At 32.6% G+C, this 144,179-nt stretch overlaps 3 protein-coding genes and 1 long non-coding RNA gene across 5 annotated transcripts in view; 3 read left to right on the top strand and 1 right to left on the bottom strand.

The window, feature by feature from the left end:
* The window catches only part of LOC129219389 (inactive tyrosine-protein kinase 7-like), a 2,272-nt gene extending 29 nt beyond the window's left edge, over positions 1-2,243 (top strand). The window contains exons 1-2 of the mRNA XM_054853776.1: positions 1-210; positions 1,451-2,243. The exon at positions 1-210 is cut by the window's left edge and continues 29 nt beyond it. Of these exons, the coding sequence (XP_054709751.1) occupies positions 52-210; positions 1,451-2,029 (738 nt within the window). The 5' untranslated portion in view covers positions 1-51 and the 3' untranslated portion in view covers positions 2,030-2,243. The remainder of the gene's footprint in view (positions 211-1,450) is intronic.
* Positions 2,244-47,677: 45,434 nt separating this feature from the next.
* On the top strand, positions 47,678-51,877 carry LOC129218859 (facilitated trehalose transporter Tret1-like). The gene is made up of 2 exons (XM_054853180.1): positions 47,678-47,803; positions 50,730-51,877. Exons 1-2 carry the CDS (start codon positions 47,701-47,703, stop codon positions 51,875-51,877), a joined length of 1,251 nt encoding a protein of 416 aa, XP_054709155.1. The 5' UTR covers positions 47,678-47,700.
* A 17,436-nt stretch (positions 51,878-69,313) lies between these two features.
* On the top strand, positions 69,314-95,249 carry LOC129219448 (solute carrier family 2, facilitated glucose transporter member 8-like). 2 transcript variants are annotated; one of them, XM_054853843.1, is made up of 4 exons: positions 69,314-69,418; positions 69,505-69,584; positions 79,370-79,715; positions 86,925-95,249. In XM_054853843.1, the coding sequence occupies exons 3-4, from the start codon at positions 79,394-79,396 to the stop codon at positions 88,070-88,072; spliced, it is 1,470 nt and encodes a 489-aa protein (XP_054709818.1). In that variant the 5' UTR covers positions 69,314-69,418; positions 69,505-69,584; positions 79,370-79,393; the 3' UTR covers positions 88,073-95,249. The 2 variants fall into 2 exon arrangements, with proteins under 2 accessions (XP_054709818.1, XP_054709819.1); XM_054853844.1 differs by lacking the exon at positions 69,314-69,418 and having other exon boundaries at positions 69,448-69,584.
* Positions 95,250-119,931: 24,682 nt separating this feature from the next.
* LOC129219271 (uncharacterized) lies at positions 119,932-128,406 on the bottom strand. Its single transcript, XR_008580393.1, has 3 exons — positions 128,297-128,406; positions 126,371-126,467; positions 119,932-120,142 (listed from the first exon to the last, which is right to left on the bottom strand). It is a non-coding gene; the product is annotated as an uncharacterized LOC129219271 (long non-coding RNA).
* Between the last annotated feature and the right edge of the window lie 15,773 nt (positions 128,407-144,179).

Raw genomic sequence — 144,179 nt, 5'->3', positions numbered from 1 at the left:
TTCCTTGCAAAGGCTAAAGGAATTATTGAAGATAATACTGACACTGTTGTCATGGTCAAAGCTCTTGAAAGTAAAGATGAAAATATCAATACTGAATTTAGGAAAGAAATTTCTATGTACTTAAAAATGAAACATGAAAATGTAGGAAAATTGCTCCGTATGTGTCAAGAAGCTGACCCACATTACATGATTATGGATTATACAGATTGGGTAAGTGTCAAGATATATCTTCAGAAACACACTAGTTTTAATCTGTATACATATGCACAAATTTGTATAAGCAAGGTCGACAAGAAAAGTAAAATCATAGTAGTTGGGTAAAATTTAGGTTCCTCACATGTCAAATTATTTTTAAGAGTTAATCAATTTAAGAACAAATTTAGTGTGCACATTGATCCACACTTTGGCAAAGACTTGATTTTTCAGTTTAAAACAAATCAAACTGAAATACTAAAACAGAAAGTCCTTGCCCTGAAATACACAAAGGGTACATGATGCAATTTTTCTCAACTTTCAATGAAATTTTTCTTGTTCAGGTTAGAATGCTTAATAAGCTATTCAATAATATACTACAGGGTGTGGCAAAAAAACACAGACAAGCAATTTTACATGTTACTTCATTAAAAATAAATTAAATTAGCAAAACACAAAAAATAATATGAGTACAGGAGTGTTTAAATGAAATTGATATATATATATATACAGTGCTGGTAAAAAAATTGCATCACCCTCGCATTTTCACAACAATGGGATTATGTGAGAAGTTTTGGTTGACCGATTAACAATGAATGTATGTGCAATTTTGTAAAACTTATGAAATAAACATTTAACAGCAGGAATCCGATGATTGAGTATGTAGATCGTGGCTGTTTCTGTGCCAACTCAAACTGCTGACCCCATGCTCATTTTTCCATTTCTGAACCTGCGTGCGAGTTTAGAGAAAAAAAATTACTTAACCCCATGTCAATTTAAGTCTAATGGCAGGATAAAGGTTTTTAAATCGTTACTTACCAGTTTTGCCCTATGGCACGGAGCAGAATCATCCTGGAAAATGACATTTGGAGCTGAAGTAAAGTGATCCCGGATAGTAGGAAGCAATTTCTCTTCCAAAATGCCAATATACACCTGAGCGTTTACTGTTCCTTGCGCAAAGTGAAGCCCACCAACTCCTTGATCAGAAATTCATCCCCAACTCATCTGGGATGCGGGATGCTTGACTGCGTGTTGAATGCAGTCAGTATAATATTCCTCTCCTTTGCGGCGTGGGTGATGCAATTTTTTTACCACCACTCGTATTTATGTATATATATTCTCATTTTTAAAAACCTCAAAACAAGAGAAGTTTACATGAAAACTCTGCTTACTTATAAAAAACTGTTGCATTTTTCAGGTTTAAAAAAATTAATCATTGTAACTTTTTTCATAATTAGCCTTTTTATTTTTATTTTAGGGAGATTTGAAACAATTTTTATTAGCAACTAGACCTGAAGAAATCACTAAAGGTCCAAAGCAGTCACCTCTTTCTGTACCTCAGAACTTGATGATTTGCCAACAAGTAGCAGTTGGGATGGATTATGTAGCAAAGCAGCAGTTCTTCCACAAGGATTTAGCAGCTCGCAATTGCTTAATATCTTCCAGCTTAAAAATCAAAATTAGTTGTCCGTGCTTATCTCTGGACACTTATTCTCAAGAATACTATCAGTATAAATCTAAAGTTATTCCTTTACGATGGGCTTCCCCTGAAGCAGTAATTAGTGATAACTGGTCAATTAAAAGTGATGTGTGGTCATTTGCTGTTTTAATTTGGGAGGTGTTTCATAAAGCTGAATTACCATTTTCAGATATGTCTAATGATGAAGTGATGCAAAAGCTTCAGGCCAAAGAATTGAAAATTTCTTTACCAAATGATGCCCCCGATAGCCTAGTCAAACTAATAGATAAATGTTGGTCTCAAAATCCAAATGACCGTCCCACATTTTCTGAAATTGTAACAGTTTTTGTGGAATTAAGTGTGGCTGTTCAAGTGTGATATATTTGTATATGTATATGTTTTTAATATCATTTTATGTACAACAGTCAAGTTAACATTTTTCATCTGATAAACTTCCATTTTAAGTTATTGCTTTCATCAATGTACATATGTGACTTATCATTTTACATGAAGGACAATTTTTTGATATTTTTTAATGATATTTTTTTCTACAGCAAAGCTTTTGATACCATGTTTTAGTATTCATGCCGTATAAAACTAATAAACTAGCTTTGATTTTGATATCTTTTTTCAAATTTTACATTTTTATAGCATTTTTTAAAATATTTATTCGTTTTCATATGCCGAAGGGTTGTAGAATTTTTATGTAATATAAAGTTAGGTTGCATAAAAATTGTAGTATGATTAGGTAGCACTAAATCTTATTAATCCATTTCCCTACTGTATCATTTTTACCCGAACAGTAGTGTATGCTCTAAACTATCTTGCGAAGAAAATAATATGGTAGAGTATATGACTTAAATATATAAAATTATATTGTTAAAGGTATGTACATGAAATAACTTTATGGTTTTTTTTTCCTCTTCCAAATTGTTATTTCATGCTCACTCACCGACAGAATTAAAGTGTTTGAACTTGTATTTTTTCTGTAGCTCTAGTTTTATCAGAAAGAAAATCAAAGTAGTGTCCCACTCTCTCTTTGATACAGCTAGCATGACTGAAAGAATAAAGCCTTGCTCTATTCTGTATTTTTTGTTTTGTTAATTTTTATTCCCAAACATTGTATATATTTGTCTGTATCTAAATAAGTGCCTCCACACTTTTCTGGAATTCCCCTCAGGTGGAAATACCAAATATCTGCTCCCACTCCCCCCTCCCCCTCAAATTTTTATTTGGAATCATAGAGAAAGAATCAATTAGCAAAAGTCTCAAAAAAGATTCTTTACACAAATTGTAATCTGAAAATTAAACAATTTTTAACATACAAGTACAAAAATTATACGCATGTTAGATTTTAAAAGTTCTTTCATTTGTTTTTCTTCTTTGCTTGCCTCTAACTTTTACACTGTTTTTAAAACAATGCATCTTCAGAATGGCATGTCTAATTTGAATCATTATAAGTATCAATAGTTCAAGAATCTTAAATTCTGCATGTTAATATAAAAATATATAATCTGAAATAAATGAGTTGCACACAAAAAAGCTTCTTTGTACAAATTCAAAATTGATGCTCAACAAGTAACTGGAAAATTCAAGGCAAGTTGAAGCGATGAACCGTCAGAGTGGATCGTTTTGAGGTGTAAGGGACGTAATTGCTATAGCTTGTGTTATTTTCATGTGAGTTTATTTAATTTATCTGTTTGCTATTACTACTACTATATTATTATTTATTTACTTTTTTTGGAGAAGAATCTGTTTAAGAAAGGGGAAAAGACGTGTATAGTGATTGCAATACCAGTATACAGATACACCATATGTCAGTACTTCAAGCTATTTTTGAATTTTGTAATGCATACGTATTTGTTAAGGTAAAAATATGAGTATTTTCGGCATTAGCTGCAAATAATAAATAGCAAAGAGGTTTCAATTTAATTTGTTAGGTATCTATTACTGTTATTTTAAATGTGTTTTTTTTTCCATTAGACGGTGTCAAAATCAATCTATTGATGTAAAGATTTGTTTCAAGAGCATGAATTAATTGACTATCAATAAATAAAAGTAGCAGAGAGAATACAAAACGATCACATTTTTGTGTGTTTATGTTTGCTATGCTTTTATTTCTTCCACTTATTTCATCACTGAGTTGTCCTTTTAGAAAATCTAATTTCAAGAATAATTACAAATGCCTTTGTCCTTTGCATAATTTGTTCCAAAACTCAATTCTAGCAATACTTTATTATTTTTTTAAGTATTTGTCAGAATTGTACTGAATTTGAAGAAAAACTTTGCTCCTATTTTAACAAATAGTAATTTGTTGTGTCCAGTATTGGTTTGTAGTCCTGTCTCCCTATTAAACTGCATACTTCGCAATAAAATATTTAGCAAATATAGTGCCCGGAAAATTTGCATGGAGGGAAGGCATAGTGAACTGGAAATTTAATCGGTTATTACCAAAGTTATTAGAAGAAGATTTTAAAAAGAAAACGAATAAAATAAACTAGTACAAAAGTTCAAATTTAGCTATGTTCATTGTATATTTCTAGCTAAAGGGTTAAAAAAAGAAAGCACAAATCCATCCTGATCAAGAGGATGTTGTTGAAGATGATGTTAATATTAGAAAAGAATTGTCCATTGTAAAGGAACTATAACTTATTCTTTAAAAAAAATTAACACACATACACATAATACAGAAGAAACATAATAAAAAGATGTATCCAAAAATGAGTTCCAGGCTTAGTGACAATTCTATTAGATGCTGAAATATAGCCACGAAACATGTATGTTTTTAATGATTTTTCGAATGGTCTAACACTGGTATTCCTGCATCACATTTCTAAAAATACTGACTACCATTGTTGCATTTGAGGTCCAGTATTGCAATCACAAGATATGTGTTTAGTATGATCAAATAACAATTTTCCTTTTTTTTCTACAGCTTGATTCATTTACTTCAGAACTCTAGAGCAGCGGTTTCCAACCTTTTTTGCCTTGTGAACCACTTCCAAAATCTGTCCGAGTTTGGCGAACCCTTTGTACACTAAGTACTAAGCGATATGCAGCCCCCTCCCCCCACACAATAAAATTTAGCACTTTTTTGTTTGTTTGTTTGAGAAACAAAAATAATAATTGATAAGTATAGAAGTACAAACATTGCTACAAGCTAAAATGATAGCTAAAAATTTATTACAAAACAAATTCAACAAAGCAAACCTAGAGATAACTCTTTGATTTTTAGAGCATTTTGAAAAAAATCTTTATGGACTTGTGTGTTGTAGAACAAAGAATTTCATAGCTTTCAAATGTCTTGTCTGACAATTTCAATCTTACATTAGGTTCAGCATTTAATTTCTTCCTGAATTTATCTCTACACGCTGAAATTTATTTTATTTTATTTTATTTTTTTTTTTTTTTGTCCAAAAGGGGAAATAAAATTTGAAGTGTCTTTTTTTGACACAACAGTACATTTATTCATTACGTTAAATCAGTCAATTAAGAAATGATCATCAAAAATATATTTTAGAGAAAACTCAGATTAACTAAATGGTACTTTTCATTCCAGTAAAATTAGAAAGATTCCTACATTTACATCTTCTTGGAAAGGACTGCGAATCTAGTTGTTTGATAAGGATACAATGTGTACATTAATCGTTTGGGTTGCATAAGAATTTTCTTTTTCTTCTGCTAAAAGTGGAATAAAATGCGTAGTTACATTTTATTTTTGAAAAATGATAGAAACGGCTATAGTTAACTTTAATTATTACATAAACGGTAAATTATACCAGCAAAAATATTTTTATACTCACTTACTACAAAGAGTTTTTTGTCGCAGCTTCATGAGTTCCTTTTTTATACGGAGTGGAAATTTTCATTTTTTGATTCTGTAAATTTTTTTACAACGCACCTCACTATAGCAATAAACAACAGTGTCATTGCAGTTATTGTGTCACTCGCATTTTTGGCGAAGCATGAGAGAAGTGCGATAGCTCTTTGTCGCACTCAAATGGTAAAGAGACTAAACATAGAAATATGAGTAAAGATGTTTCAAACGTTTTCATATGTTCCATATAATGTTTCCATCAAGCTCAATCGAATTTTTCAATCAAAAGGAGAAAACTGAAGCATTCATATGCTTTCATCTAAATACATTGCGTTCAAAAGCTGAACTTTTTCGGCACAGGCTCAATTCTATCATGCTCAACGAAAACCGTAAAAACCAGCTTCTTGTAACGACAGACTTAATTCTTTAAATTTACAAAATAGAATGGCAGCAAGTGTTCTAATATTTGTATCCCAAAAATATCAAATGTGCATTATACAAATGAATAAATGATGAACAAAAAATCTTCAACTTGAGACTTCATCTCAAACCAAGATGTTGAAATTCTGCCATTACAGTATTATTTTCGCGAACCTTTTTTTGTACCTCTTGCGAACCCCCAGTGGTTCGCAAAGCACCGGTTGAGAAACGATGCTCTAGATTGAACTCAGAACACAAATAACTTCTCAGCAATTACATCACATTAAATGGAAAATTTAAAAAAAAACTTTTTTCAAGCTGTTTTTTCCTTTTTCGATAGCCAAAGGGCATGTCCATGAAACTAGGGATATCACAGTAAAAAAGAAAATTTCATTGTATCAATAATTTTTTTCTTTCATATGAGGTAAAAAGGACTGTATTTTTATAAAACTATGCAAAAAAAAGTTATAAACACATTTTTTGTAAGTTTTATAGGCAAATTTTGACAACACTACTCCATACCCATGTGTTGTTGCATTAGTGATTCTAAAAGTTAATCTTTTTTTTTTTTTTTTTCATTTAGGAAATCAATTGCTTATCTACAATCTTATTTTTTATTGAAATGTGTTTTATCTAGAAAGAGTTTAGATTAACAAAGAAACTTTTAACTGTTATAATTGTCTTGTAGCAATTTTTTTTAAACTAGGCTACTAATGTAACATCAGTCACAAAATTGTATAAAAGTTTGCATTGCTTCAACAAAAACACTTCCAAGTTTATAAAAAGTTATATTCTCTTCATTTATGATGATATCTTTAATATTAATCTCTTAAATATTTAGAAATAGTTGAATTTAATTATTTAAAACTTATTTTAATTATGTAACATCAGTCACATTTTCTCTTTTCATTAATAAACTTCAAAAAAATTGCACAAATAGCATTGACTGCTGCAGAATGGCAAAAAAAAGAGGCAGTGTATTAAGAAATAAAGGAAAACATGAAAATTACAAAAAGGAAAAAAAAAAAGTAGAAGCAAAAAAGAGTGGATGATAAAAAATGAATAAAATAATTTTTAAAAACCTAAAATAATTACCAAAGTTAGTTTAGAATAAAATTAAAATGAGAAATTAGGTGAAGAAATAGAACACGTATAGAAAACATTTGAAGTATTGAAGTCCCAGGTTTAAATTAGCAGCTGCATTGCCTCTCTTTAAACTAATGAAACCTTGGTAAAATCTTTTAGTCATTCAAAGCGCTCTTTGTTATATCTTCACAAAAGAAAACTGCTGCTGTAAAAAATTTTCTGGCATGAAATTTGATAAACATACTTCTAGTTCCTCATGTAACACATTTGAATAAAAATGCTACATCATCAATATAGAAATGTTTCTAAATGTCACAGCTTCATACAAATTTCAGAGCTATCACCACCCGACTTGCAGTCATGTTATAAAGAGTTATATTTAAGTAATACTTTTTTTTTAATTCAGAAGCTGTATTAGGTGTTTAGCCCAAACCCTTTTTTTTACAGTAAAGGAGGGAATCACTTCCAGCAGAACATGTTCCAAAATTGTTGACTGCAACTGGAAAACAGGTTCTTGAAGAATATGACAAACAATTGTATCGCGAGAAGTTAGATGCATTGAAATTGAAAACTACGAGTACTCAGTAACTGGCAAGATTCAAGAAGTAAAGCATAGGAAATAGCCTGTCAATGTGGATGAAATTTATTATTCACATGAGAAAGGAATAAAATATTTAGCGCATTAGATGTAGTAAAGGCAAGAGGACTTTTTATTTTATGTAACACATCAAAAAGATAACTTTTAAGAATTTATAAATTAAATTTTCTAGTATTTTAAATACAATTTTACAATTTTAAATGCTAATTTTATTTTCAAGAAAAAGTAATTTATAATTACAGCAATTTATTGTAAATGTAACATCAGTCACAAAATCTTTGTACTATCAGTCATGGGTGTTAAATAATTTTCATACTTTTAGTTTTTAAGTTATTTCAATAAAACCCAAGTGTTTTCATCAAGTCTAAAGTATCTATTTTAATGGGAAGAAATCTGTTTAGATTTTACGTTATTAGTTTAAAGAGAATTTCAAACTACAGTCGAGCTCGCTTAATGGAATAGGCAATTTGCCCCGAAAAACTATTCTAATAAGCGAGATATTCCATTATCCGGGATAAAAATAACACATATCAACGATGTAGTACATTGGGATTTTATTACATTAAGCGGGATATTCTATTAACCGATATTCCATTAAGCGGGCTCAACTTTATATATAAGTAAGTCACTTATCTCAATGTCTCTTCTGCATAACATCAGTCACGTTTTTTTTATTTCCCTTAATATCATACAAAAAATTCTTCCTCAACTCTGAAAACAAGTGTAGGGGCAGTGATGTACCATATCATGATATTTTAGATCAATTTCAGAAGAAACAAAATTTGATTTCAAGACAGTGCTGAATTTATAAGTTAAGAATAGAGTCAAATTGTAACTTCAGTCACCATGGACAGACCCCAAAGCATTTCTTTCTTCTTTTTTTTAATCTGACACAGTCAAAAGTAGGGTAGACCGGGGCACGTTTACGCAGTGTCCTTTTTTCAAAACAAATTATAACTGGAGAACCAACAGTCATAACAAATTGATGCTACTCCCTAGCAAATATTCTCACAAGTTTTTGAGTATTAGTCAAGCTTCAGTCCAGCATGCAGAAAGAATAATCTGTTTTCTACCAAGTTCAGTCAATTTTGTGTTGAACGTTTTGAAGCTTATTGTGAATAACTAATACTCACAGGCATGGTTCTTTGAACCTTTCTACTATTTACAAGACTTTTATCGAAACTTTGTTCTTGTTTCAAGGGTCCAGGTGGTGTTCAGTGTCGTAGTTGCTAGTCTTTTATTCTTCATAGTAATCGCTTTTGTTATTTATTTCTGCTTTTACAAATGCTCAAAATTCTTGACAATAATGTAGACCAAAACCAGAAGACATAAGAATAACCAGAAATAAAGGCCTTAAAATTACTCTCCACAGCAACAATCAGCAACAACTATCAATCTTTCTTATAAGCTTTCATGGAAAATCCCAAGAACATACAATCTCAACATGAAGCTAAAGTTACCAACCATTACACTGATTTATCCATCAGCTCAGACAAAACATAACTTTGTTTTTTACGCATTCTAGGAAACCAAGTGGGGGGGGGGGGGATTCCAGGTGGAAACTCTGCACTTGAACTCACAAGGACATACCAGAGAATTTTCTAGGATTTTAGTTGAAAAATCATATTTAATATAAGGATTATTTTATATTCTGCAGACACATTTCCTGGCATAAGTGCAAATGATTTTTCTCCCAAGCAAACATATCCTTTATTTTAATTTCTTTGGAGAGATTGGTAAAATGTTGACATGAATTTTTTAAAATATCTCTCATTTTAAAATTTTCTCAAATTCAAAAAAAAAAAAAAAAAAAAAAATGAAAGGGGAAAAGTTGTAAAATTTTCGTTAGCAACAGATCTAACTGCAAAAGAAGCCATGCCTGTTATTTATAAGTAATTTCCCTTTGTAACCTTTTGTTTGTTAAGAAAGGTGCCAAGTAATGTGCAACTTTTTTTAGTGCAATTCTATTAAAAGACACTTGCTTTAGGAATTGAAAGTCAAGTTTTCCTACATATTGAAGAACATTCATATTTTGGAATTGTTTTAAATCATGCATGTTATTTCAAGCGATTATCAATTTTTGATTATTGAATTTTCCTGTACGAAATTTAGTAACTTGTTGCCATATAAAAGTCCATATTTGTTAACATTGTGTGAACAAGTGATATTTTAAGACTCATAATATCTGCATGTAACTTCAGATTTTCATTGATTTAGTTATATTGTTTAGGTTAAAACTCATTGCTTTGGCATTAAATAACATATTTATTTGCATTTTTGTTCTTACTATGAATGTGCAGCATATTAGTGTTTCGTAATATGATAAAGATCATTTATTTTATTATAAAGGCAGTATTAATAAATTAAATTCAGTTCTCATTCTATTTATTTTTTAATATATTTTGATGCTAATATTTATTTTTCAGTACTCTTTCAAAATATATTCTTTAAAATGTCTTTACTTTTTAAACATGTTTTGTAAGTTTTTCTTTGTAAATAAATACTATAAACATAGATCTTGTTTTTTTTTCCATTTGTTAAAAAAATGTAGTCTGTCTGAATTATTGCAAGTTTTCATCAAGATTTCAGGTGTTTTTTTTTTAATTATTATTATTATTATCGTTTTTCCAAAAGAAAAAAAATAGTTTGATGAAGCTATGTAACTATTAAGGATAAACAAAAAACTGCTGACTGAGCTTAATTTTCTAATTTATGTTAAAGCTATGAGAGCTGTTGGAAGTTGTGTAGATTTGAGAATCTTATAACCTCTCTTACTGAAGAAAACACTGCAATTAAAATAACCCATTATAACGAACAGGCTGAGAACTCCCAACCAACCGCTGATTTTAATGGGTGTCTTTTTTTTTTCATTTCAACTGCATGTTGACCTAAATAAGTAATAAAGCTGCAGTAATAAAATACTCTTATAATTCTGCCATCCTATTCTATGTTTGCTGTTTGAAACTTTTTTAAAAAATATGTTTCCCTAAAGTATGTACACTCATGAAGCAAATTTCTATTGTGGATCATCAAACCACTTATTAAGAGAAAGCTTGACAACCAAGAGAATGCTTGACAACCATCACGTATTATTTTTATGAATGAATAACTTCATAATAATGGAGATTATATTGCAGAGGTTGCCAGCTATTGTTACAAATTACTCAAAAATGGGACAATCCCTTTTTTTAAGGAAAAATCAAAAAGACTCAGGAAGCTCGTGCTCCTCCCAAAGTAAAAAAAAAAATAACTATCACATAATATTTATATTTCATTACTCCATACTACAAATTGTTTAAATTAGACCCAGAGATGTAAGGGTTTCTAATTTAGCAAAGATCCTGGACTAAACTCAATTTAAGAATGGAGCTCAAGAGCAATAGGGTGATTCGCCAGTAGTTGACCATTTAGTGGAAATTTCTAAATTCTATTTAATTTCACAGGAAAAAAAATTGCAATTTTTTCTGTGTGTCTATAAAACTATCGGGATCAATGGTTACTAATAATTTTTCTGCTTTACTTACTTTTTTTCAAGTTATTTCGAATAGAAGTTAAAAGGAGAGAGTTCGCCAGTAGTTGACCATTTTATAAACTCTAAAATCTACAGTTAAAATCGGACCGGATGAATGCCTGTATGTACTTATGCTCCCTTAAAGGTCGCCCCTGATTGGTTGTTGGGTGGATGACGTCATCACAGATGTCACGTGACTTTGATGATGGTTAAACGGCAGTGATGACTAATAGGTTAAAATGTCGTGAAAATTACGTGACATTTGGCGCCAAAACTAAGTCACCAAAAAATGGTGCCAACTTTATATTATATCTTCAATTTCTTGCTAAGCCTATTGACTACAAACGCATATGACGTCATTGATATATGAGACGCCGAGGCACCTAAGGCAAAGAATCTAACCACCCTAGACCACTCGTATAATGCTTAAATATTAAAACATACGTGCTACTAAAAATAATGCACTGATATTATGAGTGATCAGTGTAAGTACAGTAAACTCCCAATTATCTGCAGAATAGGGTGACATGGTAACCGTGGATAAGTGAATTTCGCGGATAATCCGCAAAATAAATTAAAAGCGATTACTAAAAAAATCAACACTCGCACATATTTTTAAACTCTGCCAGCGATGACCTATTAAATTTAAAAAAAGTCGCCAAATTTGGCGACATTTAGCAATTTCTTGCCAAATTTGGCGCCAAAAATAAGTTGTTAAAAATTATGCCAACTTAGCGATATCTCTTTAATTTCTCGCGAAGTCTATAGCAGCCACTCCAAGCAGATATGACATCACCATCACGTGAGTCGTCGTAGAACCCGAACGTTACTGTCGACCCGAATATAGTCTGCATAGCTGCCAGAATAATGCCTAAATATTTTAATATTACTGTTAAGTAACCCTTACATGAAAAATGTTTAATAGTTTGTACGAGGTGTCCAAAAGTAACTTTCCCTATACACGGAGTCCTACCGGCCTATTCGCTGAACCTATCGATCCAAAATTTTAGATACGGTTCTTTGAAGGAATGCGTTTGAGATTGATGATTTTAAACAATGCAGTGATCTCCTGGCTCCGGTTACAGTGATAGAATCTCAAAATTTTCAAATGACACCACCCACTTTTTCCTTGCGCAAATTGATCAGTGTATTGATGAGCCAGAAAAGGCGTTGGATCGATCGACGTGCGACAAAAATTGTTTGTTCAAAAATTTAAGCACCAAAAAAAAAAAAAAAAAAACTGAAGAAATACGCTTTCCACTCCGCATTTTAAAGATTTTTTTGTTAAGCTTCGCACATGGTGTTTAGTTGTTGGTACTTCTACTACTGTCCTACCCTGTGAATTATACAAAATGCTTCTCTTTTATATTGTCACTAGGATAAACAATTTTCATCTTTGCAGTTTTTGGCACACGCCATTCGTTACAACGCAATTTGTGGTTTTTCAATGCGAGGATCAATTTGCGCAAAAAAAAGTGGGTGTTGCAATTCGAAATTTCCGCAATTATTTTACTTTAACATAATCTGTGTCAGTACTACATTATTTAAAATTTTCGCAATTAAGAGAACATCTGTTCAAATAACCGTGTCACAAATTTTAGCTCTATTGGTTTAGCGGACAGGCGGCTAATCAATTATTTGCAAATCATTGTTAAGTTAATAATCATTTGTGCGAAATAATACATTTACTGTACCGAAAGTAAAGTGTAGAGGTACTTATGGATTATTTACATGAAGAGCCAAAAATATTCTGGGATATTAAAGTTACGGAAAAACAAAGTCGTTTTAAAATGTTCAAAATTTCAATCAAGAGTAAAAATAAAAGAAAATGCACATGAAGTTTTTCGACAGTTTAAAAACCTAACGAAATTCTTAATGCTATATATTAACCGCTAACAGGAAATGATTCAAACACTTGAATAAAAAAAAAGCCATAAAAAAAAAAAAAAAAAAAAAAACCCTAGACAGAGAGAGATTTTTTTTTTTTCGCTTGCTGTTCTGTTGTAACCAGGGTTGCCAGACGCCCGGATTTCAAGGGACAGTCCCGTACTTTGAAAAATTGTCCCGCGTCCCGGGGATCTTTCAAACGGGGCGGCTTTCGTCCCGTATTCTAGCTATCAACAACATTTTACAAAACAAGGCACTATTTTAAGGGGGGGGGGGGATAAAGAAAGACAAAATAAAATGTGAAAAAAAAAAGCAATATGAAAATTATGTGGTAGCAAACGCAAAAATTATTTTCGTTTTAATTTGGTTTTTGTTTTGGCGGCAGACCATGAGGAGCCGAATGATTGCTTTCTCTTTGCTCATTGACTAATGTTGGAAATATATCTCTGCGCATGCGTCGTCAATCGCAAAAAAAAAAAAAAAAACGAATTTTATTATACTTCGACTTTAATCGGCGACATTTTGTAAGGTTTAATGCTTTGTTACGATTGAAATTTCAGATTTATCATGAAGAGATGTTCTGCGTCGGAAAGCACCCTTAAAAATACACCATATCCATTAATTGCCCTCAACCTCAAAAATATCCCACCTCCCCCCCCCCCTTTCACTCCTAGAAGCCTGTCCCGTATTTACTGTTCTTAAACCTGGCAACCCTGGTTGTAACCTACGAAGCACAAGAATCATTTTTATTCAGGGTATTATTTTGGTGATTAAATGTTGCTTATCGAGTACTCAATAAAATAATGATAGATATTTTTAGTAGCGTTTTGAATGATGGAAATTTCACGACATTAACGGTAACTGAAAAGCAGTAAACGTACTTTTAACTATGTTTGAAAGCCCTAAAAGCTACAATGTGATCAAAAGATGTACTTACTTGTTATTTTTTGATTAATCTTGGAAAAGTTGAGTTTTATTCCAACAGTGCACTTCATTCAATGTGAAAGACATAGTAGGCCACGCATAGATGCAACCTATCATTCGTCCGCCATATTGAAGTGGTTGAATATTAAATATATGGCGGAAGCGCATGCCCCAGCAAGTCATTCTGCGGTTGCTTGCTGTTTTGGCACCCCTGCTCTATTTCCTGGCCTGCATGGCACCTTTGGGCACCATGCTTTTTCCTTAGGGGGAATATATTCGCTCGTCTGGAACCTCTAGTTATTACAGTGTTAATCACCCATAGCTATGAAATTTGGTACAAGTTAGCTTGGATCCGGGGAGGGACCTTCAAAGTGTGCTTCGTTTTTTCTTTTCTCTTTTCAATAACTTGTTATACCTACTTAGATCATTTTTTCTTCAGATGGATTTTCGTATTTTTATATATTGAATTCTCTAATTATAGTCTATTTTCTATGGAAGGAGGAACGGGATTTTTATTTTATTCTAATCGTAACGCGCATTTTATTTCAATTTGGTTATTCCTAGCAAACAATTTAAATTTGGGATGACCGATTTTTTATAATCTGTCAATTTTTACCGATTAATCGGCAAGAAAAAAATATTTTTTTAAAATTCTTTTTTGAGCATACAAATTTGACAGGCTCTGTACCCAGCAAGGCTGGTCCTAGTCAATTGATTAGTCCTCAGTGAAGATCAATGGCCCTCTTAAAGCTTTTCACCCCCTTGCTCATTACCACCTCTTCCGGCAAGCTGTTCCAAGTGCCTACAAAGCATACCTCCAACAAGAAACTATAATGAGTAAATTTAGTAACAATAAGTAAATAGTTTTCAGCAAAGATTACCATAACGAGTGGAAGAAATATTTTAGGATGTGTGTAAAACTTAATGGAATATTAGAATATAACCTTCACTGCTGATATTTAAGTGCAATATTATGAAAAATTAAATTCCATGACTTTTGAATTGGAATGAGAAAAAAGTGAGGAAACTTCATTTTACTCAGAATCGGCTCATTTTTGTAAATTAACCAGCTGAAAATAATATTGTTTAAATAAAAGGACTTTACGATGCCTTGAACAAGAAAGTATCATGAATAAATTTATAAAGAATAATTACATAATTTTCTGCAAACATAAGTACGACATGTTTTATCATACACTTAATTTGTTACTATTATTATTATTTTTACATATTGATGCTTGAAGTAATGTTCATTTTTTAATTTAATTTTTCTACTTTGAATAAATATACAGATAATGTACAATGTTGCTGCATTTTTCATGTATCTATATTTTCTCCTAGCAGAGTAATTTTAGATAATTTTCAAGTCTTGGATTAAATGCCTACTATCAGTCGAAAAATAAATTCAAATGGGAAGTGCTCCTAAATTAGCCCTTTAACCACAGGTACATTAAAAAAAAACTTTCATGACTAGTTGGCCCAATGTAAATTTATTAAAGACAATATGAAAATTGTCTCAAAGAAATCGGTTGAAATTTTGAAATTATTTTGGGAAAATTTGAAAAATGGTGAAAAATAGTCTCTCAGAAATAAACTATCAGCTATTTAATTTAAAAGAAAAAAAATGATAGGAAAATTGGTAAAGTAGCCACTTTAGCTCTGCGAATTAGTCGGTAATCGGCCAATTTGCTTATCGGCACATCCCCAATTTAAATCATTGCGAACCAAATACAATTGCGAAGTAATCTTCGGGGTTTATGAGCGTCAGCGAAAGGGGCGAAGTCTCTTTAGTTAATGAAAAAAAAAAAAAAACATATTTGAACAAAATCACTTCTGTTTGTTATAGGAGTAATATTGAAATCGGTGGTCTGTGCGAAAAAATCAAGTCATTTTTCACTTAACTCACTGGTTTAGTTCAGGGGTATAGGGTACGTAGTACCGCATTTCATCCATTAATTCTTGGACAGACATTGGGAAAAATGTGAGCATCTGTACCTATAGAAGAGTTATTTCAATCTTGGAATCCAATCGTGAGATTATGGATTTCATTTACATCTTATAAGAAATGAAAAATAGAAGAAACTACATAGTACGTTCTTCGCAAAACCATTATATTAATAGAAACCTCATGCATTTACCAAATTGTTATGTCAACTCCTGCATCATGAATTTTTAAACAAAGCATAAACTGCTTCGAAATTTGTAAAGAAATATAGTTTCTAAATACTAGAGCAAAACATGTGCTATGAAGCTAAGCTTTTTCTTAATTGTGTTATATTGTGTCAAAACTCATGCCTTATCCAAGCGCAAGCGGATAGATGAGATGTTGTGGGGGGAGGGGGTTTGTAACACACTCCCACGGGAAAAGTGTTAATAAATTGATGAAAACTTAATATGATGCTATGAGTATGTTTAAAAACCAAATTATCCTTATATTCATTATAAAAAAATTAATTTATTCTACTCATTTTGTAGTATTTGGGTGAAGTTATGCAATGTTTAGTTGCCAAAAAATGTTATCTATACTAATAATATAACGCTGAAGACTTTGTTTGATTGTTTGAGCACTTGTCTCAGGAACTACCGGTTATAATTGAAAAATTCTTTTTGTGTTAAATAGTCAATTTATTGAGGAAGGCTATAGGCTATAATTTGCATTGATATTTTAATTAGAAAAAAAATTTATTCAATGTTTTATGTGATTTTTAGCAGTTTTTCGTACCGTATACCCCACAGACCCCGAAACAATTGCGCCAAAAAAACATTTTTTTTGTACTAAAATATAGGAAATTTAATTTTAAATGTGACAAAAAAAAAACGTTTTTTCAGCTGGATTGATTTCTATATGATTTATAAATTTTTGAACAAAACCTTTATTTCGTACTTTTTCTTAGGTTTAATTTTTTCTAAACTCATCCCGCAAAAAGTATGCATAACTATATAATAGTAAAAACATTTCACCTTCTTCAGAAAAAAAAAGTTTTCAGAAATACGCAATAGGTTTTTTACCCGACTGCGCGTGCGCGACGCAAAGGAGGGTGATGTGTTTATCAGTCTATGGGTGCATTCGGAAACGCGGATCGGTCGCTTCGGTGCAACCGCAAGCGTTCGGAAACGCTTGCGGTGGAACCGGTGACGTCACTTAACCGCGTTCGGAAACACTGCGGTTGTTTTCTGGCGGTCGACTTGGTAGCAACCTGTGGCACCGCTGTCTGGAAGCGGTTAGCGAGATCACAAACGTCACAAAGTCTGTGTTGGCCAGTCCGGTCGTGTTTCATGTTTTGATCGTAACGCACGTGACTTGCCTATTATGAAAGTTACACGTTGATTGGAGTGTCGTTTGCTGCTGAACTAGAACTACCGCGGTTTAACCACGAGCGTTCGGAAACACAGCTGTTCTACCGGAATTCCTAGAGAAATTCCAAATACGTCATAACCACACCGGACAGTGTGGAATCGGTGCACGTTGGGTGTTGCACACTGTGTCGCACGCTGGTGGTTTTCGCTGCCTGAAATTTTTTGTTTACTAATTCTACTAATTGGGGTGGGCCGTGGTAGCCCGATCGGTAGAGTGTCGGATTCGGAGCCGGAGGGTCCTGAGTTCGAACCTCGATGGTCGAAGACCCACCGTCGTCATTAAAGGGGACTGGGTGACGTTAAATATGCTCGTGGTCTCAATGTCCTCCAAGTGAAACGATTCCTCTGGGGGTGCTAGCACCAGGTAGCTATTAGCTCCTGGACTAGTTCTAAATTCTCATTAACTGTTCGATCCGGTGATGGTGCTGCCATCTATCGGTATAAAAAAATAATGGAGGCAAGGCACTTAGTATGCAGTCCTCGACATAAATACAGTTGTAGTCAGTTGTGACTCGGAATCGGTACTAATTGGGGTCTCATTGGGCTGAGTGGTCTAAGCGATTGCTTCTCCCACTTGAGGCGGTGGGTCAAGACACCCTCGCTCCGGATGTACTTTCCCCTCTTTCTGATGTAAATTCTTTCATGTGTTCTTCATATGTATTCTGTACTGTAATAAAAAATATATTATGAGTAACGAAGGCAAGACACTCAGATTCTAGTCCTCCTCAAAACCCGTGCAATAAGCACCAAAAGACTAATTCGATTTTCATTTCTAACATGCTGCATTTGTTTTTGCCTTGATTCAAGGGACTGAGTTTTGCGACATGTACTTTCTTAAGAGGCTTTTTTAGTTTTGCGAGAAAGACTTGACTGACGACGTTTCCGATTTTGCGTTATCATGAGTTATACAGGCTGTTTATATAGCTGTGCTGTGGTTGACTTAAGTTCGCGCATTTTTGCCGAAGATCAAGCCCATGTAGCTTTAAGCCGAGTTAGGTCCCTAGAAGGACTAATTATCAGTAGTTTAGACCACCGTAAGTTACTTAATAAACCTCACGATACAAACAAACTTTCCCAATGAAATGACAAGGTTGCGAAATGTACCGTCTTATAATCATAATAACTAAGTCAATGAAAGTTAACTAAAAAGTGTAAAAAAAAAAAAATTATTAAATAAAAACAAAAAACCCGACTGCGTAAAAAACAAAAAAAAAACTAAAAATAAAAATGTATAAATCCAGTAGTTTAGAATGTTATTAAGTACTACTGAATAACTACACGGTTGAAATAGTTTTTTAACCGTACACAGATAAAGCAAATCATAAATTCAAAAGCAGAGTAGAAGGATCAACAGTCGGGGACCATTCAAATTTTACGGGGTTCTTTGAATCCGAAAGGAATGGGCCCCGACTGTTGATCCTTCTATTCTGCGTTTGAATTTATGATTTGCCTTATCTGTGTACGGTTATAAAACTATTTCAACGGTGTAGTTATTCAGTAGTACTTAATAACATTCTAAACTACTGGATTTATACATTTTTCTTTTTAGTTTTTTTTTTGGTTTTTACGCAGTCAGGTTTTTTGTTTTTATTTACTTATTTTTTTTTTTTTTTTTACAATTTTTTCTAATGCGGAGCACGGCACGACTTCCAAGCATACCCGAAGTTTTAGCAATCTTCAATTTGCGGTGGTCATTACGTCGAGGCCACAGGGGTGCCCACAGGAAGTGATTATGGTGCAAGTTGCGCCATCAAAGTTTTTTTTTTGGGGGGGGGGGGGTGATTTTTTTTTCCAGAACTTTTTTTTTTTAGAACATGAAATTTTTGAATTTTGGAAGGAAAAAATATTTAAACTTATTCAACAAGAAATGGATGCATTAATAATACTTTTTCATGTACTCTTCTGGGCCGTCGCCAAGAGAGGGGGTGCTACACCCCCCAGTTTTTTAGAAGTGGGGCCGCCAATTTCATTTTAGCGATGAAAACGAACTTAGAGAAAGGGAAACTCTTCGTTGTTTTAAAAAATTAAAATAGTAATTACAAATGAACAATTGAAATAATAGTGACAAAAAGTATTTTTTCTGTAAAATTTGAATAGAAAATGTAATTTTGAAATACAATTTAGGAACATCCATGATTCTCTTTTATTAAGAGTCGCGGAAATGTACGTTTCAAACACTTTTATTAACGCAAAAAAAAGGTATTCATTACAATATACTCTTCACTAGGCCGCAGAATGGGTATGTCTGCCTAGTCGGAAACTATGGGCACGGCTCAAATTAAAGTATTGTGCATAGAGTAAAATTAGCATAATGGGAGGGAGGAAAGGTGACAAAACTAACATGGTGCACGCCTTGTCTCTCGGTGGCCCTGGTTATACAAAACTATGCTTCATGGTTCTTCAGTAAAAAAAAAAAAAAAGAAAAAACATAAATAAATAGAACAGCTTCGTTAGAACAGCCCATAGGATAGGGTTCACCAAAACATTCCCATATGTTTTTTTTTTTTTTGATGAAAATATTTTCCTGAAAATCATTGCTAAGTGGAGAAAAATGTATGGGTCGCCGAAATAACTTTGAAATAGAAAGAAAAAAAATAATAATAACAGTTAAATGCAAAGAGAGATTCAAAGTATTGCAATGAATGCTCACACCAAAAGTTCTAAATTTTTGAATGTAAAAATCGTAAGTAAATCAAAGCTTGATCAAGAGATGCAGGTGGCATATTTAAAATAAAATGAAGCGGAATAGAGACCTAAGGTATCGCAGAAAATTACCACATCTGATCAAAATGTTACAAGTCCTTTTTCAAGGTTGCAAATACTTGTATTGCAGGAAAGCAAAAATATTAGTGGGAAAATCCAAGGAAATAATCGTGTTTGGCAAAGGAAAATTGGAAGAAAATATTACCACAATATGTTTATCAGTAATTAAAATTGACACTGAAGATAGGAGGGACGTAGCCAAATTGAAAGGAAGAGTGGAGAACTCCAAACCCTTCTTTTTACGTCCCCAAAGCTGGCCTGAAAGTGAGTTTTTAAAATTTAGGATTTGAAAAAATCCCGGAAAAATGTTCTCAAACCCCATCCTTTAGCCTAACGTCATTAAAGATGGCCTACACCTGAGTATTTAGGACTGCAATTTCGAAAAACCATTAGAGTGCTCCCAACGTAACCTCCGAGAAACACCCTCTCAATTAATCATCCATCCTCATTCAAGGTTGAATAAATTTCGTCTTTTGCACTTTAATTTAAAAAACACTCCCTGAGTTGTCCCGAACCTGTCATCCTCCAAATATTGCCGAAGATCCTCAAAAATTTCATTGTTAAGGCTTCAATTCAGAAAATTTTTCGGGGAGAGATCTCCAAAACCTTCTACTCCTCTAACAATATTAATAAATCGTTTACGATTGCTTTAATTGAATTTCAATTTTGAAAATTTGCCAGGGGAGGAGTCCGAATCTCTCCACCCATTAACATTAACAAAAATCGTCTAAAATTGCGGTTTCTACGGATCTAAATTTTTTTCGAGAGAATGCCTCTCTCTCTCTCTCTCTCTCTCTCGCCAACATCATCGAAAAATGTCTTAAATCTCACTTTTAGTGTTTCAGTTACGAAACATTTCTGGTCGCGAGCCCCCTCCAAAACTCCCCCCCCCCCCCTTCATCAAAGGAGACTTCATGAATATCGACTTCAAAATTTCAAATTGAATAAGACTTCAAAATTAAAAAAAAATCGGGGGTGGGGGGGGGAGTTCGCATCTTTCTTCCTCTTAATATCACCATAGATCGTCTAAAGCTGCAATTTTCGAACTACAATTTTCAAATTTTTCCCCGGACCCCCTCTACATGTCCCAATCACAAAAAATTCACAATTGGGAATGCGTGCTTAAAGTTTGCATTTTGAAAAATTATAGAACGATGACCCTGAGTCTCTTCCTCCCTTAACATCACCATAGATCGTCTAAAACTTTTTTTTCAAATAACAGTCTTGAAAATTCCATGATGAGAGCCCCCGGACCCCCTCTTCTGAACATAATTAAATATAACGTACGATTGTGTTGGGAACTTAAATTTGGAAAAATTATCGGGAAAGGCTATCCCTGGAACTCCTTTCCCCTCCCCCCCCAAACTTAAAATATAGTTTAAAACTGCGTTCTTTTGTCTTCAAATTGCGAAATAATGCAAAAAGGTAGCCCTCCGACACCCCCTAATTCTGATTGAATATTACCCTTACAATTATTTATATTACTAGTACTAAGGTCTAGTAATATCTATCTGACTATCCCTGCTAAACCAGAAGCCAAATCTTCTCTCTCTCTCTCTCTGCATATTCGAACATGCGTTTGAAAAAATAAGGGGCCGCCAAAAGCGCACCCCCCCCCCCCCCCAGTTTTTTGAAATAGCGACGGCCCTGGTACTCTTTCCAAAATTATAGTGCCTAGAAAGAGTAGTGTGCTGACCGGCGCTTTTTTCCCCACGATTCTTGAAGACAAATTGTATGAAAACCGCTAGATGGCAGTGCGGTCGAGATGTACGTTCAATTTCGCGGTGTTTACATTAGTAGACGCGGGATTTTGTTACAATTTAGTTCCGCGTTTCTCTTTTTTACCTTTATTTCGTGGATATTTCATGAAACAGCGTTTAAGGCTTTTAATGGAGGCATCAAAGTTGAACATTGGAAGAAATAAAGCTTCATCTTGTTTCGTACCAGGGTGCAAAAGTGGGTACAAAACAGTCAAGGAAAAAGTTACGCTTTTTGAAGCTCCAGCAGATGAAGAAAAACTAAAGTGGAACTCGTTAATTCCCAGGTTAGATAAAGTTTTTGATAAATATTGCTCAATTTGTGCTCTGCATTTCGAAAAACATTTTATTGAAACGCATTTTAAGCATATTATAAATGGTGAGGAAGTTTTGATTCCTCGGGGAAAAACTTTTTTGAAAGATGAGGCAATTCCGACAATTTTCTCAAGTCTGGCAACATACTTTACTAAAAAATTACCAAAGAAAAGGTCCATCAGGAATTATGCAGTTAAGAAAAATGTTCCCTGTTTGAAAAAAATAATACTTGATCTCTCCGCAGATGAAACTGAAATAACCACGTATAAATCTATTATAAATGAAATTGTTCATATTAATTTGCCTAACGAATATTGGGTTTGTATGAAATTTAAAAAACTCCAAATATTGTAGTTTTTGTATATAATGAAAATTATGTGGAAAACAATATTGACGATAAAAAGATCATTATTGAAGTAGACACAAAGACAAGGATGTTTTCAAAACAAAATTTTACACAATTGACTGAAAATTTGATACTTATATTTTAAGGCAAATGTATTATCAATCGAGATGGCTTAGGGCGCAGTTTGTTGTTGTTTTTAATGCCACTTGGGAGATTCAACCCCGTTCATGTAGCCAGCATGAGTTTAAAGCAGAATGGAGCGACTCCTGAGTCAATGAGGCCCCTAAATGAGAAAGAGCCCGACTTGGGCACGGTATATGGTAACACCACCTCTACAGTTTATAGGTCTGGAGAATAGGTTGGAAATCTCCAGCAACGCTACGCCTGGTAACTGTTAGCGACCGACCATAAGACTTTCGGACAAACGAAATCAACGAGCATGTAAGTTATATTTAAAAAAAAAGTTTTTTTCTCTTGAATTTCAGGCTTTTAAAATCCTCTACAAAATTGATAATTATTATTGTTATCGTCCCTCGTTGTCGAGATAAAAGGTATTTAAGTCTCCCGAAATTTTAAGAAAAGTGGCAAATTTAAACACTTGGCGAGGGATTGAAGGTACCAATTTCTCACAGACGATTTCCTCGTCTGCATGTGGCAGGACATCCATATCTACAGAGCGTGAGAAAGATGTCTGTCCCAATCGAAACTCACAAAATTTGTAACAACGAGACTCGCTTTTCTTAAAATTCCCATATAAAATCCCCCCCCCCCTATTCTTACGCAAAATTACATTTCGTTTTTCAAAATGATAAAATAACAAATCTTGGAATCGTTACATCACTGGAATCGTTATTAAATTCACATTATTAAATTTAACTTTTTGCGTAAAGAAATAGTTACTGAAAAGTTAGAATCTAAACTGAATGTTTTTTCAACATTTTTTTTTTTTTTTTTGAGCAATCACGATTGCTTATTGTTCTCACTTGACCGTTTTTGGCGTCCGTGCCTTTTTCAGCTTGGACCAGGGCTGCAGCACCACCGTCCACCGGCGGCGGCGCGGCTGGTCCTGAGCACTGTCCCCCGAAATCCACTTTTGCTGGGCGGTGGCGTCCATGTCCCACACACACGAACGCCTACACACACACACACACACGAACGCCTACACACACACACACGAACGCCTACACACACACACACGAACGCCTACACACACACACGAAAGCCTACACACACACACACGAACGCCTACACAGACACACGAACGCCTACACAGACACACGAACGCCTACACAGACACACACACGAACGCCTACACACACACACCCACACGAACACCTACACGCACACGCACGTACACAACACTCACTCACACACATGCATACATACACTTACGCACCCCACGCACCCACACACATGCGCCTACACAAACACACACGCTCGTGATTGCGAAAAACATAATTTGAATTCAAGATGCCAAAAATTCAAATTAATTTTTTTTTGATGTAATATTAATTAAAAATAAAACATGTCATACATAATGCGACTCTTTTATTATATTTTACACTAGTCATTTTTTGTAAAACAAATAAAAAAACATCTTATCCTAACACGTTTCTTACCTTCCCATCCGCAAATGGAACATAATCTCTGCCAAATCACTTGTTGACCGCCCAATTTCTAATGTGAAATACCCCCCTCCCCCTCGGGACCCTTACATATTTAATGAATGGCCCCTTATAGTTTACTATTTTCATTGAAGATAAATTAGCATAAGGTAATTTTATATTCTTCAAAAAATAAATGAACATCCATGTAACAAATAGCACTTATTACAGAATTTGTCTTTTGCGCAGAAATAAGTTCAATCCGAAAAACAGGGCTTTTAAACTGCGAAATGAGCATGCAATCGCTGATTTAAAACGAGTCTGATTGAGGAGCATAACGTACACCTCGAGCGCAGCGCCATCTAGTTTTTCCTCAGATCTGACCTCACTTTTTCCCCGTTGATCGGCACACTACTCTTTCTAGGCACTATACCAAAATTTAATGACCGTGTCTCTTTTTCAATGAAAGGGGCATCACAGACGGCATGGAGTTGATGTTCGTTTCAAAGCTGGCACAGACAGATTTGATTTCTTATCAACATCTTATAAATTTTCTGGAAGAAGTACAATTCTGCATGATGAAGACGCTTGACAGTGATGAGAGGGAGGGAGGTCAAAAATGTTTTATTGTTTAATAATTCTGACGAGTATGCTCTAGTCTTTCATTGATTCATTTGCACCTTGACAATCGTTAAGAACTAGTTTTGAAGTTTACGAATTACATATTTATCCCTCCAATCGACAATTTATATACATTTTCATTAATAACTAGCATAAGCTTATGAAGAATTTTTCTCATTTCACTTTACTCCCATCTTCTCTACCATTTTTAAACTGATTGTTTCAATTTATCATTACATGATTTTTATTAAAACTTTCAGTGATGTTGATTTTCGCAGGTGGAAGTAGAACAGTCTTAAGGTGTTTAAATTATTTTTTGTAAATCATATTTATTTTCTTCCATATCTGATATGTATAGAGGGATATTTGATTCATTAAAATTCTCGAGTTCTGATTTTCGATGGGTGCAGAATAGCTGAATCCATTTTTGAGGATTTCCCAAAAATATATGTCATGGTGTGTGTGATCCATCTTTTTTGGCTATAAGACTTCAATTTTGGAAAACTTCCAGGAGAGCGCCCCCTCAGTAACGCCAGAATGACACCCTCTTTATCATCAAGAGTCATCTGAAGCCGCGTTTCCAGTAATAAAATTTTGAAAAATTTATAGGAGTGACCCCCTGATTCCCCTCTCTTTCCTTAACACGATCAAAGACAAGCCTAGAATTGCGTTTTTGGAGTATCAATTTAAAAAAAATTACCAAGGGAATGGCACCGAAATTCACCTTCCATTAACATTATCAAGATATATCAAAAGCGTTTAAAAGCTACAAGTTCGGAAATTTAAGAGAAGCACCCCTCTCTTTCCTCCAAACTCCCCTCAACATTATTAAAAAGTCGTCTTAAATTTAATTTTTAGGGCTTCAATATCGAGAAAATTTCGGGAGAGCTTCCGAAAACTCTTTTGCTTAATGTCACAAAGGTCGGCTACAATTGCGATTTTAGAACTTTAGTTTTGGAAAACTGTTTGTCCCCTAACCATAGATAGCGTTTTAAAGACTTTAATTTTGAAAATTTTCCAGGGGCGAGCCCTAGGATCTCTTTTTTCCTTAACATTACCACAAATAGTCTAAAACTACAATTTTGAAAACAAAGGAAAGCCCTCCTTGACACAACGGTAGACTATTTACAAATGCGCTTTTAAAGTTTCAGTATTGAAAAATTACCGGGAAGGGGCCACCAAACCTTTTATTCCCCTAACATCACCAGAAATCGTGTAAAACGGTGGATTTAAAATTAAAATTTCGAAAATTTTCTGGGAGAGAAACTCCCCGGACGCCCTATCTAAGTGATAATAAGTTTCCGTTTCACGGTTCATATTGTGTACATCTAGTAATAGCTCCATCCCAAGCCAGAAAGTTGTTCCTGTAATTATTCATACGTTTGAAAAAAAAAAAAAAAAATAATAATAATAAGGTGTAGCAAAATTCAGAGGTACCCAAAACTTGTTTACTCAAGGTCCACGTTTTAAAATTAGGGAAGGAAAGGCAGGTCAAGAATCCAACAATATTTCAGTTCAAATAGTATTTATTAGCGATTCCCCCCCCCCCCCGAATTTGACTGGAAATTATACACTCTAAAAACTGATATGTTTATCCCAATTCGAAAGCGAGAATTTTTTTTTTTTTTTGGGGGGGGGGGGGATTTGCGCCATTGAGCTTGGGGGGGGGGGGGGATGGGCACCCCTGCGTGGCCACGAGATCCAAACAACGTTTGCTTTTGTTTTTGTTTTTTTTCATTTAGGAATTTTATTCATTTCTACCCCCTCCCCACCCCACCGACGTTTTGCTGTTGTGCATTTGATTCAATAAAAGCAGTGAGTTTTTTTTTTTTATCTTTTGCATACTACAGGGAACAGATAGCTTTTTTTGTTTGGTGCTATTTTAATTAAATAAAACGCGCGCTTTTTTTCTTTGGTGCTATTTTAATTAAATAAAACGCGCGCTTTTTTTTGCTTGATCTTTGTTTTATATACATAGAAAAAGATTGTTAATTACCATCAGAGGTAGTTATGCATAGATCGTATAGACAGATCGATAGATGAATATAGAGGTCGATATAGGTAGATGGTCAGTAAGTGATAGATAGGCTCGTATTTAAGGAACTTCAACGGGTGATCAATCCGACTTGGTCGTGTAATTGGGTACATAAAAGAATAATTAAAAAAGGATATTGCTTTACTTATGAAACATTTATTTACAACAAGAAATTGGTACAATGTTCATCCCACACTTAGTAACATACGTGGGTTAAAAAATCGCGGCACATAAATAATTTGAATTTAATATCTCGTATTTGGAATTTATTGTAAATTAAGCTGATTGATAAAATTTGTAACAAGTTTCAAGGAGAGAAATCACAAATAAAATTTTATCATCTTCATTGCTACAGGTTTCATGTGCCCACCATTTACATTTAATAGTGTTGGCGTAGTTGGGGGAAACTAGAGAGGTTTAACCCACTGTTTACAAATACATTTTTCTATTCTTTTCTAATCATTAGAAATTTTCCAAATTGACATTATTTGTTTCCTTATGATGATTGGCAACTTGTTACATTATTATTTTTTGTTTAAATTATCCATATTTTTTTTTATTAGTAATTTTTGAAGAGTGTCCAGACTGGATGAAACCTCCCCACTTGAGGGAGGTTGGACTCTCAGAGATTAAGAGTTGAAAAAATCATGCTGAAATAATTTCATGTCTGATGAGATGCTATTACAAGGTACTGGCAGTAATTACATCTAAGGAAATACCATCAGGGATCACGGGAGTCACTGACCTCCTAAACAATTTCATTATTCCACAAATTTGTCCTCATCGTTTGGAAACTTTTTTGACATAACTTAAATTCTTAAATAACGTAATGCCCCTTATCGTTAGATGTAGGGAAATGTGGGACAAAGTGAAATGGTGAAATATTTACTCATTCAAATTTTTGCTATTATAATATAATAAAGTTCTGGTTATTATCATTATTAACTGAGACGTACTTATTCGGTGCAGAATTTATCTAGTTAATATTAAGCTTATTTTCATTTTAAATATTTTGCACAACTTCAAGTGAATGGGGCAAAGGGAACTAGGTCATTTCGTTTATCGTATTACCCCACATAGTCGGCATGCCGCAAAATTCGGGGTCACCAGATTTTCAATAACACTTGCCAGGTCCTTTCCGGCATACCGGAAAAATCGAGATTAGTAGAAAAATAATAGTGTAAAAAATATATGTTCAGATTAAAAATGAATATAAGTTCGGTACATATCTTATTAGTATTAATAAACAGTTTAATTTTGTAAAAATATTTACTCTAAAGAATGTACCATAGCTTTTCTTATAAATAAAAATTAAACTTACTTTTCTAAAAGGAAACTAAAATAATTTATTTAAAAAATATATGAACAAATCGCAGTGACAATGATTGCTTCCAAATTGATTACTTTATTGGAATATAATTAAATCCGTTAATAATGACCTACCATAAATAACAAGCACAGATTATATGCAATACACAATTTTTTTGAAAGAAGGTTACTTTCGAGATTTATTTATTTTTTTCCTCACAGTGGTTCGCTTTCTGATTGGAACTGAATGGGGAAATCTACGTTTGTTTTGTTGCAAAATAAACCTCAAATTAACCGGCATGCCGGAAAAATTTATTCGTTCTCATTCGCGTATTTTCTTTTTTCATTCACTATTTTATTAACTAATTTATTTCTCCTCATGCATTAATTAGTTTATGGTTTCATTGTTTCTTATTTTACTTTTTACTTACAAAGGTATTTATTCAACTCAAAATTTCCGATTTGTTCATTTTCAAACGGTAAGTCATCGCAGCTATTTCACTTTGCTCTACATTCCCCTACTTGTGTGTGCTATACCCGTATTTTATGATTTGGAGTTCCACTCGGTAGAAATTTTGAATTTCCGTCCCCCCAAAAGTTTAAGATCGAAACGCCCCTGTTAGATTACCCTTAGTTTTTTTTTTTTTGTTTTCCAGTGGGACTGTGTAAGAGGCAATTTGGCCTTTACCATGTCTAGTGCGCTCACCGACAAGGCAGCGGCCTTTCATCTTTCATTTTGCACCATTAAGGTGCTGATGCATGACACAAGTAGTTTTTGACGCCCAGTTTCCGCCAGATGAAGGCACATGGACTCTCTTCGATGCGAAACTGCACTAGGAATTTTATTTTGCCGAGGAAATTCAAAGCTAAACAAATACCCAAGGTATCTTTTACATGCCGCATAACCATACGCCATGGGCGCTGATGGTTTTCTGCATCTCGAAAATCCACCGACTGGCCACCTCAGGTCAGAACCTGGGTCCACGGCCAACCTCTTACTATCACGCCACCTGTCGGCTTATCCTTAATTGCTAAATGACTTTAGTTTGAATCAGTAGAGATTGTATTAGGTTGTTCGGAAAGTAATTTCGTTTTTTCCCGTCAGAGGACTTAATTACGTTTTTTCGAAACCAACTTCACACTTAAGCCGCATAACCATTATATGTCTTAAGAGCTGATATTGCAAGGCGTGTGTGTGAAAAAGTTCTATTAATTCTACGCAGTAGTTTTTGGTTGGTGCCCTTTTAAATATGGAGAGCAATAAGCAGCATTTTCGTCACATTTTACTTTTTTACTTCAGAAAAGGTAAAAATGCTGTCCAAGCGAGAAAAAAATTGACGGATGTGTATGGAGAAGGCGTGTTAACAGTACGCCAGTGCCAGAACTGGTTTGCAAAATTTTTTGGATGGCAAAACCTTTACCTCAAATGAAGATGTCAAAAACCACCTGAACCAGTTTTTTGCCAGCAAGGACCAAAACTTTTATGAGAGGGGAATTATGTTACTGCCAGAAAGATGGCAAAAGGTGTTGGACCAGAATGGCCAATATATGATTTAATAAAATATTTATTCATTATACGAAAACTATCTCATGTTCCCAAAAAAAAAAAAAAAACGAAATGACTTTCCGAACAACCCAATAATTTCCTGAAAATTATTTTCAAAGCAACTATTTCTGCAGAAAGAGTGTGCCTCTTCTGGAGCTTTTCATTATATGAGATCTTAATGACAACTGTTTTGGACACTCTCAACAGCTTTTTCAGGACAAATAAAACTGAAGCTTCATGCAACAGATCTTCTAAGAAAATGTATTGAAAATTTATGCCCATTTACTTTCATGAAGCAACCAATATAATGTAAGAAAATTTGTGCGTAAAGATTTTACAAAAAATATCCGAATTCAATGATACAACAGTTGTTTGAAACTCTTTGAAATAATCACCTACATCGCTCAAGATGTGAAATTATTTTGATTTAGGTTAAGAGCCATTATTTGGAAATTCAGACAGAAAACGGAATTTTTGGCAGGGACCATTTTTGATTTTCCTAATTTTTTTATGTGTCAAAGTAGGTCATGAGAATTGAACATTCTGAAATTTTTAGCCTTCCAAAAATTTTTTTTCGCTCGTTAAAAATTCCCACAAAATTTGTTTGAGGTTTAATTTTTTTAGGAGAAAAATACCCTGATATTTTTCAAATTTTCAAAAATTGTGCTTTTTTGATCGCAATTAACTCAAAACAGCATCACTAGGAAAAAAAACCTTTTATATATTATGGTACCTGGCTATGTGTGAAACATCATGAAAAAGAAAGCAGCATGGGATCTCTTCTTGTTTTCCAGGAAATAATTTTTTTGTATCTCCTTTTATGCGTTTTCTCGTACGTAAAATGTGTGTCCAGTATGCAGATTAGATCTGCTAAAACTTAAAAGGTGTAGTAAGAATGTATATATGTGTGTATAGAGAAAGCAATACTTTATTTTTCTGATTTTTACAAATTGATGGTATTTTAATTGCAGGTAAATCAGAAAACGATATATATATATATATATATATATATATATATATATATATATATATATATATATATATATATATGTATATATATATATATATATATGTATATATATTAGGGTGGTCCTTATTTATATGGGAAATTTTTTTTTTCGGAATTCAACAAGTGACGCCCCCTAGTTTTGTGACACTTAAAAAAAAGTAATCGGTGCAGAATTTGAACTCGATCGGTCAATAATAACACGTGCCCCTAGTACGTTGAACTTTAACACTTTTGATAATTTTCCCACAAATCTTCGAGTTTTTACTTCAGACCCCGTACAACGTTTCTCCTATGTTTGCAAAATATTTTTACAGCGAGGTAGCACTAAAATTAATCTTTTTAATTACTTTATATCGTCTAAAGATTTTACATTGAATAAGAATGAAATATTGCTTTAGAAACTTTACCTTAATCGTACGCTTTTCTCAATGTATCTCAATCGTGTGCATTTTTTTTCTAATAGTCTTGGAGTGTCTATAAAATACTAAATTGCTTTTGTGACTCATATTTGGTAAATTGATTGTGAAATTCTTCGATTAATTGCGCTCCTATTTCAGTTGTATCATTCACAACTTTCAGCATTTTAACGATATCTCTTCCCTTTAAATAGCTTCCTTCATTTTGCCATGAATTAGGATCAAATAGGAAAACATCTTTTGGTGTTTGTAACTTACCAAACAGTTTTATTGACTTGTAATTGGTTCTATAAAGAGGAAGATCTTTACTAAGAAAGTATTCCAAATCATCTACTGTTATTTAAAAATTTTTATACAGTCATCAGACACGTCTTCCTATTCAGCAGGCATTTTTTTGAAGCAGTCTTTTCCTATCTTCAAAGTTAATTCCTTCATTCAATACGGACAAAGCTACTAGTTCATCCTTTAAGTACCATAAGTGATTTATGAATTTTTCAATCACTGCTTCTGCTGCATGTTTGTCATCATTTTGTACGCTGCAGGTTTTTTAGACACTAGACTTTATACATGAAATACACCGCCAGCTCAGTCAATTCCAGCCGAGGACTGCAGTTTCGTGCTTATTAGCACTCATCAGCCCGGCATAGGAGTGACTGAGCTTTAGGTGGAAAACCTCACAGGAAGCCAAGAGTGCCAAACAAACTGGTAGCTAATACAGAATTAGCACTGACCAGACGAGTGACCGAAACAATGGTTCGGTTCAACTCGAATTTTGAAGGAAAAGGCAGGTATATTCAGTAAGTTACTGCCCTATAGCCAGGGCTAAGACAGAAATACATGAAATACACCTCCAGGGGGCTCAGTCACTCCTATGCCGGGCTGATGAGGGCTAATAAGCACGAAACTGCAGTCCTCGGCTGGAATTGACTGAGCTGGCGGTGTATTTCATGTATTTCTGCCTTAGCCCTGGCTATAGGGCGGTAACTTACTGACTAGACTTGATATTAATTTAAAAGGTCTAGAAAGGGTTGCTGCGAAAAACTATCTTCATACAACATTTAACTGTAAAACAGCATTTACGGGCAATCTCTTCATGTAAGGTCAATTTAAATTGTTTCCTAAATATATTAATATTCAAACAATAAATTCCTTTTGCCACCCATCTGACTCACAGATAAGCTCCAGGTTGCCGAAAAAATATCCCTGTAGGAGGGAGGACTTCACCAAGAAATATTATTACACGTTATGAGAATTCTCTCATAATTTCCTAATTCCTCTTTCTATGAACAATAATATGTCATCAAATTCTTCTTTTAGAATTTAAGTGGTATGTGTAATTTTTGAATTTTGAAGCGCTTAAATAATGGAATATCGAGTCTAGAACTAAGAAAGGCAAGAACTTCTTTAAAGACACTCTGCAGTACGATTTCAAGTGCATGATGATAGCAATACAAATGCAATGTATCACCGTTCAGCTTTTGCTCTAAAAAATTGCATGCACAATTTATACGGCCGGTATTGTAAGCCGCTGTATAAAATACTACAGCTTGAACAGTTAGCAATAAAGAGCAATCACCTAAGATATCATATACAACTGAAGAAATATCTCAGAAATTCTGAGTAGCTGTTCAACATTGGAACCTGAAGCTATCATGGTAAGCCTATCGGGCGTTTTTTTCCAGTTACATCTGGATATAGCTTTGTATCCCAGGGAATAAATAAAAAACCTAAATTTAAACTCATGAAATCTGATTTTACCTCTCGAAGATTTTCTCTTGCTCTCTTAAGGGATGTACGATTGATCATAGGGTTATTTGGATTTAAATTTACTGCATCTACATAGACTGTTAATAAATGAACAGCATCTTTGTCCCTAACATGACATTTGTCTAACATTGATGAAATGCGAGCAGATATCAATAGTTGCCAAGCTTTTTTGCGTTGTGGTAGACCAGATATAGAAAAAAGGTTCAACACGTTAGGATAGATACCCATTTCGATCTCTAAATCTTGTGAATTGCAGAATAACTTGATGATAATAAAGGACTATGTACTAAAAAGGAAACAATTTAAAGTATAAAATTTTTACATTATTCCGATGTGGAATTTTTTTAAATTTATATTTTCGATATGGAAAATAGAGTTTACTTTTACGGTAGGGCAATCGAGGATTTTTCAAAATTTAAATTATAAGAATGTATAAACATTTAAGTATATAACTAAAGAACAGCGAATTAACATATAATTGTCATTACTTATATTTATAGCATGGAAACTGTGGTGTATCGAACTAATTGAACTCCGCTATCGTAATCGCAGTGACGTCAGAAGCCACTGACGTCACTGAGGAAAAACATCCTCTCAGCAACAGGGCAGATCGGAACGAACTCCGGAGATGTGCGCATTGGCGGCACACTCTGTCTTGTATATAGTATTATGTATATAGTAAATGTAGCAATTAGAATAGTAAAGTCTAGTATTATAATTCCTGAATGATTAATAATCCATTACATATTACAGCGAGCATAGGTTCCATAAAAAGGAACCATAACAGTGGCGACGAGTGTGTGACGAAACCACTAATGTAGTGCTATAGCAGTGTTCTCGTTTCAAAAAGGATAGGGTAATTACCCGAAGACGGCTCAAGGTAGGAAATTTATATATTTTTGTATTTTGGATTGAAAAATAATGGAGGCCCTGGTTCAGGAACTCATAAAACAAAATGAAGCCCTTGTACAAGCTCTCAAGCTTAAAGTGGATACCCCAAATGAGTCAAAAGTGACAGGGGTCAATTTTGAAAAATATGATGACATGTCCGAAAATTTTGATTCTTTTATAGAACGTTTCGAGGCATTCTTAGATATTCAAAATGTCCCGAAAGAAAAAAGGGCGAAAACGCTAATATCAAGTTTGTCAGCAAAATTATACAATTTACTGAAGAATCTTTTGTCACCCGACAACCCTGGGGAAAAAGATTTCGAAACGCTCAAGGACATACTAAGAGATCATCTCAATCCGAAGCCATTAATTATTCCTAGCCGTCACATATTTTTAAACCGCAAGCAGAACGAGAATGAGCCGATTAACGCCTACATCGCAGAACTTCGCTCATTAGCGATTCCCTGTATGTATAAACCAGATGTCTTAAATATGATGCTTCGAGATGTTTTTGTTAGCGGATTAAGAGATCGAGCAATACTAGATAGATTATTTGAGGAAAATGACCTTGAATTAAATCAAACCTTACAGATTGCTTTAGCGATGGAAAAATCTCATAAATCCACGGCAGAATTAATTGGAAGGCAATCTGGAATTCATAAATATAATGCTGAAATGAAACAGAGCCAAGATCGGAAGAAAAAGTGCTCTGAAGATAAAAATAATAGAAAATGCTCTCGATGTAATGGAAAAAATCATTCTACAGTTGAATGTAGGTTCAAGACTTACAAATGCAAATTATGCGGCAAAATTGGTCATTTAGGAAAAGCATGTTTTTCTGCCAAAGCAAATAAAGTTAACAAACCTGTTAAGCAAAAACAGGTGGATGTAGAAGCTTTTCTTGAAGATAAAGGTAATGATTCCGTGCCTATTTACACAATTCAGTCTGAAGAGTGTACACTGCCTGAACAAGAACCAAGGAAACCTATAATGGTAAAAGTTCAAATCGAAGGCCATTGGGTAAACTTTGAAGCCGATACAGGTGGAGCCGTTTCAATAATGTCGCTGAAGAATTTCCGAAAAATTTCAAATAAGAAAATTCAGCCTACAAAATTAATTTTTAAAACCTACAAAGGGGATAGAATTGTTCCGATGGGTTATGTAACGGTAAATGTTACCTATAATGAGGTTACGTACGCATTAAACTTGTATATCGTTAAGGAAAATTTAGATACAATTTTTGGTCGCGAATGGATGTATAAAATTAAACTAGATTGGAATTCAATAAAAAATTGCAAAGTTGAAACAAATGTTAGTCTTTCTAAATTGTTAGACGAATACAAAGAGTTATTTAGTGATGACTTGGGAGAAATTAAAAATTACGAGTGCAAATTAGAGCTAAAACCTGACGCTAGTCCGGTATTCTGCAGACCTAGACCCATGCCCTTTGCACTGAAAAATAGGGTTGGCGAGGAAATAGATCGCTTAGAACGCGAAAATATTATCGAAAAGGTACATATTTCGGATTGGGCAACACCGATCGTACCGGTGATTAAATCAAATGGTAAAGTTAGGTTGTGTGCAGATTACTCGGTAACATTAAATAAAAATTTAAAAGTGCAACAACACCCACTTCCTAGAATGGAAGATATTTTTGCATCACTGAGTGATGGCAAGGTGTTTTCCAAGGTTGATTTCTCTCAGGCATATTTGCAAATGAAAATGCACCCTGAAAGTCAAAAATTGTTGACAATAAATACACATAAGGGACTCTATCTGTGTAAAAGATTAATGTATGGGGTAAATGCCGCTCCGGCGATCTGGCAGAAATATATTGAAAGTGTTTTTCAGGATTTAAAGGGAGTTGAAGTATTTTTTGACGATGCTAGAATTGCAGCTCCAGACGCTGAAACTCATTTAGTAAGATTAAAAGAATTTTTTGAAAGATGCCGCGCTCATGGATTAAAAATTAACAAAGAAAAAAGTAAATTCTTTCAAAAAGAAATAGAATTTTTAGGGTACAAGATAAACTCTCAAGGACTATCCCAAACATCTGAAAAAGTTAAAGCAATTAAAAATGCCGTGGAACCCAAAAATGTTCATGAAGTTAAATCATTTATGGGGTTGGTAAATTTTTATTCGCGCTTTTCAAAAAAGTTAGCTACACTGGCTTATCCTTTGCATGAGTTAACGAAGAAAGATGTTCCTTGGAAATGGGATAAGAAATGTAAGGAAGCTTTTCAAAGGGTCAAAGACGAAATTTGTTCGGAAAGAATTTTGGCACATTATGACCCGGAACTTCCACTTTTGTTGGCAACTGATGCGTCACCAGTTGGACTGGGAGCAGTATTGTCACATAAATTTCCAGATGGTTCAGAACGACCGCTTGCTTTTGCATCTAAAACTCTTTCTCCGACCGAACAACGGTATTCGCAAATTGACAAAGAAGCCTTAGCTATAGTATGGGCTGTGAAGAAATTTTTTCTCTATGTGAAAAATACCAAGTTTACTCTAATTACAGATCATAAGCCACTACTGGCAATTTTTGGCTCAAAGAAAGGCTTGCCAGTTTTAGCTGCTACACGTCTATTGCATTATGCGTTGACTCTGCAATCATTTCAATTTGACATTATTTATCGTCAAACTAAGGAACACGGCAATGCAGACTTTCTCTCGCGTTTACCTACGGATTCGGAAAAATTGGCTATACATGATGATATTGATATCTTCCAGTTACATCAAATTGAAACGCTGCCGGTGACAGCGAAAGATTTAGCCAAAGAAACTGAAAGGGATGAAGAACTCACTCCGTTATTACGAATCCTGGAAAGTGGAGGTGAACTGAAGGGAAGGGAGATGGAATACAGCCTGCAAGATGGTTGCATAATGTATGGGCAACGTGTATGCATTCCGAAACTGTATAGAGAAAGAATTTTAAATGAACTGCATCACGGACACTTAGGTGTAGTCAAAATGAAAACAATCGCGAGATCATACGTATTCTGGCAGGGAATCGACAAGGACATTGAAAGGGTTGCAAAAAACTGTGTAGATTGTGCAGTTAACAAAACTGATCCTCCTAAAGTAAAAGTACACCATTGGGAGTACCCTAGCGCTCCAATGGATAGAATTCATGTTGATTTCGCAGGTCCTATATTTGAACATATGTTTTTAATAATAGTTGATGCACACTCAAAATGGCTAGAAGTATACCCCATGAAAACTAGCACTGCTTTCAAAACTGTCGAATGTTTACGCGATTTCTTTGCTCGCTTTGGACTGCCGATCATGTTGGTAAGTGACAATGGTCCACAATTTACGTCACAAGATTTTCAGGCATTTCTGAAAGTTAATGGCATAAAACACAAACCCACAGCACCGTTCAAACCATCAAGTAACGGTCAGGCCGAAAGGTATGTGTTTACTGTAAAGCAATCTTTGAGAACTATGAAAAATTATCCTGGAACTCTTAGACAAAAGCTGAGTACCTTTCTTATGCAATATAGGAAGGCCCCCAACATGACGACATTACAAAGCCCAGCTATGCTCATGATGAAAAGAGAAATTCGTACAAGGATCGACCTGGTTAGACCAGATCTAAAGAGCAGAGTCGAGGAAAGAGTTCGCAAAGGAACTTATGAATTTTCGGATAGAGGATTCAATGTAGGAGATAAGGTTGCAGTTAGAAACTATCGTCAAGGCGATAGAAAATGGCGATTTGGAACAGTAAAAAGCAAAGACGGCCAACTACATTACACAGTAGATGTGAATGGTCAACTCTGGCGACGTCACATCGACGAGATGCGTGACGGGGGAGACATTGAAGACGTCGACTGGGTGCGCCGACCATCCTTCCGGAAAAGATCCAGTGACGTACGTCCTGAAAGCGGTACAGCCGACAACGACAACAGCAATCTCCAGGGAGACCGGTCCATGCCTTCGGAGATGACTGATGTCCGGCCAGGATCTCCAGCCGCCATACCTATGGCAGTTACCAAGATGCCAGGAGAGCCATCAGCTGCACCTGTTCCACTAAGACGTTCCACCCGCGCGAGAAAAGCACCAGATAGACTGGGCTACTAAAGATTAAAAAGGGAGGAATGTGGTGTATCGAACTAATTGAACTCCGCTATCGTAATCGCAGTGACGTCAGAAGCCACTGACGTCACTGAGGAAAAACATCCTCTCAGCAACAGGGCAGATCGGAACGAACTCCGGAGATGTGCGCATTGGCGGCACACTCTGTCTTGTATATAGTATTATGTATATAGTAAATGTAGCAATTAGAATAGTAAAGTCTAGTATTATAATTCCTGAATGATTAATAATCCATTACATATTACAGCGAGCATAGGTTCCATAAAAAGGAACCATAACAGAAACCTAGTGACCCTATTTGCCACACCTATTACATACACAGAAAATTTTCTGAATCAACACACCCAAAGCCTGGAGGAGGCAATTTGTTGTTGTCAAATATCATTCATAAATGGCCTAGGCCATTCATTAATGGCCTTTAGAATCCCTTGTGTCCATCTTGGTGGATACAAATGTTTCCCTGCCGCTTGGTTTGAAACGAGCGCGAATAGCGGTATTCCTGTCCCAAGGCCATTGGTTTACTTGTACCCTATGTAATATGTAAAATTTTACAGAATAAAAGTGAGAGAATGGTTGGTCTGGAAGTAGCAACATCTATTGATGTTCAAAATTACTTTAAATATGAAACCTAGGAATATTTTTACCTAAAAATGAGAAAATCCGCAATTTTTTCTTCAAAACTCAAAAAAGGGGGCCCTAGGGGCACGTGTTAATATTCATGGATTGACTTAAAAATTTGCATGGATCATTTATTTGTATAATGGAACAAATTGAGGGGGCGTCGTATAAAATATCTACAACTTCAAAAATAAGGACCACCCTAATATATATATATATATATATATATATATATATATATATATATATATTGATTTATCGTATCAATCCCAAAATAATTCTTTCTTATTTATGTCCATAGCAGTGCAAGAAATTAAGAAATTTCATGAACAATATCTGCTTCACTTTCCTCTAAATGACTATTTTCCATGTCATCTTCAAATACCTCTAAAAGGCTGTCGGTTCTTGATAAATCAGTATTATTCACCTTTAGTTTGCTTTGTATATCGGCTAAAAGTAGCTTGAATTTGACTTTTTGTCAGATGTTCGTTTGGTTGGAATATTTTTATATCTTCAATCATCTCTGTTCTCATTGCATGTTCTACTTGGTCGGGCGTCTGTTTTCTCCCGGTTTTTCTTGAATTCGGGAAGAGACATACGTTATGCCTCAGACTTGAAGGAGAGTCTACTTTACATGGGAGGTGTCAGCAAATCTAAACTGTCCATTATTAAAATTAATGACGCAAACGATACATATATATATCGTTTTCTAAATTAACTTGAAATTAAAATACCATCAATTTGTAAAAATCAGAAAAATAAAGTATTGCTAGTCTTTTTATCTTTCTCTTATACACACATATATACATTCTTACTACATCTTTTAAGTTTTAGCAGATCTAATCTGCATACTGGACACACGTTTTACGTACGAGAAAACGCATAAAATGAGATACAAAAATATTATTTTCAATTATTTTCTGGAAAACAAGAAGAGATCCCATGCTGCTTTCTTTTTCATGATGTTTCACACATAGCCAGGTACCATAATATATGAAAGGTTTTTTTTCTTAGTGATGCTGTTTTGAGTTAATTGCGATCAAAAAAGCACAATTTTTGAAAATTTTAAAAATATCAAGGTATTTTTCTCCTAAAAAAAAAAAATTAAACCTCAAACAAATTTTGTGCCATTTACTCTCTTCATAGTATAAACTTTCAGTATATGTTACACTTTTTCGGGGGGGGGGGTGGCTTTTTGGGGGAAATAACGCAGGTTAAACTTGCGCGAAAACGGATAAAATCCATACTTTGCGACCCCTTATCTGAAGAAAGCAACAACCCCCAACCAAAATAACTATAAAGTCATCATCACTAGATACAGTACAACCAATAAATATAAACATAACCGTGAGGTATTGTTTCTGTAAAGAGCTATAGCGCACTGAAATGCGACTTTTAGAATTTTTCTAAAAAAGCGTTGCAAAACCTCAAACTTCGGCAATTTTTAACGAGCGAAAAATTTTTTTTGGAAGGCTAAAAATTTCAGAATGTTCACTTCTCGTGACCTACTTTGACATATAAAAAAATTAGAAAAATAAAAATGGTCACTGCCACACCTTGTCTGAACTGGGCAAAATAATGGCTCTTAATTATCTGGAAGACAAATCTAATCTTCACCCTTTTTTGGTTTAATGATCTCTTTCTTACTATTTTAAGAATTTGTGTTTTCTAGACTGTGCATTGTTTCGATATTAACTTTGGCAAGAGTATGTGTGAAAATCTTTAATTTCGTATGTTTCCTACTATATTTTCTTTTTCACATTTTGATTCCTTATTTTGATTTTCATATTATAAAATGAAAGGTACTTCAGTTAGAATAAAATAAAAACTAACTAGTAATTGATGAATGTACACATGGGCTAGTAAAAAAAAGGACGGGGGTGCTAACAAATGAGAAAAACAAATTTCAGTTGTGTTTAGTTTGATCAAAATAATGCAACAGGTAGTGCTTCAAACTAATACCCAGAGACTGATTTCCCGTTAAGAAGCAAGAACTTCTTTCATTTGAACAAATTAAAAACATTACTTTTTGAAACTAATTAAATGTTATATACAGTTTATAAACCGTTACAATATTAAATGAAACTAAATGGGATAATTTAAGCAAAAAAAAAAAAAAAATTAAAAACACATCAATATAAAAAGAGATTGTAAAAAATAAGAATGCAGTGTTTTAGTATAGTAATTAATCAGAGTGCAAATATTGTTCAATTTAATTTTGTTTATGTTCAGAGCCGGTATTAGCAAACGCTGATCCCGATTGGAAACTTCTGGCGAGACTCTTTACAGAATGATTGCAGAAATTTGAAAAGTGCCGGATCGTCGATTTTGCCGAGACTGGCAAGGATTCGAAACGGTCCGGCCGCAAATATCTGTCTTCCTTTAGGTTTCTATATCACGTTCAATTTATATTTTTTAAAAGAAATAGATGAATGAATGCCCTCAAAAATAAGAGTGAATTTTAAGAGCATAAGGTAAGTAGCTCTGAAATCCTTTATGATCACTTTGACGGAAAAGTATGTCCAAAATTTACAAGTTGCAAAAAAGCAATTTTATACTGTGTTTGGTGAAGTCAGAAGTAGAACGGACTTGCAAGGAACGGTGGACCTCTTTCTTTAAATTTTTTGAAATTGAAGTATAAAAAAGCAGTTTTAGTAAGCAGATGGTGGAAAGGGGGGGGGGGCGTTGAAGGTAAGATAAACCACCCCCGGTATCCAGAGGAATTTTCAAAACTGACGCCTGAAATCGCCAATTTGGCCATGTTTTTTTTTTTTTTAAATTAAGGGTAAGGGGGGGGGGGAGATTCCCCTACCTGCTGAACTATTTTAGAAATTGAAGATAAGTTTATGCTAATTTTAGTGACGATAGGGAATTGGGAGCCATCGGATTTTTTCCCGAAATTGTAGGTCAAATTACGACAACAATTTCTGTAAATTTTCAGCGATGTTGGATGAAGATAGAGAGGCAAGGCACTTTGGGGATATCCCGCAGAAAACTTTCAAAATCGAAGACTTTAAGGTGCGATTTTAGATTATCTTTGGTGACATTAGGGGATTCGGTGACTCTATGATAATTTTTCGATGTTAAAGTGTTAAAAATGCGATTTTTGGCCATGTGTGGTAATGATAGAGGAAAAGGGAGGACATTCTTTCCAGATTTTTTTTCAAAACTGAAGTCTATTTTAGGCGATCCTTGGAAAAGGAATTTATTAAAATTCTGGAAATTTAGGCTTTGCTTCAATGAAATGGTTAAAAGATTAAAATAGTTAAAGTGGTTATTCAAATGTAGAGCTCTCTTTGTAACACGAAAAAGTTGATAGTTAACTAAAATTTTCGTGCGAAATAAAATATTTAGTTCCTGAAATAGTTTTAAGGTCTATAAAGAACGGAGGTGTGACTAGAATTGTTTTCTGAGCTATGTTGTATATATAGCAGTAGGTTACCGGTCTTAAGCCTGAGTAGAAAATTGATAAGTCAATGTACCTAACATACACATAATGTAATTGACATATACGCACAAAATTTAGTAAAATTAATTGAGTTAATTATTTTAACCAGATACATGAAATTTCTAAAAGCCAATATTAGTGTTTGTCAATGAAAACTTATGAATTAATAATGCATTACACATAAAAATATTTCTATTATGAATGATTTTAGTTGCTGAATATTTTTCTACTTGATCATATTTTTTATCCTTTTTTTTTGTAAAATGTAGGTTGAACATTACAATGGACATTTGAAATGAAAAATAATGTTATTGCTGCACAATTTACATTGCAAACTTTTGTTTAAATTACCGATATAACACCAAAAAGCTTTCAATTATTCATAATATTCTTATCAGGCATAGTAAATCTTTCAACTAATATCTAATCATTTTGTCTAGCCATCTCATCATTTTATTCTGAACTAAAATATTTCATGAAGTTAAGAACAAAGTACAGCGTTGAATATCATTGTCTTTCTTCTTTTGCTGATACAAGGTTGAGCTAATCATTTTATCAATGATACAATGCAGAACGTATGGATTATGTAGTTTTCATACCTTTAAGCTATATTTTTAAATGAATAATATTGTATACAGTGCTTGATTTTCAGAACATGTTTTCGTTGAAGTAAGTTGGAACAAAGAGTTTTTACATACCCTTAAAAGAAAATTTTGTTTCTCAGGTAAGATTGACAATTGTTTAGTTCAATATCAACGTTTCACTTATCGTGACTGCTTGCTTTTTACCATATAAAGTTCTCAAAAAAATCTAATTCTTTCAATACGTTGCCTAATGCATTTTTAGTTATTGCTTTCATATTCTCTTGCATGCATTTCATGTTGACACTAAAGCAGTAGCGCCAACACCAGGGGCGGCCTGCTCAGAGGGAGACCCTTCTGGGGTATGACACCCAAAATAGATTTTATAAAAAAATAAGTTCTTTATTTTTTAAAATTTCCCCCAGTATATGTAAAATTTTATTTAATCTTTCAAACGATATGTATTTTACTTTTAAACAGTAAGTTCATCACACCTTGTGTTCATAATTTATATTTGGCTATAAATGTGTACTTATAGTTAACTTATTCGTTACAGCACATAAAAAAATTATGCCTGAAAATTGTATGTACTTCATGATTAACATACACCGTTAAAAGTATATATATATATTTTTTTTTTGTGTAGTGGTGATGGTAGTGGTAGTTTGGGGGAGGGGGGATCATAAATTACTGACCCGAGTGAAACCAGTAATAGGAACGTCAATGACTAAAACAATTTTACAAAATGAAACATCTCTTTTAAAAGCAGAAGTTACGGAAGAAAGTGGAGAATATACATGTATACACAATTTAAAATTAACAAGTGCTTTGTAATTGTCCTATTCTTTATGATTAATACAATGGATTTATATTAGATCGTAACCAAATGTTTGGTATGAAACAATAAAATTGCTCTCACAGCCAAAAATGTAGTTTCATAGTCATAAAAAATTACCTTAACGTCAAAGGTATTTGTGTCGTTCACGTTACGTAAGACTAGCAGCCAGTTGAAAAAGAAGTCTTAGAATCCAATCGCAAACTTTATTTTAAAAAGGGTGTTTTTTTTTTTTTTTTTTTTTGGAGCAGATAAAATGCAAAAAAATTGACTATTATTGTTTGAATATGATTTCGGGCATGTGGCCACAGCGGCTGGTGCAGATGCGTGCACCGCGTCCCCTCGAGTTCAGAGTTTTCGCACTTTTCGCAGTAGATCTGGCTGCTGATCTGAATGTCGACAGTAATGCGCCGATTGCTGGATTTCAAATCCTGCATTGTTCTTGATTTATCAGCGTCCAGCCCGGATCTGCGTACCCGCAGGCCCCACAGCGCGGGAGGACCTACGGCTTTAACGGGCAGAAGAAATTGAAAAATTGAAAATTGCAAGAACGAGGTGATCAGTTCTGACATTCACCATTTCTGAAGACATATGGACCGATGATTCCACCTGTCCTTAAGGCACACCTTGCGATTTGACTTCCTTGGATTATTTTCTTGGGGATATGTGAAATCTCTTGCCTACGCTGATAAACCAGGAGAAAAAACTCTGAACTTATTAGGGACTTTAATATCTTTAAGTTTTTAAATCTGACGATATTTTTTGAATTGAAGCTAGTTCTGGGAAAGTTTTCCTCGTAGGATATATTTTTAACGTTAAAATATGAAAATTAGACACTTTTAAAAGTAGCAAAACATCCATTCAAATATGAATCTAATGGAAGGTCATTTCTCTCGAGATTGTACAAATTAAGCGAAGTCAAAATTTCAGGTCTAATTTCATTTTACTCTACTCAAAAAATCAGTAACGATGTAGTTATTTTTAGTGACAATTTTCAAATACTTATTGAACTAATTTGCAAGTTATATTAGTACTGTACATTGTACAAGGAGAAAATAAAGACAAAAGTTGCCTTCCTGTTTTATTTCAGGGAAACTTAGTGTAAGAAAAATATGGAAAGAAGACACCCAATTAAACAAGATCAGTCATCAAATGCTTGCATAAAATGAAACGTACTTGAAAATATCTCCTTATGACTCGGTAAGTGGAATTAATGGGTTAATGGCAACTCGTTTAGAATAGAAATTTATATATATATATATATATTTCCATAATTGAGCAGTTTCGATTTCTCATTGATTTTACTATACCGTATTTTGGCGTATTCTCTTTTTGTTCACTTTGCGATTGGTAGATAGCGAGCCACATGATCCTGGTAATTAGAAACGTGCATATTTGTATGTTATATTTAGAGCGACCAGGAGTAGTGGGCCGAAACAGGTATAAAAAAATTCAGAGTTTTCAAAGAACTCAATAAACCGGTCTCATTAAAGGAGGTATTAATTAAAAATACAATTTTTAAAAGCAAATTTGGCGATGAAAATATACTTATGCAAGTTAAAATCTTGACACTAATAGAAAGAGATGATGTTTCTGAATAAGATGAAATTTGTTCGTTGCTTTTAAGTGAATTAGAACTAGAAAATAATTATTCGAATTTAAAAGGCTCTCCTTGATTCAAACCACTGACTCGTTTTCTTTTGCGACCATTACGATGATATTTCCCCCTATCGATAGCCCCTTTCGTCTCCTTCATATATAAACTATACATTTTTTTTTTCTGCATTCTATTGATTTTTTTTTTTTTTCGTTAACGTGATTTACGGAAGTTTAGTAAAGTTTGCAGATAATCGAAAAAGCGCTGTTTAGCTCCACTCATTAATGATTTTATTTATTTATTTATTTGATTTGAAATAAATGTGTTAATTTTTTTTCGACTATGTTTCATTTGATGATACAACTATGAATATTTCTAACTGCATACAAAGTTAATTTTTTGATAATTGCTTCAAGAATTATTTAATAACTTTTAAAATGCTAAGATTTTCTAATGTTCTTCCTGACATGACACTTAGTATGAATAAAAATTCCGACAAATTTGGCTGAAATTCACTACAAATTGTAAATTTCAGAGACACAGCGTAACCAATAATATAGCATTGATATTCGAATAGTAAAAGAACGTTCCCCCCCCCCCCCCCAAAAAAAAAGAAAACACAAAAAAAAAAAAATGAGGAACAGTGTTTCAAAAATTGGCTACAATCCATAGATGCAGAAACGTGTAGGAAATTTTTTGTCAGAAACTAAGTCAGTTTCTTTTTATTACTAATTTTATTTGAATGTTTTATTATTGATTGAATTTTTTCTGTTCAAAACATGAACTTAAAACGTTCTGTTAAATCAAAATGTTCTTTTATCAATGTGTTATACTTCAGAAGTCTTTTGATTGAAAAGAACATTTAAAAAAGTAAAAAAAAAAACAATGTTTCATAACATGGCTGCAGTTTTTGATTGTGAAAACTTTACTCTTTCGGAAACAATTTCATTTTTTTTTACTATTGGTATTAATTTTTATTTGTGGATATTTTACTGCTAATGATGTTTTACCTTTTCAAAACATGAACTTGAAGTGTTATATCAAGTGAAAATACATTTCTATCATTACATTTCATTTCAAAAGTGTTTTCCTATCAAGTTTGTAGCGTACATGTCTTTTTTTTTTCTTGTAATTTAGTAGGAGAATGTGGGGGCAAAGTGCAGTAGTAATAACTTATCTTTTTCAAAATGTATAAATTAGAAATTTGTTTTGAAGATTACAGCATATAAAGAAAGAATAATGGATTTTATAACAAAACTTGCATTAGATCATTATTTTTTATTTCTGGCTGTCAATTTGTACTTTAAAAAAAAGAAAAAAAAGTGGAAAATGATTTATTGAAAAGGTAAACAAAATGAACTATTTCACTTTTCCCCACCCACTTTGCCCCGCTTACACTTGACTAATTGCCAAAAGCATTAAAAATAAAAACAGGCTTAATATTAAATAAATACTGCGCCAAATATTAGTAGAACGGAATTAATGTTTAAAATGTGACAAAAAAAAAAAAAAAACGTAGGTATTTTATTAGAAAAAAAAAAAAAAAAAAAACAATTTTTTGGCTAACAACGAAATATTAGAATAATAGCATCAATTTTTGAAAATTGCTTGTATTTTCATCATGCTTTGATCTTTTATTCCAGACTGGAATAGACTACTTAGGGTAGGGTACTATATAATTAAAATATTTCCAGATATCTGAGGTGCTAAAAACAGAGTTAATGTTTCACCATTTCACTTTGCCCCGCTATTTAACTTTGCCCCACATTCCCCTACTAATAAAAGGCTTGAATTTCCTTATAAAGAGTAATTACAAACTAAGCTGCTCAAAGTTTAATTAAAACTATATTCATAGGCAAAAAAATAAATATCGGTACATGCTCCCTGTGAATATTTCATCGGCAGGGAAATTTTAGGGGCGAATCAGATAAATCCACTAAATGGTATCAGAGAAAGGATTCGACACAGATTGACAGCTATTCGCCTAATTGGAATGATCAGAGCTAAAATTTCTAAAGAACTAAAAACTTTTTCGAAGTTTAATTTTATTGATCATCTTGTAATACCACTTAATTGATTATGTTTTTACCTTTTCTATAATTTTTACGCTTCGTGTTTCGTTCGTTTACTTTACTGATTACTTTTTGCAAAACGTAAGCTGAAATGAAATGATTTCAATCTATATTAAAGTTAAGAAAAAACAGTTTAGACTGCTTTATTTATTTATTTTTTAAATCTCAGGCTTATATTAATTTTATCTTACGCTGAGTATAATGAAATAAATATTTTTTTAAAGTTTACTAAGTTCCTCGATAGGTGCGGGGGAATCAACAGTTACCTTAAATTTCGAAATGTTTTCATGGATGATAACATTTTAAAATTTTAGGATGGATTTTGGATGTCCATATGGAGATGAAAAAAAAATTCGACAAAAGATTACGCTCATCGCTTTTCCATGGAAAAAAAAGGTTCCTTATAACCCCAAATCTGGTGTATACATTCAGTTCTCTGCAAATTTGCTATTTCACGTTCTAATATTTTCTTTGCTTTTCTACAAAAAGGTTTCTTTTATTTCTTTATTTCGTATATTGCTGTGTTTCATGTATGATATATTATTTTTACCTCCATCAAATGTAAGCAACCTTTTTATTTAGGACCCCCGAAAGCACACCAAAGGAAATCCCTACTTTAAATTAAAAATCATGGAAGAACAACATAAATCAACTCAATTGCCTAAAATTGGCTCGTCAGAAGTTTTTGCAGAGTCAGTTGAAATTCTGATCGAGGAGAATGCAAGCAATGGACGGAAGATGTATGTAGCGGCCATCGCATGTTTATTTACAGGCTTAGGAGCGGGATTTATCACTGGATATTCAGCACCTGCTACTTATGACATGACTACAAACAGAAACAGTCCAATTTTCCCAACTGGTGATGAAGTAACTTGGATTGGTAGTGTGGTGGCTATTGGAATGATGGTCGGAAGTTTATGTGCAGGTATGAAATTTATAATGGGAAAGTATGAATTATACATTGATATCACACTTTATCACACTGCGCACTGTCTGTAGACCTGTTTCAAGTGAACGTAAAGTATGGCTCTGATAACAATACGCTTGACCTTAGAGAAGTTCAATTATGTTTTAGAAGAAATTCTAATATGGACACAACGTCAATAAACTTTAATGACAAAGGAAACCGGCTTTCCTCACAAGGGCGTAACCAGCTCAACATAGAAAGGGGGACAGGCTTAGGGAAGCCCCGATTGGAGTTCACTGTGGCCTCGCAAAATTTTCCTTATTTGCAAACTTTTCTGACGATCCGGCAAAAAATATTATCATTCAGCAAAAGTTGGGGCTTTATTCGGCCAAATTATCATCATTCGGCAACAATGAGTTCCATTCGGCAAAATTTGGAGTCCCATTCGGCAAGTTGAGAGTTTCCTCCCTCCCAAAAATTTAAGTTCGAGGCCCCCTGGGCAGGACCAGCATTTGGGCAATTATGGGACTGATCTATTGCCCCCCCCCCCTCCAAGATTTTGGAAGCAATGTAATTCTAAAATGATTGCGTTAATAACCCAACTAAACACCTACAGCTTTCCCTTTTCGATGGGCTCACAAAGAAGATGTACTATAACACTTTCAAAATCAGTGGCAAATTTACTACAACCGAACTCATTAATAAATTTAGAAATTGAAGCAACCGTCAATTTTTTTTTGGGGGGGGGGGATTTTAAACATTTTTTATTTTGGAGGAGGGGGGTAGCTTCCCTCCCTTGCCCCCCTTTGGATAGGCCCATGTTTCCACACCTCCTTTTTAACGAATGGAATCGTTTAAATATTTGCACATCGGAAGTCATCTTATCAGAGCCAGACTGTAATAACAGTGATGTTGTTCTTAAGCGGCGTAAAACATTTTTAGGAAGTTTTATGCACAGCAAACGACTGTTGCAAGTGTCTAAGTTCAGTCATTGATGTTTCTGAAAAAAAAAAAAGGAGTCCCGTCGCGTTGAGGAAACGCGTTGATTAAGAACGTATTTCAGAGATTTTAATGATATTTAATGGACTCTATTCACCTGACGTCACTGCCGATATTACACTGCATTGTGGGTAATGTAGCAGACAAAAATCTGGTCTTTCGGCGTCTATTAACACAAGCATTGTTGCGATTTATACTTGCTTTTAGTACTTTTTTCTTTGCAAAAATGTAAAAACATTTCTTCTTCAGCCATTAATGAATAAGTTATCAAAAATGTCAAATTTTAATAACTCTAATCTGTACTGAAATCGGTTTCCATGGGAAAAATATTCTGCTAAACTAAGGGGAAAATATCTGAACCCCCCTTCCCCCTTAAAATTTTTCATATGGGCGCCCATGAACTCTTCTTTATTTAAAAGAGAGGCATTTTGAGAGTTTTTAACTTAGAAACGTTGTAAAAGAATGACGAACGATTCATTTGGTGCGAAATACTCTCTTTATAATCGTAGTTTCATGATTTTAAGCCTCTTGGCTCCTCATTAGAAACATAGTGAAAACTCATACACTCTTTTTTTTATTTATTCCTCTTCTCAGCATTTTGCATGCAGTCATAAGTCTGTACAAGCCCTACGCATGTTCATATTGTATATAAAGTCCAGTGGCTATTAAATAAAACGAGTTTCTATAGCACCGCTAACATAGAATACTAAATCAAAGTACCCACAGACGAAAAGTTGAAGGGACCGTTGCCAAACCATGAATAGGGTCCATTAAAGATACTTTTACACTTTTGTTTCACAAAATATGAGAGTTGCAGAACTAACAATGACGCAGCGACTTACGGTTTATCCTCGAACTCTTGGTTTTAAGTTATAGTGGTATGAACTTTTATGAACCAAAATAACCCCGGGAGTGAGGGGGAATTAATAAATTCTGCTTGCGCTAGTGTCATGCATGAAAACAAGTATGTATTGCATCAATTTTATTGTATTAAGACATGAACAAAGGGACTTACTTCAGAAAGGTGATGGACTGTTTTTCCCTTAATTTTGTAACTTTTTCTATTGATCTAAGGATTTTTAAATTTTCAGGATAAGTTTATCACATATTTACCAATATAGAAAAATTGTAAATCTTGAGAAAGCTTCACCTGGTTTATTACATATTTACCAATATAGAAAAATTGTAAATCTTGAGAAAGCTTCACCTGCAATAAATATTAAAAATAATTAACTTAAGTAAATTTGTTTGTCCTAATTAGCAAACACACCTGTGGGGTCGAATTGGTCAATGAACGGGGTAATATTTTAAAGTGATAAAAATATTTAAGAAAATACTTTGTTTTATTTATATGATGAGTACTATCACGAATAAATGACAGAAATGTATTTTGTTGATAGTTTAATTTAAAATCAGACAAAAGAACCATTTTATGCGAAATTTATTGAGAAAAAGGCCAAAAATAAAATTAGTTGGGTAACGGCACCAGTAACATACAAGGGTTCAGTAACAGACAGTCATAAGTTTGGGTTTAAATAATAAGAATTTTATGCGATAAAACTGATGTCGCTGTGGCCCGTGGATACAACGCAACCATCTAGTGATATCAGAGTTAATTTTATGAGCCAGTTTGTATTTACAAGGCAGTGGTGGAAGGTTATGAACAGCCACCACGAGGTCAGCGGGTGTGTCATATTCATTTGAATTCAATAAGACTTTAGTTCTAAAAATGAATAACCTTTGCTCATTTTGAAGAGAAAAAGGGAATTTTGTCCATCACTCATCCTTTCCTCATCACATCGGTTACTCGGTATCATCAGATATTTTGGCGAATGTTACTGGGAGTCGGAGCTTTTTTCGAAATTCAGTAAAAATAATTAATGTAGATTGAATTGATATATTTATTTATAACAGCTTTGAGCATTATTCATTTTTTATTTTTTAGGACCACTTTCAGACAAGATTGGCCGAAAAGATATCATAATATACAACACCATTCCACTAACGGCCGGATGGCTAACCATTTCTATGGCTGAAGATGTAACAATTGTTATAGTTGGGCGAGTTCTGACCGGCATTGGATGCGGTGTTGCCATTGCTTCAGTTCCTACGTACTGTGTTGAAATTTCAACTGCAGGTGTTAGAGGATTATTAGGTTCAGCGTGTCAAGGATTCTTAGTAATTGGAAATTTTCTCGTTGTATTTATTGGATCTTATGTCTCCTGGCAAATTCTAGCTCTGACTGGAGCTGGTTTTTCTGCTTTTGCATTTTTTTGTTTTCTGCCAATGCCTGAATCCCCGCGCTTGTTGCTGGCAAAAGGTAAGCTTAACCTTGCAATCAATGTTATGCAAAAATTACATGGACCGAGTGTAAACGCCGTTGAAGAATGCAATGCCATTTACAAAGATCTTCAAAACGAACGCAAAGGTAGACTGTCTTTAAAAGAGATGAAACACCCCACTGTATATAAACCAGCTTTAATAGCAGTAGGACTTATGTTCTTCCAACAATTTTCTGGCCTAATGGTCATTTTTGGATATTCCTCCCAAATATTTGATATAGCAAAAAGCTTTTTGGATCCTAAGAAAGCCACAATTATTATTGGTGCTGTACAAGTTCTTGCGACCATACCAAGTAACTTGATTGTCGATAAAGCAGGACGGAAAATACTTCTCATAATTTCAGGATCATTAATGTCCGCAAGCCTTATTTCTTTAGGTGTGTATTATTATATGTCATTCGAGAGGCAAGGCTTTCAAGAAACTTATAATTGGATACCTTTGGTAAGCTTAATTTCGTATGTGATCGCTTATTCCATAGGTTTCGGGCCGATACCCAATTTTATTGCGGCTGAAATGGTTCCAGTAAGAGCGCGTAGTACTATCAGCGGAATTGTCGTATTCAATTGTGGACTTTTCGCCTTTATTGTTATGAAAACATTTATCCAACTTCAAGACCTTATAGGCTCTTACGGAACATTTTGGCTGTATAGCATCATAGCGTTGATAGGAATTTTTTTCGTTATCTTTCTGGTACCAGAAACAAAAGGAAAGAAATTAGAAGATATATCAAAACTTTTTGTCAAACCATAAAGTGATGTATATTAGTGTGCAATGGACTCTTTTTAGTTGCGAAAAAAGATTAACTGCAGTTCAAACAAAAATGTTAAAAACAGTAGAATCTCGGTAATCAGAAACTGTTTTAACCGAAAAGGTCGGTCGTATGTTCTTCCAACAATTTTCTGCCCTAAGGGTCATTTTTGGATAGTCCTCCCAAATATTTGATGTAGCAAAAAACTTTTTGGATCCTAAGAAAGCCACAATTATTATTGGTGCTCTTCAAGTTCTTGCGACTACACCAAGTAACTTGATTGTCTCTAAAGCAAGGCGAAAATACTTCTCATCATTTCAGGATCATTAATGTCTGCAAGCCTTCTTTTTTTGGGTGCGTATTATTATTTGTCATTCGAGAAGCACGGCTTTCAAGAAACTTATGATTGGATTTCGTTTGGTAAGCTTAATTTCGTGGCCAATGCGCAGTTTTTTGCGGCTGAAGAGGGTCCAGTTAGTAAGATGTTATACTTCATAGTGGAATTTTTGCCTTTATTTTTATGAAAACATTTATCCAACTTCAAGATCTTATAAATTCTTACGGAATATTTCGGCTGTATAGCTTCATAGCGTTGCTAGAAGTTTCTTCCGTTACCTTTCTTGTACCAAAGAAAATACGGAAGAAATTAGAAGATATATTAAAACTTTTTGTCAAATCATAATATGACGTATATTAGTGTGCAATGGCGGGACCGCCGCGAATCTTAGAGAGAGGGGGAAAAAATCTTGTGGGCCTGGGCCAAACAGGTTAAACGCCATCTTAACTAGCACTGAACGATGGGATATTTCTTTTGTCTAGTATAGCAACATGTGAATTTCTTGTGTTCTTTAATGTGCATATCTGCCAAATTTTGCAAAAATTATCACATAATTTACTTGATGTTTTTAGTGCCGTAAGCGTTCATTATACTTTGTATTTTTTAATTTGAATTTAGTTTTTATTACCTTTTTTTCTTTGCCATAGTTTCAAGAAATATTTTTACTTTAAAACAAAATGATTAGAGCATGATAAATTGATTTAAATTCAAGGTAAATGGATTGAATTCAAACGTACAATGAGGATGCTCTAATTAACTAATTTTATGCTTTAATGAAATCGTAAATGATGTATTCGCATTTAAGAACTAACTTGGTTAATTTTGCAGCGTTTATATCAGAATACGTCTTTCTATGAAATAAATGAAAATCTTTTAAAATATATGAATGAAATATAATTTTGAAAAATTACTATTTTCAAATTTAGAGCAACTCACTTCGTTAAAAGTATTTGTCAGCATTACAATACAATTTATAATAACAACCTGAGTATTAATTTATTTATTAAAGATCGATGTTGATTTTTGCAACTACACCAAAGAAGAAAATAATGGACCTTTTTACATTTATATTTCTGAATCTGCCGTGTACAAAATTAAAAATAACTTGCAGTCTAACTTTTGTGTTAAGTTTTTATCCTAAGACAAATCAGTTTTGCTTGATATGGCAGAAGAAACGACCAAGAAATTATCTACTTGATATTGATAGGGGGCGAATAACCTACCCCAATCCAAGAATTGCGAAAGCTTTTAGCTTTTGTAATTTGACATAAAATGTTTCAGTTTATTTTGAGAAACCGAGAAGAATTATTGTTTTTGCCTAACGTGAAAGGTGTTTTAAAAAAGTACAGTTAAACCAAAGCTTCCAGACTTTGACAACACGAATGAAGAATGTGAAAGCTGCACTCGTCCTGTGATGGAACTTGTTTTGAAATGCGTTCTGTCTTTTTAAATATACTTTTGAACAATTACACAAAGATGAACAATTATCCAGATGTAAACAGAGGAACGTTGCGTAAGTAAACGATTGTAAAGTCTAGTGCTACAGAATAATATGTTTTGACATTAACTTATCAAGTAAGGAAAAAAATCTAGATACATTAAGAGATGAAAAATTATTTATACGCCTAATAAAGTCTCATCGAATTGATTAGGGGGAGGAGTGAGAGAGTAAAGACCAACCATAACTTCAAGTGGAGCCTCTCGGGAACGCTATTTTTTTTTTTTTTTAGTAGACGAACATAACTGGCAAATATTAATTTATAAAATGCAATTCGAAATGTTAAAGTGGACAAAAAAAAACGCAGGTTTTCTATTTAAAATAACACGTTAAAGTTTCTATTTAATTTTAGGAACATAAAGTTTACAAGAACAACAATTGCTGAGTATTTAACTGAAGAAATTATTCATAGAGAAACGAAACTTTATTAAAACGTCGCTCAAACAAATCATCCAGTTCCATTGCTTAACGAATTGCCCGCTTTACCAAGGACCATGCCCACAAGATTTTCTCCCCTTCTCTCTAAAGATTCGCTTCTCTAAGATTCGTGGCAGTCCCGGCAATGAACTCTTCTTAGATGTGTAAAAATACTAATTGCGATTCAACCAAAAAATGTTATGTACAGTAGAATCTCGTAATCCGAAACTATTTTAACCGAAACTTCGTTTAACAGAAGTCGGTTAACTGAATTTTTATTTATGTATTTATTTATTGGTAAGTAAACAGCATCGCTTCAAAGACATCGATAACAACCATTCCTGCTGCAGACACAAATTAAACATGCATTTCTATAACTTCTACTTTTTTCTCAAAGTCTTCTATAAGCTTTTTGGTACACTAAACATTTTTTTTTTCAATACCATTAATTCTGAATGTGAAAATTAAGTATTGTTTTATTGAGTAGTTATTTTTTGATTCCGTATTATGTTCAAAGTTAAAAAAAATAAAAAGTTTACTTTATTACTAACAACTTAATAAATATGAAAGTTTGCTACGTATTATGTCTTATTGAATTTGCATTGCATTTTTTTATTTGTGCGACATATACTGAGCAATTTTTAATAACTATAGCAATATATTTAAAATAATTATACGTAGCAATAGTTTTGGAAATGTGAACTTGTTTGAAATCACAGTTAAATTACTTCTGCCTCCTAACAACATTTCTCTGTACCTCTTTTATCCGGAATTTTCGATTTACCGAAGGAAATTTGACCCCAACCACTTCGGTTAATCAAGCTTTTACCATATTTCAAATGTTGTAGAGATCTATTAGTTACTGAATTTTTATTTTAATCTCATGTTTTTCAATTTCATTAACCACATTGAATTTTAAGTTGTTTTTATTAAAAAAAAATTCCTGTTTTATTTTCATCTTCATTTAGAAAATGTTAATGCAAAATACAGTTTCGGCAATATCAACTTTGAATTGCCGCTATCAATTTCACTGTTTCGTACAACAACGGTTATTTCATGAAACTATACACATGATCCTTTTTGCTCAGTTAAAGAACATTCAGTTTGCATAGAATCTAATTGCAATTTTTTGAAATTTAAGAGACGTTAAAATGACTCTATTTGCAAAAAAAAAAAAAAAAAAAAAAAACATTTACTTCAACAACTGTAGAATATGGCACTGACTAAAAAAACATGAAATAATAACGGAGAGAAAAAAGTATCGTCTCTCTCTCTTTCATAGTGATTCTATAAACTAAATAAAAATTATGCTCTCACAAAATTTAAAAAATTCTTCGAAATTCATAAAAGTAAAATTTTAAAGTTGAGAATGAGTTAAATTATTAAGACACCGAAACCTTAAACAACATAATTACGTTTTGCGTTTAAAAAAATATTTTCATTTTATCTATTTAATGGCCACCACTAAACGCAAAATAGATACGAGACTCACTGTCATCCTTTAAATGAACAATCTCTCTTTAAAAAAAAAAAAAAAAAAAAAAAAAAAAAAAAAAAAAAAAAAGATAAGTAAAAATGAATTTAAAAATAAAAGAAAAAAAAATAAGGGAAAAAAGAAAGAATTAAAAGATAATAAACTGAATAAATATTGACACTTGTCAGATGTTTAGAGATAAATTCTTTTAGTTAATTATAACCTTAAATCAATAAAGAAATTTCATTCATTCACTGTATAGTTAACCTTTTATTTACACAAAACAGTGATAATCATCTATTATCTTTCATAATTTAGCAATTGAGAATCATAAAATTATGTCAAAAGCACTTCACCACGTATCGGATTCAGATTGCTTATCATAAAATACTTTTACTAAGGCATCACAATCCCAATTGTTGTCTGCAGAACAGTAAATCGACGATATCGTTATCATTTTTGCATAGCATCCGCGCAAGACAATTCTTTGTCTAGCAGCTGTTTCTTTGCCATGTATACTCCTTTAATTTAAAGGATAGGAACTAAGCCATGCGCTCATTTACCGCATTTTACATGGAGTTTAATAGTAGTGTATTCGATTTAAGAACATTTTGAAAAATGTAAGTAAAATCATATTTTAGAGTAACATTTTAAAAATGTGAGGCATACTGGGAAAAAACTTTAAAAAATTGAAAATAATGGAAATATACAATTTCGTTAAGTTTTTTTTCTGTAAAATAGTCTGAATTTGAGTTCGATGGAGCTGTGTTTAGGCTAATGTTTTGTGAAATATGAGTATTACTTTCATTTTTTCTGTAGTACCACGCAATGCATCGCAATTTTGTCGCATCGTATTTGTTAAGGAATTGATCCCACTCAAATTTTTTGGAGTGAAACTTATTATGCGAGGGCTTTGAAATTCTGATCCACTGTCTTTTTGTAAAACGGAAATGACGTTAAATGTTTTTCGATTTTTGATTGTTGCCAAAAATAATAGTAATTATTTGGTTAGTTTAGTTGATAAATTCAACAAACTAATGTCAAGGCTGAACCTAAGCAGGCATACATTTGTGGATTTTGGGTTATAACTAATTCAAATTTTCGAAGATTTCTTTGATTCAAGTCAAGTGATCAGTTTAAAATCAAAATCCGCATTGCTTAGGTTCAGTCTTGAAAGTAGTGTGTTAACTTATACCAACAACTTTATTATAATAACTGGTTATTTTTCATTGTTATTGGCAACAATGAAAAAAATGGATTTATTTTTTAGTGTTTTCGTTGTTTATAATCTACTTTCTTCATTGCAATATACAATTTTATTGTAAATGTGCCTAAGTCAGGCACAGAAAGAACAAGAGCGTGGTGTGAGAAAAACATGCGGTTAGGTGACAGTTCAGGATGTATTAAAAACAAAAAGAGAAGATAAAAATTTCACTTCTATCGTGAGTTTTTATCATAAAAAGCGTAGCATAATGTTTATTCTCTGATTTTTTTTTTTTTTTTTTGAGAAGCTTAATCTTCTACTATTTTGATTTCGTAAACAGGCCTTTACTTCTTTTTAAATTACATTTCGAGCGTCGTATATTCAAGTACAATTTTTTGCTATTCATTTTCGGCAATGCATTGATAAACAGGCATATTTCTATAAATGATTTTAATGAAAATCTACTTTTAAATTTCAAACTTTTTTCTTCTGAACTATTTGATTTAGACACTTTGTTTCTCGATATAATGTTTTACGTAGTCGTCAGAAAAAACTATTAAGTATAAAAATAATTGATTTTCCCTCAAATATCAAAACTAACCAACAGACTCTTCATTAAAAAAAATCTAAGCATTGTAAACTTTAAAGAAGCTCTAAACACATACCTATAAAGTTCTCATTGAATACACAAATACCCAAAATTTATTTTTTGCCAAGAAAATATTGCACGTTACATTTTTGAGCTCTTTGAATCAGGGTATTTCATTCAATGTGTTATCAATTACTGTTAGAGAATTTCAAACAATATTAATTTGCTATATTAAATTAATATTTAACTTACTACAAGCAATTCATATTAGTTCTCTAAATTAAATACAACGATAAGTGAAATTAGTTATCATGATACATAATTTATTGCTGGTGCACTTATTTTCACTCAAATTTTCGTGCGAATTTTCATGTTTTCAGTGTTTTGTTGCATACACTCTCTGTAGCTCATTGCATCAATTTTTTGGAACTTGTTACTATAAAACTCATAGCGGGAGGTTTTTTTCTTCAATTATAATAAATTTAATCATAGATTGAAACAAAGTACATGCACTCAAACCTGTTTTTGTGTGGTGGATAGGTACGGGGCCATCGTGAAATCAGTCGGTTTCCCTCTTTCTACCGGGCCTGCTTCAAGATTTAATTGCGCAATCTACGTGATCCCATACTTTTAAGCGCTTCATCCCTTCTCTTCAAACTTACAATTCGATATGGAGCACGAAAGTCTTAAAACTTCAGTATCTTCAGTTGATTTTGACATATACACAGCAAACAATAGTTCTCATACATATTTCATTGAAAAAAAGATCAGAAAGCAATATAAATAGTGCAATGGTATTTTTGATTATCATACATTTAAGTATTTTACATATGTACTTTTTATGTTTTGAATTGTAATTATTCTTTTAAATTTTAATTGAGTGCGACAAAAATGCTGTAAGTTCAGATTACTGCCGTCAAAACTTGAATAAAGAAAACAGATTATTCATTACATTTTTGAAATTTGTGAGATACAATAATCTGAAAATAAATCTTTTGGTAGTTGATCAGTTTAAATTTGGTGTTTAAAATGACCAACTTCGAAAATTCTCAGACCTTTTAAAATTTATTAACATTTTAGAAGTAAGATCCTGATTTTACAAAATTTCGTCTTTTTGCTTATGATTATGTTAATCTTATTTGGTCGAAATAATCTGAAAATTTCAACCAGAACGTTCAAGAATAGAGTAAAATTCAGTGAGAAATTTTTTTTTTCAAATAATACATAACACATTTCGAGAGTACACACTTTATTTACAAACATAAAAAATAGCATAAAACAGCTTTAAAATTGAACAAATTCAGTGATAATCTGTTACTAACGATGTGACAAAACTAATAAGCACAAAAGTTACTAATGTACCCATAAGCTACAAACTAAGGGTTCTCAAGTTTTCAAAAATTTGAATATTAAAAAACAATAACAATGATCGTAAAAACGTAAGTTCAGAGGACTTTGAACATAATTCCCCAACACATTTATTAATTGCAATAATGGTTGTTTATGTGAATTCCAGCCAAGTTTCATATGAAATCTGAGATATAACTGCCTCTTTAACTATTTTATGGAAAAAAAAAAAAATCATGAGAAATTAGAAATGTAATCACATGAGGTTTCTAATTAACCAATTCAAATCCTTAATATGACACTTGAGACAATCACTATGATACTTGAAAGTTGTTAAGAATGAAATTCTTATTTTTGTCTTTAAAGTACTTTTAAGTTTTTAATAGCAAACACTTGGATGAAATTATTTGCGATACACAGTACATTGTTTGAAAAATTATGCTGTGTAAACCTGTTGGCTTATTATGATTATATATTTAATAAATATATAACCATTGTATATGTTCATATTTCATAGTAAACTCAGAAAAATTAGAAAACGCATTTTGATCAGTTTAAAATATTTGATATCTATTAGGACTTTATTTTTATGAATATATTTCAAAATCACCCCCTATCGATTTCGTACATTCAACACAGTACTTTAAAACTATTGAAACTGAAAAGGTCTATTTAAACATACTTGTGCTTTAATGTATACTATTTACACATCGTGTCACACAGGTACCTTTTTTAAAATCTTTCCGCATAAAATTAGTTGAAATAAATTCAATTAGACTCATCTTTAAAAATGACCTAAATCTTACATTTTCAAACATATTAACCTTTAGAACTGTCAATTTTTATTGTTAACTTTCTTTCCTGTCAACGAAAATTAACTAAATCACAACATTAATTTGATTAACAAATGATAATAATCAGAATTCTGAACGATTTTTAGTACATGTAAATGTAGTCACTTTTTTGTGATTCAGACTAAACTTAAATTGCTCTTTTATTAACAGGCAGATACCCTCACACGTTTTTTACGAAATATAGAATAAATAAATTAAATAATACTATAAAAAGAAAAATATTACTTACTCAATTTTTAAGGCATTATCTCCTGTTAGAATTTTGAATTTTCTAATTCTCATCCAAGTCTGCATGTCTGTAACGGACAGCAAACTCGACTCGAACTAAATGCTCTTTGTAAGCAAACGCCGTTCTGTCGATAGCCGCTGGCCGTAGGGTTGGGGACCATGGGATCACTTGAATGACTCATCCCAGGAATTCGCTCGCTTGAAGCAGGCCCGGTAGAAAGAGGGAAACCGACTGACTTCACGATGGCCCCGATAGGTACCGCACAAAAAAAAGGCGTCCAAAACTTCACGAGTGCTGTAATAAGTAGTTTTTGCAACATAATCAAAAAAAAAAAATTTTTTTTTTTTTTTTTTTTTTTTTTTTACGCGGTGGATAGGGGTCTCATAAAAAAGTCAAACGTAGAAAATAACTCAAAACGTTACAGTATAACTAGGAATTGCTTCTTTAAACCAATTCAAAACACGGTAGCTACTTGAAATCTCGCCAAATCTTTAAGGTTCTGATTTTCAAATACACATGCAAAAATTTTTAAAAACTTTATTTGCATATCGTCGCCTCAGAGCAACAGCAAAACATCTAATCCCAAGAATAACAGTAAGATATCCTATTGTTACTTTGAGGGGACGATATGTTCTTATTTTTTACATACAAAACTATTCAAAACATATAACCATTATCCTTCGTAGTCTGACAACACGCGAACATTCTTATGGTAAACTGGTTCAATATCACTTTTGTCACTTGAAGATACTACCTCGCACTCGTTTCATAGATATCTTCGTCAATTATGTTACAATTCGATTGAAACTTTCATATACCGCACAAAAAAAAAAAAAAAAAAAAAAAAAAATCGCGCCAAAAAGAGTCGCACAAAAAAGGTTTGATAGTATAGTGTTTCATGAACAAGCATGGCAGTATGTGTTTAAAAAAAAATATGTTCAAAATTTACAGCAATGAACAGTAAAATAAATCATTCAAAAACCAAACCAAAACAGTGAGCTGGTTTACTAGGCTTTGTATGCTCTCCTTTTATCAGTTAAAATAAATATTTCAAAAGATAAGATTCGTTATCAGATTCATCCCTCAATTTATTCGGCATCAAGTTCCAGTTATAGTTTGTATCAATATTTCAATAAGTAAATAAAGTTGAAGCATTTACAACAAAAGTAAAACATTTTTATAAACGTAAAGTTTAGGAGAGTTTTTATTTTTAACAATTATAATTATTATTATTATTATTATTATTATTTTTTTTGGTATTTTGAGTATAACATTTTACTCAAATTACCAAACAATGTTATACCAAATATTCAGTATAACATGTTACACGTGACTTTAAATAAAGAGTACATACTAATTCTTTGCTGCTTTGTAGTGTCCTCATTCTATTGCAACTGTTTTTTAAAGATTTTTTTAAAGCTTTTCATATCAAAAAAAGCTTTGAATTTCACCGGTAGATGCCAATTTAACATTGTTACATTTTTCGAACTTCAAAAAAGATCTAAATGTTTAAAGTAAGTAATCTTTACATTCAACTTTGAAAATTCTCCCTGATGATATTTATTTTAACTTATTCAATACCTATTTGAGCTGACCAAGCCTTTTCATAAAGTATCGTACCGTTCCGATGACCGAGGCGTAGGACCTAGCCGTAAGTTGCCCAAGCCCAAGAGCATGCTAAATAGTAGAACCAAAAAGGGTAATTTTGACTGAATTTTTACTCTGGTGCATAGACGTATTCAGAAATTGCTCGAGGAGGGGCGGTTGATATTTTTACTTACTTCTTAGTATGTATCTGATTTGCATATACTTTAGGAGGGTTGGGGGCGGGGAATGCTATATCATTTTCCTCTAATACAGCTAAAATATAGCTTTTTTTCCGGGCAGGTCCCCGAACCTATCCCTTTCCCCTTCCGTTGGAAGGGGTAAAATTGCGTTTTAGAACTTCAATTTCGTAGTAAATCCGTGGAACGTTTCGAAACCCTTTCCCCCTAACATGATCGATAGTCGAATTAAATTGCGCTCTTTTGGAACTTTAGTTTCAAAAAATTACCTGAGGAAAAAAAAAAAAAGTCATTGAACCCATTCCTTCCTCTAATAACACCACCTGAGATGTCTACAGATGCGTCTTTAAGACGCGCATTTTTTAAAATGCCCGAGAGAAAGGTCCCCTAACATCAACGAAGATCGTCTGAAATTGCTTTTTGAAACTTCAATTCCGATCCTTAACGTCGTCAAATATGGCCCACCCTTGCGTTTTAGAACTTCAATTTTATAAAATTGCCGGCAGAGGGAAGATCACCCCCGTCGCCCCTCCCTTGTATCCGTCCTTGCTCTGGTGTGTGCAGAATAGTGCGAAAATATAAAGAAATACTTTTCAATCCCATGAAGTTATGAGTCATTTTATAAAAAAAATTATATTTGTTCTAAGTGAAGTTCAAAATCTAAACAAAAAATACTCGTTCTTTTTCAAGGACAATGAAATGTTTTCTCATAACAAAAAGCTGTCGTACGTGGGACGAATGAAAAATCATAAATCGGTTAATAACGATAGTTGTTATTTTCAAAATAATATTAACTCCTATTCTATAACCTATCTTCCTTAAAATATTTTTTTTTTCAATATTTTGTTTTCTGTTTCACAATTGAGCTAAAAGTAATACGATAACTTCTTATTATAATCAGTAAGCCAAAAATGATTTACCATTTAATAGTTTCCTTTTTACCTTAATTATTTTGTTACTATATCGAAAATGGTACATCATTCAGAAATAAAGTTATTAGGTTGTAGAGCATCATCTATTTAGTACTAAAAAGACAACTTGCGGGCATGAATTCTGAAAAGGGAGCGCTTTCACGAAGTTGTTTATGAAATAAGAAAACAATAGCTACCACAAAATACCTTTATTTTCGATGTTCACTCTTATCTACAACATCTGTCTTAGTTTTTCATTAAAAATGTATTTTGTCTTGCGTTTAAGTGTCGTATAATCATTTTATAGCGAGTAAAATAAAGCATATTATAATCTTTCCATATTTGAAAGCAACAGAAATGAGGTGTCTTTTCTTATTCTAATCTGAGAGTAGGGCTGCAGTTGAAGGGAACACCGTCCCCCGAAATGTTTGGTTTTTTACTGCAAAAACGAGCTGTGCCTCACATAACTTCCTTTTACACCAATTTAATGATAATAGTGCCTAAGAGTAAGCAATGGAACACTTTAAATATTTTCACCCCTAGTTCGTCACGAACCGATGCAAAAAAGCGTTTTACAGAGATTAATTTTCCCAATATCGACAATTTTATTGTGATTCAATGGATAACTCTCTAAATATCGCCAACAGCGACAAAAAGAAACCAAATTCGAAAAATAATTTTTTTCTCCAAATTTTTTGTCAACTTGGCAACCAAAACCTTGGTGATTTTAGCCAAGTGTTTGACAAATTTTACATTACTCGAGTTTGCATTGATATGAACACTGATTTCCCCCCAAAAACTGTAAAAGACCCCTTTTGGAACATCCGAATACAACCAAAAGGAGAGGTTCGCAACCAGACCCCACTGGGAGTCTACGCACTAAATTTCAACTTTCTACGAAGTATCGTTTTTGAGTTATGCGAGATACGTACATAGAGACGTCATGAGAAAACTCTAAATAATTCATTCGGGGATGGTCAAAATGGATATTTCTTGCGCCGATACGTTTTTAGGTATACATACACGTGCGGTAGGGTCGAAAAAAACCACTCAATATTCATTCGGGGGTAAGTAAAATGGAAAATTAGGCAGAAATTATGTTTTGCAATTACAAACCTTTTTTTTTTTCTCTCGCGCTCTTCTATAAGTTTGCCCCAACATCGTGTAGTTTTCGAGAACAACGTGCTAATTTCAAAATAAAATGAAAAATTTTTCGACAAGATAATTTTGCTAAATAAGTAAATTTCCAATACAAAAGTAGTACTTAACTTTGATTTTAAAAAATAGCCCTATGCCACACTTATGTTCAATCTCTAACTCATACATTTTGAGGACACCTGTTTTATCTTGATCGTAATTCTATCCCTGAGCAAAACATTTTTATTTTACACCAGCAGTAACCGCACGACGGTGCCGGTGCTAAAAAATTAAAGGAAGTCCGTTGAATAATAAAAATTCCTCCCCCTCTCCCTCTTCTGATGTGAAACGATCATTTTTCTTCAACTAAAATGCGTACACACCTTTTCAAAAAACCTATAAAACTCTCTTTGGGATTTAAAACTATTCTCCAAAACACATAAAAGATTAACAGTAGCTTTAAAACTCAAAATAATCCTCCAACTGTTCATCAGAAGTTCATCGTTTAACGCGCCAAGCATCCACGCTACCGTAACCCTGCCCTTTTAGCGAGTGAAGCGTTTTTTTTTTTTTTTTTTGCAATTTAAAATGTTTCGCCAAATAAACAATATTATAGTAAAAACGTTATGAAGAACAATCACAATTGAATAGTACGAAAAATAGAATTATTCACTTAGATAAGTTATACTATCTTCAAACATAAGAAAAAAAAAAAAAAAACAAACAAACGTTGAAGAAATAAGGAAGACAAAACCCAGTAGAAAAATCCTACAAAATCAAATAATGTACCTGAATATTGATTACAAAACGCATTCAAAAATCAGTTCGCTGACCACAAATCCCACAATAGCGTAGCCAACCACGTGTCAGGGCCGCGTGGCATGGTTCTTCGCAGCTATTGAGCTACCATTATCTCGATGAGTTAACTTTCCCCACCATCTATCAGGAATTGATAGAACTTAACAATTAATTAAACATTTAATTTGCAATTAAAAATATTTCGCTCAATCTGATTTTAAAAAAATAGCCCATAGCCTTCCTCAATAAATGGACTATTCAACACAAAAAGAAATTTTCAATTCAAACCAGTAGGTCTTGAGATTAGCGCGTTCAAACAAACTCTTCAGCTTTATATTATTAGTATAGATTTTATAGCATCTTTGTCTTTATTTTCATTAAAAAAAAGGCATTTTAAGAACTAATATTAAGTAAGTAAGGAAAACATATTAATGACAATCTTGCGCTAAACTATCTGCTCACAAGTCTTGTATAAGAAGAATCGTTTTAAAATAACTTTCTAATGGCCTTGTTTTGCATCTTTTTCGGCATCAAGGGACCAAAAAAAAAAAAAAAAAACGAGCTGATGTGTGTATCACATGACTTCCTCTTACTCCAATTTAATGTCATTTCCCCGTTATTGGCAATTTTAATGTGATTCAATTGTTTACTCTCTAAATATCACCAACAGTGGCCAAATTAAAAAAAAAATTCTGCCAAATTTGTCGCCAAGTTGGCGACAAAACTTGGCGACCAAAAGACTGGCGATATATCGCCAAGTGTCCGACAAATTATAACACCACTTGAGTTTACATCGAAATTAACGATGATTTCCCCCCATAAAGGGGCAAACGATCCCCTTAGGACTATCCGAATGCAACCAAAAGAGAAGGTGCATAACTAGGCCCGACTAAGAGTCTAGGTACCAAATTTCAACTTTTTAGGACATACCGTTTTTGAGTTATGCGAGATACATACATACATACCCACATACATACGTACATACGGACGTCACGAGAAAATTCGTTGTAATTAACTCGGGGATCGTCAGAATGGATATTTCGGGTGTCTGTAGGTTACTAGGCATATATCCACGCGTGGTCGGGTCGAAAAAAAAAAAAAAAAACTCAACATTCATTCGGGGGTGAGAAAAATGGAAATTACGGGTGATTTTTGAGTGAAAATATTTTCGCGAATACAATACTTCCTTTTTTGTAAAAGAGAGTAAAAAACATTGAAACTACATTGAAGTGTTTTCATAACGTGAACTTAATCGGGGATTGCGTAGCACCTGACAATAATCCGCCACTCTTACATACTCATGTAGCCCAACTCTAGATTTCTCTGAAGAATATTATTTTTGCTGATTGAAGTATACTTTAAAATCTCTTTGAAACTTATTTTGAAATTAATGAAAGTTCAGATTTTTTCATATTTTGATACAAAGGAAAAAAAGTTCCGTCTGTTGTCTTTTTAAAGAACTCAAAGAGAAGGTATTGAAGTCACATTGGCTAGGAATCCATTGTTGAGAATCCTTACCAGAAGTTATGAGCGTATTGACAATGTTTTTACACTGGAATTCACTGGTGGTCGGGAGCAGCACAAAAGGATGGAATAGTACAGATTGCAGCCTGACAATCAATGAAAAGCACAAATTTCTCACCATGCATCTATATAATCTTTTAATTAACTAGATAAATGGCCCATATTTTGGCATCAAAATATTGCCTGCGTTCAAACTCAATGGTTGTTTAATTTGAAAAACAACCATTGAGTTTGTACTCAAACAATTTCGTTCTGTAAAAGTCACAACGTACTGCATATTACAAAATGTTAGCTGTAAAATTTGCGAGTTTCAAATCCATGATGCAAACTTCAGTTTTAGTCTGCAATAATTACAAAATGAGAAATTTAAAACAAAATACAGCACACAATAAATAGAACATGGTTTTGATTCTACACGGTTTATTATTCTATTAACCGTGTTATAAGAGGGACACCTGTATATAACGGAGTCCCTCGTATTACTCGGTACTTGTAAACACGATTTCGATATTATACAGTACCAAATTTGCGATTATTTTAACACCGATTCGATATTACACGGTACAAAACTTCAATTTAATACTACACGGTTTCTATATAAAACAAGCTTTAAAAGATGGAATTTTATTTTTGTTCTATACACTGTTAAAATATGGGTGATATTAACCATAAAAAGATTTTTACTTTGTTTTTATGAAACTCATACGAAAAATTGTATCAGTCTCAAGCTCGAAAGTTTGGTTTACCCATATAGCACTAACTTTTAGCTTTTAAAAATTTATTTTTCTCATCAGTGTTCTAAAAAAAAATTAAAAAAAAAATTAAAAAAAAAATTAAAAAAAAATAAATAAATAAATAAATAAATAAAAATGAATAAATAAATAAATAAATAAAAATAAATAAATAAAAATAAATAAATAAATAAAAAGAAAATTATTTTGTTTTAATACATTGAAAGAAACTAACACTAGGTTTAAACATGAGCTAAGTTTAGCAAACGATAAATTAAAAAAATGTTACCGAAACAAAATCTTTACTAATAATAAAGCAAAAAATCTATGTCTGCCCTGTTATAAATAGGGGTTCCAGACGAGAGAATACATTCCCCCTAAGGTGAAAGCATGGTGCCCAAGAGTGCCATGGTGGTCAGGAAATAGAGCACGTAACTTTAAAGTTCCAAAACAGCAGACAATCGTAGACAGGGGTGCCAAAACAGTAAGCAGTCGCAGAATGACTTGCTGGCTCATGCGCTTCCGGCATACATTCAACATTCAACCACTTCAATATGGCGGACGAATGATAGGTTGCATCTATGCGTGGCCTTCTATGTCTTTTACATTGAATGAAGCACACTATTGGATTAAAACTCAACTTTTCTAGGATTAATCTTCGAAATAACAAGTAAGTACAACTTTTGATCACTTTGTAGCTTTTTGGGATTTCAAACATAGTTAAAAGTACGTTTACCGCTTTTCAGTTACCCTTACTGTAGTTAAGTTTCAGTTTACCGTTACTGTCGTGAAATTTCCATCATTCAAAACGCTACAAAAAATATCTATCATTATTTTCTTGTGTACTCGATAAGCAACATTTAATCACCAAAATAATACCCTGAATAAAAATGATTCTTGTGCTTCGTAGATTAATGAACCATTAGAATGAGCACTTCTTAACTATATTGAAATTAGATCAAATGCTGTAATAACAAGTTTTAATCATTTCCAGTACTGAGTTCAATGTAAAAAATGTCCAAAACGTAGAATATCATGAATCAAAATTATTAAAACACACACACACACACACACACACACGCACACACACACAACTGTATTCAATGACGCACACAATACGAGGGGGGAGGATCTACAGTGGAAATCAGTAAGGGTGTATCAAGTAAATTGCCATAACGTGGATGAGCAAATTACCATAACATGGGCGAGCAAATTAACATAGCAAATTGGCGAGAAATTCATCATGCATTATTTGTAAATATACAGGCGAACCAAATGACTTTTTAGTTTTTTACTACGGGCAAATCCGTGCGGGTGCCGCTAGTGTAAAATAAACAAACTACAATAATTCTATTCATTTTTATTTTAAACTTATTTCATTGCTGCTGCTCAGACGATTTTTATTGCTACAGAAAAGCTCAGAGTTTCTTTCTGATAGCATGTCTTTCGTTCTTAGTAAAGAAAGTCAATAAAGCTTTTTTTACTTTGCATATTATTTTCAATTTGAAGTATGCAAAAGAATTAAGTTGCAAAATTCATAATTAATCTAATTTTAGATCCTAAATTTAGAAATGTCTGACAAGATCAAGAACCAAAAAGGAAATTCGAAGTTAACTTACTTTTCCGTTTGTATATTTTATTAAATAGAAATTTCAGTTATCATAAAATTTGAATCTTAAAACTTGGTTTTGATGTAACACGGTACACTTTGCTTGATTTGCATTATTTCAAAGTCTCGCATAACACGGTTTCGATATAACACAAAAGAAGTTTCGATACAACACGGTACATCTTGACCTGATTTATATCATGCACATACATAATTAGTTTCAAAAATAAGTTTAAAAAAAATTATAAATATTTATAAAAAAAAAATCTCGTTTAATGCGTTTTTTGATACTACACAGTACGAATTAACCCTGTTATGCGAGGAACACCAGTACATAGCTTTTGAAGTTTCAAGAATCCTTTCGACAGTATGAAAATGTTGAGAAAACGCAGAAATCTCCAACAAGGAAAACTTATATTCTTAAAGCCGGATCAATTCGAGTTTCAAAAAAAATATGCTAGTTGACAATAAAATGTGAACTCCAACGAAGGATGTGATTTCATTTAGCGCAAACTTTCTTATTTTGAAAAAGCGTAAGTCCTTTATATTAAGTTTTCTTTGGTTAATGATATGTTTGAAAATGCGTCTAGTCATGACGACAGACGAAATCACAATGTGGAATTTCCTTCTAATGTCTGTATTGACCTCAACCAAAGTGGTCTAAAATATCGAAATATTATCAGCCCACTGAAAAGTGAAATAAAAATTTCCTCTGCACGAAAATGTGAATGCAAAAGGATTTGCACTAAATCAAGCATGTCAAATATTTAACAGTCAAGAGTCATTTCCAAGTCACGACAGACTTCGTTGCACTGAGATGTCTTGGAAGTTTTATTTCACATTAACAACCAAATTTTTCCTCATTAAAAGTATTTAACGAAAATCAAACTGAAATATGTGTTTCAATAGCACAATTTCACAACTTAATTATTCTATTTTATCGCCTTCTATCCTTTTTAATCTCAAAATTAATGAGTGATTCTCGACCAGGGAGTGTCTCATTTAGCACCTTTCACAATGTTATCAACTGAAGGTGGAACTAACTATAGTAATTTGGTTAAAACAACTATTTGGATCATATAGAACTACATCGAACCTCGGTAGAAGAATAACTTTTTTTCTGAGTTTGCGCTTTTGTTTATTTTTCTTTATTGTAGTTTAATTTTATTTTTACATTTGAATACAGATACTTTTTTGTGCGACTTGATGGATGTAATATTTGGATATACGGATTGAAATTGAAGCTGATTCACATGTAGAAGAAAGGTAAGAGTTCGTTTTAAAATTAACATATTTCAACAGTTGGTCTTATTTTTACACCACAAAAAATTTAAAACTCGGGTACATATATTTAAAAGTATTTATCCTTAATTTAAAGCTAATGAAATTTTTTAGATGTGTTTCTGGCAAACTTTTTGAAGTTAGAATAATTATAATACCATTAGCAGTACTCGCGTGGCGATGTCCATGCTAAGAATTTAGAGGAAGTCCGTTGAATAAAAAAAATCCACGTCCTCTCCCCCTTCTGATGTGAAATCATAATTTTTCTTCAACTAAAATACGTACACATCTTTTAAAAAAAAATATAAAAGTCTCTTTGGAATTTAAAACTATTCACCAAAACACCTAAAAAGATCAACAGTAACTTTAAAGCTCAAAATAATCCTTCATCCTTCAACTGTATAGTTCATCGCATAACACGCCAAGCAACTACGCTACCGTGACCCTGCCATTTAGCGATTGAAATTTTTTTTCTTCTGCAATTTAAAATGTTTCGCAAAATAAACAATAGGGTGGAACGAAAAAAACAAAGTTATTATTTTTGAACCGTAATAGTGCGGAAAAGTTGCGACTGGTGAAGAGTTACAAAAGTAAACAAAAATTTTAAAAATCGGATAATATCTTCCGATCCCGCAACGAGCCTGATGATTTGAAAAAATGGAAAATTTCGTGTTTTCTTAGTGATTTTTCAAAAATTTTGTTTTAATGTTTCTTTTTTTTTTAAGGCTCTGAGACAGAAAAGTTACGATTGGTAAAGGCTTCAGAAAAAAAAATGAAATCGAATAATACCTTCTGATCCAGAAACAAGCCTAAAAAATCGAAAAAGTTGAGAATTTCAGGTTTTTTTTCCGAATTTTTTACATTTTTGGTTCAATATACTTTTTCAGGCTACAGAACAGAGAAGTTACGTTTAGTGAAGACTTCAAAACAAAAAAAAATATCTTTTTGAAATAAAACAATATCTTCCGATCGCGCAACGAACCTACATGTTTGAAAAAATGTAAACTTTAAGCCCTTTTTCAGCCTTTTTTTTATTTTAGTTTAACGATCCTCATAAGTTCGGTATGAAATACTAATGGAAGAACGTTTGTTTAAAAAACAAATGTGATATTTTAGTATTAGCCTGCCTGTGAAATTGTCCACATGGCCCTTTAATCCCGCGAGACTTATATTTGTTTATGCCGCTATGCATCTAATACGCCCCATTAGCGCCTCACGATCTTGAATTTATGAGCTTTTTAGTTGGCTTGTGGCTATAGGTATCTTACCTAAATGAATAAAGCAGTCGTGCTGGCATCAGTATTTCTCAATGTTTCTAATGTGCGTGTGAAGTCGATTTGCTCTGCTAAACGTGTTTCAAACATGAATCCATCTTTGCAGAAAATAATTACAAGAAAGTCCTTTGAGTGCCCTATATTTGGCCACCCGAGAGATTTGCTAACAAATAAGCTCCCTACTTATTAAAATGTACTTCAAAGTTGCTTTCAAGAGAGATTTGAGTTAGCTAGAAAAGTCAACAACACAAAAGTGAGTTTTTCCATTGTTAAGGACATAGTGGCGCAAAAAGTTAAATGTATCTTTCATAAGGCCTAGATTCCTACAGTTTCCGTGAAAAGAATTGCTCAGCTCATTGATATCTTCTACAAAAAATATCTCAATTTCATGAGATCTTACAACCGAGACAAGGATAAACCAAAGTTTAAAGAAAGGATTGATAAATTTAAAAGTGAAGCAAGGAAACTCTTTGACGTCTCTGCGTGTAAGTGCGTAATGAATGTTGTTTGCACTTGTAAAAAGACCCTAGACATTTGTGAATGTCCAATTTACATAAAATGTACGTGTGAAAAATCTAAAAAGAAACCGATCTTTGAACAAAGATTTCTCTATCTTCAGAGGAATCATGGCATAGGAAAAATTGGCACTTTGGACCAAAAGGAAACAAAAAGGTTGAAAAAAAGATTTCAAAGAAAAGCCTATGCCTTAAAACGAAAAGTTACAGAGTGCGTTTTAGTCATGAAAGATGAATCTGATCATTCAAATGAAGAACAACCAAGTTGTTCAGTCAAGAGAGAACCTGATAATGATTACAAGTCAACCGACCCAGAGAAGAAAACCCGGTGGCAGATGAGGATTAAGCTGAAAACTACGGCACTAAGTAGCGATCGTTACGGCGTATCTGATCATGCAACTGCTGCCATAGCATCCAGTGTGCTTCAAGACGTTGGCTTAGTGACTGAAACAGATACTTCTAAAGTTGTTGATAGACAAAAAATTAGGAGAGAAAAGAGCCAAAATAGAAAAGATCTGCAAAGTGGCATTAAACAAGACTCCGTTCGGGGCATTTATTTTGACGGAAGAAAAGATGATACTTTATATACAGATAAGATTGAATCAAAGTAATTTCGGCGAACAGTGAAAGAAGAGCATTATTCTATTATCAAAGAACCTGATTCCGTTTATATTGGCCACGTGTCTCCAAACTCTGGATCAGCCAAAGACATAGTGAATAGCATTGTTTCATATTTAAATGAACAAAGAATTTCACTGGATGATTTAGCCATCGTAGGTTGCGATGGTATTAAAATCAATACTGGGTGGAAAAGTGGCGCGATTCGTCAATTTGAAATTTATATCGGACGACCATTGCAAATGGCTATTTGTTTATTACATTTCATTGAGTTGCCTTTTCGCCATCTTTTTCGGTATTTGGATGGTGGAACAACTGACCCAAATTCGTTTTCTGGACCAATAGGAGAACAACTCAGAGGTTGCGAAAAACTGCCAGTAATAGATTTTCAAGCAATTGACTGTACAATTCCAGATGTAAACAGAAAGTGCTTGAGCAAGGATCAAAAATATCTTTTAGATATATCTCAGGCAATAAAGGATGGCAATTGCCCAAATGATTTGTCAAATCGTGACCCTGGCCCACTCTCACATTCCAGATGGCTCACTTGTGCAAATCGAGTCCTTAGACAGTACGTAAGTGCATCGATCCCATGAGGTGACTTAAAAGACATTGTGACTTTTATTTTGAGATGTTACATGCCGGTCTGGTTTGAAATAAAGAACCGCAAAAATTTCACAGACGGTGCTATTCATGTTTACAGAACAATTCAAACCTGTCGATACTTACCTGGCAATCTAAAACAAGTTGTTTACCCTGTCATTGAAAGAAACTCTTTCTTTGCGCATCCCGAAAACTTATTAATGGCAATGGTGTTTGATGAAAGGAGGCACATAAGAGAACTAGCGTTTAAAAACGTCTTAAAAGCCAGGGAGTCTGTTTCTAAAGGCAAAAGCATTAGAAACTTTGTCATTCCATCTCTAAATTTCGAAGCAGAAGATTACACAGAGATTATTAATTGGAACACGACAAAGCTATCTTCTGCACCTTTTCTTCGAAAAAGTTCCTAACAAAGACAATGAAAATCTTATTGCAACAGGCACTATACCCGACTGGGATATAAAACTATTCCCCTGCCATACGCAAGCTGTCGAAAGATGTGTGAAGCTAGTACGGAGGCTTCACTCAAAGTGTGCGGATTTAAATCAAGAGATGGCTACATAAGAGCAAAATTGAAATCTAAGTCAATTATGCCCGAATTTTCCAAAAAATCCGATTATAAATTAGCTTTAACAAGTAACACTTAAAATAATAAGACTTGTACTAGTCGACCCGTGCGGAACTCCGCACTGAACTTCGAATCGTTTCATAAGGCATTTCGCTCTTTAAAAATTTCAAAGAAAGATTATTATTTAGAAAAACCGAAAAAAGTAAACGGAAAAAAGTAAGCGCACAAGAGAAAGCATGTAATTTGAAGACATCAGTAGCAAAACCTCGTTAAATACAACGTTGTGATAATTTGATCATCGCTCCCCTTTTGGTTGTACGTACTTTCAATGCAAATATAAATATCATTAAAAGTGTGGCTGAGTGACACGTGAAAAATCAGTAATTTTGCATGTGAAAAAACAGGTTGTGGCAAATACAGTCCTGCCAATGTGAGCATCTGACGGGAAAAAAAAGAAACATTAAAGAGATATTTAGTGGCACGGATTCGAACTGGCGCCATTCTGATTAACAGTACGACGCTCCAACAAACCTAGCAACTGCGCCTTCCTTTTCGAATGCTATTCATTGAAGGAATGCGTAGTAAAACACAGTAAAAAAGCTTTTTGCCGAATAAAATATAATAAGATCATGTGTCTATGTTTTGTCATTAGCCAGCATGATACGATTTAAAATTATTCGTAAAACATGGAATTTGATTAAAGAATGAGGAAGATCTCACGTAGCGATTGAAACAAACATTCTGGAGAAGTAATAAATTCGATTGAAAAAATAAGTGTTTTTATTTTTGAATATTCAACAATTTCCCATAGCAGGCTTCTTTAACCTGTACGGTTTAAATGCCCGCACTTGTTTTTCTTTTAATCGAACACTTAAAATTCAAAACCAAAACCAGTTGAACTGAGTCCGTTTTTTAAGTGTAATTTTTCGAACGTAGATAAAATGTTTTTTTTTTTTTTTCCGCCGAAAGCAGAGGAGTAGAAAATGATTACTTACTAATGAAGTTGATAATAATTTTAATGTTTTATATCGTATTCGAATAAATAATTAAAGATTTACTGGGTGAAACTCGAAGTTTCGATTCGGCGTAGTATTTTTTCATTTGTACCAAAGTTCGAAGACTGCTTTTAGAAAAATCTACATTTCAGCATGCAATGAAAATGTTTTTCTGCACAGAAAGGATTCCCTTGAGGAAAATCTAATACTTTTTTTTTATGCTTACATTATACTTAGTGGTTTGGACGGAGTCAAAACTTTAAAAAAAAAGGAAGAACAACCTTCGATTAACAGTCAACTTATCTGAATGATAACTGTAGCCTGCATAAAGGAGTCGAAACACCAAATAGCATTCCCACTGCATTTATTTTTTTACGTGTGTTATCTGTTGTATGTTGTGAGTACATGTAATGCGTAATATTAATGTAAATTTGCTATTATGTCGGACAGCCCGAACTAACCCGAAGTTCAGACAGTTTATAGCCGAACGCTCGACCGAAAAGAAAAAAAAAAACACACACACACACAGGTTAATTTTAAATTTTTTTTCTTGCGGAGAAGTGTTTTTATTTTTGAAATTTTTTTTTTACAATTTGTTATCGCAGGCTGTTTTAACCGTTATAGCTTAGATGGCAGTACATGTTCATCATTTAACAGCACGGTTAAAATAAAAAATAATTTGAACTAAGTCTTTTTTAAGCGTAGCTTTTCAAATGTAGTAAAAATGTGATACGCTATTTTTTTTTTTGCAAAAAAAGAAAAATATACATATTACCCTTTAAATTGAGGTAGTATTTTTTTTATTTGTACAAAGAGTCAAAAACTCATTGGAAGAATCTATATTTCAACATACGATTTATTATATTTTACTGAACAAAAAACAATTCCATTGTAATCTGAAATCTTAAACCTGACGCTTATATTTTTGCTTACATTATGCTTTAATTTTCTTACCGGAGCCAAAGCTTTAAAAAAAAAAAAAAACTTACTATTAGGTATCAATTTAGCTCCGTGTTGAATCAAGTTTTCATAACAGCTACGAGCGTTTCTACCTCATGTATTCCCTCATATTTGTTATTCATTGTTCATGTAACGCGCGATGTCGTTCTATTTTTTTTTTTTTTTTTTTTTTTTGATGCAGATTGTCCGGACGTGGGCCCGAACACGCATTCTTCTGGTTACCCGTCGAACGCTCTGCCGATCAAGCTATTCAGCTCTGTCGGGAACAGTGCAAGTTAAAGTTATAAGTTTAACCGAAAACCTCATTGTGGTTCTTTGAAACAGGTTTTTCGGCTGAAAGAAACAATTTTTAAACCGTAGGTCTATTTTTCGTCAGTAGCCTGAACGATAAGCTTTAAAATAAGGTGCAAATCAAAGAAATCGATCAAGAATTGAGGAAAATCTCGCGTAGAAACTAAAAACAGGCTACAGAAATAATATATAAGGATACTGGATTGTAAATTTGGTAAATATTTTATACCTTTCTATTACTTGAAAATGTTTCATTGTTGTAAAGAATGGTAGTTTTGCATGTTTAGAAGATACCTTAAAAATCAAGAAATAAATTAATGTTTATGTGTAATATAGTGTTTTTTAAAAGGCTTTTCCCTGTAACACCGGGGGAAAAAACAAGAAGAACAATTTAATTTTTAATCACTATAAGAAAAGATGAAATTCTCCCCCCCCCCCTTTTTTTTACTTTTCATGCTTGTTCCTGGATCAGAAGGTATCATTTGATTTCAATGTGTTTTTTAAATTTCTGAAGGCTTCAGCAACCGTAACTTTTCCGTCTTAGAGTATTAAAAAGAAACGTTGGAGCAAAGTTTTTAAAAAATCGCTAAAAACACATGAAATTTTCCAGTTTTTCAAATTTTTAGGCTCGTTGCGGGATCCGAAGATAGTATCCGATTTTAAAAATTTTTGTTTTGTTTTGTACGAGGCGTGTTTTTAAAGTAAGTTCCGTTTTTATATAAAAAAGGAACGAGTACAGATAGAGCTAAGTAATTTATTGCACAAAAATCTACCACCCTTACGCTATTTTTCGACATTGCTCCCGTGATTTTCCAAGCATTTGTCATAGCGTGGTACAGGTTTTTGTATACCTATTCGTACAAAGTTACCGCCCGTTTAGTCAACCATGAGGACTCTTACAGTGCTTCGGCTGGGGCGTTTTTGAACATCCTCTGGTCTGCCCTCACTTCGCTCGTAGCATCTTTCATTTGTTTCGGCATCTAAAGTCTTTCCAAGGTGGTCTGTGGCACAACAGCAATAATGAGCTCAGAGAACATGTTATCCCATGGCTGACTACACAGGCGGCAATTTTCTATGAATAGGTATACAAAAACCTGTACCACGCTATGACAAATGCTTGGAAAATCACGGGAGCAATGTCAAAAAATAGCGTAAGGATGGTAGATTTTTGTGCAATAAATTTCTTTGCTCTATCTGTACTCGTTCTTTTTTTTATATCAAAACGGAACTTACTTTAAAAATACGCCTCGTAATTCTTCACCAATCGCAACTTTTCTGCACTATTACAATTCGAAAATAAAAACTTTGTTTTTTTCGTTCCACCCTAATAAACAATCCTTATAAACTAGAAAACCGACCGTCAAGGTATGAAGGGTAAAAATTGCTTTTACATTTGAACGAAGCAATAGCCTCTTTGGTGATATTTTGATAGTTGAAATTTTAACCCTTTCTCCAGTGGATAACGTTCATTTTGACCACTTTTTTGATTCTTCATTCCCCTACAATTACTGTCTTATCAGTAAAACAGTTATGTTACCGGTTCTATTTCAACCTTGTGAACATAAAGCATTCCCTGCATGTCAAATGTTACATAAAAGCGAATGATCGAGTAACGCTCCTGACGTCATCAACAATGAAACTCGCTCCACGGCAAGATAATTTGAGAGTATTTTTTGGTAAAGTTTGACTGGAGTTTAGGGTTTAATCCACTGGGGTTAAAGTCAAAACTTCAACTACAGTTAAAATATCACCAAACAGACAATTTCTTCGTTCAAATGTAGAAGCAATTTTCACTCGTCATATCTTGATGGGCGGTTTTCTAGTACGAAAGTACAAACGTTATAAAGAACAATCACCAACTGAATAATACGACAAATCAAATTATTTACTTAGATAAGTAACTATCTTCAACAATAAGAACAAAAACAAATGTTGAAGAAATAAGGGAAACTAACCCCCATTAGAAAAATCCTACAAAATCAAATTATGTACCTGAATATCGAAAAAAAAACGCATTCAAAAATCAAACGTTATCGACACTGTGGGCCAGCGCCCTCTTGATGAGTTAACTTTCTCCACCATCCATTATTAATTCATTGAACTAAACTTACCTCGCCATCTTTTTGGAATTCAAAGAACTAAACAATTAATTAAACATTTAATTTGCAATTACAAATATTTCGGTCGATTTGTTTTTTTTTTTTTTTTTAATAGCCTGTCAATAAATGGATTATTCAACACAAAAATAATTTTTCAACTCGAACCAGTAGTTCCTGAGATTAGCACGTTCAAACAAACAAACAAACAAACTCTTCAGCTTTATATCATTAGTATAGATTTGTTACAATACAATAGATTTGTTTTCAAAAAAGAAAAAAAGAAAGAAAAACATTTCGCACACAAATAACAAAACAAAAACAAAAATGTTCTTTTACTTTCTCTCTCTTGCTCTGTAATCTGATTGCGATAATCATGGTTGAGTTAAAAATGGACTTGGGTTAATCTTTATTCCCACTATTAAGTATACCATTTGAGTAAAGAAAATACTTAAACAGTAGGGGAATGTGGGACAAAGTGAAATGGTTAAGATGGCTGAGTTTTTTCAAAAGGAAAAATCGGAAATGTGTTTTGAAAATTATAGTACATGAAGAAAGAAAATTGTATTTTATAATAAAACCAGCGTTGAAACAGCATTTTTTTTATTTTTGGCAGTAAATTTGAGTCTTCAGAAAAAAAGTGAAAATTTTTTCACTTTTTTTTTCCATGGGGCAAAGTGAAAAATAAAATATTTTTCTAATGAAATATTTTCTATTCGATAATAAAACATGTTTTTAATCAAAAGAATTAATAAATAAAAGGTTGAATAAATTTTTGAAAAGATAATGAAACAGTAAACGAATAATTCAATGAATAACTTAATTAATATATGAAGAAAAATAAATGAGCCAGTAAAAGAAAGAATGAATAAGAAAATAAGTGAACGAATCAATAAATAAGTGAATTACTAATTGAAGGAAAGAAATGAATTAATTAATAAATGAAAACGTAAGTGTTTTATATTAAATGATTGAGTGAGCAAATGAAACAAACTATTTCACTTTGCCCCATCCACTTTGCCCCGTATGTACTTGACTAATTGTACAATTCATTTAAAACACAAATAATCTGAATATTAACTTAATTACTACTTCATTGAATATTAGGAGGTCCAAGTTAGCATTTAATATGAAAATAACAAGAACTTTATCATTTTATAGTAACAAAAATAATTGTTGTCTTTCAACAAAGGATTACAATATGAATATCATTTATCTAAATCTGCCTGTATTACCAAATGCTTAAATCTTTGGCGGTATTTCTTCCCTGAATGGAATAGACTCCATATGGCACTATATAGTTAAAATAATACCAGATAGGTGGCGCTAAAAGCAGAGAAAATATTTCACCTTTTCGCTTTGCCCCGCTATTTCACTTTGCCCCATGTCCCCCTACATTATCCGGTTCGAACTCATGAACCACCTACCAAAACTGCTATTCAAGTGAGAGGGACAGGTGCAAAGTCAGTTTTCATGCCGATTTTTACTCCCGTTATTTTACTTATGTTTTTGAGACTGTCTTGGTGTTAAATGTTCTGTTACGAATGTAATGTTTCTATATGATTTGTCTAAGTATGCGAACGTTAAAGTGTAGAAAAGATTAGGAATTTCTGCTGAAATCGGAAGGAATTGTAGCAGATTGTGTTCGTGAAAAACGGACAGTGCTTTACGATTTAAACACATGTTCTGCTCATTCTATCTTCATTTTACCACATACAAACATGAATAAGAAAGAGGCAAACCTCTCTAATAAAGTTCACTCGCATGATGATTTTTCATATAATTTTCTTATTTTAAATTACATATCTTTCCTTCAATATTTTTGTGTTTTTATATTTTCTTTTATTTCACAGTTCTTCGAAAGCTAGTGATCAGCTATGGTTTTTCATAAAGATTCATATGTAGTGAATAAAGGTCCAATCCAATTGCAAAATGTTGTTGGAGACTCATGCACGGTATGTGTCTCAGAAGACTTTGAAAATAAGGATGGAGGTTGTGTTTGCATGCGAAAAATGTATGTCGCCGCTCTTGCATCACTTATTATGGCTGTGGCTATGGGATTTGCTACAGGCTGGTCCGCTCCTGCTACCTATGATATGACTACAAACTTGGATAGTCCTGTTAATCCTTCCGAAACAGAAGTAGCATGGATAGGAAGCACAATAGCTTTAGGAGCGATGGCAGGAGGAATTTTTTCAGGTTTGTTTCTAAATACGTATACGCGCGTGTGCAGGGCCGGACTTGGAAGTGTGGAGGCCCCGGGGCAACGAAGGAGTGGAGGCCCCTAATCAGAGTTCGAAAAGATCATCATATTTTCGAAAATATCCGATACTTTGATATATATCCGAATATTTTGATATATATGTACATATCCGATATTTTCGACCCGTGAAAGTTAGGATATTTTATAAAAATTTTATTGTGGGGGCCCAGGGGCAGTAGCTCCACCTGCCTTCCCTTAAATCCGGCCTTGTACGTGTGTAGCATTAGCTCATATTTAATTGCCTTTCTGATCTACTTTATTTCATTGCTACAATATATATATATATATATATATATATATATATATATATATATGCCAGTATATACAAAGGCACTTTAATAATTGAGCAACTGTTTGCTAAATTTCAAAATTTGCTTCTGGAATAGCTTCTAATATGTGTAGTTGGGTCTCTAAAAGATTTCCAAACCCAAATATGTCTACTGAAGCATGTCCTATCAATTTATTGATTTATAATGAGACGTCTCAATAAGTGTATTTAAAAGTTTACAGTTTAATTTTGAATAGTTTATGCTTTATCACTATCGAGTTAGAAAAAAATAAGCGAAAAAACGTAATTATTATTGAAGTCACAATGACACACGAATGATGTGGGACCGAAGAAGTGAAACTTTTTCATATTTCTAGGCATTTGTCCTTAACTCTTTACAACAACGCTCAGTCAATGACGTGATTGTACCATGTTGAGTCGAGTGTGGCAGGAACTTGAGTAATTCATTAATGTGTGTCATATGAGCAGGGTTTCACCCATAGAACACCTGTGAGATATGTAAAGAAAACTTGGTTTTGTATTTTTTTTAGATGTTCTTTTTTGCTACATTTGTCCTTATTTTTGTACTACAGTGCTTCCAAACTTCAGAGGGAATCCTTATATATACAATAGCGAATGATCGAGTGACGCTCCTGACCTCATCAACAATGAAACTCGCTCAACGGCATGATAATTTGATAATATTATTTAGTCATGTTTTACATGCAGAGAAATGCTTGGTTTTGCCGAGGCTGAGTTGGATCCGGTATCTAAACTGTTTTCCTGGTAAGACTCATTTTAGGCGAGGGGAGAAACGAAAAAGTGGTCATCTATTAACGCTATGTACTGGAGTTTTGGGTTAATCCACTGGAGTTAGGGTTAAAATGTCAAATCAAAGTATCACGAAACAGGCAATTGTTTCGTTCAAATGTAGAAGAGTAGAAGCAATTTTCACCCGTCACATACCTTGACGGGCGACTTTCTAGTTACGAATATTATTATAACGTATTTAAAAGAAACTTTTTTAGTAATTCCAAATTTCAAGTTGATAAAAAATTGCTCCTATAGACCCGCACATAAGTCAAAAATATATTTTAAGTCTCCCTAACAAGGCCTGATTTTAAATATTTTTTTTCAAAAAATTGCTTTTATCTATATATTTTTTAAAAATTTGAGATATGTATATGTATTTTTTAAATCAGGTTAAAATGTAAATGTAGGTAGTGAATTTCTAAAAAAAAATTTTCTTTGCTCTCATGCAATATTTAGGTATTCCACGTAGTGCTCTAAAAGACGTTTCTTTTTTAGCTAAAGTTTAATTCTTCTTTTTTACCAGACTGCGCGTGCGCGACGCAAAGGAGGGTAATGTGTTTATCAGTCTATGTATGTATGTCCGTTTCTATGTGGCGTTCTAGGGGCTAAACGCCTTGGTCAATTTTGGTAATTCTTACGTCAATCGATTTGTCTCAACCTTGGGAGTGTCACTAAACACATGACAGTAATCAAAACTCACCATATCAACAACCAGTTGACAAAATATGGCACTTCGGGATCGGCGCACGTTTGGTGTTGCACACTGTGTCGCACTAGGGTGGTCACAAGGTACATGGGGAAAAACTTTTTTCAACTAATCTCTAGTGGCACCCCCCTAAAATGTGCCAATAGACTAGAAAATGTGATTTGCAAAGTTTCAAGTCATTTCGATGATATTAACACGTGCCGCAAAGATGCTAAAGTTAAGAAAAATGGCAATTTTTAGCAAAAACTCGTAGTTTTTCATCTGTAAAACCAAAACTATTCATTCTAGAAACGTCGTTCTGGTCTCATTTTATAGGGAATTTTATTTTCTTTAAGTCTAATTTCATCTAAATTCTTGTAAAAATTCATTGAACATTATTCAGGATTTTTCAAGTCCGGTCGTAGCTAATACCCTCAAAATCGCGTAAAAAGAACGAATCATTATAATATAAATTGTATTGCTTCTTTTAGTTAATGGTTGTAACCCCCTTACAATGTTAAGCTATCAGAGCAAAGCAGCAATATTATCAGAAATATAAGCTGTGAAATCCCGTTACAACGAATACCGATACAACGAAATATCTGTTTTCAACGAAAGAAATTTTCAGCTCCGATTTGATTTTCATTACGTTGCTTGAATTTCATTACTACAAAAACCTCGTTACAACGAAGAAAATTTCTGGTAATTTGGAGTTCGTTGTAACAGGATTTCACTGTATTATAGTTATGTCTCTAAAACTCAAAGCTAAAACAAACAACTGCATGTAAAACTTATGAAATTAGCTGTAGAGGCCGTAAATACGGCCTGTGTTCTTAGACAAGGACTTGTTCGGGCTTTCGTTAAAATGACAGTCATTTTATGGCTCTTTTTTGCAGTATAAACCTGCGTTTTGTGAGTACAGTTTGTTACAGAAAAAGTTTTTGTATTTAGCTTGTTGCTACCACATCTTAGAAATTGGTTTGAAAGGAGTTTTGATTTGCAAAATAGGTATGTCCACTAGTCCTCAACCAGATATTTTTCAAGAATTTCAGGATGAATGATACAGATAAGAAGCAATTCAAAGCAAGTATAGAAGATTAAAAACAAAATAAGCAATCAAGGTGAAATTCCTAGCTTTCTTTTTCAGAAATAAAAACAGTAGCAGCTTAGGGATGCCTATGAGAAGTTCATTTCACTTTGCTTAACTTATTTAGGAAGTGTTTTTCCAAACATGTTACTTTTCGAGTACCTGGCGCTATTCATCACACAAGATGGATGGCAAAGGCCATAGCAAAGGAATGTAAGCATTACAACTGGACTTTTTCAAGTTCCTTATAAAATGCGTTTAAAGTGCAGATCCTAAGTAGACTTTCATTGAACTGTTTTTCTAAATCATGCTATATAACAGCTCCTACCAGAGCTACTAGTATCATCTCTTGCCCCTAAGCAGAGGTGATGTTCCCCTATTATTTGTAATGCTTATCTCGAAAATTTTAATTTTGGCAATTACATTCTTTTGCTTCTCACTGCCTTATATACTCTTTAAAAATATATCTTCTCAGAGATGAGCTTTCCTTAATCGATTCAAAGATAAAAGGTATTCATGATATTTGGTTGTTTATCAACAATATTTACGGAAAAGTACGGTTTATTGTCTGAGATCCAGCTTTAGCCCCCAACCAAGATCTACAGTTAGTCAAATCTTTGGCTCAATACAAGAGTATTTATGAAGATGATGTAGGCACAGAACTACCTAAAATAATTAACCATTTGTGGTCTCTGAACTCAGACAAGGTTGCATTTCCCTTTTTTTGATGATACTTTAGGGAGAAAAAAAAGATCAAAACAAAGAAGGCCGCAAAATTAAAATCCGAAGTAGGAGATAATGAAGATGATTTTAATGATAGGGATACAAAAGCACAGCTCAATCTGAAAGAAGCTTAGCTTATTGGACAAAGAAGTAGATTTTTTCATTTCTCCTCAAACTTTTTAAGATATACAATTTTTTAAACAGATTCAAAATCGATACAAACTTTTTAAATACTGATCTTAATGAATAGAGTGGAGAACAATATTATATTAAAGCTAAAAAGATAGTAAACAATTTGAGGGTTGTCAATGGCACAGCTGAAACAGGTGTAAAACTAATTTCTAACTAACGACAGTTTCTGTTACAAGTTATGTCCGAATGCAGGCACATTTTTCCATTCATCAAAATCTATCATATCGAAGCCATTATCACTTTAACTTCTCAATGAAAAGTAATAACATAATGATGTATAATTTAACAGTGTAAGCAATAAAATGCATTAGATTTTTTCTTTTCTTTTTAATAATTTTTTAACACTGCTTTCTCTTGTGAACTACTTAGTTCCTTCATTTTAAATCAACAATTTGTAGCATTTAATTTTTAAAGTACCTCCAAATGAAGTCTTTTTAATGGATAAATTAAAATCAACAAAGAGCAAATAAATGTAATTGAATATTATAATGCTTTTAGGTATTTGCATGAAAATTCCTTATTGATGATTTCCACGACCCGACCTGAAAAATGCCAAGTACATTTCTATAAATTTTGTTTAAAAAATGGATAAGATAACTCATCACGAGAATAAAATTTCCTATAAAATGAGATCAGAACGAAGTTTTTAGGATGAAAAGTTTTGGTTTTAAAGAAGAAAAACTACGATTTTTGGCAAAAAATCACTGTTTTTTGTAACGTTAGCCTCTTTGCGGCACGTGTTAACATTATCGGATTCAGCTGAAACTTGGCAAATCATGTTTTCTAGTTCATTGGCACATTTTAGGGGGGTGCCGTAGAAGAAGCGATTTTTTGTGACTACCCTAGTGTCGCACGCTACCTGCGTGCGACAAATGCAGGTAGTTTTCGCTGCCTGAATTTTTTTGCTTACTAAGTCTACTAATTGGGATATTAATGGCTGAGTGGTCTAAGCGATTGCTTCTCCCACTTGAGGCGGTGGGTCAAGACACCCTCGCTCCGGATGTACTTTCCCCTTTTTCTGATATGAATTCTTTCATATGTTCTTTATTTGTATTCTGTACTGTAATAAAAAGTATATTATGCGTAACGAATGCAAGACAATCAGATTGTAGTCCTCATCAAAATAAACCCGTGTAATAAGCACCTAAAGAAAGAAAGTCTACTAATTCGATTTTAATCTCTAACATGTTGCATTTGCTTTTGCCTTGACTCAAGGGACTGAGTTTCGCGACGTGTACTTTCTCAATAGGCTTTTTTAGTTTTGCGAGAAAGATTTGACTGACGGGGGGGGGGGGGGGGACGTTTCCGAATTCGCGTCATCATGAGTTATACAGGCTGCTTATATAACTGTGCTGTGGTTGACTTAAGTTCGCGCATATTTGCCGAAGGCCAAGCACATGTATAAGCGGGGTTAGGTCCCTAGAGAGACTAATTATCAGTAGCTAAGACCACCGCAAGTTGCGTAATAGACCTCTATCGATACAAACAAACTCTCTCAATGATATGACAAGATTGCGAAATGTACCGTATCATAATCATAATAACTATGTCAATGAAAATTAACTAAAAAGTGTCAAATAAAAAATTATTAAATAAAAGCAAAAAACCCTACTGCGTAAAAACCCAAAAAACTAAAAAGAAAAATGTATAAGCTCAGTAGTTTAGAATGTTATTAAGTACTACTGAATAACTACACCGTTGAAATAGTTTTATAACCGTACGCAGATAAGACAAATCATCAATTCAAAAGCATAAAGAATCAACAGTTGGGGCCCATTCAAAGTTTACGGGTTTCTTTGAATCAGAAAGGAATGGGCCTCGACTGTTGATCCTTCTATTCTGCTTTTGAATTTATGATTTGTCTTATCTGTGTATAGTTATAAAACTATTTCAACGGTGTAGTTATTAAATAGTACTTAATAACATTCTAAACTACTGGGCTTATACATTTTTCTTTTTAGTTTTTTTTTTTTGGTTTTTACGCAGTCGGGCTTTTTGTTTTTATTAAACATGTCATTTTTGTTTTGTTTTTTGTAAATATCGGTTTGAAATTTTTTCTCTAATAAAAAATGTTTGATTCCAGTTTTATGTTATTTTATGATGAGAAATCCTTTACATTTCTTTTCCGATTGTACTCGTATTATAAGATTAAATGCTGGATTTGAAAAATAAATAAATGCTATAAAATAATCTTTCAAATATTATTTTCATTTTGCTACAGATTTCCTATTAAAGTAATTAAATGTGAAAAGTCAACACTAAAACATACGTTAATGTACTTTTCATGTATTAATTACATAAGTAATTGGTTTGTCCATTAGCTCTAAAGGGATAGATGAATTTTATTGTTATTTCCTTCAATGGACCAATTGAGGGAAAAAAAAATTAGATTGCCAAGATCAACTTTGTTTTAAAATTTAAGAAAATGGAAAGTGTTTTAGAGCAAATCAACTTGAGCAAAGGGTGAAACATAAGAGCAAACAAACCTTGTGTTTTATCCTTTCTTTATATTACTATACTTCTAAATGAAAAGTTCTTCGGAAGTCGATGAGTCATAAACGGGACTTCTGCAATAAGAAAATGTAACTATTTTTGCTCTAAAAAAATAGTATTTCTCAATTTTAGACCCAAAACCATTTTTTCTTCCAATGATGCAGAATGCATTGTTTTATCTGAATTTATTTTTTTTATTTTACATGAAATATTGCAACTGAATGCAGGATGTGTACATCCGTAAATCAAAAACTTGTACAATAGTTTGACGTTTAATGTTCTTCAGTCATTTTAAATCAGTTTTAATTATTTTAATCTTATGATTATATTTTGTTTTTATTTGATGTTATTTTAAATATTTTGAAATATAACTGAATGTTCTGAAAAACTATTAGCAATAGATGTTATGATACTCAGCATGCATTTTCATTTATCATTTATTTTTACTTACTTTTTACTACATTAAGAAACAGTCGCTATCGCATATTGATGCATATTTTATTGAACAAATGTAATTATTTTATAAAATAAATATAATAAAAAGACCTAATTGATAATAATTTCTATAAAAAAGAGAAATGAAATTTAAATGAAGAGCAACGGAAATGTTTTCGAATAATTGTTTTGGCCATTTTTTTCTTCAATGCTCTGCAAGTCAAATTGTCGAGAAAAAAATCAATAATTATTTTTAATACTGTGATTAAAATCAACTTACTTGTGACTAAGTACTGAACTAGAGTCATGTTCTACTTTAAGGCACAATTCGTGTCGATTTTAGAACTGAAACGTAGACAAGGGTAAATAAACTTCTTTTCCTCCTCCTTCCCCAACTGAACGATTCATACTTTATTTCTCATGTGAATATGTTTCTAATTTACTTACAGGTCCTTTAGCTGATAAAATTGGCAGGAAAGATATCTTGATATTCAACATCGTTCCGTTCTTAACTGGATGGCTTCTAATTTCATTCGCAAAATCTGTTACCTGGATCATCACTGGACGATTATTCTGTGGAATTGCTTGCGGAGTAATATCAGTAACTGTGCCCATGTATTGTGTTGAAATTGCAACGCCTGAAGTACGAGGTCTATTAGGGTCATCATATCAAGGGTTTTTAGTAATCGGTAGCTTTTTAAGTGCAATTTTTGGCTCATATGTTTCATGGATACATTTATCTTTGATTTCAGCCCTATGTGCAACAATAGGTCTCATTTGTTTCAGTACGATGCCAGAAACACCACGATGGCTACTTGCAAAGGATAGATTATATGATGCCATCATTGTAATGCAAAATCTTCAAGGACCATATGTTAATGCAGAAGAAGAATGCAAAATAATCTACAAAGATTTAGGAAATCAGCCTAAAGGTTCATTAACTTTAAAAGAATTCAAGCACCCAACCGTTTTTAAACCAGCATTACTATCTGTTGCATTAATGTTCTTTCAGCAGTTTTCTGGGGCAAATTCAATTCTATATTACTCATCTTCTATTTTTGAGGTTTCTAAAGAATTTTTGGATCCAAAGAATTCTACAATTGTTCTCGGTGCTGTGCAAGTTGTAGCAACTTTAATGGGTAATTTAGTTGTTGATAAAGCAGGGAGAAAGTTGTTGCTGATTCTTTCGGGCTCTATAATGGCTATAAGCTCTGGAGCATTAGGTGCTTATTATTATGTGTCTAACGAAAACTCTTTGGGCATAGAAAAGTATAATTGGGTACCTCTAACTAGCTTAATAATTTTCGTAATTGCTTTTTCAATTGGCTATGGATCTATTCCATGGCTTCTTGTTCCTGAAATGGTACCTGTAAGAGCTCGAAGCATCGTTAGTGGTATAGCTACTATTGCCAATGGTCTCTTTGCTTTCTCTGTAACAAAATCTTTTAGTGATCTTAGAACTGCTATTGGGACACATTTTACATTTTGGTCTTATAGTATAATATGTATTTTAGGAGTGTTTTTTACGGGGTTTCTTGTACCCGAAACGAAAGGAAAGAAACTGGAAGACATTTCAAAAGTTTTTACTGGATCCTAATGTGATATTTTACTGGTTTGATGCGTTGAATTGAAGATTCTGTTTAAGAATTTTCTCAGTGTGGTATTCTTACCCATATCTAAGGGGAACTTGACTGTCAAAATTTTACTAAGAAAACTACTGTTTACAATTGAAATTGGCTTACTACTAGGTGTGCTGATTACGGCTTAAGCTACGTCATGTCGGGATAGTCATTTTTCAGTTTCATTTCTACCATTTGGCAATGCTAAGTTATCGTGGCAAACTCCTGAGGAACTGCAAAAGGGCTACAAAATAAAGTTGCATCACACAAATGTTAAAATTCTTTAGATGTACATGCATACATAAATGAAAATGTTATAAATATAGACAATGAAAATGCTATGGAAGCATACAAACTTGTATTATTATTCAAATCTTTAAATATTACTGGAACAAAATTTATATGAATTTAAATTATTTCTTTTGAGTATATTCAATCTATTTTTTTTTTTTTAATTTTTGCACAGTTTTCCTATAAAGTCAGGTCACCTTACATTTTAAAAAAATATACAAAGTCAATTTTAGGTCCTTTTTTCTCTCTGACCAGTGAAAGATATTTATAGAAGAGAAAGACATTAATGCATCTTTATTGTGAATTAATTGAAAAGTTAGAGTTTATTATTGAAGAATATTTATTTTAAGTATTGTAATTATTTATAGTAAACAAAATATGTAATTAAAGTGCCACTGTTTTACTCTTTCATACGATTTAATCAATAACTTTTATCTAAGTTATTTTTCTCTGAAAATACTTTCTTATCGCAATTGAAAATGAACATCTCAATTTCTCTTAGCGAATCACTGCGGTCCTTAAATTCGTTTAGTACGTTACCACAGAGAGGCATTTATTATACCGATTGTAAGTGTATGTCTGGGAGAGATTATTATGAAATATAATCATGGAGTTTGAGGCGTGATGAAAATTATATGGGTCATTCTCCAGAAAACGTAACTTTTGAACGCAAATATTTTTCAATTTCGAAACCTTTTGTTTTCTTTCTTTTTTTTTTTCATTCTTACATGAACGTGTTACCTACTAGAAGTTACCATAAACAATGGCCCATCAGCTAAGTTCCAATTATTTTACGTATAAATAAATGAAAATGAATAAACGCCTTGTTCACGGAAATAAAAAAAATAATAAAAATAAACTTTTAATGTTTAAAAATCGAGACCAATTTAATATCAAAGTAGTAATTTTGTTAATTGGGTGCAAACAATGAGCTATTTTAATGGTCTAGTATTAAACTCTCTTAATTAAAGTGCGGCTTAATCTTAGTTATCCTTTTTGTTCAAATATGTGTTACAAAATAGTACTTTTGTAAATCTATATCTGTACTAATAATATAAAACAGTATAATTAAAGTGCGGCTTAATCTTAGTTATCCTTTTTGTTCAAATGTGTGTTACAAAATTGTACTTTTGTAAATCTATATCTGTACTAATAATATAAAACAGTAGAGTTTGTTTGTTTGAACGTGCTAATCTCAGGAACTACTGGTTTTAATTGAAAAATTCTTTTTGTGTTGAATAGTCCATTCACTGAGGAAGGCTATAGGCTATATAACATCACGCTATGACTAATAGGAGTGGAGCAGCTATAAAAATATTACGAAAAACGGGAAATTTATACTATAATATAAAATGCTTAAAAGCATGCGTAGCCACGGTGGTTCGAACTGAAAATGCGGGTTTCGTGATCCAGTGAGTGTTGGTTCGAGTCAACCATGAGGCAAATTTCGAGTGCACTTTTTAGAGAATATCCTAAAAAATGCTAAAAATGATTTGTAAAAAAAGTTTATTTGACGCATCATTGTCTTATTTTTCTTATTAATTATTTAATTAAAAAAGCTGAACAGTTTGTTTGTTTGAACGCGCTCATATCAGGAACTACTGGTTCGAAAAAAAAAATTATTTTTGTCTTGAATAGTCCATTCATTGAGGAAGGCTATAAGGCTATATAAAATTACGCTATGACTAATAGTAGTGCAGCCGCAATAAAAAAATGTTATGAAAATGAGAAAATTTATTTCTGTACTAATATTATAAAGCTGAAAAATTTGTCTATTTGAGCGCGCTAATTTCGGGAACTACTGGTACGAATTGAGAAGTTCTTCTCGTGTTGAAAAGTCCATTTATTGAGGAAGGCTATAGGCTATTTTTTTTAAAACCAGATTGAGCGAAATATTTGTTATTGCAAATTAAATGTTTGATTAATTGTTTAGTTCTATGAATTCCTAATAGATGGCGGGGTATGTTTAGTTCTATGAATTCCTAATTGATGGTGGGGTAAGTGAACTCTTCGAGAGGGCGCTGGCCGACAGTGTGGTTAGCTGCGAGGAACCATGCCCAGGCTACGCTCTGTTGTGATCAGTGAACAGATTTTTGAATGCATTTTTTTTTCGATGTTCAGGCACATAATTTTTTTTTGTAGGATTTTTCTATTGGATTTCGTTTTTTTTTTAATTTTTATTTCTTCAACGTTTGTTTTTGTTTTTATAGTTGAAGATAGTTACATATCTAAGTAAATAATTTGATTTTTCTTATTATTCAATTGTGATTGTTTTTTTATAACGTCTTTAATATAGCATAGTTCATTTGGTGAAAAACTTGAAATTTGCAGGGAGAAAAAACCGCTTCACTCACTAAAGGGCAGGGCTACGATAGCGTGGTTACTTGGCGCGTTAAGCGATGAACTATGTGGTTGAAGAATTATTTTGAGTTTTCAAACTACTGTTAATCTTTTTATGTGTTTTGTTGAATAGTTTTAAATTTCAGAGAGACTTTAATAGGTCTTTTGAAAAAGTGTGTACGCATTTTAATTGAAGAAAAATGATCATTTAACATCAGAAGAGGGGCGGGGGAAGGGGGCTTGGATTTTTTTTGTTCAACGGATTTCCGTTAACTTCTTATCACGGGCATTTCCGTGCGGGCACTGCTAGTTTGAGAATACACTGGCAGCTTATAATTTTGGTAGAATGCCTATTATTGATGTATTTACAATCCATCTTTTTTTTTACACCTCACAAATAACGACATTGATAAGGTCTGTCACGGAGGTGAAATTCACGGAGGTGAGTAATTTTCCATTAATGTAGGCCTAATGGATACATTTTTCAGGGAAATATTTTTTTTTTTCATCGTTGCTACTATCTGCCCATATTACGCTTATGAAAACATATTCACTTAAATTATCATTAATGAGGAATGGCATATTGTGTTTAGGTAGCGAACGTGAGAATTTATTGTGTGACATAACTCCTTATCCTTCTAAAACGAACTAAAACACAATATTAAACAATTAAATATACTTAAACACTTAGTATTTGAGACACTTGTGAAAGGAATAATAAATAAATAAGTATATACTTTTAATGAAACAAGTTATGAAGCAACATAACCAGCCACACAATGTGTGTGACATGCCACGGAGGTGAGAATTCAGATGTTGTGAACCAAAAATATATTAAAATAAAAATTATTATTAAAAAATTGTTGGCAAGATTAAATAGGTATATTTTTTATGAAATTAGAAAGCATCCTTATATATTATTTCTGTAGCCTGTTTTTTGTCGCTACGCGAGATCTTCCTCATTTCCTGAACGATTTCTTTGATTTACACCTCATTTTAAAGCTTATGTTACAGGCTAATGACGAAAAACAGACCCAAGGTCTAAAAATTGCTTTTTACGTCAAAAAGTCTGTTTTAAAGCACCAGACTGAGGTTTTCGGTTAAATTTATAAGTTTAACTTGCGCTGTTACCGGTCGAGCTGAATCGGCAGAGCGTTCATCTGGTAACCAGAAGAGCGAGTGTTCGGGTCCAGCCCGGACGCTCTGCGTTGAAGAATTAGACAACCTGCACGCATTACATGAACACTTAAAATACAATAAACAACACAAGTGAGGCAAAAAAGTAAATGAGATGGGAACGCTCCTTGCTGGTATGAAATCTTGATGCAAAATGTAACTAAATTAATTCTTAGTTGTAAGGGTTTTTCTTTTCTTTTCTTTTTTTTTTTTTTTTTTTGCTTTGTTTTTAAAGCTTCGGCTACGGTCAGAATATTAAAGCATAATATGAGCGAAAATATAAGTATCAGGTTTAAGATTTCAGACTACAATGGAATAATATTTGTTCAGAAAGAAAAAAAAATCTTGTACTGAAAGGAAGATTTTTCTAATGACAATTTTTGACCCTTTGTACAAATAAAAAAAAATACTACTCCAAATTGAAATTACGCTTTTCATTTAGTTAACCTGTGAATATTTATTAGAATGCGAAGTAAAACATTAAAATTACTAACAACTCGATGGGTAAAATATAATTTGTTTTTCTTCTTTCGGCAAAAAACAAATAGGCAGTCACATTTTTACCATATTTGAAAAACTACGCTTAAAAAACGAACTTAGTTCAACTGAATTTGTATTTTAACCGTTTCGTTAAATTATGAACACGTGCTGCCATCTAAGCTATAATGGTTCAAGCAGCCTGTGATAACAAATTGTATAAATTTTCAAAAATAAAAACCCTTCTGTTCAAATATCTTATCCTGTATATTATAGTGTGTGCCGGCTAATGACGAAAAATTGACCTACGGTCAAAAAATAAATTTTTTGGAAACGTCTCTTGCTGTTGCAGAACCTTGATGCAGCCTGTAATTCTTAGGCAGTTTTTTTTTTTTTCTTTCTTTTTTTTAAGCGAAATTCTAATACAATTTTCCAATTTTTTGCTTCGCTTTCGGCGAAAAAATAATCACAATTAACCTGTGTTTTTTTTTAAATAAAACTTAAAAACACTGGACTTAGTTGTTCGGTTAAACTGATAAGTTTTTTTCGGTAGAGCGTTCGACTATAAATTAGCTGAACTTCGAGTTCGCCCGGGTTGTCCGCGATTATAACAAATTTAGATTAATACTACGTATTACATGTACTCATAACATACAACAGATAACACACGTAGGGCAATAAAATAAATGCGACAAGGAACGCTCCTTGGCGTTTCGACTCTTTTATGCAGGCTACAGTTATTATTCGGATAAGTTTACCATTAATCGAAGGCTGTTCTTTCTTTTTTTTTAAGCTTTGACTCCGTTCAGATAACTAAGCATAATGTAAGCATAAAAAAAAAGTATTACATTTTAAAATTTAGACCTCAAGGGAATCCTTTTTGTTCAGAAAAACTTTTTCATTGTTTGCTGAAATGTAGATTTTTCCAGCAACAGTGTTCAACTTTTTGTATAAATAAAAAATACTACGCCAACTTGAAATTACGAGTTTCACCCAGTAAACCTTTAACTATTAATTCGAATACGATGTAAAACATTAAAATTATTATCAACTTCATAAGTAAGAAATCATTTTCTACTCCTCTGCTTTCGACGGGAAAAAAAAAAAAGCATTTTGTCTACGTTCGAAAACTTACACTTTAAAAATGGACTCAACTGTTTTTGGTTTTTAATTTTAAGTGTTCGATTAAAAGAAAAACATGTGCTGGCATTCAAGCCGTAACGGTTAAAGCAGCCTGTTATAGGAAAGTGCATCAATTTTCAAAAATAAAAACACTTATTTTCAATTTTATTTATTATTTATCTAGAATGTTTGTTTCAATCGCTACGCGAGATCTTCCTCATTCCTTAATCAAATTCTATGTTTTACGTATAATTTTAAAGCGTAACATTCTGGCTAATGACAAAACATATATGCATGGTCTTTTTTTTTTTGGGGGGGGGGGGTGAAAAGCTTTCCTGCTGTTTTTTAGTACACATTGCTTCAATGAATAGCATTCGAAATTCAGCACATTTGCTCATTTAGTTGGAGTGTCGGGCTGATAATCAGAATGATGCGAGTTCGAATCCGTTCAGATAAATACCTGTTTAATGTTTCTTTTCTTTACGTCAGAGGCTCACATAGGCAGGATTGTATTTGCCACAACCCGTTTTTTCACGTGCACAATTACTGCTTTTTCACGAGTAGAAACTTTTAATGATATTTCGGTTTGCACTGAAAATACGTACAACCAAAAAGAGAACGATGATCACATTCTCACAACATTGTATTTAACGAGGTTTTGTTACTGATGTCTTCAAATGACGTTTTCTTTTGTGTATGTACTTTTTTCTGTTTACTTTAATCCGTTTTCTTTTTTCGTTTCTTCTTCATAATGTTTTTTCTTTGAAATTTTTAAAGAGTGGAATGCCAGATGAAACGATTCGAAGCACAGTGTGCAGTTCCTCACGGGTCGGTTAAATGAATTGTTCGTTAAAGTTTTTACAGTAAAAGGCGTGTGACAGGAAAGTTTTGAAGAATGACCCATAATATTTATTTCTACGAAATCTCTTTCCCTTTTTCTTTCTTTCATTTTGTTTTCTTTTATTTATTTATTTATGTGTAGTGTCAGGAGAATTGTTTTCATACGTCATTCAAGCATTGTACAAGTTTCGCCATCATTACCTTCGAAGGCTATTGAAACGTAATCAGAATGTTATAAAATGAGCCTGAATTCAATTTAAAATTGAAATAATGTATTACATTCAACCATTCCCAACACCCTAATTTGATTTGAAATAGCAATTTGCATCATAATATTTGTAAGCAATTTCTGATCTCCCATCAAATTACCAGTGCATTCATAATTTAATGCATTGGTTTCAGTTCCTCTCTATGCTTCTTTTCTCTTTTATTGAATTTTCAGGTAAGCAGGGATGCTCACCTGGGAGAGCGGGAGGTGGGGGTTCGCGACGCAGACTGCGCAATAAAATTGTTAGGGAAGGGGGGGGTCTTAAGACGTATTTTTCTCATTTTGGGGGCTTTTTCTTTGGAGAGTTCTTCGCGATATTTAGGAGGGTGCACCCTTTGATCAAAGGGGGGTGGGCACTGGGCTCCCTTGTGGTTGGTATGTGTAGCAAAAGTGGCGAATCAGGTTTTCAAAATTTAACAGAAATCGAATTTTGCTATTCACTGAGACACGAGACACTTCTATTGCAAGCCACCACTTCAACTAAAAAGGACTTGACATTAAAAATCTTGTAGAAAATTTTGTTAACATGAAGCCACGAAAGAAAGCATTCGATTATTGTATTTTAATAAAACAATGTACTTTTGTACTTTTTTAATATTTATTACGTGCTCTATGTCTCACATACTTGTTCAAAATAAAATAAATGATGTGAAAAAATTTGAATTTTATTTTTGTTTTCAGCATTTCAATGCCCTATAGCTCTCAAATACGTATTATGATTAAACATAATTAGATACAAAAAATATTGGTGTACCATATTTGCTGTGTTTTTTTATATACGGTGCAAGAAAACATGGCAGAAAATAAATGATCGTTTTAATAAAAAGAAAACATGCAAGATCATGAATCCTTCTCTTTTGAATAGAGATTTGAATGAAATTTAATATAAAAGTTGCTCGAAATGTCTGCCGTCCCTGACTATATCATAAGTGCCGGTTCCGAAACGGTGGGAACAAGCAAGACTGCCGCCATTGGCATGTTGAAAATCCTTATTTCAGTGTTGTCTCACCTCTGCATCTATAAAAGGTCACGGTGAGATCAGAATCAGAATCTCCTGTGCGTCAAAACCTATTACAGGCCCGGACTTGCGTACCCGCAGACACCGTGGTGCTCGCACTTAGACCTATTATCGTAGCAAATATACCTCAGAGTGAAGATGGGCAGTGGCGGATCATGCGATTTTGAGGCCCCAGGCGCAACTTTATCCGGAGGCCCTCTAATTGACACGACAAAAGTGATACAGTTTACTAATATTAATAATGTAGAAAATCATAACTTTTTTAATTTTTTGAATCAACAAGCTTTGGGGGGGGGGGGTTACATCCTTATTTAAAAGGAGAAAAACGACATTTCCGTCAAAAAAAAAAAAAAAACTTTACAGCGAAAAATTTTGTCTTCTCTATTTTTTCGTAATTTAGTTAGTGCAGGGGGTGCGGTCCGACCCCGATTTCTGGCATCTTCATCCCCATCAGAGAGATGGGGGAGAACCTCTGATCCGATAGGGAAGATAAAGAAGGGGGGGGGGTCCGGGAGCTACCCCTGGGAAAATTTTGAAACTTGTAGTTTTAAAAACGCAATTTTAGACTTTGCTGATGATAGGGGGCAAAACATGCAGGGGTTTCAGCGGAAAGCTGTTGAAATAGATGCCTTAAAAACACGATTACAGCCCATATTTATTGACGTTAGGGTAAAGAATGGAGCTCGGGGACTGCCTCCAATCGATTTTTTTTAATAGATCGAAATCAATTACTCCTCCCTCCTTCCCAATTCTCTTAACTGAAGTTTCAAAAACGCAATTGTAGACAAACGTTACGGGCTAAATAATTTTACAGAAAAGAGGTTCTGGAGCCTCTCCCCCTGGAAATTTGTTTCAAAATTATGGTCTTAAAAACTTAATCATGTATATTTAGGGACTATTCCACGTAAACTGTTTCTAAGTGTAATTTTTAAAACTTATTTTTTTATGATATTGGAAGAAGGCGGTTCAGCGACCATTGCTCGAATATTTTCTGAAATTCAAGTCTTAAAAACACGATTGTTAAGACCATATTTTGCAACATTAGGGCCAGTAATTTTTCGAAATTAAAATTCCAAAAACAGAGTTTTAAGCGATTTTAAATGTTGTTAGGGGGCTTTCCCCTGGAATTTTTGTGAAATTGAAGATTTTCAGAAACGGAATTTCTCAGATGCTCGCTCTTCTCCCCATAATGCTTTCGTTGTGTGTGTGTGTGTGTGTAAGGGGTGGGGCTTCAGAGAAGCGGCAATTTTAAAACTTAAGAGGGAAAGATAAGAACTGTAAGCTGTACTGTTGAATTTTTTTAATTCAAAGATTTCTTTTAAAGAGAAATTTAGATTTTTTCCCATCATTATTTTTTTCTTTTAACAATCACTGTGTTTTCCCAAGACGTGTTCTTTTCTTCGCTTCAATAATAAAGAATATTTTTAAAAAATTCAACTCAGCATTCTGAGGGGGAGGTTGTGATCCCCCTCCCCCCTCTGATTGCGCCACTAGTGTAATTACATATAAATATCAAAAATTGGTATTTTAAAATTGACATACGCACTCCTTAATATTTTACGTCATCGAAAAGAGCATTTCTTCTGTAGAAGATGAAGTTTGTTACAATTTGCTGAATTAATATTTGACAGATACAAGCGTTTCTAATTTTGCGCACATCATAGTCTAAATTTAAGCTCAGCTGGAGAACGAAATGTAACTGGAGTACGAATTTGATAAATAATTTCTGAAACGTTACGTAACGGTCATTTTGATATGCCTAGGGTGCCCCCTTAGCAATTACAGTCCTGATTTTTTTTTTTTTTTTTTTTCAACGGGAGGGAGAATCTTTGTTTATACCTTTAGGATATCAAATATAAAATTTTAATGCGATCCTTAGTAATGATTATCAGTCATTATTCCAAAAATTTCCAAACTATATTAAATATTTTATACTATTTAAAAAAATGCACTGTTACTGCTGGTTATCTTCTCTGCCGTCTCGAAGGCTTTTTTTTTATGATTTTTTTTTCTTACTTTCCAAATAATTTATTATTATTACACTGTAAAAAAAATCCGGAAACGTTTCTGAGTATATCGTGCAGCTGTGGTTCATGAAAGTTTCAAAAAACGTTTCTGAGTATTTCGGAATCCTCTTTCTGTAATGTCCCAGAAACGTGTCTGAGTATTTCGGAATAATCTTTCTGTAATTTTCAGAAACGTTTCTGAGTATTTTGGAATCCTCTTTCTGTAATGTCCAGAAATGTGTCTGAGTATTTCGGAATCCTCTTTCTGTAATTTTCAGAAACGTTTCTGAGTATTTCGGAATCCTCTTTCCGTAATTTCCAGAAATGTTTCTGAGTATTCTGTGCAGCTGTGGTTCATGAAAGTTTCGAAAACGTTTCCGAGTATTTTGGAATTCTCCAAACAATTTTCAAAAACGTTTCCGAGAATTTCGGAATCCTTTTTCCGTGATTTTTTCTAAAATATAATTCTTTCTTTATAGTATTACATACCATATCAGTTTCAATTCTTTCATATCTAAGAGCAATAATACAAGCAATTTTAGAATCATTCGTGGATTTTTTTTTTTTTTTTTTGAATTTCTAATGACAAATAGCATGGTTAACAGCATAACATATGCACAGTTAAAAATTATGAAATAATCTAGTAGTTTCATTCCTAATCACAAAATCGTCGGGGAATTGGAGGGGGGGGGTACCTTCTGAAAAAGTTGGGGATTGTTTGTTGAACAATCTTAAACTTCAGTTTTTCTCTCAATATTTTCAAGACAAAACTATCAACATATTGTATTTTTAATGCAGAACTTAAAAACATATCTTGCATCAAACTTGATAGCTTTTATCTTCGGATAAAATTTGACAGGACTTACCTACCCTTCGCGTTCCGGAATTCATTCACCTCAAGTCAATTTCTCTGACGAACAAAGTGTACCGAAAAGTACCAACAGAGAAATTGATGAATTTAAATATGACACCAAGTCCCCCTGCTGGAACCATTCGGGTTGATTCTTCTGTTCTTGCGCCTTTTCCAGCTCATCACAAATATAAATACTTATTCACAATAGGTTACTGATATTATTTTTACAGTGTGCGCAAAATGCAATATATATTTTATTTATTAAAACATTGAACTCTATTACATAATTATTCCATTTCATATATATGAGAATCCACCCCCCCCTCTCCCACCATAAGAGTGATGGTGCACCCATAAAATGCTATAAAGCGCCCCCCCCCCCCTTAAAAAAGCAACCCCTGAAAATGTCAATGGCACAGTCTGCGTGGTGAACGCCCCTCGTCTTCTCCCCATATGTACATTGTATATTAATAACATAGTTTTTTAAAAATGATCACTTTTTAAACAATGACATGAAATAATATTACTTTTTATTTTGGCATGTAAATGCAGCTGTTCCATTTTTGCCACTGACTCATTCCTCCTGACTGTCCTACATTAAACTAGTATGCATGCAGTAGGTACTGTCCTGAGGAAGACAAATTATAGGGACTTGTTTCTTAATTTAGCCGAGGTAAAAAAACCCTACTTTTAATTTTAGGTTTAAGCTCTTGTTTCTTGCATATAGTTTAGCATATGGTGCGTTTGGCCCAATGTAATGCATATATTAGAGCTTAAATACTCTCCATTTAGTAAGTAATTTAATATCTTTTGGTCTTTTGACCATATTTATCGAATCTTCCACGGCTGATGAGCTCCGCAAATTCAACCTTTCAACTTTATTCCAATAATTGCTACTTTTAATTTTCTTTTTCTCATTGCTATTCATTGCTTGTGTATTTCATATATATACAAAAAATATATTATTGAGAAATAATTCTTGTTTGTTATATTTGCAGCTTCTTTCCCTTAAGGGCAGGTACATTGCAACTAAAATAAATCGTACTAATGAAGCTCTGCTGAGATAAATAATATTTCATGTATAATATAAATTATAAATCAAAGTATCATTTAAATTATAAGTCAAATACTTTAATATGGTGTAAAAATACGAAATTATTTATTTTATTAAGTTTTTTTTTTTTTTTTTTTTTTTTTTGCTTTTGGTAAAATTGAGGCTCGTAAAACGAAAAAAATGCAGACACTTTTAAATACATTTATGAATCTATTTGTTAAAGAAATTAATACACATTTAACTAATTTAAAGCGTTTCGCTAATGCAAATATTTAAAGAGATATCATCATTTAGATAATACTGAAGCACTATGTTCCTAATTACAAGAGATAGTTTTTTTGTTTTTTTTTTACTTCATACAATCTAGCTACACTGTTTACAAGAGAATGAAAACATGCAACCTTAAAGACGAACTATCAAACCTGACAATTTGCATATTATAGCATTTAATTCATAATGCTTGATACATAAATGTTCAGCCAAAATATTAACTGAGATTGACACATAAAAACAAAGTACACAATAACACTTATTTAAAGTTTTTTATAATCTTCAATTCATAAATTTTACAGAATAAAACTAGACACACTTGCACTTTAAATATGTGTTCTACGTAATGTAAAATATTTTCAAATTGCATTAGTTCACAACGAAAAAATGATACTGAGGAATAGTTTTTTTTAACGAGATTTATATGAACTAAATCACTTTAAAGTAATAGAGTTGCAAAGCGACTTACCTATTCGTCGGTGGTGGTCTTTTGCAGGCTTTTGGTCACCAAAAAGGTGATTTTTATGACAGAATAAAATTCTGCCTACAAAAATTACCCATTTGGTAGAAAGAAAAGTACCCAAGAAAAATGTAAATTACCTACACAAGTTATGCAACGCAACGAATTTCATGGCGTCCTCTCGGCAGTTATTTGGTTTTTAATTTCAGTTTGTATTCCTTCCGCGAGCATACGTCGAGAAGTTGCACTTCGTACTTAAAAATAAGTGACCATAGCTTCAAATTCAATCTCATGACGATACATAAGCAAGAAAGTATAAGACTTTAAAATTATCTTCAGTGAATTCATGCGAGGAACAAAACTTCTACTAATGGCCTTGATGAGTGTTACTTCGCACATGAGTCATTGCGAGCTTTCACGAGTTTCAGTTTGGATTTTCTGCTGGACTATAAAATTGAAGCGTGAGCTGCGCATGCGTCGACTCTTACTTTCTTGTTAAACGGGAAATGTATTTGATAAAAGCAGAAAACTGCTGAGGGCGTACGAATCTGTGTATTACGGAAAGCTTTTTTGTATATTCAGAGAGTTTTCCGAGATTTTTTACAGTGTATATCATTTAATCAAAATTCAATAATGTACAAGTTTTGTTGGTACAGAAAATTGTGTGGTGTCTTAAATGTCGCAGTTGTGAAAGAGATACCAATGGCATGAGGACTTTAATTGGCCCTCAAATTAGAACATGAAATGGTAATATGAACCATCAATCACTTTTCATGAGCTTTGAAGGTCAGGAGCACCTAAATTATTGTTTATAAGAAAGGAGCAGACCCAGAAATATTTTTTGATATTTTGTAAAACTGACATTGGGTTTGATATCTCATTTTAGACGCAATTTCAAAAGACATTTTTTAAAACGCAATTTCAGGCTATATTTGGTAGAAACACAAGGAAAAGGGTTTGGTTTATGGACGCTCCCCAGGAAATTTTTGAGCCCTAAAAACGCATTTGGGGCTGACCCCGGGAAATTTTGTTATTGAAATTTTAAAAACGCAATTTTGAGAAGCATGTTGAAATGTTAGGGGCATAGATGGTTAGAGGAAGATGTGGTTGCTCTGACTCGAAATTTTTTTCAAGTTATAAGGCCTACGACTGATGATGCTGGTGGAGAAGAGAAGAGGTTCGAGGGGATTTCAAGTTATTGACAATAAGACTAAAAACACCATCCCACCAAAAACATTCTGTAAAAAACTAGCCAAGTCTCGATGGAGCTGCTTGTTTTATCTCTAAAAGGTAGTGAAATCTAGACAAAGTCATGACAAGTCTAAGGTTCCTTACTTGCGATTTCTTTATTATTATAGTTAATGTTGTGTGACTTGGCCGTTAGACATTCTTTATACGTTAGTGGGTACAGGTCAATTTTGTTTACACGTTTTCCAAGTGGCAATTTTCCATCGTCAATGGGTAGTGGTTCTGGCGAAAGATTGGTGCAATGGTGTCATGGAGCACCTGGTTTTGTACCCTTGTGTACCCTTTAACGGCCAAGTCAACACAACATTAACTATAATAATAAAGAAATCGCAGTAAGGAACCTTAGACTTGTCATGACTTTGTCTAGACTTTCACTACTTTTTAGAGATAAACAAGCAGCTCCATCGAGACTTGGCTAGTTTTTTACAGAATGTTTTTGGTGGGATTTCACTTCTTTTTGTAGAAACATTTAATTTGTGTAATGTTTCGAGTAGACTAAAGTTAGGCTAGATTAAGTTAGAAGATGGTGTCCCACTACGCTGGACTTTTGCAATGACAGTCGATTTTTTTTATGTACCAATAGTAGAAGGGGGCATAACCATATCTCTAATACACCTGAGGGTTCTTCATCAGAGTACTTCAGCTTTCGATTTTTGACATCAAATGAAGCGGCCCGCCAAGTTGAATATTTTTTGTAAAGGTTGTATGTCGATCTCTAATAGATTGGTTGGGCTCTTGTGTTTTCTAATCAGGGTCACTCCAGATCTTCAATTAGCGTAGCTTTTATAGTTTTTCCTTTATGTGGCCATCAAACCCTAACTCTGTACCAAATTTCACCTTTCTGAGTTTATGGGAAGTACTAGTTCTATTTTGATGATCATGAGTGAGTGAGTGAGTGTCATAAATGCGAAACTTTGCTTTCGCTTAACTTCGGAACTAAAATGAGCCTACAGATAAAATTTCTGCGTTCTAGTCTCATCAGAAGGTTCTCAAATAGGGGCCTGAAAATGCGGCGAAATGGTTCCAGTAAAGGATGGTACGGCAGTGTTTGCTTCGCGCTCGACTTGGCGGGGGCACTGCCGTGCCCCCAAATTACAAATCTTCTTTGGGTCAGTTTACGGTAAGGCGATGGAAAAGTTAGGAGTTTTCCCTTCTTAAAACACATTCTAAAGTTCTCTTTGGTAACGGCATAAGGGGTGGGTAAGCAGCTGCTGTTCTCTCGCAAATTTTCAAAATCAAAATTCTGAAAATGCACTTTTAAGTGATTTTTGGGGGGATAGGAGGGATTGTGGGGACTCTGATTCGAAAATTTTTCAAAATTAAGATCGTAAAAACCTAATTTTCGTCTAGCTTTGATCTTGTCAAAAGGATCAAAACCCTCCTATGGACCAGTGGTATAGTGTTAAAAGTTGCTGGCGTGGCATGATCCGACTCTCAGGGCGATTCTGAAGTCAAAAAATAAATAGGAGGTGTATGAAATTGAAGGCCTCTTTTTTTATATCATAAGTGTTTTTAATACAGCGGCTTCTTGCCCCAGAAAGTTTAAGGATTTGTAGTCTTGAAAATGCGTTTTTTGACGATCTTTGGTAATATTAGAAGCATAAGAGGTATGAAGATTATTGAAAAACCGCTAATATATATTGTTATATCTCTAATGTTAATAAAAAGGCGGTTCGGGAGCTCACCAACCGAGTTTTTTTTTAATTATAGCTCTAAAAACGCAGTTTTAGAAGATATTTGGGTGATGTTATGGGGAAGAGAGATTCCAAGGTCCGACAACGAAAATTGTCTTTATTTGTAGTTTTAAAAATGCATTTTAGACAACTTTTGATAATGTAAATAGAGGTTCAGGGGCGCTCTCCCCGGTCCTTTTTGAAATTGTTATCCTTTAAAATGCAATTGTCAATTATCACCTATTATGCTACGAAAAAGGGATTTCGGCGGCTCTCCCCCGAAAATTTCCGAAATTATTGTTGCAAACACGGAGTTTTAAACGATCTTTGGTAACGTTAGGAAAGAGAGGAGATTCGATGTCAATCTCCGGGAATTTTTTTGAAACTGAAATCTTCAGAATACGATTGTAAGATCATCTTTGGTAAAGTTAAGGGGACTGGCAATCTTTCCCAATTGAAGCTCCGAAAACGTAATTTTAGTTGACTTTCAATGCTGTTAGGGAGAGGAGTTTTTGGAAGCCCTTTTCCGGAAAATTTTCGTAATTTAAGCCATAAAAACTAAATTAAAGACTATGTTTAATGATTTTGGTGAGACAAGAAGGGAGGCAATGAGATATTACTGCAAAAAATTTTGAAGAAAGTTTTAAAACGCATGTTTTAGAACATCTTCGGTAATGATAGTGAGGGGTTTGTGGACCCTTCTTCGCTAATTTTCGGGGGCGCTTCAGCGGAGATTTTTTTGAAATTGTAGCCTTTTAAAACGGAAATTTAGACGATCTTTGGTAATATTGAGGGGGGCGACATCTTTAATTTTTTCGAGTTGAAGCGCGAAAAGTTTTTGAAAGCTTTTTTATAGCATGCAAGATTTTAAAAATTTTGAGGGGGGGGGGTCTGACACCCTGACCTTCCCTCCTCTGGCTACGGCCTTGGGGGAGGGGGGGGGGGGGAGCTGCTTAAAACAATGTATTACGTAGAACATGCAAACGAGAATTAAGTAATGTACAATAATTATATAAATTTCTCTAGAATAGTGGTCAAAGAATGGCAGTAATTAGTGTGGTATCGGGTACTCGGTACGTACTTGGTACTCTGTCTACCTATCCCATCATTTAAGACTGATAAGAAATTAAAATATATTAACGTTATACGCTGCAAATCATGGGCGCCCATATGCAAAGTTGCAAGGGGGGGCTCAAATATTTTCCCCGGGTTTAGCTGATTATTTTCCCCGTGGAAACTGAATTCGGGACAGATTAGAGTTATTAAAATATGACATTTTTAATAACTTATTCATTAATGGCTGGAGAAGAAATGTTTTTACATTTTCGCAAAGAAAAAAATACTAAAGGCAAGGAAGTTCTAATTTCAAAGGGGAGGGGGGCTAGAGCCCCCCTTTCCCCCCTATATGAGCGCCCTTGCTGCAAATAATCTTTATGATAAGTATACTTACTGGTGGATATCGGCTATAAATTCTTCATTTGTATTACTGCATCCTAATCACCATTTCTTTTTTGTGGATATGCCTCGTGTTACCAATTCTAGACAATCGCCAGTCATAATGTGACGGGTGCAAATTTCTTGACCATTCCATTTTATTTGTAAAAACAAGAAACCTAACAAGTAGGTTCTTATCGCAATTCCTGATTGCTAAAACATAATTTGAATTCAAGACGTCGAAATTCAAATGTGACTGATAGATGCTCTTTTTTTTGGGGGGGGGGTGCAGAATTTTAAATAAAATAAATATCTATGATGATGTGGTGTTGATTGATGGAGTGAGTAAAAATATCTTGAAGGGAAGGTGACAAATACATGGAATGTCATATTATGGGGTATGACGTAAAATATCATATATAAATGATAACGAAGGTGTGGCTACTTATCGATACGTGAACGGTTATTTGAAGACGGCCGGATCGTAAGTGGTTCATCTCAAATTCATGACTGTAAAGGAGGTTTTCAGAATTGTCATCACGGAGTATGTTCTTGACGCTAGAATTCCGGGAAAAACGGTAAGATAGTGAAACTTGAAACTGAAAACAAAATCATTTTCCACAACATTATTTTCAAAAACTTCCCGACAGCTTCCTCTTTTCATTGTTTACCTCCCCATTGCGTTGTCTCAACAACATGTCGCAAAAACCCAAATCCGCGGTGATGAGAATAGTTCCTTTTTTTTGGGGGGGGGGGGGGGGTACCGTACGCACAAATACGGTACTGTAATAAGAATAACAGACTCAAACATGAGTCAGAATTTTCACAAAAAACAATTTCTTTAATTTCAATTTATCTTCCATAATCAAAACAAAGCAGTGGCGTGTCTCACAATTAATATTCAGAAAATTGTTACCCATCTTTCAGACAGAATATATTCATACTTCAGAAAATCTTCAATTCCAAATTCTTAAAAAAAAACACAAGTGCCCGACTATATTCATGCAACAGATATAAGCTTCATACCTACGATATCACACAGAATATCTACTTCTTTTACCAATATCCCAATTCATGTTCTGGCACCATCCACACAGAAAATAAATTCAAATTACTGCTTTTTTTTAAAAAAGAGAGAACATATCAAAACGACATTTCAAAATGCAAAACTTCAATTTCAACCGACCAGTGATAAGAAAGCATCGTTAGCGAGTCTCCCAAAGATTTAGAGAACAAAAACTAATTCCAAGTTTACTTCTGATAATTATTGAAATTATTGTATGTCTTTTCCAACACTATATCTTTTTTTCTTTTAATTTCATGCCAAAGAATTCACGGCAAAGGCCCAAAGTTTGTAAGTTACCATAATACTCGGTAAACCTTTTGATTTGTTCAAAGCTTTCAGTTCATTCATTTTTTTATCAATAGAGCCGATTCCACGGCAAAAATTTCCAACTTTTAGATATAGAAAATAGTCCAAAATATACAATTTTTCAAAGATTAGTACTTATCTGTAGGCATTCCGGACGAAGAGTACTTTCCCATTAGGGTCATCAGTTCACCCAGCGTAAATCGTTCCCCGATGCTCGTTCACACGGCATGCTCAGATCGGAACGTACTCCTACAGTCAAAAACGCCACCATCTCGAACGGCAGCCCGATCTCGTCTCACCAAAATTCAGATAGCGTCCCCCATTCACTCAAACTCTGTAGACCCCGTAGGGTGCTACAGTAAAAAAAATCTCAAACGGTCACAACGAACCAAAGCTTCTAGAAAAATCTGGAATGATAAACAAAAACCAAGTCTAACCGACAAACAGACAGCTCATAATGGGAGTAAGTTATCATGACGTCACAGACTCGGAGCAATTGGCGCTCCGCCAACAGAGCGACACAAGCAGTTACGCAAAAAAAAAACCAAACACAATGCAAGGAGCGAGGAGAACGCAAACAGATTCGGAACAGCTCTTTTCGCCAGCGGAAATCTACAAAATCGAAACAAAACAAATCGTGGTGATGCAAACTCACCACATCCCCCCCCCTCGAAAAGGTTGACTAAAAAAAAAATTTAAACCCAGTACCAGACATGTGTGGCGGAGCATTGTCTGCCAAAATTTCCAAAGCCTACCATGTCAAAAAGGTAAGTAGTATCATACAGACATCCAACTTTTACCAAACATTGAATGACACAAACTGGGCCCAACATTTCCAAAAAAAATTTGCATCAAACTCATGACAGTCCAAAACAGTTCAAAATTTCAAAGACATGTCAAAAACATAGCCAAAAATAAACATAACTCATTTTTTCATATCAAAATACATACTTTGACATAGCATGCACTATGTTCACAGAAATTTCAAAATTTTTACTTGAGAGAACCTTTTTCATTTTTGTTTTTGTTTTTTTTTGGTTTCCAACAGAGACACTTCAAGATATTTCAGACAAAAAAAAATCATTCCTGACACGCCACTATGCAAAAGAAAACAAAATTTGTATTTTTACTCAATCACACAGAAAGAAACAAATCTTAACAGAAGACCTCAATTACAATTACATTCATTTCCTGAAAAAAACAACATGATATGCATTTCCAATCATGCCAGCAATAAAAAATTTTTAGTGCACAGAAAAATTAATGTTTAAAGAAAGGGATACTGTAAAACATCATCTGCCAAATACCAAACATTTGTTTCAAAAAAAAAAAAAAATTTCACATCAATTCACATCACCACACAGGAATTTTTGACAAATCACACAGAAAGATATTTTTAAACTCCCATCATTCAATATAAAGAATACAAAACGATATTCTAATACTTTAAATTTTGCACAACTCCAACTCAACAAAAAAATTTGTGTACCTCCTTCACCACACAGAAAAATTTTCACTCAAATAAATTTCATATACAATACAAAGTGGTGGTGGCCAACCACAGAAAGATGTTGATAGAAATTCAGTAGAAAGATGTTTCAAAACTTCCCCACATAAAATTTTTCATACAATCACACAGAAAGATATAAACGAATTTTGATTTGGGTGCACCCAGGGGAATCGAATACAAAACAAGCAATTTTTTTTCGTGTTAACATATCAAAAGACAACCAATATTAATATCTGCATACCTGAGCTCAATAAATACAAAGACATTTCGTAAGTGCCCTTAAAAATAAAAATGATAAAAGACATGAATATTGGTACCAAAAGAAATTTCACTTTATATGCAGATCGAGGCGTGAAATATTTAAGAAAAGAAGTTGCCATGGACTTTTACGTGTGAAAATGAATAAATATGCCACATATTATGGAAACAAAGATGTTGCCAGTAAGATAAAGAACAAGAATTTCATGTCACAAAAACAAGATATAAGCAGGACTTTTACATACCAAAAATGACACAAAAGTGGCAGATTTTTTATTTAGGTATAGTAAGCAAGAAAAAAACAAATTTCACACCGAAGAATTTTTAACATGCCAAATTTCATTTTCCATTTTCTTAAAAATGAGAGCCCGAAAAAAAAATTCTTTTTTTTTACCACAACTATGAATTTTTGCAGAAATTTACAAAAAAAGACAGTCCAGATGAAGCACCGTCACAGTCAAACAAAGTAGATGAAGTCGGTTCCTGTTGGCAGTCCACACAGCATTCAGAAAGAAGACAGTCCAAAATGACAGAAGAAAAAAAAACAGAACTTACAGAAAGCATGGAAGTAGACTTATCGTTGGATGACATTATTAAAACAACTCACCAGGAAAAGAGGACGGGCATCATTGTAGTGTCAGTGTCACACTGACCAGAGCACCAATTCAGGAATCCACCAAAGAGGTAGGATGGCATCAGGCAATAGGACAGGATCACTGTTGATCAGGCAGAGATCCACCATCAGCCAGACGAAGGAACTAGGAGCCGGCAGGAACACGTCCACCACATCTCAGGGCGCCAACCGGGAGACACCATCATCATCACCAGGCAAGGAGCAGGATATCAGTGGAAGGCCAGAGAAAAACAGGACCGGACATCACGGGATATCTTACTTCCTATGTCGAAGATCATATCTGTGTTGAATCTGTGGGCTCAAATGAACAGAAGAAGAACCTGGCTGTTGTCTGAAATTGACAGGAACATCATTATTATCATTATATGAATTTAAATTTTGGCCCGGAAAAGGAGCAGGTTTCGAGTAAAAAAAAGATTTTTGATGTGGCTGTGAAATTAGATGTGGGGCACGAGGAGGCACTAGAAGAAGTCTATCTATATGGACCTTGAATCTATGTGCATCAGGTCTATCCATCAATTGAATTAAGGCAACGACATTCGAATACATTTTTAGGATGACATATGGACCACCATACGAGGGCTTGAGCTTGTCCTTCGATTTGAGATATATAACATCACCAGCTTTAAAATTTCGAAATTTGGCCCTAGGTGCTTGTCTCTCATTCTGACGTCTTCTCTTATCCAGGGTGTTTTGGTACGCTTGATTATATATGATCTGAAGTTCAGCCACCATTTTGTGGAGTTCGAAAGCAGTATTCAAAGAAAATTCAATATTCGCATCAACTGTATCCGTCAAAAGAGATAAATTTCGACCAAAATGAAGAAGATTAGGGGGGTATTCGGTTGTGGAGTGTTTAGTGGCATTATGAAAATGGCTTTATGAATGGCTACGGCATAGTCAAACGATTGATTTTGAGCAAGCAATGCATGAATAGAAGATTTGAGAGACGAATTGATGCGTTCACTTAGCGTGTTGGCCTTTGGATTTGAAGAACAAGTGTGTCTCAACTGAATTCGAAAAGTATTGTTGAAAGCTTCAAAGACTTCAGCAGTAAATTGTGGACCAAGATCAGCAAGAATCATTTCAGGTCTGCCGAACGTAGTGATATAGTGAAAGATTTTTTTTTTATGACACAATTGGCAGAAGTATTTTCCAGGATGTAAAGTTCAATGTGTCTTGAAAAGGCGTCAATAACAGTAAGGATGGTCTTGCCATTGCTAAATGGTCCAACCAAATCGATTGTGATTAATTTTCCAGGAGAATCCGGAGTCTCAGGGGCCTGAAAAGGAGCACTCGGAATTCTATGATGCTTTGCCTTCACACAGATTTGACAGCTTGCAACATAATTGATCACGTCTACAGACATATTTTCCCAATAAAATTTCTTTTCCAGAATTTGGTAGGTTTTTGCAACACCAAAATGAGTTAAATGAGCAATTGAAAGAACTTTTGACTTCAGTCCTTGGGGCACAACCATTTTCAAATTTACTTCAGAATCTTCAGTAATGGGTTTTTTTGAAAAGAGAAGAATTTTTATTTCGGGATGAATACAATATTGTTTCCACTTTTCCAAATTTTTCTTTTTCAGGATATCATTGTAAATTTTGGACAACTTTGGGTCCAGTAATGTTTCACGCAACAATGTTTCAGCAGAAACTTCCAACTCAGAATCAGGAATACTCTCAACATTGGTTTCAAGATTTTGTTCAACACAAGATGACTCATCAGAAGAAGAAAGATGATGAATATTTTTTCCAAAATTATAATTGCATTGAAAGGGATTTTCAAAACTTGCAAGACCAGCTTGTTCTGGTGACACATGAATGATATCAGGCATTTTGACTTCTTCATCAGGAGACAAATCAATGAGAGGAATTATTTCAGAAGTATTCAATATATTAGGATCATTTTCAACATCTTTTTGAATGCACGGGGTTCTACTAATATAATCCGAGAGGCGATTTTCCTTTCCAGGAATGTGAACGAATTTGAATTGATATTCACTGAGGCCTAGAAGCCAACGAGTAGTAAGTGAAGCCGGAGATGACGTTTTTCTATAAAATTCAAGTGGGGCACTGTCAGACAAAATATAAAACAAACGATTGTAAAGAATAGACTTGAATGCATGAATAGATTTCACAATTGCCATTAGCTCTGTCTTGATGGCCGGATACCTTTTTTCACTGTCAGACAAAGTCTTCGAAAAGTATGAAACTGGTTCCAACATACCATCGACTTTCTGCATGAGTACACCAGCTACAGCAACAACACTTGCATCAGTATTCAGATAGAAATCTTTTTCCCAATTAGGTTGCATCAAAAAGGGTTCCTTGAAAAAAATGTTCTGCAACTCTTGAAAAGCAGATTTACATTCCTCAGTCCAATCAAAAGAAGTCTTCGGATGAGTTAAACGATTTAAAAAGTGTACCAAGTCAGCATATTTAGGTATTAGATTCCGATAAAATGCACAACCCAGGTAGCACAACATACCGATTGACATAGAAAAATTTGCAGCAAAAATATAGATCTACATTTTTCCCCGACGTCGATCTTCCGGAAAACGTAACACTTTTTGAAAATAGATCTATATTAGTCCTGAATGTAGATCTAGATTTTTTTCTTACGTCGATCTGTTTAAGAAAACCGCTTTTTTCCGACATAGATCTATATTAGTCTTGAATATAGATCTAGATTTTTTCCTAACGTCGATCTGTGTAAAAAATAGCTTTTTTCCTACATAGATCTATATTAGTCCTGAATATAGATCTAGATTTTTTCCTAACGTCGATCTGTGTAAAAAATAGCTTTTTTCCGACATAGATCTATATTAGTCCTGAATATAGATCTAGATTTTTTTCTTACGTCGATCTGTATAAGAAAACCGCTTTTTCCCGACATAGATCTATATCAAACTTGAATATAGATCTAGATTTTTTTCCCAACGTCGATCTGTGTAAAAAAAATAGTTTTCCGACATAGATCTATATTAGTCCTGAATATAAATCTAGATTTTTTTCCCAACGTCGATCTGTGTAAAAAATAGCTTTTTTCTGACATAGATCTATATTAGTCCTGAATATAAATCCAGATTGTTTCCCTACGTCGATCTTCCGAAAAATGTAACACTTTTTGAATACAGATCTTTTTCCTGCGTCGATCTGTGTAAAAAAAAAAAAAAAAAAAAACCGCTTTTTCCGACATATCTAGACTTCCTTCCTTCGTTGACATCAAACGTACTTGGCATGGTAAACATGCCATTGTCCCCCTTGGCTGTTAACTTTGAAGGATAAATTACAACATTCTCTGCTTTAGAAATTGCATACGTTAATTACCTTTTGAGCAAATATTTTTGCGCATTTCCCATTGGTACACTCCCTTTAGTTTGAATTAAACCAATAGCTGTGACATGCGGGTAGGTACTTGGGTTTGCCCCCCATGCCTTTTTCAAAACTAAATACATCATTTACAGATCCTACAGAATAACAAGTTTAAAACAATTTTTCATAGGACCCTTTTCAATAATTCTTAAAAATAAAATATCTTCCAAAATAAAGGTAATTTCGAATCAAATCCGACATGATTCTACAGATTTTCTGAAGTTGTTACATAATACTACTTCATCTCTATGGAATATTTCGTTTTCTTACAGCCTGTAATGGAAACGTGCAGGTCAAGCATAAGCTACGCGTTAATAAGTCATGTGGATTAATCGAATATTTGCAGGAAAATTTGATATGGAAACTAAAAAAAACAAAAAGCAAATAATTTTTAAAAATATTTATTAACATCACACAAAAAATACATACATTTATACAACATTGAACATTATTATTTTCTTAAATTTAGAAAAGCTAGATTATAATATAGTGTTATTTCTGTAATTCAAAAGAAATGAAAAATTTACTCCATGTAGAAGGTCAAAATCTGAAACACAGAAAGATTTTTTTCGGAAACCATGTGTTCACACATACACACACACAATTACACTTTACTCTTACATTCAAATTTTAAATGCTTTTAAATTTGAATATATAAATTCATATTATATTTAAATTCATAATAATGAAAAAAACATTTTACCTTAATTTTAAAAAAGCTCAAAAATTCAGCAACTTATTCCCTAATTTCCAGATTTAAAAAAAATTCAGGAAAGGGATTGAAATCTCAATCACAGCAGTAACTTTTAATCAAGCATATTCTTTCAGTGTCAGTATGCTGAAATAATTGATTTTATTTTAAATATCTTATTAAAAATATTTTTTCACAATAAGCTATTTGTTTAATTGAAAAATAATCAAAATCAAAAACAATTGTCTGCTTATTTCAAATTTGATAGCTCCCACTAAAAATAAAAGTAATACAAATATGCTATTCTTACATTCTTAGTTGGTACATAAGGAAAAAAAAACAGCAGGAGGAATAAGGATTTGCACGATGCCTTAGATTAGCTAAGGATGCTGCCCAGGTTAAATTTTGCTGTTCATTTGTTGTAATGCTTTCAATACATTCATTTTTCAAATGATAAAATGAAACAATTAAATATATAATCCTTTTAAATTTAATTCTTATGAAAAATAGATAACTACGAACAGCTTATTAATCAGTAATTAAACAATTAAAATTTTTTCTAAAAAAGCCATTCTAAGCATAAAGATAAATAAGATAAAATAATTTCTGCATTAAAAAATATTGAGTCACTAGCAAGACAAAAGGTTGAAATCTCAAACACAGTAAACAACCCATTGAGAAGTAAACATTCAATGTTGGCACGTTTAAACGCATTTTATAATTCTTATTTAATTTAAAAGTTATTACTCAAACATTTTACTTTGAGATAAAAACAATAGAAAAATCAAACAAAAAGTGCTCATTCCTCAAATTTAGCACTACCCAGAAAATATGCAACTACAAAAAATGTATTAATAGGTGAAATTTCAAATAAATAAAACCTTTCTCAGTAAACATATGAATTTTCATATTTCAAAATAAATGAAATGCAGAGCCTGATTACCGCAGGGGCATGTGGGGCACAGGCCCCTCCTCTTAGATTTCAGGGGGCCCAAAATCCCCTTAATTTATCATGCTAATTAAAGTTAAATAATGATTTCACTCAGAATCTAGAGTACGATGATATTGATAGTTTTGCAAATGCCAAGACAAGGAAAAAATCTATTTGTTGATAAAAATTCCCCTTAAAAATTTGATCTCTTCGCAAATCAGAAAACCACTCCAAATTTAGTCTGTATTTACCTACTATTAAAAGTTATATCATAGATAATTTTGGTATTTATGGTTTACTGCAACGGGCAAAGTTTATATATTTATCGTATACTACTATATCTCTTCTACTTTTTAAATGTGTATTATATCGTGAGATGAGGTACCACCAAATTTAGTATGCTTGTGTAAAAACGCAAGTATCGAAATATTTTATTGCTTCAACATATTTAAAAAAAAGCGGGAATGGGGGGGGGGGAGCACAATGAATTTGGTGCCCAGTGTCTTCAAAAATCTTAGTCGGACCCTAGGGGGGCCCTGAAATAGAAATGTGCCCCACGTCCAATGTCGGGATGATCGGGCTCTGATGAAATGCACTGGCAGGCTGCAAAAGGATCTCAACACAACAATCGAGTTTATGCAAAGAACATTTTTCAATGTTGGCATTCTTTAATTGTTTGAATTTATATCATCTAAAAAATCAAATACTTAATTTCCATGTTAAAACAAATAAAAAATTGCTTAACATTCCAGTTTGGTACTGAAATAAGTGGTAATAATTAATCATTACTTGAAGTTCAAGTTCACAAAAGAAATAAGCAATTATTTTGTAAGAGCTATTCCATCTTAGTACACAATAAAACAACTTCCTAAAAAATAATTGAAATATATTTTAAAGGCACAAATGTAACTGAAATTTCAAATACAGTGAGCAATTTTCCATCAAGCAATGGCAACTTCAGTATTTGCATGGTCAAGTATCTTTTATACTTAGGATCCTATCTTGAACTTGTTAATAAACAAAGTATTTTAATTTAAAAACAAAAGGAGAAAGTAAACAACTATTCTAACAGAAAAAATATACAAGTACTAAAAAGTAACAAATGTTAAAAAAAATTCATATAAAAAAACCATCTCCAAGTGGTGAAGTATTATTAGAATTAAATAAACATGAAATGTCTATTAACTCGTTCTTAGAGAGCCATCTAAATGAATGCACTTAAGGAAGCATGCAGCTTACCTTATCATATGTTCTTCATCTGTTTTGTATATCTATAGTCCAAATTATATGTTGGAGGAATCTTCCGCTAAATGACTGATATTCATAGATGTATATTCACGAACTCATTAAAACCATAACTCGTTCTAAACTAAGAAACACAAATTTAATACATATACTACAGCGCTACATGTTTACAGTATAAGCAGTAAGAGAGAAGTGAAAAAGAGTTCTATTAAGGAATTAAAGTTCCTGGTTTGGCGACAGCGCCGTCTAGAGGAGGAAGTGGGCAACATACACAGTTTCTAACATTCCCCCTTGTGTGTTGAACACTACATTAGTCCAAGTTCTGAGCGAAATTTCTCAAATAGAGGTTTTGCTAGAGGCTTTGTAAAGGCATCTGCAACCATTTCTTGGCTTGGAAGATATATCACCTTTAACACTCCTTTTTCTTGAAGGTCTCTCAACAGATGATATTTCACGTCTATTGCTTTTGTCCTACAGTTGTTTCTATCTGTCTGTGATAATTTTATACAGGAAATGTTGTCTTCAAATAATGTGATGGGCAGTTTCTGAGAAAGTCCCAGATCATCAGTGAGTTTGATCAGCCATTGTAACTCTTGAGCTGCGTTTGCTGCTGATATATATTCTGCTTCTGTTGATGACATAGCAACGCAATTTTGCCTTTTGGAATTCCATGCAATGCAATTTTTTCCGATTTTGAAGACATTTCCCCCTGTCGACTTTCTTGTTGTCAAATCATTTCCCCAATCTGCATCTGCATATGCAGTCAGAATTGGTTCATCTTTGCTAATTGTGAGTTTTATATATTTTGTTGTCTTCAGGTATCGGATGACTGGTTGTACTGCATTCCAATCTCGTTGTCTTGGTTTTTCGTTTCTTCTACTTAGCAAGTTTACTGCTAGTGATATATCGGGTCTTGTTACACTTGATATGTATAGTAGGGCTCCGATTGCTTGTCTATATTCTGTATTATCTGGTAGTAAGTCATCTTCTCCTTCTAACTTTAAGTATCCAGTTTCCATTGGTGTATAAGTTGGTTTTGAGTCACTTAAGTTAAATTTCTCAATTATTTCTTCTATTTTGTTCATTTGGCTTAGACAATAGCTTCCATCTTCTTTCTTTTCAACATTTATTCCTAGATAGTAATTTGCTTCTCCTAGGTCTTTTACTTCGAAATGTTTTCTCAGCATGTTAATTATCCAATTCATGTTTTCTTCCCTTTCTTTCTTTCCGGCAATTAGGATATCATCTACATAAAGTATTATGTACAACTGTTTGTTTTTGTGAATAAATAAGCAGGGATCGCATTTACTTTGCTCAAAAGAGTATTTCAGTAATACTTCTGCAATCTTTTCGTTCCATGCTTTTGCAGCTTGCTTTAATCCATATATGGCTTTCTTTAGTTTACACAATTTATCCTTTTGTTTCGGATCTACATATCCTTCTGGTTGTTTCATGTAAATGTCTTCTTTTAAGTCTCCATATAGAAATGCTGTTTTGATATCAATATGCTTTATCTTCAGACCTTTGTATGCTGCTAATGAGAAAAATGCTCTAATTGTTGTATATTTTACAACTGGTGCGAATGTCCGTTCAAAATCTTCACCAAATTTTTGGCTATATCCTAATGCAACTAACCTAGATTTCCATCGTTCTATTTCGCCCTTGGAGTTTAATTTTGTTTTGAAAGTCCATTTACATCCAATTGCTCTCTTCCCAACTGGCAAATCGACTAACTCCCATGTGTTGTTTTCATACAAAGATTTCATTTCTTCTTTTGTGGCTTGGATCCATTTTTCTCTTTGCTTTTCTGGCAAGTCTTGAACTTCTTTCCAACTCTTTGGTGTATAATTGATATCAGTATTGGAGTAATAGCATAATCTTTCTGGTGGTATGCCTTTTGTGCTTCTTTCGGATCTTCGTAGAGGTGTCATTGAAGAGTCTTCTTCAATGATTTCATCTTCCACATCAGTTTCTGTATTTTCTTCTTCCAGATCATTTTCTGTACTCTCTTCTTTCCTTGCAGAAATAACTGGTGTTTCCACCTCATCTCGATTATCTTCAACAAATCTGACAGTTCTTGATATTATTACCTTCTGGTCAGAAGTTAATATTCTGTATCCTTTGCTTCGATTATCATATCCAATGAAAATTCCTTCTACAGATGTTTTATCTAATTTTCTTCGTTTAGATTTGTTGACATAAGCATAGGCTTTTGATCCAAATGTTCTTATGTTTGATAGATCGGGTTTTCTTCCGGTCCATAGCTCGTACGGTGTCTTTTTGTTAGCTTTGGTTGGCAACCTGTTTTGTAGGTAGTTGGCTGTTAAGACTGCTTCACCCCAAAAACGATTTGGTAATTTGGCTTCTGAAAGAAGACATCTTGTCATTTCTGTCAAAGATCTGTTCTTCCTTTCACTTACCCCATTTGATTGATGACAGTACGGTACCGTTAATTGGTGTTCTATTCCCTGTTCTTTAAGAAATTCTTCACATTCTTTTCCTGTGTACTCTCCGCCGTTGTCCGTTCTTAAAATCTTCATTGTTTTTCCAAATTTATTCTTTGTTACTGCAATGTATTCCTTCAGTTTAGATAAGACTTCACTCTTTCTTGTAAGAAGGTAAATCATTGTAATTAGAAAAAAACTTTCTTAAAGGAGAATCTATTCGTTGTCAGTAGCGAATTTACCATGTCACAATTAAGAGAGGCCCCAAAGGAGATTCATACAAACATATGATAAATGTTTTACATAATTCTGTGATCGACAAAGGAGCCCTCAAAAAATACATTCCGATGTGTCTCCAAACCTGTAAATTAACTACTGCATTCCGCTTACAAACGAAGTACTTTTTCTAAGTATGATGAAAAGAGAATGTGGACTATTGAACAAACTGATACATTCCGCTTACCAAGCTTGCTCTTTTTGAGGCTCATTTCTGATACCTAGAAGCAATCTGATAGGTAATTTGCACATTTTCTGAACAAACTTCTGAATATTGTTTGAAAAAGACACTAAAAATAAGAATTTTGCAGAGCAAAAAAAAAAAAAATTAAAGACTTCAACATGAAAATAGATACTTTAAAGACTACTTCCTAGGCCTGAGTAAGCAATTATTTGAAGAGCTTTTTTTTTCTTTCAATGTTGGCATGTTTAAATTTCCTAACTCTTGTATTCAATCTTTTTTATTACATTTTTTATTTTAAGTCAAAAACAAATGATAAATAAAACAAAAACTGAATCCTTTCCAATTTTGTAATTTCCATGCAAAATATGCAAATTACTAATACTATATATTAATCATTAAAACAAGAAAAGTTAAAAAAAAAAAGAAAAACAAATTTTAAAAGAACAAAACATCAAATTATGCTTTAAAAACTATATCAATACCAGTTTGTAATCAATGAATCTTCGATAATTCGTTTTTAATAATAGAACAAATTGTAGTTCGCTCATTAGATCAGCAAAAACATCGACATCCCAAACATTTGAAACATGTTGAAATACCTTAACTGTTTAAGATTCATAAAAAATCTTCTGCATGTTTTTTTTAAATACATAAGAGGAACACATATTTTGTTGATTGCTATGGACAAAAAACTAAAACAAAGATAAAAAATGAATAAACTATTGAAATAAAGAATGAGATAAACATACTTAACTCAGCTAGCTATACAGGATGTCTCAACTGTTTCGGTACTCTAAAGAGGGGTCAGATGCATCATGGTGACTCGAAATCATATAGAAATGAGTCATTCCATGTCAGTTAAAGCATTCCCTAGTAGCACAAAAAACCGAACGACGTAGAAAAACTTTCAAAAACAATATAGAACTATATTTTCCCCGACGTCGAACTACTTAAAAACTTGCCACTTCCGTTACGTTCACGAATATCGGCCATGAACATTCAGGAATAACGGTCCAGAATATTCAGAAATAACGGTTCTAAAACCGATCGACGTAGAAAAATTTTCAAAAACTACATAGAACTATATTTTAACCGACGTCGAACTACGTAAAAACTTGCCACTTCCGTTACGTTCACGAATATCGGCCCTGAACATACAGGAATAACGGTCCTGAATATTCAGAAATAACAGTTCTAAAAACCGATCGACGTAGAAAAAGTTTCAAAAACTACATAGAACTATATTTTCACCGACGTCGAACTACGTAAAAACTTGCCACTTCCGTTACGTTCACGAATATCGGCCCTGAACATTCAGTAGTAACGGTTCTATATCGTCGCCCTAATTGATGACGATATGAGGATTGCTATGAGGCGACAATATGTCATTTTTTCCTTTTTTTAGATACAATAATTTATAAATAAAGAGTTTTTACACTTCTTTCAAAACATATTCATCATAATTGCGGTTGATGTTATTAAGTAAGAAGGTTTTGTACTATTGCTCGGCACAAGCATGCAATTTCATACATCAGATGCATTTGTGTTCAAGATACATGAAGCTTAAGCATTTTCCCGATTTCATTCATGTGAAACAGTGCTTTCTATTTACGTACTTAAAGTACAATGAAATATTAAGAAAAAGCCCTTTAAAAAAAGGAGAAAATAAACTTTTTAACCCAATATTGAAAGAAAATTGGCCTTTTACTAAAATTCTTAAATGAAAAAAAAATTATGTAAATAATTAAAATTTAATAAATAATAATAAATAAAATAGGATTAAATAAGACGGTTAAAATCTTTCACGTTTTGTAAATATGATGGCTTTTTGCATTTTGCAGCACAAATTTCAGAAATAATTTCTGCCCAACATATTTTTTTGTCAGAAAATAAAAAAATAGTAAAAATAAAGCTTTCTTACAGTAAAAAAAGTCAACCTCAAATTCCAATAAATACAAAATAATCATTAAATATATTTTACTAATTATACATAAATCACCATAATATACCTATAAATGACATCTTCAATAAAACAATAACCACATCAGTAAAAACAGTAGAAATAACAGAAAAATAAGAGTATACTTAAGTTTTTCTAAGCATGAGCCTACAACCTTAAAACTGAAATTGTACTTTTTCAGCAATGCCTTTTAGTAGTAATTTTTAAAAGCATTAACAGAGGAATGCAGGTTAAGGCTCTTAGATTTTCTTTCATGCAAGGCATGAAATTACTTAGTAGTTTCTCAGCTTTTGGGGATCAAGTTGTTATTCAAGAGTCAAAGACTACTCGTAACAAAATACAATATCTTGCCTAAATAAAGAGTAGAAGCAAAACTATTTCTTAAAATATTTATTAAAAACAAATTAAACAGAACTGGTTAACATAGTATATACAGGAAACACTGCATCAGCTGTAAATATATGAAGTCAATTAAACACACTCAGGTAAATACCAGAGCAACAAAATCTAATCATCCATTCACCATAGAGCATTGGGATTGTTCGCAGCACTCAATCCTTTCCACACATGAACACTTCAGAATACTTAACCAAATCTTGTTTTCACGTATTGAAATAGCATAGGGAGCACAAGCTGAAAAACATATAAGAATTAAAAACATTAAACATTTTTTTACTGTACAAAATAATAAACCATCAATTTTTGACTGTATACCGAGTAAGAACAATCTGTTTTTAGATAGTCACAGGGGAGAATTGAATTAGTCATGTTGATTGTACCAGTAATGTAATGTTAAAATTGCAAAAAATGCACTTTACTTTGAAATAGTATGAATGGCTCAGCCAAGGGGTTTTGGAGTCAAACCTCCCGAATAGAACTCGCAATTTCAACACATATTGCAGGGTTTAGTTTTTACCACGACATGGGGAAAACTAGGTTTTTTGCAGGTAGAAACTGTGGTGAAAAACCTAGAAAATATTGTCAGCCTGCTTAATCAGGCAACGGTTGAATGAATACCCTGTTTATATGAATAAAACCTCTAAACCTCTTGGTACCGAATATTTCTCCACAGAAGCAATGTTAAAGATCCCCACTTAATCGAATAATTTCCCCCAATAATCAAATAATATTCATCAGCTTTTGTTAATATTTTTGTTGAGAAAAATTTTGAATCGACTAGATATAAGCTAAGAACAGCTATTGATGTAAAAATGTAAAACAATATTTTTCGCTATCAACAGGAGAGGAAGCATTCATTTTCCATCAAAACAACTTTTCTGATCCATCTAATTTCTTTTGTCGTTGCTATTACAAAAAAAAAGCGCAGCTGAAAAATTTGATAACAAAAAGAAATATACACATTTCAGACAGTAATAAATTGATAAATACAGTACGCTCTTAATGTCACGAAATCGAAGGAACAGTAAATATATATAGGTAGTTTTCGACATAACAAGGTCATAACCATAATAAAATAATATTATTCTAAAAATCAGTCACGATCACTAAAAATAAGTGGAAATATGTATTGAAAAAAAAGTCTTAAAAGAATAACAATTGAAATTTTTTAAATGAGTCAAAATTAGAGAAAAAAGAATGCTCTAGTGAAGTAGCAAAACGTAATAATTATCACGACTAAACTTGGCAAAGATTTCGATTACCAAATTGCAGAATGGTTTCAAATGAGATTCGAGCGCCCCAATACAAAAGAAGTTGCACAAAAGATTGCACCATTTCTTGTGTCTCTAAAGGGGGTTCCCGTTCATCTCCCCTTTTTATGGAGGTGAAAATCGAGTCAAAAGGTTCAACCGAATGGTGTGAAAAGTTTTAAGTACGTTTTTTAGGCTTCTCAACAGGCTTGGCAAGGTTTTGGACAACAGTAAAAACCCTGGTTTTTACCATCCTGTCCAAAACTATATTTATAGAAAAATTGTAGTTTGTGACAAAACATCAAAAACAAAATAAAATGTATCAAAGTAATGTTTTATATTGAACATTAATTCAATGTGAACATTCAACTTATTTATGCAGCTGATTTTAATCTAGTTACATAGAAATTGAATTCTTGATCAAAATTTTAATTTGTATGCATTCGTTTATTTTTTTTGATAAAGTAATCAAATTTCCCTAGTTGATACATGTGCAAAAGAAAGTGGGGTTGGCAAGGTTTATAATGCCCTGTTCAAAACCCTAGTGTCCAAAATTATTTTCTGAGAAACTATATTTTGTGAGAAAATATGACAGAATAAAATGTGTCAAAATTGTTTTTTTTTTCGACTATTTAATATATTTATTCAACGTGAACATTTAAGTATAAATATATATGTATTTATACAGCTGATTTTAATCTAATTACGTAGAAATTCAATTCTTCATTAAAAATTTCAATTTGTATGCATGTTTTTTTCCTAGCCATAAACCAAATTTTTTGACATTTAGGCATGTGTACAAAAGAAAATGTTCAAAATATTAGTGCAATAATCGACTTAAATGCAAAAAAAATTTTGTAGTTACAGGATGTATTATACATCAAAAGTATGAACTAAAAAAAGAATATTCACAAGTTTTGAAATGTAAATGTTTAATCATTAATTTATTAATCTTTAATCCATGATTTAAAAAAAAAACAGAAAAAATTAAGCTTTTTTGGCACCTAAATATGTCACATTTAATAACATTCCTTTGAGTTACAAATGGAACTAAATTTAGTTGTCTTCATAGCATTGTTAATTTCCTTTTATAATTCTACCAACTGTTACATAAGGAAATTTTTATGTAATAGAGTTATTGGCAATTTTTTAAAAGTATTTTTAAAAACAAAGATTTGAGAAAAATATTATCAAATACTCATTAATTAACCTCATTAATATCTAGATTTATGCATAACAAATATTGCAGTAAATACAAATTGATTAAATTAGACCCAACTTTGGCTTTTGCATACTTTTGGACAGCTTAAAACAATTTCTGACAGTTCTGGACGGTATAAAGCACCGGTTCTGTCCTAAACCAGTTTTGGACAGTCCAAAACTCAACTCTGTTTCTCAGGACTTACATTTTCTGATGCTGCCGTACTCTAGAATGAAAACAACAGTAGATAGGCTTCACGGAATCATTCCTCCTCCCCCCCCCAAAAAAAAATAATGAAGGGTGTGATAAATTTTTGGAAACATTTCTCTAGTTGCTTCGAGACAAAAAACTGTGGTTTCCTGGAAAAATTATAAATGGGTTTGAAAAATATTCAACATTACAAGGTTTTGATTAAAAAGTCTTCGACATAATAAAAAATAACCTCAGGTAAATACGCAAAATCGAGGGGGAAAATTATTTTGTCACATCAAGGTCTTTGAGATATCGAAGATCAAGACATCGAGAGTATACTGTATTGAGTGGAAAACAAAGCGGACAAGGAGGTAAAAAAGGGAGTTCAGAAAAGTGATCCCAAAGACCTCAAGCAAGGAATCCAATATCACAGAATTTTTCAAAATATGGTGTACTGAAAAAAGATGCCAAAACATAAATTTCATATTTCTCAAGTTGTTACCTTTTAATAATTTTAATACGTACTTATAATATATTTTTCTAATTATGAAACTATTTTGTTGCTTACTTAGCTTATTTCAAAAGCTTTTCACCAAATGACATTATTTCCTATATATAGTTATTGATTAATTATTATTACATTGTCAATTTAGAAAGGTAAGGAAATTTTCCCTACTTAATGGAAAATATTTCTTGGAACCGACAATATTTGATTAAGCAAGAGCCGACAGTACTATTAACCCCATTTCATTTTCTTGAAGGCAGTGACTTATTATTCTTACTAAGCAGGGTTGGCTTTCTGCTGCCAGAAACGGGTTATAACCGGTAAAAACCAAAAATTTCTGTTTAATAGTTCAAGTAATTACTTAATCATCATATTTGTTTAAGTAAACTAAAAAATGCAACCCTTAAGTAAACTAAAACTTGCCAGCCCTGCCCCTTATATTTATATTTCTACATTACAAAGATTGAAGTAAATATGAACTGATTAGATTACACTCTGTTTGCGTAAACATACTTTAGGACAGTTTAAGACACTTTTGGATGGTAAAAACCACCTGCCTTGTCCTAAACCAGTTTTGGACAGTCCAAAACCCAAACCTAGTTTGGTCCCTTGCAATTGCTACATGTTAAATCCTCTACTTGGTATCATTCAGCTGCTTCAAAGTTCCCTTCATTTAAAGAAAAAAATTTGCATTTATAAGTTGCGAGGGAGGGGGTCACACTAATAGCCACACCTTTTTCCTCAAAAAATCATGCACTGAAGTTTCCACTAAATTTATTTTGTTGAATTACTAGTTACAGTATATGTAAAAACGACATAACGTGCATAAAGTATTAAAAAAGAGTTTAAATTCTTTCTTTTTTACTCTACTTTTTAATTACTCTTTAACACTTTATTTGTATTTTATACACGTTCTGTCGTTTTCACTCATTAAGTTTTTCGACAGCTCTTTTACAACTAGTTACAGTAATCTTTGCCTTATGGGTCAGTATGGGACATAATGATTTTGTTAAAAAAAACCGATTGATAACAATAACATAAATCAACTCTGGTTTTTCTTTTAACTCGAAATTTTGTGGAAAAAAAGGTCTTATTTTATACACTGTTTCGCTGTTCCAAATCCAATCTGAAATCCCTTTAGCCTAAAAGACTTCGCTAAAAATGACTAGAAAGCAAGAGGTGTTTTAACTTTTTTTTCTTTTTTTTTTTTTTTTGCTTTCAGTTGAATTGATTGAGCGTAAAAGTGATGAAAGCGCTGCTTCTATCACGGCTATAAAAATCTTTAAAATTTTACATGCCTTGCCAGGCATGTTTGTCTAAAAAATACACGCCCGGTTTTCCTTATTGTATATCAATAAAAGCATTTGAATTTGTCGTACAGCATTAATCAGACGAATTATTTTTATATAAATTAATTTAAAAAAAATGGTTTCAATAAATAGTACATAGTACATAGTAAATAGTACAATATAGCCGTCGTTAAATTTAACAAAATTTAAATTATATAAAGGAAAGGATCACTTCCACGCAAACCAGAAACAGCAGACTTAAAATTAATTTTGAGCTCCAAGTAAGGATACGGTAATTTTTCAATCAAATACGAAATAATCAAGTTAAGGAAAAAATATGTGATCAAAAATTACATGCCAGGCCAGGCATGTAAGAAGAGTAAAAGATTTATGCCCCATCGGAATTTTTACATGCCTTGTGCATGTCGGGCAATATAATTTGAGCCCTGGTTCCTACATAAGAAATATTATGAAATGTCTAACTTTAGGGTATACATTTTGTTTAAACCTGTTTTTGCGAGACAAAATTTTTTGAAGGGCCGCAAAGCAGACCAAATTTTTTTTTTGAATCAACCACTGAAAAAGCGAATCAGGAAATTATAAATTTATCAATTTATGCCAGATATTATTTTGAAATGAAATTAATTTAAAAGAAACCTAACAAATGTTTCGAAAAGGTACTATCATATCAAATGACTTAAGACAACCTCAAGTGCGCATATCTCTACAAATTGCTGGAATTGTGTCATTGTCTACTCTTTGGTACATTCCTCCTTTCCTTAGACTAAATAGGGAGTAGAGAGGTACCGAGTACTCTGTAACTACTCGGCACTCAGCCAAATTTTGCTCGGATACTCAGCTAATACTGAGTAGTTGTAAAAAAAATCGAATATTGGTTCAAGATAGAGTTGACAATTAATAAAAAAAAGTGCAAACAGATAATATAGTGCAATCATTTACAATTCAAATTTACAACTCAAATTTAAATTTTGAGAATAATGAGGTTTGTTATGCTTCAATGAAATAAATCTTTATTTTAATGTCACCAAAGTTAATAAAACTTATTTATTAAAAATGAGACACAAAAAAGGCAAGTATAGAAAATAAGAAAATACTTTTGGCTTAAAAATAAAAGCAAATAAATCATTTTTTTAAGCAAATAAAACATTAAAAGCAGAAATGTGCAGGAACACTGTAGACGTGTGTTTTGGCATTACAAGGAATGCCTTTTTAATCCACAAAATGCGAGTTTATGTGTTAAAAATATCCGACAAAAGTCGGATATTTTTGTAGGATGTCTTTACATTCATTAGCTCACACTTTATGCACTGAAAAAGACGTTCCTTGCAACACAGAAGCACGGGTCCGCAGGATTTCTGCACATTTGTACTTTTAACACTTTATTTGCTTTAAAAAATTATTTACGTTTGGCAACTAGAACTATTATAGGTTGATATAATTTGTTTTAATTCCAACTTGATTAATCATACCTTTTATCTATTTGCTTTCTTCTAATTTTAAAAATAACATTTTTGTAAAATTTTTGACACAAGCAAAAGTTTTTAAATGACGCATAATTAAATTTCAGATGAAGTTTTGTTTTAAAAACTGTTATGTGGACATGGAGGTCTATACTACAGTTCCAATGAGTTCAAAATTCATCATGTGTTTGTCTGTGGTTCTTCTTAAAGTATATTTGATACTCAGCCAAGTAGTGACAGGTTGAGTACTCGGCACAAGTGCTACTCGGTACGTCTCTAATAGGGAGAATTCTCAGAAATACAAACACTGGCGCACTTAAATACAAGACGATTCTTTTAAGTAGTTCATTGATAGTTAAGAATCGAATTCGAAAACTGATAACATTAAAAAATGTCATGATAACAAAAAGAGATTTTAACATGCAAATGAATAGAGAAAATTGGGACTGAGGGATTTTGATACTAGCAATAAAGGATTGATAACATTGACCCCAATCATATAAGGCAGAGACTACTGTACATTGTCTATAATATGAGTTCTTACCATTTTTGTCCGGGTCTGCAGCAACATTATTGCTTGTTGAGTATATCCCAAAACTAACTTTCCTGCAGATTTTCCAAGCACTAACTAAGTAACAAATCTGTAATAGATAAAGAAAAATGTATGCAAACAACAGAACTATCCATAAACTAAACACACACACACACAAAGGGGGGTAGGTACTTTACATAAATGAGACAAACATCAAAGTTAGAAATCAGCAAAAAATCCTACTGGTCCTTCGGTCTAGTCAACAGCAACATTATTGGTCCGCTTTAAATTTAACCAATAAATATGTCTGTACGTAAAATTATTTATGCTTTATGATTGCATTTATTAAGTAATCTTTACTAATAATGAAGCTGAAAGTCTGTATCTGAATCTCTGTCTATTACGCGCATAGCGCCTAGACCGTTTGGCCAATTTCCATGAAATTCGGCGAACACCTCAAAGTGATTTTTTCAAAATTCGATTTTGTTCTTTTTCTATTCCAATTTTAAGAACATTTTACCAAGCAAATTATAATAACGTGGACAAACAAATGCCAACAATGTGTGCCAAGTGTCAAGCAATTAACGAGGAATTAATCATCCATCATTTGAAATATACAGGCGAACCAAATGACCTTTTAATTTTCTACGACTGGCATAGCCATCCGGGTACCACTAGTTTTAAATATAACTTTCTTTATTTTTAGCTAATTGATTTAACATTAAATAAAGCACTATATTCAAAATTTGTTTGGCAATAAACATTTAATTTTTAAACAGTCAAGTTTAAACAGTCGGAAAACCAATTTCATTAATCAACCCTTAAAATGGGCTACCAAAAATTTGATAATTTAATTTTGCTATTTTTACTTAGTTTCAAATGCTGAATAAAATGTGGATGATTCATATAAATTATGTACAGCGGTTTGAAAAAAAAAAGTCAATGAATGGTTTAGCTAATAATTAGTTCAGGCATCAACCAGGCTTATGCTTTTGAATTTTTTTTAGCAAAGTGTGAGCATAAATTGCCAAGGGACCACCGATTTTTTTTTTTTTTTTTTTTTTTTTTTTTTTGTCCCTTTTTGAAGTCTGAGGCAGGTTTCACTGGTCCGGGACCAGTGAACCAGCCGTAATTTTGAACGCTGAACAATATGCACTATTATCAACAAAATGAACTAATTTTACACAAAATAAGTGAAACTAGAAAATTATGAAAACATTTTTTAATGTTCATAACCTAAAAGACCTTGCACTGAAATACAAAAGCAAAATTTTGAGCAGCAAAGGTAAACACACTTTCAATCTTTTATTTATTTATTTATTTTTTTCAATAATAGTGAAATCCTTTTCCTCATTTAGTAAGAAAATTATTTCATCCACCCCATATCAATATAAAATGCATTGGATTAAGATGAAACTGAGAAACTAATCTCTAATCCTAAGTAGAAAGGAGAGTCTGCAAAACTTATTTGCATCTTAAAACGCTAATCAAGAAAATGCATTTGAACAAAGTACTTCAAAAATACTTACAGGACCAAAATAGTTTGAACATAAAACCATCTTAGATGCATAGGAAATAATATTATTTGTACATTATTTGCTAACAAATCTTATGCAAACATTACCAAATAAATATAATTATCTCAACCGTCAACAATAAAACAAAAAACAAATATCAAAGCAAGTGTACTAAATTAAAATTTGAAGGGGTAAGAAAAGAACTGAAATTATTGGGGGGGGGGGGGGGGAATGCTACCTCAATTTTTAAAAGCTGGAAAATAAAAATAACATGGAATAAGATCAACTAAAGAAAAACACACAATTCCAAATACTCAACTCACAATAGGAAGAAATAGCTTTGTAAATAATACAAAATCAGCCAAAAACTACAGAATCATAACATTTTATATTTTGTAACTTTGCTTGTAATGTTACTTACTTAAATTGTAGTTCATTATGATGTTTCAATATGCTGAATCCAATTTATCAATGGCGATGTTTCTTTCCCAAAGTTGCCATGCCGTGATGCCGTTTGCCGCCATACAAATACAAAATGGAAGTAGCGACAAGTCATCATGATCACGTGACATCCGGTTCCGGAATTGGTCTTGTTATACACAAGTTATACAGATTCACGTCGAAATTGTCAAAAAACGTTTTTCGATGTTTGCAATTTTTTCTATTTACTACTGATTTCTATACAAATAAGAATATAGCTATATTTTCGTATAATAAAATGACACATTCATGAAAATAAGCAGTAAAAACTTCGAGGTATTTCTTTTAAAGATTGTTTCGATATCTGCAGCTTCAGAGTTTTTTTTTTTCTTTTAATAATCTGCCAATGAAAATATACCAAAGAAAAAGTATATTTATTTTCCTCATTTGATTTAAAACAGCTTAAATATGAAATTTTAAAAAATGTCGAGAAAAAAAAACATATTTTGGCACAGATATATGTTTAGAAAACCATATGGGGATTTTTTTATAGATTGACGTCGAAGTATGTCGGTATCACAATATTTTCTTTCGACATTAAACGACAGTAGTAGACCCATCGCTTCGTGCGGCAGAAGGAGGAAAACAACTCAACAGCCACTCGAGGAGACAGAAGGAGGAAAACAACTCAACAGTCCTGAAGGGAGCGTGGTCGTCCGCCATCTTGGATTTTTCTCGTAGTCTTTTACGAGGGTATTTTTCGGATGACGTCACTGAAATCTTGTGGTCTTTTACGAGGGTATTTTTAAGATCACGTCATACAATTTCTTGTAATCTTGCACGGGGGTATGATGACGTCATCTATAACGTCACGCTTTTGGAAGGACGGACCATCCGCCATCTTGTATTACGTCACAGAACATGTTCATTCGTGAATGAGCTTGATTTAATTAATTTTATTTTATTGAAATTATTCCGAATTATTTACGAGGGTCGTATTCTAAAATGCGCTCCCTGGGATTTGAACCCGGGACCTCTCGCTCCGAACGAAGATGCGCTAACCACTAGACCGGACTAAGCAGCTAGTGGGAAAGGATAATAAAGCTTTAAATGGATAACTTTCAGCAGTGGCGCCATCTGTCGAAGGCTGAGAGCAATAAAGAAATGTCAAGAATATTGCTTGCTAGAAAAAATAGTGGCGCCGTCTATGGGATTCTTTTGGAAGCAATGGAAAAATAATTTAATTAAAAAAGGTTGAACGATAGTGGCGTCATCTATCAGGAACCAAGGCCGTCTCTGAACGGATAGTTAGAATTTTATTCAGTGCTGATGGCGCCATCTAGTGATGCTTAAAATGTTTAATTGTGAATTATGTTTTTTTTTTTTTTTTAAATAATTTTTGGAAGGAATAATGCTTAACTGTGAATTAAAATGTTATTAAGTAGATTTAAACTCGTGACATAAAGATTCTTCAGTCGGCGGTATGGTCAACGCATTAGTCCGCTCGGCTGAAGAATCTTACAAAGAAGTAGCAATTTAATGTTCACATACTCACACAAGGGATAATTTTACAATTAAATGATGAAAGACGAGAGTAGATGAATCAGACAAAAAAACCTTACTCTCTTTCAACCATATTTTTTTTATTTTCCCACCTATTCCTCCCATGCTACGTCTTCAAATGCCACGATTAATTAATTTTAAAGCTTACAATCAATTTACCCTTTAGTATTAATTAAGACTAATCATTAAAGAATTTTCAATATATATTTGAAACTATCACTATTATTTTACGCAGTAACAAAGTTTATTTTTACTCCAGTTAGGATTTGTCAAATTATATAGTTTTCACAAGTTAGATTTAATCCGCCGATTTTGTCAATTCAAAGTAATTAATTCTGTTTAGTATTTTTCATCTATATTTTACTTATTCATTTTTTTAATCAATATTTTACTTATTCATTTTATCACGCCCTTTTTTATTTTCGCGCATTTATTAAACTTAAATTGCTAATTCACATTAATGTATATGAAATAGATTTTTTTTCTTTGCGCAAGAGACTTTACCATTTTACTTTACCATCTACAAACACAAGTAACCGAATTTCATCGAATTAAAAAAAAAAAAAAAATCATATTACAATTATTCTTCAAAGTAATACCGTTTTACAATTAACTTAGAATTTATTAAAACATATGCATTCTCACTCTAGTTAGAATTTATTTTAAAATACATCATTCAAGTTTTAAATTTAATAAAAGTAATTCACCGATTTAATAATTAACTTAGTCAATTCATCGCATTTAATACAGATTACTTTTTTTTTTTCATATTCAGTGTAATAACTCACTTAACTGAATCATTTTTTTCTCATACTTTTCACTATTTTCTCATACGTTTCACCATTTTCGTACATTTATTAAACTTGTAAAATACTTTACACACACTACAATATTAGAAAATCTTATTTTATTTCAATACGAGAAACATTTTTCCGAATTCTACTTTACAATCTACTAACACAATTTACCGAATTTCACTTAGAAAATCTCATTATTAATATTTTATAACTTGTATTTTTACTTCATTTATTTTAATTGTTTTTCTCACACTATCAAAAATTTTTCAATAATGTTAGGATTTATTAAAACAGCCAAAGTTACTTTCATCATTTTCAATGTATCGTTTTATTTAACTTAACCATTTTTCTCATACGTTTTAATATTTTCATACAATTCTTAGACTTGTAAAATAAATTACGCTTTAATATATTAAAAAATAGATCAGCATCGTGCTTTTTGAAGACAGGAGACATTACCATTTTACTTTTCCATCTACCAAGTCAAAACACAATTTGCCGAATTTTCCTTAAAAAATCTTATTATTAATGTTTTCGAACTTGTATTTTTCACTGTAACAAAGTTTTTCACTATAAGTTAGAATTTTGTTAAAATAGTAACCATTCAAGAGTTAGGTTTAATTCATTTTAATTAACTCATACATTTTAATTAACTCATATCATTTTTTTTTACACATTCACAATTATTTTATTTAACCTAATCATTTTCTTACCCATTTTATTATTTCCACGCATTTATTAAACTTGTAAACTAATTCACATTAGTACATTCGACATAGTTAATTTTCTTAACGCAAGGGCTTTACAATCTACAAACACAATTTTCCGAATTTTACTTAGAAAATCTTATTACTAACTTGTATTTTTTTTCACAGTAGCAAAGTTTTCCCCCTCTAATTAGTATTTATTGAAATAGCAACTGTTCAAGAGTTAGGTTTAATTCGATTTAATTCATATTAATTAATGCATATTATTTCCTTCATATTCACAATTATTTTATTTAGCTTAATCATTTTAATCATTTTCTTGCCCATTTTATTATTTTCACTCATTTATTAAACTTGTAAACTAATTCACATTAAACATATTCGCCATAGTTATTTTTCTTAGCGCAGGAGACTTTACAATCTACAAACACAATTTACAGAATTTCACTTAGGAAATCTCATTACTAATGTTTTAAAACTTGTATTTTTACTTTATTTATTTATTTTTTCACATCACCAAAGTTTTTTCAATAATGTTAGATTAGGGAAATTGCAGCTTTTCAAGACTTTGATTCAATTCTTTTCAGCCAAATTTACTTTCTCCGTTTTCAATATAATTCTTTCATCATTTTCAATGTATCATTTTATTTACACAATTTGACGATTTTAACTTAAAAAATCTTATTATTAATATTTTCGAACTTGTATTTTTCACAGTAGCAAAGTTTTTTTCACTCTAGTTAGGATTTTTTATAACTATTCAAAAGTTAGGTTTAATTCGATTTAATTAACTCATATTATTACTTTTTTCATATTCACAATTATTTTATTTAACTTAATCATATTCTCACCCATTTTATTATTTTCATACAATTACTGAACTCATAAAATTCATTTCGCTTTAATATATTCAAAAATACTTCATCACAGTTCTTTTTTAACACACATATCATTTTCCAGAACACAATTTATCGAGTTTCACTTAGAAAATCGTATTATTAATACTTTCAATCTTGTATTTTTTACTTTATTCATTTATTTATTATTCCTTCACACTAGCAAAGTTTTTTCAATCAAGTTTGGCTAGAGAAATTGCAGCTTTTCAAGAGTTTTACTCAATTCGATTTAATTCATTGAATTGACACAGATATTTTTTTTCTTATTCGCAATTATTATTTTTCACATAATCGTTTTCTTATTCGTTTTACTACTTTCACGCATTTATTGAACTTACAATGTAATTTACACACTGTTATATTCAAAATACTTCATTATTATTATTATTACCAATATTATTTTACCATCTACAGACACCATTAACACAGTTTTACTACAATATTCAAAAATCTAAGTAAACCTAATGTTTTTCTGAACTCACATTTTTACTTTGTGTATTTTCCACACTACCAAGATTATTCTTTTCAATTATTCGAATCAATTTAACTCATTTAACTAACGCAGATTTTCAAAGCAACTACAGAGATAATTTACGACTTTCAAATCAGAACGAATACTCAGAAACGATATTTTTACGAAACTTAAGTGAGTAATTTCAAATGCTTCCAAAGCGTTTTTAGAATATACTTAAACATAGAAAGTCCTGGCGAAAAGATATTAAAGTTTGTTCAACACAATTTTCAACTTATTACAATTATTATTTCCATAATCACTTTTAAGATTTTTTCAATTGAACATTGAAAATATTTGACACAAGTTTAACTTAAAGGACTTAAGCATAAAAATTCAAAAAATTAGGAATATAAACTTAAATCTTCAAGACTTGAATATTTACGATTAAGCGAAACTCAAACACAAAAATTTAGAAACAGAAACATACAATCTTTATAACTTGAACATTGGGAAAGAAGGAAAAAAAACCTTAAACATAATCCTAAAAAATTTTCTTCAAATACAATTAACTAATTTAAAGTAAAAATCTTTGAAACTTACCCCAAGTTTGCTGAAATGATGTCTTTTTTATAAAAGTACTGAAAGAAGTTACAAACTGTAAGTCGTTATCAAATACACTACATCAAAATATTGTAACCTCAATTCAGCCCTTATTTCAATCAAACCAACAGTCATAACTGAAATAATTTTTCCCGCATGTGACACCGATTCACGCCAGAGTTGTATTAAAATATTTTTATTATTATTTTCTTTTCAAATTTTTAATGCAGAATGAAATCTCATACAACCGACAGACACGAAAAACCAAACTGATCTGATTTTTACGAAACCTCGCATACAAACTTCCCCTAGTCATGTGGTTTCATAGTTAGTCAAGTCATCGACGAGGAATGAATCCGTCTGATTTTCCTATCACGTGTGATAAAGCAAGCCCTTTACGATATTCACAGCTCCATTACGTTATGCGAAATGTACATGCTAAACCACAATTATTCAAATAATTTTTTCCCGAACTTAACTGTTTTCAAAAGTATATTTATCCCATTCGTTTGACATAACTCGCACATAGTCAGAGACTTGATTTTTTTCAGTTCATAGTCATTCTGCAGGTGTATTTTTACATTTTCATTGCTTATGCATTGCAATTATTTATTTTTCGATACATAATTGTTATCGCATTTCCAACTATTTCAACGATATCCGATCGAATAATAGGACTTTGATTATATTTAACAATGTTTATTTTCAATACTTTGAAATTTTCAAAAGTATTTTCTTCACGCTTCAACGAACGAAATATTCAAATTATGAATTTTTCTTTTCACTTATCAGTTGTTCTATTATAATTTTTTCTAAATATATTTGTACCGGCTAACAATCAAAATATTTTTACCCAAACTTAACAGTTTTCGATAGTTGGTTTATCCCATTCGTTTCTCTCACACAGACTTGATTTTTCCAATTCATAGTCATTCAACGAGAGTATTTTTAATATTTTCAACGCTTTTATGAGTTACATTTAATTATTTTTCCAAAAACACAACGATTTTTGCATTTCCAATTATTTCAATGATTTTCCATCGAATGATAGGACTTTGATCGTATTTAACAGTGTTTATTTTCAATACTTTGAAATTTTGAAGAGTATTTGTTCGTTTCAGCGAACGAAATCTTCATGCAAAGTAATGAATTCTTCAAGTTTTTATAACTTCTGTCCCTCTATAACAGCTTGAAATTGTTAACGTATGCATACTACGGTATCATTATATACTCAAAATCATAAAAAAAGTTACAAACTTATGCATACCGTAGTATGCATACGTTAACAATTTCAAGCTGTTATAGAGGGACAGAAGTTATAAAAACTTGAAGAATTCATTACTTTGCATGAATATTTCGTTCGCTGAAACGAACAAATACTCTTCAAAATTTCAAAGTATTGAAAATAAACACTGTTAAATACGATCAAAGTCCTATCATTCGATGGAAAATCATTGAAATAATTGGAAATGCAAAAATCGTTGTGTTTTTGGAAAAATAATTAAATGTAACTCATAAAAGCGTTGAAAATATTAAAAATACTCTCGTTGAATGACTATGAATTGGAAAAATCAAGTCTGTGTGAGAGAAACGAATGGGATAAACCAACTATCGAAAACTGTTAAGTTCGGGTAAAAATATTTTGATTGTTAGCCGGTACAAATATATTTAGAAAAAATTATAATAGAACAACTGATAAGTGAAAAGAAAAATTCATAATTTGAATATTTCGTTCGTTGAAGCGTGAAGAAAATACTTTTGAAAATTTCAAAGTATTGAAAATAAACATTGTTAAATATAATCAAAGTCCTATTATTCGATCGGATATCGTTGAAATAGTTGGAAATGCGATAACAATTATGTATCGAAAAATAAATAATTGCAATGCATAAGCAATGAAAATGTAAAAATACACCTGCAGAATGACTATGAACTGAAAAAAATCAAGTCTCTGACTATGTGCGAGTTATGTCAAACGAATGGGATAAATATACTTTTGAAAACAGTTAAGTTCGGGAAAAAATTATTTGAATAATTGTGGTTTAGCATGTACATTTCGCATAACGTAATGGAGCTGTGAATATCGTAAAGGGCTTGCTTTATCACACGTGATAGGAAAATCAGACGGATTCATTCCTCGTCGATGACTTGACTAACTATGAAACCACATGACTAGGGGAAGTTTGTATGCGAGGTTTCGTAAAAATCAGATCAGTTTGGTTTTTCGTGTCTGTCGGTTGTATGAGATTTCATTCTGCATTAAAAATTTGAAAAGAAAATAATAATAAAAATATTTTAATACAACTCTGGCGTGAATCGGTGTCACATGCGGGAAAAATTATTTCAGTTATGACTGTTGGTTTGATTGAAATAAGGGCTGAATTGAGGTTACAATATTTTGATGTAGTGTATTTGATAACGACTTACAGTTTGTAACTTCTTTCAGTACTTTTATAAAAAAGACATCATTTCAGCAAACTTGGGGTAAGTTTCAAAGATTTTTACTTTAAATTAGTTAATTGTATTTGAAGAAAATTTTTTAGGATTATGTTTAAGGTTTTTTTTCCTTCTTTCCCAATGTTCAAGTTATAAAGATTGTATGTTTCTGTTTCTAAATTTTTGTGTTTGAGTTTCGCTTAATCGTAAATATTCAAGTCTTGAAGATTTAAGTTTATATTCCTAATTTTTTGAATTTTTATGCTTAAGTCCTTTAAGTTAAACTTGTGTCAAATATTTTCAATGTTCAATTGAAAAAATCTTAAAAGTGATTATGGAAATAATAATTGTAATAAGTTGAAAATTGTGTTGAACAAACTTTAATATCTTTTCGCCAGGACTTTCTATGTTTAAGTATATTCTAAAAACGCTTTGGAAGCATTTGAAATTACTCACTTAAGTTTCGTAAAAATATCGTTTCTGAGTATTCGTTCTGATTTGAAAGTCGTAAATTATCTCTGTAGTTGCTTTGAAAATCTGCGTTAGTTAAATGAGTTAAATTGATTCGAATAATTGAAAAGAATAATCTTGGTAGTGTGGAAAATACACAAAGTAAAAATGTGAGTTCAGAAAAACATTAGGTTTACTTAGATTTTTGAATATTGTAGTAAAACTGTGTTAATGGTGTCTGTAGATGGTAAAATAATATTGGTAATAATAATAATAATGAAGTATTTTGAATATAACAGTGTGTAAATTACATTGTAAGTTCAATAAATGCGTGAAAGTAGTAAAACGAATAAGAAAACGATTATGTGAAAAATAATAATTGCGAATAAGAAAAAAAATATCTGTGTCAATTCAATGAATTAAATCGAATTGAGTAAAACTCTTGAAAAGCTGCAATTTCTCTAGCCAAACTTGATTGAAAAAACTTTGCTAGTGTGAAGGAATAATAAATAAATGAATAAAGTAAAAAATACAAGATTGAAAGTATTAATAATACGATTTTCTAAGTGAAACTCGATAAATTGTGTTCTGGAAAATGATATGTGTGTTAAAAAAGAACTGTGATGAAGTATTTTTGAATATATTAAAGCGAAATGAATTTTATGAGTTCAGTAATTGTATGAAAATAATAAAATGGGTGAGAATATGATTAAGTTAAATAAAATAATTGTGAATATGAAAAAAGTAATAATATGAGTTAATTAAATCGAATTAAACCTAACTTTTGAATAGTTATAAAAAATCCTAACTAGAGTGAAAAAAACTTTGCTACTGTGAAAAATACAAGTTCGAAAATATTAATAATAAGATTTTTTAAGTTAAAATCGTCAAATTGTGTAAATAAAATGATACATTGAAAATGATGAAAGAATTATATTGAAAACGGAGAAAGTAAATTTGGCTGAAAAGAATTGAATCAAAGTCTTGAAAAGCTGCAATTTCCCTAATCTAACATTATTGAAAAAACTTTGGTGATGTGAAAAAATAAATAAATAAAGTAAAAATACAAGTTTTAAAACATTAGTAATGAGATTTCCTAAGTGAAATTCTGTAAATTGTGTTTGTAGATTGTAAAGTCTCCTGCGCTAAGAAAAATAACTATGGCGAATATGTTTAATGTGAATTAGTTTACAAGTTTAATAAATGAGTGAAAATAATAAAATGGGCAAGAAAATGATTAAAATGATTAAGCTAAATAAAATAATTGTGAATATGAAGGAAATAATATGCATTAATTAATATGAATTAAATCGAATTAAACCTAACTCTTGAACAGTTGCTATTTCAATAAATACTAATTAGAGGGGGAAAACTTTGCTACTGTGAAAAAAAATACAAGTTAGTAATAAGATTTTCTAAGTAAAATTCGGAAAATTGTGTTTGTAGATTGTAAAGCCCTTGCGTTAAGAAAATTAACTATGTCGAATGTACTAATGTGAATTAGTTTACAAGTTTAATAAATGCGTGGAAATAATAAAATGGGTAAGAAAATGATTAGGTTAAATAAAATAATTGTGAATGTGTAAAAAAAAATGATATGAGTTAATTAAAATGTATGAGTTAATTAAAATGAATTAAACCTAACTCTTGAATGGTTACTATTTTAACAAAATTCTAACTTATAGTGAAAAACTTTGTTACTGTGAAAAATACAAGTTCGAAAACATTAATAATAAGATTTTTTAAGGAAAATTCGGCAAATTGGGTTTTGACTTGGTAGATGGAAAAGTAAAATGGTAATGTCTCCTGTCTTCAAAAAGCACGATGCTGATCTATTTTTTAATATATTAAAGCGTAATTTATTTTACAAGTCTAAGAATTGTATGAAAATATTAAAACGTATGAGAAAAATGGTTAAGTTAAATAAAACGATACATTGAAAATGATGAAAGTAACTTTGGCTGTTTTAATAAATCCTAACATTATTGAAAAATTTTTGATAGTGTGAGAAAAACAATTAAAATAAATGAAGTAAAAATACAAGTTATAAAATATTAATAATGAGATTTTCTAAGTGAAATTCGGTAAATTGTGTTAGTAGATTGTAAAGTAGAATTCGGAAAAATGTTTCTCGTATTGAAATAAAATAAGATTTTCTAATATTGTAGTGTGTGTAAAGTATTTTACAAGTTTAATAAATGTACGAAAATGGTGAAACGTATGAGAAAATAGTGAAAAGTATGAGAAAAAAATGATTCAGTTAAGTGAGTTATTACACTGAATATGAAAAAAAAAAAGTAATCTGTATTAAATGCGATGAATTGACTAAGTTAATTATTAAATCGGTGAATTACTTTTATTAAATTTAAAACTTGAATGATGTATTTTAAAATAAATTCTAACTAGAGTGAGAATGCATATGTTTTAATAAATTCTAAGTTAATTGTAAAACGGTATTACTTTGAAGAATAATTGTAATATGATTTTTTTTTTTTTTAATTCGATGAAATTCGGTTACTTGTGTTTGTAGATGGTAAAGTAAAATGGTAAAGTCTCTTGCGCAAAGAAAAAAAATCTATTTCATATACATTAATGTGAATTAGCAATTTAAGTTTAATAAATGCGCGAAAATAAAAAAGGGCGTGATAAAATGAATAAGTAAAATATTGATTAAAAAAATGAATAAGTAAAATATAGATGAAAAATACTAAACAGAATTAATTACTTTGAATTGACAAAATCGGCGGATTAAATCTAACTTGTGAAAACTATATAATTTGACAAATCCTAACTGGAGTAAAAATAAACTTTGTTACTGCGTAAAATAATAGTGATAGTTTCAAATATATATTGAAAATTCTTTAATGATTAGTCTTAATTAATACTAAAGGGTAAATTGATTGTAAGCTTTAAAATTAATTAATCGTGGCATTTGAAGACGTAGCATGGGAGGAATAGGTGGGAAAATAAAAAAAAATATGGTTGAAAGAGAGTAAGGTTTTTTTGTCTGATTTATCTACTCTCGTCTTTCATCATTTAATTGTAAAATTATCCCTTGTGTGAGTATGTGAACATTAAATTGCTACTTCTTTGTAAGATTCTTCAGCCGAGCGGACTAATTCGTTGACCATACCGCCGACTGAAGAATCTTTATGTCACGAGTTTAAATCTACTTAATAACATTTTAATTCACAGTTAAGCATTATTCCTTCCAAAAATTATTTAAAAAAAAAACATAATTCACAATTAAACATTTTAAGCATCACTAGATGGCGCCATCAGCACTGAATAAAATTCTAACTATCCGTTCAGAGACGGCCTTGGTTCCTGATAGATGACGCCACTATCGTTCAACCTTTTTTAATTAAATTATTTTTCCATTGCTTCCAAAAGAATCCCATAGACGGCGCCACTATTTTTTCTAGCAAGCAATATTCTTGACATTTCTTTATTGCTCTCAGCCTTCGACAGATGGCGCCACTGCTGAAAGTTATCCATTTAAAGCTTTATTATCCTTTCCTACTAACTGCTTAGTCCGGTCTAGTGGTTAGCGCATCTTCGTTCGGAGCGAGAGGTCCCGGGTTCAAATCCCAGGGAGCGCATTTTAGAATACGACCCTCGTAAATAATTCGGAATAATTTCAATAAAATAAAATTAATTAAATCAAGCTCATTCACGAATGAACATGTTCTGTGACGTAATACAAGATGGCGGATGGTCCGTCCTTCCAAAAGCGTGACGTTATAGATGACGTCATCATACCCCCGTGCAAGATTACAAGAAATTGTATGACGTGATCTTAAAAATACCCTCGTAAAAGACCACAAGATTTCAGTGACGTCATCCGAAAAATACCCTCGTAAAAGACTACGAGAAAAATCCAAGATGGCGGACGACCACGCTCCCTTCAGGACTGTTGAGTTGTTTTCCTCCTTCTGTCTCCTCGAGTGGCTGTTGAGTTGTTTTCCTCCTTCTGCCGCACGAAGCGATGGGTCTACTACTAACGACTTTTTTCGACGTTCGCGAAATTTTTCTATTTTTCTCCTAAATTGCATATTTATAAGAAAAATTACGAAATAAACGCTTTTAATTATGGCTAACTATTTTTAAAAAATCGAAACAAGAAGTAAAAACCACTTTTTATATAAAGCCAGTGAAAAAAATATACTTCGACATAGTTCTATATTTTAAAAACTGTATCCGTTATGAATCGGGATTCAAAACGTCGATCTGTGTCGGTCCTATGTCGTTCTATATTTTTGTGCTACTAGGGTTATCACCAGCAAAATTCAGACTTTGCAGCAGACTTTAATAAAGTAACTGTCATGCAAGGTCTGAAGTCAACTAGTGTGCTTTAAGTTCCCATGAAATTGTGCATCTTCTCATTATTCAGGATCAAACGATTTACGTGTTACCAAATTAACACAGAACCTGCTCTGAGAAATAAATATGTAAATAAACAAATAATGCAGTCATAATTCACAGTACAAATTGAACACTCAACTTTAGGCACACACTGAAATATGGCATTTTTACACATCCACAGAAAGTTAGCGCATAGTTGAACTTGCAATTGCTTTCATGCTGCTAAACAGATGCACTACCTCAAAGAGTTCAATGAGTGTTCCAACAGTGACTGCTCACTGAAAGACGAACTTTTACTTCAGGTTATATTCACAAATATGCCAGGTGCCTTACTAATTTGATTAGTATTCCATGCTTAAATAATTTAGCTGTAAGCAAATTGCAAACAGGTTTCGCATTTGTTGCTAGACAAAATAAAAAGTTAAGTAGAGAACTATTCCAGGAAATGAAAATAAATAGATAATATTTCATGTCTGAGAGAAATATTGCCATCAAAAAAGAAAAATATTCTTACCATATGCACAGGTCATTTGTTCTTTTTTTAAAAAGAATTTGAAAAGTATTCTCTATTGCTTTGTTATTTGTATCAACTATTACAGAGACGTGCCGAGTACCAATTATGTTTTAAGAAGAACCACGACACACATGACGAATTTTGAACTCATTGGAATAGTATTATAGACCTTCATTCTTCCATGTCCACAATTAGTTTTAAAAACAAAATTCCAGCTGAAATTTAATTATGTACTTCTGAAAAGATTTTGTTTGTGTCAATAATTTTACCAATAAGCTATTTTTAAACCAAAAATAAACAAATACATTAAGGTAGGATTAACCGAGTTAGAATTAAAATACACTATATCAATCTATACTTCCAATCTGCTAAATGTAAATAATTTTCAATAGCAAATGGAACAACCTTAAAAGCACAGATGTGCAGGAGCACTGCAGACACATGTTTCTGAATTACAAGGAACATCTTTTTCAGTGCATAAAATGTGAGCTAATGAATGTAAAAAGATCTGACTTATACGTCTTTAAATCCATAAGCTCACATTTTGTGCAATTAAAAAAGCATTTCTTGTAATGAAAAAAAAAAAAAAAAAAGGGGTTTGCAGTGTTCCTGCACATTTGTGCTTTTAATGTAGTTTTATTTTTTAAGAAAAGGTATTTTAATGCTTCAAAAATCCATTAATAATATAAAAATTTCATATTTTCTGTACTTGCCTTTTTTGCCGAATTTAATAAATAAGTTTCATTAACTTGGGGGCGTTAAAATATAAGATTTACAAATTTAAATTTGACTTTTAAATTTGAATTGTAAATGATTGCAGTATATTATATACTTGTACTTTTTTACTAATTGTAAAATCTGCTTTGAACAATATTCAATTTTTTACAACTACTCCGTATTAGCGGAGTACCTGATCAAAATTTGGCTGAGTACCTTGCAGTTACCGAGTATACTCAGTACGTCTCTACACTATTAGCTGACAGAATTAGGCTAAATGACATTAGTGAAACAAAATCATGTCATTTGTTGCGCATTTTTGTTGTAGCATAGCACAACAGAAAGAATCTTGACCTAAAGACTGAATATTTGTTTGAAAGGAATCTAATTTTTAGCAGTAAAACTCAAGGTTATAAATCTAGTAGTAAGTAAATCTTAGTAGTAAAAAATACAGCTACAACCAATACAAAGCTAAATAACAATAATATAGCAACCTTAAAAGCTAAGCATTAATGCGAAGTTTTTTAAAAACTTATCGTAACAGACATTACTGGGGTCGGATACCAAGTTTGGGGGAGAAAGCAAATTAATTAAACGGTTTCCTGTTAAAATTTTGGTATTTTTGAGAAGAAAATGAACCAATCTTTCAAATAAATATGCTTGTTAAAAAATCTAGGTGGTATTTATATGCATTAAGGAGCATGAAACTAGAGGTTAAAATAACAGATTTTCAGTTTCTCAGTAAGTCTTCAAGTGATCAATTTTAAATAATTATGTATGCAATTATTTCATCATATTTTGTTATTTTCTTAAAATTTGACTTATTTTCTATCAACTAAAACAAAAAACAGTTGATTTAGTTTAAATTTAAAAAATGATATCGATGTCGCATTCTTACAGAATTTACCTTAATAGTTCCAGCTATGTAATAGGAAAGTCAGAATGAAGTCACTTGATGCACAATTATATACAGGACAGGAAGAACCGTTACTTAAGACTAGAAGTCTGAAAGAAATTTAATTTTGGCAGTAAATATAATTAGCTGCTAAATATTAACTAGTTGACCCGTGCGGAACTCCGCACTGTTCTTCAAATCGTTTCATAAGGCATTTCGTTCTTTAAAAATTTCAAAGGAAGAACTTTATGAAAAAGAACCGAAAAAAAGTACACGGAAAAAGTAAGCGCACAAGAAAAGGCATGTAATTTGAACACATCGGTAACAAAACCTCGTTAAAGATAACGTTGTGATAATTTGATCATCGCTCACCTTTTGGTTGTACGTAATTTCAATGCAAACATAAATATCATTAAAAGTGTGGCTGAGTAGGAACTTGTGAAAAAGTAGTAATTGTGCATGTGAAAAACAGGTTGTGGCAAATACAGTCCTGCCCATGTGAGCATCTGACGGGAAAAAAAGAAACATTAAAGAGATATTTATTGGCACGGATTCGAATTGGCGCCATTCTGATTAACAGAACGACACTCCAACAAACCTAGCAATTGCGCCTTCCTTTTCGAATGCTATTCATTGAAGGAATGCGTAGTAAAAAACAGCAAAAAAGCTTTTTGCCGAAAGAAAGTAATCAGATTATGCGTCTATGTTTTGTCATTAGGCAGCATGATACGACTCAAAATTATTCGCATAACATGGAATTTGATTAAAGAATGACGAATATCTCACGTAGCAATTGAAACAAACATTCTAGAGAAGTAGTAAATTCGATTGAAAAAAATAAGTGTTTTTATTTTTGAAATTTTAACAATTTCCCATAGCAGGCTTCTTAAACCTATACGACTTAAATGCCCGCACTTGTTTTTCTTTTAATCGAACACTTAAAATTCAAAACCGAAACCAGTTGAACTGAGTCTGTTTTTTAAGTAATTTTTCGAACGTAGACAAAATGCTTTTTTTTTTTTTTCAGCCGAAAGCAGAGGAGTAGAAAATGATTTCTTACTAATGAAGTTGATAATAATTTTAATGTTTTATATCGTATTCGAATAAATAATTAAAGATTTACTGGGTGAAACTCGAAGTTTCGATTCGGCGTAGTATTTTTTCATTTGTACCAAAGTTCGAAGACTGCTTTTAGAAAAATCTACATTTCAGCATGCAATGAAAATGTTTTTCTGCACAGAAAGGATTCCCTTGAGGAAAATCTAATACTGATAATAATTTTAATGTTTTATATCGCATTCGCGCGAATAAAAAAGTAAGGTTTACTGGGAGAAACTCGTAGTTTCAATTTGGCCGGCGTATTTTTTTTTTTTTTTTCATTTGTACAAAAGGTTGAACACTATTATTAGAAAAATCTACATTTCAGCTTACAATGAAAATGTTTTCCTGCACAAAAAGGATTCCCTTGAGGTAAATCTAATAATTTTTTG

Source organism: Uloborus diversus, chromosome 3 (assembly GCF_026930045.1).
Source record: "Uloborus diversus isolate 005 chromosome 3, Udiv.v.3.1, whole genome shotgun sequence".
Classification (NCBI taxonomy): Eukaryota; Metazoa; Arthropoda; class Arachnida; order Araneae; family Uloboridae; genus Uloborus; species Uloborus diversus.
The sequence above is the reverse complement of the archived record's forward strand: the minus strand, read 5'-3'. Positions and strand labels throughout refer to the sequence as shown.

Bases quoted from the DNA above. Each gene is read 5' to 3' on its own strand.
- LOC129218859 (XM_054853180.1), top strand. From the start codon at position 47,701: ATGACTACAAACAGAAACAGTCCAATTTTCCCAACTGGTGATGAAGTA. The intron at 47,804-50,729 runs GTATGAAATTTA...TTTATTTTTTAG, and splicing joins GGTCGGAAGTTTATGTGCAG to GACCACTTTCAGACAAGATT.
- LOC129219448 (XM_054853843.1), top strand. From the start codon at position 79,394: ATGGTTTTTCATAAAGATTCATATGTAGTGAATAAAGGTCCAATCCAA. The intron at 79,716-86,924 runs GTTTGTTTCTAA...ATTTACTTACAG, and splicing joins GGCAGGAGGAATTTTTTCAG to GTCCTTTAGCTGATAAAATT.